Below are 144,179 nucleotides of genomic sequence, written 5' to 3'. Positions count from 1 at the left end.
ACATAAGATTCAAATAAATCCACATTAGAACAAATCATCTCAATGCAGAATATCTTACATATTATTACAAAGGTAATCAAATCAGTTATATCATAACGCCTAATTTTGTGGATAAAGATCCAAAAAGAAACCCATATCAGGCTCATTCATTTGTTCCTTACTAATAGTCATAGACACACTGTGTCCTGTCTGTACAGAAAAGTTCATCACCAAGTAAATCACATATAATGTCTATTTGGTCTGTTGTTTTAAACCCAATAGTCAATAAAGTAATTGCTGTCAAAAATAGGGCATGTCAATATTCCAAGAGAACATTTACCTATGGTTTAGATTAAATCAGTCATCAAAAAGAAGGTATTTACATCATAGAGAAGGTGGGAAGTAGATCCCCTGTCTATTCGCGTCAGAGTATACTATTACTCTGTCCTCTGGCAAAAATGGACTATAAATCAAAAACTCTAAGCCAGACTACAGTCTGATCCTCCCATAAAATCAATCAAAAGAGAGGACTATGATGTCTCACCATAGTGGGATTGGAGTCTAGAAGAGTCTAACCACTCCGTGCACCAGTATATAGGAGAATTCACTGAATCACCTTTGTCCATTCACCTTTTTTTTAAATTGTGCCCACTAACACACACCATCGGTCTATGGTATAACTGTTATGACATCTACCAAGAACCTGTGGGTTTTTAAGAAAATCTGCTCTCCATAGAAACTGAATAAAAAGGAACTAACATTTCACTTGGAAAGCAGTCTTTATACGACATATAGGCAACAGAAAATAACCCAAAAATTGGTCTTTAAAATTTATAAACAAATAAAACTACCTGAATCAGAATGTGTGACTACTATGATTAAGGGAAGATTTGGTTTAGATTACCCTTCTGGTCTAACACGTGGACACAGCTAATATCTAGCAATCTACCACCCTCCCAACAAGAAGACCTCCATGATTTGTTGAAATAATTACCAAAGTCTTTTCTGAAGAACCAGGTAGAGTTAGCAACTCTTTCCCTTATATCCAGACACCAGCTGGGCAAACGGTAAACTTGAAACCTTACTGGATCGCAGAGGCAAGAAGGAAAATCATAGAGACTGAGTTCGAGGAAATGCTCAAGGCCGACATCATTGACCCATCTGAGAGGCCCTGGTCTTCCCCCATCATTTTAGTGGCAAAACCAGACAACACTTATAGGTCGTGTATCATTCAACAATTCCCCCATAAGACGAATCAATGAACTTATTGAAAGTTTTTCATCCAAGTATATCTCCACTCTCGATTTGACAAAGGGATATTGGCAAGTGCCCCTAAATTCAGCTGAAAGGTAAAAGACAGCCTTCCCCACACCTCAGGGGCTTTTCCAATTGAAAGTATTTCCCCTGACTTACAAAGAGGACCGGCTACTTTGCAGAGATTAATGGACAGTGTGAGGGGTCAGGAAGGAGAGTCGGACACAAGGTATTCATGTTCTCAAGTGAAGAAATTTATTGAAACAAACATGGGTTGGGAAACTGCCTAACTAGCCCTATTCTAAGAGGAGTTTCCCTACCTAAAAATCAAAACCAAGGATCAGTCTATGTCAGGAACTCAGTAACTGCAAAGCTGTCCTTGTGTCCAAAACATCCTATCTTGACCCTCACACTTAAACAAAAAGAAAAGGGTGCAACAAAATGTATTTTTCTTGATGTTAGCAACAAGTGTGCAAAACTAAAATGTAATAATAACTCCAACAAAAATGTTCTCCAAGATAAAGACCTTTGGTTCCATAGTATGATTCCCTTCCCCTGGTTGCTTGAATAGGATGGCAAAAGTTCCACTTTAATAAACAGCTCCTTTGTTCCTTCACTGGACTCATAGAGTTCTTGTTTTAAATCACAGGTTTTGCAACAGGCTTTCTGTACGATTTCCTTTAACTCTGCAGATTGCCTAGTGTACTCCCCTGCCAGGAATCTTCACTCAATCTCATCCACCTGGTATACTCACCTGCCAGAATTTCTTTTATAGTTCCTTTAATCAATCTTAATTACCTGGTGTACTCGCTTGTCAGGATTTCTTGTATAGTTCCTTTCAGATTCCCTGGTATACTCTCCTGCCAGGGACCTAACTTAACTTCAACTGCCTGCTGTAATTGCCTGCCAGGTCTACTCTTAATTGATTCACAGTTCCTTGGTTATACAAAAATGGTCTGTACCGTGAGGAACCTGATATATTTAGCTATGGTAGCACTTGCTCAAACCTCACCCCAAAACTGGCATCTTGTGCACCTGCATTGGATTGGGGTTTCTTGTGGCACTGTGTCTTGTCTGCATACAAACATTCATCTTATTGGGTATTGCATTAATACTGTGTCTTGGCTGCATTCAAATATTCTTCTTATGCTCTTTTCACCATTATCAGTCTTATATTTTTCAAATGTAGGCCGGTGCACTTGTCGGAATGTTCAGGGGTCCCCAACTGCTTTGTGCAGACTCACCGGTCACTTCCAGTATCTCCACCTCTGCCCACGCCTTTGTGTAACAGCTGCTTCATTTGCTTTCGACACTGGAGTTTGCAGAGGTCTCTACAGCGTTCTGTGCAACTCTGTGGTCAGACGCTGGCTTCCTCCCTCAAGCTGCACTAACGAACGCTGCTTGCATGAGTGGCCCAACACCCAGGAGCTTCAGCCCAGCTCCTCGAGTCTCCACAGCTTTTCCTGCTCGACTGTGCCGTCCCTCCTTCTGTCCCGGTAACCTTTTCTGTATGTCTCACATTCGGGAGCCTCCACCTGGAGTGTACCGTTCTCTCCTGCACTGCTCGACTTCTTAGTGCAATCAGCATCTTTAAATGGCACGCACAATGTAAACTTTGAAAAACAACTACCCTGCACATTGCACTTCAGGTACCTGTCACTCTGTACAAACTCCTTCCTCCTCCTTGTCTCAGTACCTGAGTGATTATAGGAGTTGTAGTCCAACCATACATGTCATTGGGCTTCTACTTTTCAGATCGTTTTTCTCAGGATATTTTCAATAAAGCATAGGTGGTATGTGTGAGTAGTGGGTGCGTGGGTTGTAGGTGGGAGCCTGACTTGAATACTGTAAAGACAAGGTTTCTTGATTTCCTCTAAAAGGGGCAACTGTTAAATGACAATATGCCATTAATGTGTTGTGTGGCACCGGGTCCTCCTTGGGGAAAAAATGGGGATACTGTGCTTCATCCAATTAAGTCATAACATCTCCTGGCAGTCGTCTCCTCCCATGTAATCGTCCCTTATAAAGTCACCCCCAGGGTCAGGATCAGGTAGCAGCTGCCTTCCTCTGGCCACATGAGACGAGATTCCCAACTGGGAATCTGTGATGACTCCACTGGATTCATCAGAACACATTTTTAAGACCTTACTCTAACTTTCTGGAGCCTATTTGGATGATATGGTCATCCATAGTAAAACCTGGCATGAATACACGCACCCATCTCTATGTGATTTCCCAGACCCTCAGGAGAGCTGGCTTGAAGGAGAAACCAAAGACATGCCACCTTGCCCAGTCAGCTGTGAATTACCTCGGTAATTCATGGAAATGGGCTGATAGAACCCCAAACTGAAAAAGTTAAGGTGGTTCAACAAACCCCTGTACCTAAAACGAAAAGGGTCCTTTGAGCATTCCTGGGATTGAAAGGATACTACCAATGTTTTATCCCCAAACATTCCACCTTGGCTGCCAATCTCATGGACAAACTGAAAAATGCTCAACCAAAAAGTTCATCTGGGGGAAAGAGGATCAGAGAACCTTTGAAGGACTGAAACAGGTTTTATGCCAAGAACCAATCGTGAAAATGGCAGACTTTAACCAGGAGTTTATACTCCAGACTGATGCCTCTAAGTTCGGCTTGGGCGCTTTGTTGTACCAAGAACATGGTGTTTTGGAACACCCCATATTCTATTCCAGACAAAATTTGTTCCTGCGAGAACAGACATATGCTACAGTGGAACTGGAAGTATTACCTATCAAATGGGTAATATTGAACCTCTGATACTACTTAACAGGAAGGAAGTTCCAGTTCATGACAGACCACTCACCCGTGACCTAGATGAGTCGTACGAAGGATTCCAATGCCTAGGTCATGAGGTGGTTTCTAGATCTACAGCCTTTTTGTTTCTCTGTGGAACATCGAAAAGGGAAAGAACAAGGAAATGTGGACTTCTTAAGTTGCTTCCCTCCAACAGTTGCGGGTGGAGCCTCATGCTAAACGGGAGGGGTATGTAACGAATGTGGGGAATTCGTTCCTTCTTTCCAGCAGGGAGCCATCCCCTTTGAGGCTAGGGAGGTTAGCCGCAGAGCTCCCAGTCGTGTGGAGGAACAAAGAGACGAGAGAGAGAAGCCAGGAGGCTAGCATTGGAAAAGGGGATACTGACAAGACATAGACAGAAGGAAGACTGTCTTATCTGCAAATAGATGCTGAGACCAGCAGACAACGGAGGAGCCCTTACTCTCAGGGTAAGGACCGCTGAATGTGCAGCAACAGGCAGGATACAGGAAGAAAATCCTCAGGAAACGGCGATGCCGAAGAGCTGGGTAATGACTACGTCCGCGCTAAAACGCTTCTCCACTGGAGCACACCCGGTGATAGCAAAGGTACCAGTGTTGCCTAGGATGGCAGGAGGTAAGTGGAACAAAGCGAGAAGCGAGGAAAGGACAAGGAGGTTGTTGGACTGATGACTCATTTTGCTTTGAAATTCGACAAGCAACTTTCGTTTAGTTTGTGGGCAGGGAAAATGCCTCTTAGCGGTAGAGCAGCTAGGCATTTTTCAATGTTATTTAAATAAATCCCACTGAAATGAAGTCCTCAAGTCTGACTCATTCTTCTGGTTCGCCACATAGGCTACTGGATGCTTGACCTACAATCTACTCTTCACATAACACACATGCCCTTACTTCAGCCTTCTCTAAACCCACAACAGGTTTTCAGGGTAACCGCTATGTACATTAATTCCATCCAGAGTCACTATATTGAATAGTGTTTCGTGTATACACTGAACGCATGAAGTGAATTTAGCACACAGGAATCGTGGACACCTGGCATAGTTCAAACTACGGACGCCGTTCGGCCTCCAGTGAAAGTTTATGTCTTCTAGAAAGAAAGGACATGCCGCCAAGAGCCTCTTTGGGCCTAAAGACAAGCATTTAGTCTATTAAGAGATTAAATCGTTATCCCAGAGAACATTCTTCAATCTCTTAAAAGCAAAGTCTTCTGCTCTTGTGCTCTCTACAGACTATTAGGAAAATGAAATCTTCGCTCCAGGAGTTCAGAAAACACAGACAAGATAACGTGACCCAGAACATTCTCCAAGGACCTGGAGACAGCGTAGAGGAAAATGAAACTGCCAATGGCTGGTCAGTAAGGGGGGCGCGCGGCAGCAGCAAGCGCAGGCCCCGCCCTCCACCCAGGAGCAGCGGGCAGCATATGCACGCCCTCCACTCTCAGTGCTGGGCAGCACAGTGTTCATTGTACCCTTAAGTGCTATAAGAATGCACGGTAGGCTTCGCCCACTCCCGCAGTTAAGTGGGGAACAGCCATGCTTAGAATGGAGCGGGCACATGAGAAAGGGGCCTGAACTAGGCACAGATGTCACCTCTACATTCATTTGAGGACAATAGGAGAGATCCATTTGAATGCTCTCATTAAACTGTCGGTCCAAATCGAAAGAGGGTGAACATGAAAGGATTGTGGGTGGTTCGTGCTTATATAGCATATATGGAATTCACCAGTCATATCACATGATGCTGTGGTGCTTACTTACATAGCATATATGGAATTCACCAGTCATATCACATGATGCTGTGGTGCTTGCTTATATAGCATCTATGCACATCTATGGCCATGTCGCACTGTTGTGCTTGCTCATAAATAACTGATGCAGATATTTTGACTTATCACATGATGCTGTTGCACTTTCTTTTGTACACTTATGCAGATCAAAGGTAATATCACATGATGATGTAGTGTTTCCTTCCATGTCACTTCTGCTGATCTAAGATAATATCACATGATGCTGTGGTGCATGCTTAAATAGCACTTATGCAAATGTAAGGTCATACAACACAATGCTGTCGTGCTTGCTTATATAGCACTTAACGCGGGAGTGCTTGCTCATATAACACTTATGCTGATCTAAGATCATGTCACATGATGCTGTGGTGCTTGCCTATGTAGCAGTTATACAGATCTATGGCCATCCCACGTGATGCTTTGCTGCTTGTTTGCCTACATACACTGATGCAGATCGAAGATCATATCACAGGATGCTGTAGTGCTTTCCTATAGAGCACATATGTAGATGTAAGGTCACATCACATGAAGCTGTGCTGCTTGTTTATATGCACTTATGCAGATCAAAGCTCATATCACATTATGCTGTGGTGTTTGCTTCTATAGCACTTATAATGATCTGAGATCATATCACGCGATGCTGGTGTGATTGCTTATATAGCACTTAGACTGATCTAAAAGCATATCACATAATGTTAGGGTGCTTGCTCATATAGCACTTATGCAGATCTATGGCCATATCATAATGTGGTGCTTGCTTATAAAGAACGGATGCAGAGCTAAGACCATTGAAGTGGGAGAATGGAAGACCAGGCTCCCGTCCTTCACCTCTCGCGCTTGGCCTAGAGGGTCACGGCCCAGACACCCGCCGCGAGAAGAGTTTGTCCATTTACCAGACGACCAGGTACCCTGGTACAGGAACATACGGATGTGTCCATCTGCCTGCCCAACAGCCCGCACTGGCCATGCCGACACCTGCGGTTCGGATCAGCTAGACTAAAATCCACACGTCGTTAGAGATGCCATGACGACCTAGACAACGGGAAGCACTTCTGTACAAGTATACACACTGAACATTTCCACACCAATCTACACGAAGAACATACTCAGTGCTCTGACGTAGGCGACAGGCATATTCACGGACGTGCATCTTTATTATTTTTACATAGGCTTTCAGAATGCAGAAACGCAAGACGCGTCATGAACTCATCTATAACGCTTGCTCACGCTTCTCTTGAAACCCATTACCACCATAGAGGTATAATGGAAACACGATACTGGTCATGGAAATATATGCTATTATAACCTAAAAGCACCTATGCACCAAACGGACTAATTATGCACCAGGCCCAAGTAGGCCTCAACCAAGAGCTCCCGTGGACATTAACAAAGCACGAGTCAGGTTGCTGATCCTGCAGAAAGAACCCAGTGGAGCAACCAGCCAAGGTCGTAATGTTGCAAACTCACGTTCCAAGAACAAATCATCAAAGGCACGATGTTGCAACCTCGCACTCCGCGCCCCAACGATAAAGTCACGCCGGCAAATTAAACCAGACGCGCAGTAGAAAAAGCAATATTAATTGTGCAGAATTCTGCCTCTTTCACGGTCCCTCCCCACGTGACCAAGCCGAACCTGACGAGATGCCAAAGCCCAGGAGAAAAAAGGCGTCTGGGTCCCTCGCTACGAGACACAGGCCGATACACTTGAAAGGCTCAATGGACATCTGCTACAGTGGGAGCGGTCAGCCTTCCACCTATGAATAAATCCTCACATTGTCTGTACGTACCCATATTGACACATTGTTGCAATCACAGGTACACCGAGAGCTGGGAACAACGGTAGTCCCAGGCTGGGAAGCTCACGGGTGCACCAATCAGAACATGGGGCTCTTATCTCAGACGTCAGTAATATTAGCCAATCCTCAGGAGTCTTCATGTAACAATTCTTATGTATCTAATTGTAGGGACAACCCAGATATACCACCTGACTACACCTTGTCCACTAATATCATTCTCTATATGTGTACTATACTAACCCTACCACTCGAGCAACCAATTAAGAGTGGCGATAGGTTTTTTGTTAACTTTTTGAAGTGACGCAAGTAGCGCGTCATAATGCAGTAAAAAGGGCCTGCGAGCCCCACGATTGTGTGTGTCAGGACGAACGCGTACGCTCCTTGACCCATCCCTGCCGTTTTGTATAAATAAACAGCAGAGTCACCTTGCTCCTTGTGTGTGTCTCATACTCTATCTCATCTGGGATATACGGGAGGAGTTGGGGCCTCCCTGCCCGGAGGTCTGCGGACGGCCCGGCCGACCCCGGCAGAATTTCCCCCCGACAAGTTGGAGGCACTGCTGAGATCTGTTTAAGATCGACTTTTATTTTTAATTTTTCCAGGCACTCCCGTTGCGAGGAGGCCCGGCGGCGCGGCCCCCTCTGCCGTTGCCCCCTTCTGAGGACTACAGGACCATCGCGGAGCTGCGAGAGGACCGGACAGCGCAATCCGGATATTGGCCCTCGGGAGCCGGTTGAGAAGTATCCCGCCCGCGGTCGGCGAGTGTCCAGACGTGGTCCAGACGAGGGGAGGTGGCGAGCCGCTTGGAGGGGTGCACGCAGTCGAGCGGCCCTGCATCGAGAGAACTTGGTGAGCATGACACGCACAACAAGCAATGCGAAATTGTGAGGGAGGGGGAGGAAGTAAATAAGGGAGGAGGGAGGTGTTGTACAGATGCGCGGCGAAGGTTTAAACAACTTAGTGTTGCTAATGGAATGAATGGTAGCGAAACGAGTGCGAGAGCAATCGGCTACGTCACGGGAAAGAGGGGGGCGGAGCACGAAAACATCACATGCGACCGCTCGTAAGACACTGATTGGCCTAAGTCGCGACTACGTGTGAGGGTGGGTGTGTGTGGTTTCCTGCGATTTGACATTTATTGATCAATGAGTAGATGAGGTTCCCTATTGTTCGAGCAAGAAACTCGATAGGTAGATGACGTTTCCCTGTGGGCGGTAGCTAGTTACATAGTTGCCCAAAACGGAAGATAATTGGCTGGTTAAGCCCTCCTGTTGAGGGGCGTATCACACGCGAGGCGACGCAGCGTGCGCAGTCCGGTTATATTATTGATGAGATTACCTTGTTCCAGGAGAGACAGGAAGACAGCTGTAGGGTTAGCGGGGTAGATTGCAAGTGTATTTTGAACTTAAAGAACATAACAAGAATGTACCAGTAGCTCGAAGAAATCGGTGACGTCACCAGTAGGGATTTAATAGGATATCGCGAGCACAAGGAACTTTGGGTTTGAGAGTGGTGGGGAAGAGAAACATGATAAAGGAGCTGATACGGAGATAAACTATAAACCAGTGGATCGAAAGAGAAGAAGGGGAAAGGGGCGTGGCTGTGCACGGAGAACGCCGGCCACGGCAAGTGTAAAAGGGGGAGGAGAACGGAGAAACAGGACGACTGTATAAGATCATCGTAAGGGGTACGCAGCCGCAGGGGGCTGCGTGCGCTTCGGCCGCAGGGGGCCGTAGGGGAAGGAATATAATATAACATCATATTTATTATTATTGCATAATTTGTCAAAGGATTGTCGTAAGTCCCCACACTTGCGGGGCGAGGTAAGCAATACAAGGTTGTATATTGTAAACTGCTAGTAAGGGGAAGGGTAACAAGGGGAGTGCAACTATGTCATACGGGAGAGGGTCGGGAGGGTGGGGGAGCACCCTCACTACCCCACTACAACACATATGCACCACACTGCCACCACATAGGGAGAAGTTAATTAAGTACAGCATAGAGTGGACCCAGGGGACAGACAACAAAATGTTAACACCATGGCCGCCTAATGGTAGTTTCGATCCATATGCCCAACATTCACTGTTAAACCATCTGCATAATACATACAAGGGGAAGAAGTTGGCAAACCATGTGGAGGTGTTTAACTTATGGAGGATGTTCCAGGGGTCTCGACCAGGACCAAATGGAATGTTCACTATGGGGGAAACACCGGAAGAAAAGGAGATTAAGAAAGAAGGAACGGATGGGGAAAAGGAGTGCGAAAGCACAAAGAATACGGGGAACGGAAGACAGGGAGGAGAAAAGATTGATAAATCAGGCGACATAAAAAAGGAACCGACCAATGAGATACCCATAACACCGGGAGTGAAAACAGAGGGAGGAGGGTTGTACCCTTTCAGAGAATTAGGAGAAATAGAAGGACAGTTCAGGGCGGCTGAAGGATACTCAAACCAGGCATACAGCCCTCCACCATATGTGGCTCATGGGAAGATACCAATGGGGGAAGGGAGGATTAGAGAAGAGCAGACTGTAGAGATAGGAAACGATGAGTGGGTAGCTGCACAGATATTATTGAAATTACGAGGCTCACTAACTGGAGAAGAAAGGGAGGCGGTAAAGAGAACAAACGAGGATAGTGCCAGAGAGAGTGAAATGAGGGGAGAGGAGCTACTACGGCAGAAGGAAGAGATTTTGGAGGAAAGATTAGCAAAACTAAGGGATGAGCAGAATGAACTGATCAAACAACTTGAGAGGGAGGAAAGAGAGAGAGTGAGGAAAAGGAAAGAAGGTAAGGACGAATTGGAAAAATTAAGGGAACGGAGTGAGGAGCAAAAGAGAGAAGCTGAAAGGGTAAAAGCAGCAGCAGATATGGTATCAAGAGTAGTGCTGAGAGAGAAGAAGAAGGAAGAAGAAGAAAAGGAGAAGGAAATGGAAATATGGAGGAGGAGGATAATATCAGAGACAGCTAAGAAATATGAAGAGGGGAAGGTAATAGAGAGTATAGTAGAAAGAGAAAGGGTGAAATGGGAAAGGAAGAAAGAGGATGAAAGGATATTGGAACAGATGAGCAACGAAGTAATGGAGGAATTGAAAAGGAAAAGGGAGGAAAATAGTAGGGAAATGGAGGAGAGAAGTGAAGGAGGAAGAGAAGGGAGGGGTAGGGAGAGTGAAAGATGGGGAGATGTATATAAAAGTAGAGAGGTAGCAACAACATCAGCACTAGGGGGAACAGTTGGTAACAACGAAAAGGGAGAAAGAGACCTAATAGACTTAAAAACAGTAACAATAAAAGGAAAAAAGGCAGAGTGGGGGGTGCCATTTATGAATGATTTTTGCAGTGAGGAGGAAGGAGGAGTGGAGAAGGATGGAAGAAAGAGTGAAAGGGAAAGCTTAGATAAACTATACCTCACTAGAACAAACATAGATTCGCCCTGGATGAGTAGAAGATGGGAGGAGCTGGAGAGAAGTAAGGAGGAAGTGAAAAGAATAGGGGAAACACAAACCAATGAAACCACGCCACCCACATCCCCATCACGCCCTCCCACGTCACACCCTACATGTTCAACCACCGCACGCTCTCTGCACAGAATAAAGCTCGCGCCCTTCATGAATGAACTTACACCTTATGCATGTCGGCTTAGGGACCTCCCTAGTCGCAGGCAAGACAGACAAATAAACATACCCATATTGAACACAGGAAATGATGAAAAAAGGGGAAAGGAAGAAGAGGGAGGTAGGAGTAGAGGTAGTAAGGAAGAATTTGAAGTAGTAAAAGAAACGGGGGAAGAGGAGGGGTGTGAAGACTCAATATCATGGAGCGTAAAGGGTGACACAAGACAGAATTTAATGCCACTGCTGGAGAGAGGAGGGGTTAGACCACAGTATGTACCTTGGAAACATACGGATAAGGAAAATATAAAATGTAGGCTCCCATCACTAAGTGGAGGTGCGGGTAAGTGGATATATGAAATGGAAAAACACACCGCAGGACAGAAACTAGCAGTAGGAGATGTGAAGGGCCTGTTAATATCAATATTAGGGGATAGAGCGGATGACATTTGGAAAAGAGCGGGATTCCATGGGGTAACAATAACGAACACATCGCATGATGGGGCACCATTTGCAAACTGCAGACATGCGCTATGGCAGGCACTGAGAGTGCAGTACCCAGACACATCAGACATAGGAGCCATTACTTCCCGTAAGATGGGTGAAAATGAGGATCCTGTTGATTATATCCAGGATATTCAAGAGAAGTGGCGCATGGAAACTAGAGAACAATGGGACAAAACACCAGCCATATTTTATCATATACTAGTACAAGGGCTCCCAGAAGGAGTTCAGAAACAACTAAAGAAAGTAGTGGGGATGGAAGCAAAACCATGGCCAGAAATACAACTGACTATAGTACATCACTGCAGGACATGGCAAGGAAAAATGAAACAAAAGGAGGAGGACAGGAAAACAGAAGAGGCCAAATTAGTACAGAAAAAACTTACTAAATACACAATGGAAGGGGCACTAATAACTACGCCCACACCAATGGCCCAAAGCCCAACGCAAGTAGTGGCTGCACAAGATCCCGCTCAAATAGCGCCTCCACAAGGTGTAATACAGCAAGTGCCGCCTCTGCAATTACACGCACCAAACATGGGAGGAGGGTACCCAATGCAAGGAACTGGGTATTATAGTTATAACAGAGGGAGAGGAGGGTTTATGAGGGGGAGAGGATATGGATATAATACCCAACAACAGGCTGGGGGACTTAGAAATTACTACCCCACAGGGCAACCCGTATACCAGGACAACACAGGGAGCTTCCCATGGCAAAGCAGGGAACCACCCGTGTGTTGGAGCTGCGGACTATTAGGACACATGTCACGTACATGTAGGGTCAGGCCAGGAACACCAGCATGGAATGAACAAGCACAACCTAGGACCTCACAAGAACAGCAGGGCATACAACAACAGCAGATGTCACAACAAGGGAGTGACCAACAACAACAAACACAACAGCCACAAACCTATTCACTGCCACAACAACAAATAACACAGCAACTGACGCCGCCACAACAACAAGTGGCGTTAATACAACCACCACCCCAAACTCAACAAACACAATTGGGTGGGGTGACGGTGTTGGGACACAACCCTTACACAGGGAATGGCCAATCATTGTACCCCCAATAGGTCAGCCCACAGACGGCCTTGGTGTGTCCCATCCTGTCAGTAACACCTAATAGTGCGGAGGAACCACGCATAGAGGTAACGATAGGTGACAAAAAATTATCATTCCTTGTTGACACCGGGGCAACCCGGTCTTGCATAAGGGAAGGTAAATTTAAGATGTCAGGCGAAGCCATGAACACCCAAGGATTTTCTGGGGCTAAAGGGTTGGTTCCATTTACTGATAACGTTCCCTTATCTATTGGAGATTATGATCTGTCAGTCCCACTTTTGTATTATAGTGCCTCCCCAGTAAATATACTGGGGAGAGACATAATGAACAGGTTGAATATGACGATCTCCTTTACAGAGGATGGCATAATTTGCTCTACTCCAGGGATTAACATGCTCGCAGCACGACAGATTTTGCAAGCATACTGTGGACAGATAGCGATTAGGGCGGAGCCAGTAGATGGCGAGCTATTCCAGTATGGCACAGACATGGCATTTGCATGGATGCCAGGGATAGAAGGGAAAATATGGAGGAGGCCAGCAGCCTATCTGTTCCGACCAGAAACACCAGTTAATGAACTGGAAGGGAAGGTGTTTGTAATGGACATTGAGAGCATTATTGCAACAGCTGATTATGTTGCTGTGCACGCCCAAGATAAAGAAGGGAGAGCATGGAGGGCAGTGATAGCACTAGCAGAAGGATGTAGGCTGACCCAGGTGTCAGATGAAGAGCTGTTTTCAGAAGAAAAGGAGGAAGGTGAAATGGTGTTCATGATGAGTGTAGAAATATGGCTAAGAGTGGCTCACAAACAAGTAGCACAGAAAATTGCAATGGCACTTGAGGCACCCGCAGGCACCCCAGTCCCATTTTTTAAGGAAGATATGTCAAAGGTGCCCAAATCATTATGGACTGTTAGCCCTTATGACGTGGGATGTATAAAAAGCATAGGGGGTGTAAGGATAAAATTGAAAAAAGGTGCCATACTACCAAGAGTGAAACAGTACCCATTGTCAAAAGAGGCAGATGAGGGCATATATGAAACCATAACGGCCCTTATAAACAATGGCATATTGGTCCCCTCAGAATCACCATGTAACACAGCTGTGTACCCGGTGCGCAAGGCTAAAGGGGGGTCTTGGCGCTTCATACAGGACCTCAGACCCTTGAACAACATAGTAGAAGCAGAGTATCCAGTAACAGCAAACCCGGCCACAATATTGTGTGGCATTCCAGCAGAGGCATCACGATTTACAGTGATTGACCTTAAAAATGCTTTTTTCTCAATACCATTACACCCAGACTCACAAGATTTGACAAGCTTCACTTACCGAAATACAAAGTGGAAACATACCAGATTACCACAGGGGTATTGTGAATCACCCTCAATTTTCAATAGAGTAATACAGATGGATTTGGGTAACGTTGAGGTGGAAAGCACAGTGTTACAGTATGTGGATGACATAATAATTTGCAGTACAAACGAAAGTAAATGTAGAGAGGACTCCTTAAAAATGTTGACGATACTGGCTGAAAAGGGGTACAAGGTAGACATGGAAAAGATACAATACTGTCAGGAACAGGTACTTTACATTGGCCAACTGATATCCCAACATGGAAGAAGGATTGCACCACAGAGAGCACAGGCCATCTCAAGCACTCCCGTGCCACAGACTGTGAGAGAACTGCAGCAATTTCTGGGGCTGTGCAACTACTGTAGAGCATGGGTATTTGATTACAGCTCATACATAGGACCACTGCTTGAGGGTTTGAAGGAAGCAAATAAAGGGGAGAAAAAGTTGGGGTGGACTATGGAAATGAGGGAGGCATTTGACGAATTGAAAGACGCGATATCAACTGCTCCAGTACTGGCATCCCAGACTATGAGCGGCGCTTTTTTATATTTTCACATTGCGACTCAGCAGTGATGAAAGCAGTGTTGGCCCAAAAAACTAGCATGGGCTATAAACCAGTAGCATTTTACAGCGGTCACTTAGACCCTGTAATGTTAGGCCACTTCCCTTGTGAACAAGGTCTTGCTGCAGCTGCTTTTGCAGTAGAAAAAGCATCAGCAATAACTATGGGGTGTCCAACTACACTGTTTGTGGAACATGCACTATTTGCGATATTGAATAAACCTAAGTCCACACTAACTACACAGAGGGCATCAGGTTATGAGATTATTTTGTCTAAAGCTGAACTAGCAATTGTTAGATGTAGTACGGTTAACCCTGCAAGATTCCTAGCAGAAGTAATTGAAGAGGGAGATTACGCCCACGACTGCACCCAAATAACTAAGATGTACTCATGTACTAGGAAAGTTGAAGAAAACGCACTAGAGGGAGGTGAGCTTTTGTTTATTGATGGGTCATCAACTATTGATCAAGGAGATGGGATACGAAGGACTGGGGCAGCAGTAGTAAAAATGATGGAGGCGCCGGTGTGTGTGGCTATGAAGTGTGTACAATTACCACAGCATTACTCTGCTCAAGCGGCGGAACTGGTTGCACTAATATTGGCATTAAAGGAAAGTTTTAATAAAAGAGTAACTATATATTCCGACAGTGCATATGTTACATCCACTGTCCACTCAGGGCTATCAAAATGGAGAAGAAGAGGGTTTAGGAGAGCTGATGGCACTCCAGTACAACATGCCCTCTTGTTGGCTGAACTAATTGAAGTAATAAACGACCCCCAAGAACTAGCCCTAGTCAAATGCACCGCACACACCAATGGAGAAGACTACGTCTCAAAAGGAAATGCAGCAGCAGACGCACATGCGAAATATGCTGCATATTTTGGTGAGATATGGAACCCCACAGACTCACAGAGAGGGAGAGGGAGGGGAATAGCTAGGGAGATGTTAATAAGAGAAGGGTACACCCATCTCCCAGCCACACAGATTATGGAGCTACAAGCGGCTGCACCAATGGCCGAAAAAGAAGTATGGGTGAAAAGAGGATGCACAATGTCACCAACCGACGCACTATGGCGCCAGGGTGGCACTGGGAAAGTTGTAATACCGTTGGCACTGTTAAATACCGCCCTGAGCCAATTACATCACCCTGCCCATACAGGCAAGGAAATAATCGCAGCACGAATTAGAGAAGATTGGTTTTGTCCCGAGTTAACCTCTCATGTGTCAAATTTTATCAGCAATTGCCTCACATGTCAACAGTTTACGGCCGGTCATACTCTAAAAGTGATAAGAGGTACCATACCCCGGCCAGAAGGACCTTTTCGGCACCTTCACATTGACTATGTTGATATGATCAACATATGTCAAGGTAATAGGTATATGATTGTAGTAGTATGCCCATTTTCTAGGTGGATTGAAGCAGGGCCCTGTTCACACCCTGATGCGTTTAGAGCAGCCAAATTCATAGTAAGGGAGGTCTTCCCCAGGTGGGGAGTGTGCGAGGTGTTAAGATCAGACAACGGCCCACATTTCGCAAACGAAATGTTCCAGCATATCACATCCCTGCTGAACATTAAACACAAATTTGCATGTGCATACCACCCACAGGCTAATGGTGTATGTGAACGCCTGAATGGCTTATTGAAGGAGGCAATTGCTAAAATACAACAAACAACAAAGAAAAGTTGGTTGTATTGCCTTCCGTTAGCATTGTTTGAACTTAGAAATAGGCCAGGGTCCGACCACCACCTCACCCCTCACGAAGTGGTTACTGGACGTCAAATGCGCCTTCCCCTAACCCCAACGTCAAGGGCATTCACCGACCACGAAAGTTCAGCGAGTGTGTTAGGTGATGAAATGTATCAATATGTGTCTTCTTTGATTACTAGTGTCGTGTTTGTGTCTCAACAGCTCGAGCGCACACGGGGCGGGTCTACCAGCAATCAAGAAAAAGACGAAAGTACAGAATTGGGAAAGGAGAACTTGTGCAAACTTGCCAAAGGTGACCACGTACTACTTCGCAATTTCAATAGAAAGTGGAACGAGAAGAGGTTCACTGGCCCCCATCTGGTGGAGGACGTATCAACAAGAGCAGTAAAACTAAAGGATAAGCGTGCCTGGAACCACCTACATGACGTAAAGATCTACAAACTGCAGACCCGCCCCAGCGCCAACGACAGGTCCATTGGAAGGACAGCAACAACATCCCCGACAGCGGAAGAAAGTTTCATCACAGACAACGACCCAATTGTTCCCTCGGAGACGATAACTGACGAAGAAAGGGGTGATCCCCATACTGCCCACCCTATGGTCACACGCTCAAAGAGTAAAAATACTTCCGCCATCTGAGCACAAACCCCCCCCCCCATTGACTGCTAAGTACAGTTGTAACTAAAACTGAAGGACATTGCTTGCACCAATACACATGTAAACACGTGAATGTTCTCTTTTTTCTCTCGCACATACAGGAACTGCGTAATATTGTATTGTTAAGAAAAGCTAATTAACAAGTTCAGTGTGCAGGCGTAGATGGTGCTGCCAGACGATAACTACCCAGAAGAATTGTCACACCAATTTGTATACGAAATAAAAAGGCCAACATACTTAAAAAGGAGAAGGGTACGTGTCTACTACACAGCCTTCCTCCTGGCCATAGAAAATTACATGCCCCACCTCCGCCCATACTTGCCGGTCCTAAGAGACCGATCACTTAGAGTAGCGTGGGAGCAGCTCTTCACCTGGGCACTGAATGACTACTTGATAGGGAGAGCTTAAGGAAACAAAACTAACATTTAATAACGAGCACTTTTGAGAATTTTTAGGCGGACAACTTTAACGTCACAAGAATACGCTGCCAGGACTGCAGCAAGGTAAGAGCAAAATGCCGGTGAGATTAGCATATGTAATAAAAATAATAGGGATTTTTATGATCACCGGGTTCTTGGCTGCCTCTGTCTGGCAGTACAGCTATGCTATCAATTTTATTGCTGCACCCAAACCTAATATACCCCCGTTCCCTGCTGCAACAGGTGTTACGTCAGGTGGTAATAGTAACATTGCACCCAAGCAAAATAGAGTTAAACGCAGCACATACTCAGACAATAAAGGTATTGATAATTATGTACAAGATTCAGCACACGTCACAAACAACATATGGTACCAGCACATGACCCGCATTGGTAAGCAGACAACTGAGGATAGCTGTTACGTTTGCTCATTAATACCATACGCCATGAGCGCTTCACGAACATTTGTTGCCACTGAAATAGATGAAAAGACAGCACAGTGCATAATATATTTGGCCCTGTTCCAAACGAAAGGAAGATTTCAAGGAACAGTAGTGCACATGACATGGAAAACACGAGACTCATACCCATATGAAAACAACTTCCTCAAGACCTATCTGAGTTATCACAAGACCAGTTTACATGCTGAAGCATTCAAATACATAACAAGTGGCCCTGCAAAAGGAGAAACAAAGAAGGTAACACTGCAGTATCTACCATGTGATTGGTACGCCACTGAAGTTCCGGGTAAACAAGGATGTTGGGAGAGGCCGCTACTGACGATAACAGGAAAGGTGTATCTGGACAACAGCTGGGAGATAGGAGTAATTGGCAGCAACATGGTAACAAAAGAAACTATCTCAACCATCGAGACACACAATCATCGATGTTGGACGACGTGGATCAAGTACGTACCAATGTTCACGTGGGTAGAAGAAGATGAAGACCCAATAACAATATTACCATTGACTGCGCCCAAAGTATGCTACCAGCATAAAGGAGAGGTGGACGTAGGATATAACACCAATTGTGCAAGCGTGATGGAGTTACCTGAGGGGGGAGCGGGAACAGCAGTAATAATGGACCATTATTGGGCCTGTGGAGAAAAGGCATATCATACACTGCCTCCCCTGTGGAATGGTGTGTGCACAATGGTACACGTCAATGTACCATCACTAGTGGTACCTAAGAAGCATATCAATGTGGCGAAATTTCCTAAAATGGATGAAGGGGATAAGAGAAGAAAGAGATCTGCACCACTTCAGAAGGAGCAAGAGAACAAGACCAACAGCGAGGATACTGTCCTAAATAGGAGAAAACGACAAGGAGAGCCACTGACAGGAAATTACCTGTGGGGAAGGTCGGAAACGGAACTAACATCAATACCGCCAGAACACAGACTATTCAGCAGAGCAGCAATGTTCTTCTCCTCAATAATACATCCGGGACTGCAGGCATACGCAAACGCAAAATGGCTCCAAATAACCAGATGGGAACTAATGATGACCATCAATTCAACAGTAAATGGGTTCAACGCAATTAAAGAGGAGCTGCAAGCTGTAAGGATGGTAGCACTCCAGAACAGATATGTATTGGACCTTCTCACAGCAATGGAAGGAGGAGTTTGTGCAAAAATAGGACAATCTTGCTGCACGTTCATACCTGCCAACGATGCTGACAATGGTACACTGACAGAAGCAGTCTCACAATTGGCCCAGATGCACTCCAAAATGATGGATGAAAGTAACGGTGTAGACAAGGATAAGAGCTGGTTTTCACTATTATGGTCATGGATGCCATCTTGGCTGTCTGATGGACTGAAAATAATAGTGGGGTGTACTATTTTGGCTGGAGCTACTCTGATCATAATTAGATTTTGGAAGGCCCGGAAGGCACGCACGACTGACGAGTTGCTGGAAATGGTGGGAATGCACCCCTTAATGCCAGCAGATGACGGCCAGCATACAGGGGTGATAATACAAGAGAGGGAGAAGTTGCGCACCCAAATCATCACCAACCATCTAGACCCACCATCAGTGAAGATCGAGAACCCAAGGAACCCCAGGAGCTACATAGGAAGATGGGTATACTGTACTCCTGGAGGAACATGTGAATATATGTATTGGTCATTTGAAGATCATGTAAACCATTATGGACATCTCGGAGGGATAACTAAGATATGGAGGGTAAGAGGAGATAACGAGAAGGATATGTTTGTGGTCGACAAGTCGACCAGAGGGGGGACTGAAGTGGGAGAATGGAAGACCAGGCTCCCGTCCTTCACCTCTCGCGCTTGGCCTAGAGGGTCACGGCCCAGACACCCGCCGCGAGAAGAGTTTGTCCATTTACCAGACGACCAGGTACCCTGGTACAGGAACATACGGATGTGTCCATCTGCCTGCCCAACAGCCCGCACTGGCCATGCCGACACCTGCGGTTCGGATCAGCTAGACTAAAATCCACACGTCGTTAGAGATGCCATGACGACCTAGACAACGGGAAGCACTTCTGTACAAGTATACACACTGAACATTTCCACACCAATCTACACGAAGAACATACTCAGTGCTCTGACGTAGGCGACAGGCATATTCACGGACGTGCATCTTTATTATTTTTACATAGGCTTTCAGAATGCAGAAACGCAAGACGCGTCATGAACTCATCTATAACGCTTGCTCACGCTTCTCTTGAAACCCATTACCACCATAGAGGTATAATGGAAACACGATACTGGTCATGGAAATATATGCTATTATAACCTAAAAGCACCTATGCACCAAACGGACTAATTATGCACCAGGCCCAAGTAGGCCTCAACCAAGAGCTCCCGTGGACATTAACAAAGCACGAGTCAGGTTGCTGATCCTGCAGAAAGAACCCAGTGGAGCAACCAGCCAAGGTCGTAATGTTGCAAACTCACGTTCCAAGAACAAATCATCAAAGGCACGATGTTGCAACCTCGCACTCCGCGCCCCAACGATAAAGTCACGCCGGCAAATTAAACCAGACGCGCAGTAGAAAAAGCAATATTAATTGTGCAGAATTCTGCCTCTTTCACGGTCCCTCCCCACGTGACCAAGCCGAACCTGACGAGATGCCAAAGCCCAGGAGAAAAAAGGCGTCTGGGTCCCTCGCTACGAGACACAGGCCGATACACTTGAAAGGCTCAATGGACATCTGCTACAGTGGGAGCGGTCAGCCTTCCACCTATGAATAAATCCTCACATTGTCTGTACGTACCCATATTGACACATTGTTGCAATCACAGGTACACCGAGAGCTGGGAACAACGGTGGTCCCAGGCTGGGAAGCTCACGGGTGCACCAATCAGAACATGGGGCTCTTATCTCAGACGTCAGTAATATTAGCCAATCCTCAGGAGTCTTCATGTAACAATTCTTATGTATCTAATTGTAGGGACAACCCAGATATACCACCTGACTACACCTTGTCCACTAATATCATTCTCTATATGTGTACTATACTAACCCTACCACTCGAGCAACCAATTAAGAGTGGCGATAGGTTTTTTGTTAACTTTTTGAAGTGACGCAAGTAGCGCGTCATAATGCAGTAAAAAGGGCCTGCGAGCCCCACGATTGTGTGTGTCAGGACGAACGCGTACGCTCCTTGACCCATCCCTGCCGTTTTGTATAAATAAACAGCAGAGTCACCTTGCTCCTTGTGTGTGTCTCATACTCTATCTCATCTGGGATATACGGGAGGAGTTGGGGCCTCCCTGCCCGGAGGTCTGCGGACGGCCCGGCCGACCCCGGCAGAATTTCCCCCCGACACCATATCACATGATGCTGAGGTGCTTGCTTATATACACTTATGAACATCTAAGATCATATTACACACTGCTGCGGTGCTTTCTTACACAGCACTTATGCAGCTCAATGTTTCCCATCATACGAAGCTGTGGTGCTTGCTTGCTTAAATAACATTAATGCACATCTATAGTCAAATCACATGATTTAATGGTGCTTCTTTAAATAGTAACAATGCAGATCAAAGGCCATATCAAATGTTGCTTTTCTGCTTGCTTATATAGCACTTACGCTGATCGAAGAGCATATCACATGATCCTGTGGTGCTTGCTCGTATAGCACTTGTGCACATCTATGTTCATATCACATGATGCTGTGGTGCTTGCTTATATATACTTATGAATATCTAAGATCAGATTACACAATGCCATGGCGCTTTCTTAAGACCACTGCCTAGCACTTATGCAGCTCTATGGGCATATCACACGATGCTGTGGTGCTTGCTCGTATAGCACATATGCAGAGCTAAGATCATATCGCAGCACTGAGGAGAAAGGGGAGGGGGTTTGAGTGAACATAAAAGATTGAAAGAGGAAGAGAGTTTATGGCAAGGGTCTAATGGAACGACAGTTGCTGACAATGTGAGTGTCTGTTACTGATATGGTGTGATCCTGCTTGGCGTTGTGGGAGGGGGTGTTGGGATGTGTGTGTTGATCGGTTGTGGTGTGTAAATAACCCTGCAAGTCTCTCTTTGGTGTCATGTATGGTTAGCTGGAACTGATATGAGACGCATGAATTACCTCGAGGTGAAGCCTTCCCAGTGAGCAGCAGACCCTGGCAGAGCAGGATGGTGGGGAAAGAAAGATCCCAGGTACAGGGAGAGAGGAATTAGGACTGCTTGACACTAGGCAGCGAGGCGCCATTGTGCAGGAGCAGGGAGCAGCGCAGGTTGCTCAACCGCACAGCAGCTGGAGCTGCTATCAGTCAGAGCAGCCTGCTCTGTAGCATTAGGGTTAAGCAGCTGCCTTAATGGGCATACTTCCTTCACATCTCCACATGCAGCAGGGGAAATTCTAGCTCAGCTACACATGGGCATGACAACTAAATGTCGATTGCTAGACAAGGTGGAGCATGCACTAGAAGAGCTACAGAAAAGTAGATGCAGAGGCATTTACCTGCATCTGGTCCAGTAAGGGATCTGGCGCATGCCTTTCAGGGCATAAGATCAGGAATCAGTACAAAGGGACTGGAGTGGTTGGGACCTCCTTTGCTTAACTTTTGTTGTGTGACAACAGAAGCCCACCACTGCCCCTATGAGGAGTTCGACCATTTGCACGGTCGGTGTGCGCTCACCTGGGCTTTTTTGAACTTTATAAATGAAATTGAATGATGGTAGATCAAGCTCTGGAAAATGTGTGGGGCTCTTCTGCACACATTTCCCTATGCTCACCGCATGACATACTCATAGACCCATGTATTCTGGGTGGACACAGCCTACAGACACAGTCCCCCGTGTCATATTTAGTTAGGATATGACAGGAGGAATACACACTGTATCTCCAGAAGGGGGAGGACCAAACTTCCCCCCTGCCATGGCCAGCCGGATTAACTAACAAAGGCTCCATGGATCCACCCTTTCCTTTTTTGGGGGCCCTACAGCTGATGGCAGCGATTAACATAATTAACATACTAATAGAGTGTACTTCAAACAGACCCACATGGGGCCTGGCTGCAGAGGGTAACACAGGAGACAGGAAACCCCAACAACCTTCCACATGCAAATGTGTCAACCTGAAGCAAGTTCCCGCCCTCAGTATCAATTGACATTGAGCTGTCATGTCTGGGACTGCATGCTTACAGTAGTTCACCCCGCAGGGTGACCCCTTTCATAAGGTATGAGAATGTGGTTTGCAAGAGCCAGGGAGTCTGGTCTCGTCACAGCTTCATGGGAGACTTGCCACTTTAATCAGGAACCACAGAGAGCTCCATTAACCAGAGAGACCCTTTGATCCACAACAGATAGGAAGATGGGTGGGACATAGTATTACTTGTTTTTACCCCTTTACCTTTTCTATTGCAAAGCACTCTGGTTATGACGTCACACACACAGAAGATTGTTGGTGGGGCCAGATAATTGGTTCATTAAGGTATGCTTAGCCTACACCAATCCCTGTGGTCCATTTGGCTTTTAAAGAGTTCCAAGCCCCTCTTTTGGCAGATCATCTGAAGACTTCCCTTGAAGTAACAAAGAAGAACTCAACCTTGGACCCTGACAGAAGGTACAGTCTGCCTTACATCTTCCGCCAGTGAAGGAAGGCTGGGATTTCCAAAGAGGGAAGCAAGATCCCTCCCCTAAACATCTCCCAGGAAGCAGAGGGATTTAAAGAACCCAGAGGACCCTCCAGAGCCGATACTCAGCCAGCACACAGTGTGCCCTGCTAGGTCTGCAGCACGTTTCCTAGGTGGGCTGTTCCCGAAGGCCTCTGAGCCTGAAACCAAGGACAAGGGAGTTGCCTGCAACACACTTCCCAGCTTTGGGCTGTTTGCCTTAAAAGACGACACAAGACCAGTGAAGAAACTAGGAGAAGTGCATTGACAAGCATCTACGGACGTCTGCCTTAAAGAACATTTTTGAGCCAGTCGAGTCCCTCGAGTTGCATTCGACTGCAACGTTGACTGCTGTTACACCGCAGTCGCTTAAAGATTTCCGAGATGCCTCGACCAGTGCTTCAGAACCACCGACCAGCACTGAGACAATTCCTGACTCGGAGCCACCGTGTAGGCCAGTGTGCAGAAATCTGTCCCGCTTCGCTCGCCAAACTGCCACCTGATACCTGCAGCTGACTCCCGTCTTGAACTCTGTCACAGAATCTGCAAACTGACTCGACCCTGTCGAGCAACAAGAACACCTACAGTACAAGGTACATTTTGGTTCTGTCGCCCTGGCCCTTCTCCAAAGGCCCCTAGAGACATTTTAAGACCCATTGCTTCCTTTGTGCTGAAGCCAAGCATCCTTGAACTGTTGTGATATTTACCATACTGACTACCCTCCTGTCAGTATCCACAGTGCATCCCTTTTCCTTCTTTGAAACTGTCTGTCCTCTGCATTCCCTTACAGGGTGGGTTGTAATTCGTAGTGTTGCTAGAACTGTCTGTTATGATAATAATAATGTAAATATTTTTATGCAACCTTTTCTGGACATTCCCTTTAATCATTGGGTAATAACTGTATTTTCACTGTGTTGCATCTAACCAACGATCCGCTACCTTTTCAGAGATAAGCCTGCCGTTCCATCCACGTTACCAAAATTGGAGAAGGAGGTTTATTATGATTGTGCTTCTAATCTGTTCGGATGCCTTCTGGTGTACTAGAGGTGTGGGGCTGACTGATGCTTTAGAAACCGATATTCACCCCAGGACCACTGCTGCCCTGGAAATTGATTTGTCACATCCCTAAGAAAAAGCACAAGCCAGTGGGGAAAAAAAGGGACAGAGATCCTATGAAATGTGTGCATACGTGTGTTTGCGCAATGTCTATAAGTGTGTGCCAAGTGAGCCACTGACACGTCCTATCATGTTCGAGGAACAGGGGCTCTCCAGGCTTTGAGCAATTTATAAGGTAATTATTTGAAGGAAATGTGAAATTGACATACTTTTGGCTGCAAAAGATGGAGAGTGAACCTCTCTACAGGCAATACACAAGTGTCATGTTACTTTTATTGGAGCATTGCAAAATGGATTTGGTAATTTTCTAGGGGAAATGTGAAGCTGGTGTGGTACTATTTCACTTAACAATGTGCAACTGTGATAGCACTACGGGGCAGGGGAGAAATGAGAAAAACAAATCGCTTTTGTGGGGGTGGGGGGGAAATGAAACAGGAATTATATATTTCTGACGTCAGTGTACAACTTAAATGGCTATTTTATTTTTCTTGGACAATTGATGTTGCAATTGAGAAACTAGCATGCCAATCGGGGAAATGGCAGATTAACTAACTGAGCTGAACCCTGGCACATTCTGCACCCCTTTACTAGCTACATCCTGGAATCTTTGAAAACCCCTGATGTATCGGACAGCAAGCTAGTCTATTTGAGCAACACTCCCATAAGAGACCTGGCATGTACTAGCAGCAACCTGCCGTATAATAGCAATACTAAGTGAATATTTGCTTCCTAGCTATTTAGTTGCATTTTATGAACTGGAATTAATGATTTAATGATCCTGCGCTAACACTGAGAACAGATGTCATTTCTACTGGAGCATCATTCATTACTAGCGTTTTGTAGCTCCCTGTTTTGACATTGCCAGAATGATGCAGCAAAATACAATGCCTACTGCACATCCATTGTTTTTATAGAGACACATGAACACACGCATGATTTGCTGCTGCAAATGCATGCTCCTGTGTACTGTGAGAGCCCTGGGTTCTGATGTATCGGAATATCTTATGTGTTTCCCCGTGTATATCTGCATGTAAAGCCTATGGCTATTTATCCATTCTGTTTAGAAAAAGCACAGTAGAACGTAGCTTTTGTCTTGGACGGTCCAATTACTCGCCTGGTTGTATGTTCCGGCTCCAGTACTGGAGTGGGGTATTATTGAGGAGGAACAAAGGGAAGGAAGCACAGTGTGAAAAAGTGACACCTAGAGTGGAGGACGGTAACTCATATTAGAAACATCAGTGTGACCATGGACCAGGGCCACATAATTGATAATCCATCACCCACCCCTCTTACCCAATCCCATAGTCTGCTGCAAACAAATCTTCTCTCTCTCTCTCTCTCTCTCTCTCTCTCTCTCTGTCTCAGTCCCTCTTGCTTTCTCTATACATATATATATATGTATATATATATATATATATGGTAAAACGAGGAGAGGGGCGCACTCCAGTTTCCTGCACAACCTTCTCAGCTATTAGTGTTCTCCTCCGACCGGTTTCTGTGCTCTTACACGTCATCAGGGAGGCTGTCTTAACTTGCAGCTCACAGCAAGTGCAGGTGATGATAATTAATGATGATTTCTGCTGCAAGGGCTTCTGGTAGATGTAGTCATCAGGTTTAACAAGGAAAAAGCTCACGCCCAATCCCACAGTGGAGAAAGGGGGGGAGTAGCTGCAGTGAGGCACTCCAAAGCAGGGCATATATCACCCCGGTGCAGCACCATATCAGGTCTTGAAGATTCCACCCTATAGATATATATTCAAGGAAAAACTTTAGTTGCAGGGATGTTAAGGTGAGCAATACATTGTAACAAAACCCTTGAAATTCAAGGAAAAAGCGTTAGTTGCCGGGACGTTAAGGTGAGAACTTAATGCAACAAAACCCCTGAAATTCAGCTAAAGCCACCTTAACGTCCCCTGTTGCGCAGCCTATGACCACATTGATGACATCACAGATCACATCACTGATGACATCATTAATTACATGTTGTATGAGAACACTGATGACATTAAAAGTCACATCACTGATGCCATCACCGGTGACTACACTAATTACATTACAACAATATCTGGCCTTAAGCATGGCCTTCAGCCATGGTCAGTGTGCATGGCCTCATGCTAAATAAGATCAAAGGACTGCACTGCAACAAACCTCGCCAGCTCCCACTTGCGTTGCTTTTCTTTTAATTAAATTAAATTAGTTAAATAAAAGATTTCGAGTCCCAGCATTTAACCACTAGGCCACAATGGCTTGATGTTTCATGGCGTATACATTTCATACTTAGCCTATAATTTAATATGTTCAATGATAAAAGGCTAGCTATGAAACTGGTGAAAATCCAAACAACCCAGTTTTAGGGTCGAAACATGTGTCGGCAGATCTGTTCTTTATCTTACCATAAACTATGTACAATCATTTAGGCAGATGACCTTGATTTCTCGCCTGACTCGCACTATTGTATATAAGCACTGATAAAGATCTGTTTGTTGTATTTGTATCTTCCTTATTTCCAGTTTAGGTTCTGCAACGTGACAGAGGTGACACCACTTCCCTTGTTTATATATATTAGATTGTGTGTTCAGTGCTTATGCTGATAACTAACACTTCAAAGTACAGAGTACGTTTTGGCAGTGACTATACTAGTGTGAGGCAGCTTAAAAATGCTGTCATGTATGGTTTTAAGCCTGAAACCATGCAGAGGAAGTGCCTTAGGGGTGCGGCAGGGTGAGAGGTTTTGCCAGCCCGCTGGGCTGTGTTGTGGTTTTCTGATGGTCAGTTGTAGCAGCGTGGGGTTCTGCTGGTATTGTCCCCGGGTATGCTGATGGCTTTGCTATATCACAGGACGTCTACATTGTGTATGCCAAACACAGCCCACCTCAGGATGATGAGAGATCCTTTTAGCATGGAGGCCTCACTCCTCAGCAGTTGGGTCTTGTACCCATTGGGAGACCACACCGAAGACATACAAACCCAAATACTCGTTACCCTATGAGCATAACCAGTCGCATAAACCAAGAATGATGTTGATGACCTGATAAGCAGCAGCGAGAAGCTTGACCCTTACGTATCTAACATGGTATGGATCCAGAATACAAACGAGTCTTATTATCGATTCCTTGGTGACACCCGTGTAGGGATGCAGTGTTCCTACTTCCTAATAACCTACGGTTTTTGTGTGTAGAAAAAAGGGCACATCTCACAGAAGTAACAAGTAATCATAAACAGCCAGGTTGCTCCATACCCAAGGTATACCCAAGATGGAGGGGAGCGCGTTAGGAGAGCGGGAGCATGTGCCCGGAGGGGCAGGTCATTGATGGTCGCCTTCGCAGAAGGCCTGTGAAAAGATGTTCCAGGGACATGCAGGGTGAATGGCCGTGGCATGGGCATTTGAACAGCACAGCTGCTTTCTGCAGACACAGGGGTTCTGGTAGAATCCCATTACAGGATATCCTGTAATTACACAGGCATTTTGGAAAATCATGGAAGGCACTTAGAAAATGAACCAATTTAAAATACAATGAGAAAAATGTTAGAGTGCTGAGAGAGTGGTGGTGTTTTTAATTAGTTAGTGGCCAATGTTTGCCTTGTTGGTGTTGGGAGTTTATGGATCCAGAAGCAGTGCACCAGGAACATCATAGGCTGTAAAAATAATAGTCAGATCAGAATGCATTTGCATTGCCAGTTTTTTAAATGGGTCACATACCCAGGCATGGGAAGATGAGAAGGGTATTAATGATTGTTTGTGTTGGGCAAAGTCCAACGTATCCAGTCAATGACATGCAGAAGACAATTTCTACAGGTGGTGTCTATAAGGCCACGTTTTCATTTCCTGCATCACATTCCTCTTCTCGGACACACTCGTGGCTGAGGGCATGACGTGAAGGGGTAGAAAGAGAGAAAGCAAAGAGAGGGAAACAAATATGAAGACAAAGAAAGAGTCTAGTCAGAGAGGAAGGAGTGTGGGAGAGAACAGATTTAGGGTGATTGATTGCAGATTGTTTCATTGCAACACACACACGCACACACACACACATCTACTTATATCAAACCACTTTTAAAAAATGATGTAGGAAAAACGGATGAACCCTCCAACTGCAGACCGATATCAGCCATACCTTATCCTGCGAAAATCATGGAGACGCATGTACACAAAGAAATGCTCACCACATTGAATTCAATCCCAGGAAGGCTTTGGACTTCAGACCCATTAGAGGAACCAAATCTGTGCTCCTCTCCATGTCGGACAACCCAAAAATGAATGCCGACACCAACACCCAATCTGCCCTTACAGTACTGGACATATCAGCAGCTTTTGACACCATCATACACACAACCTTAATCAAAAGACTGGAAGAATCCAGGCATTCAAATTTCTTTACTGCAATGATAGAAGCAAAATAACCTACCTACCCTGTTCACTTCAAACACGAGAAACATTACCGGCGGCGTATTACAAGGATCAAGTCTCGCTCCACTTCTCTTCAATATTTACATAGCCCTGCTCATGAAACTCACTCACAGACTCACAATCTACAACTACGCAGACAACACCCAACTCATATTTAGGTTGACTACCAACAATGACCCTGACAACGCTCTCCATGAATGCCTCAACGAGAAACATGTTTGGATGACAAACAACAGCCTAAAACTAAACCGAACCAAAACAGAAATAATGATCATCCCACATAACGGCAACCAAACACAGACATCACTCATCTGGCCCCAAGTAATGCAAACACAACCGGAAACTCCACTGTAATCATGGGCAATGGTCTCACTGTAGAACCACAAGTTAATGCAATAGTAAGACGCTTAATGAGAGGTATCCTTCCTTACCTTAACTTCCTGTACCCTCAAAATTATCTTCATTGTATTATCAAGAAATGACTACCAAAAAAGCTTATACCTAGAAATGCAGAACTACCACCAAAGGAAATGACAACTCATCCAAAACACAGCAGAACTACACGGGCAGGAAGCTAAAATCCGCCGATCAAAAATCACCCAATACCAGCTAAGAAGAACTTTGCATTCAAGTACCAACCTCCTCATAGAAACAAGGCACTATACGAAAACTAAATTGAGAGGAAAAGCTTTCTCTAAACTCATAGCCAATCTATGGAACTTAATTCTTACGCAGATCAGGATGACAGAGGACCACCTGACTTTTCAGACATGGCAAAATAACTGGTTATTCAACATTCCGGGGTATTAGCAGACCAACAACAACCAGATACCAAACCCCCCTCTCGGGACGTGACATCTTTTCCATCCAAATCCCAAATATCCTGCAAAGGCTTGTCAATTTCAAGTTCCTAAATTAGTGGATTGAGAGGACCAGGATAACCTAATGCGCCAAACCTCAGACCACAGTGGATATCCAGAACTCTATACCCAAAACCTACTAAACATCTTCTTTCACAGTCAACCTCACTCGCCGCACACACTGACCATACACGCCCCAGACAGCAAGAGAAAATCTGCTCGTAAAACAGTCCTAAATCACATATTTCATCAAACCAACTCACAAACACCCCTACTAGCTTCAACCATCCAACAAGGGAAGCATTTAATCTCTTCCACCTGGAAACAATACGCCTCTAGTGTACACAACAAAACACACCTAGAAAACACATATGCACAGGCGCCAGTTACTCCCGGTTCTACACACATCAAAAGCTGTGCAAAACACCCATCTTTCTACCTTAATCAAGCCACCCCATTTTGCCTTTCAGAACCATGAGAGTGCCTGGAGACCATAAAAATGGCAACAGTGCATTGTTTCAATCAGCATAACATAACATAACACACCACACACACACACACATTTGGTAATTCAACATGATGACATTTTACAGAGGTTGCCGATCATGCTCTGAATGTCAGATTCAAAGGTTTGCACAATTTGCAAGCACTGCCATTTCTCCAACGGAGCTAGAGTGGTCAACCCACCTTTACCGTGAACGGAGGGTAGCACAGGGGCAACACGCTGGTCTTGGAAGCAAAACCATGCAGAGCAACAGAGGTTTGAATCCCGGATCCACAGTTAGAAACGGAACTCAGGTTTAGTATCAGGTGCGTTATAAAAATACAATAAATTGAATAAGGCAGGAGGATTGAGTTTTTAATGCAACACATATCTGCACCGGAAGCACCTATGTTGACACTGATGACATGGAAATATTAATAGGTAGAGGCCCGGAAAAGCCTCTTTCTCACCATTATGACTGTCTGTAGTGGGCAGGAGAGGGGCTATGCCTCTTTCCCATGAAAACATATCTGTATATTTTTCGCACTTTGCAGAGTGTCTTTTTCGTTTGCTTCCCACCATCCAGGTTCGGACTGGCCTATAGGGCAATGCCCGAACCAAAAACGCAAAATGCCAGTGTGGGACAGTTTTGTGTGTCAAAGCGGGCCACTTATTTGGCCAATGTGGGCCAGTTTGATGAGTTACTTTACTATTCGGCTAGTAATTTTGACCATTCTTGCTGGAAAGATATTCTTTAAATTGCAGTTTGCATTATATTTTATTTTTTTTTAAAACTCCCCCTCTATTCAAACAGTGTCACAAAAGGAATGAATTGTCATTTGCAACTGTGGGCCACTTTTTAATTGGTGCCCGAGACAGCTGTATGCCCTAGTCCGACCCTGCCTCCATCTTTTCTCTTCGAGGGACATGAGTGACGCGAATGAGTGAACATTGCGATGGGAGAATGGGAAAAAAACAGCTTTTAGGAGTCTTAGCTCCAAAGTCCACTGCTGATGGTGAGAGAAGGGTGCAGGGGCTCAGGGGAGAGGTCGGGGGTATGAAGAGACGATTCCACGCCTTTCCTATTCGCATACATGCCCATATAATCCATTCGGGAAACACTAGTCCAGTCCAGGTTTTATCTTAGTATTCTGGGACTTGTATTCCTGGGTTTCTAATGGGGAAATCCAGTACTACAAAAGGTCACAGAATGCCAAATAAAAACCTGGACTGGACTACCATCTCCCAAATGGAACGGATAATATTGGCGTCTATGTATTGGTGCACAGAGGTACGGCCGTATTCACCCCTGTCCGCTTGCGCGGTGCGCCGCCTTCCTCCCTGTAGTGTCAGTTTCCTATTAGGCTCTGCCGGCAAGGCTTCACCTCCCCCAACCAGGGGGGGGGAAAGGGGGCTATAGTCCCTGATCTTTTGGTTGTAGCCCCGGATAGAATCTCAGGAGCTACAGCCAAAAGACTAGCTAGCCCCCAGTCCCAACAGTTCCGACATCAGCGTAGCCCCGGGTCTTTTCCAGACCTAGCAACTCCCCTGCCCCCAACCATCCAATGATTAGCCAGAGTCTTAATGACTCCTGTGACCAGCAGCCGTTCATGCTGCACGCGGGCTGCTTGCAACAGGGGCCCCCGGCTCCTGCGGCAGAGCCTTGTGTCCAGGCTACGGGGCCTGCGCAGCAGTGTGATGTATGGAGGAATTAACACAGACGACGTTTATATGGTGGCGCTCTGCGCAGCGGCGCTTCTCCCGGCATCTCAGTCATTGACCCTTATTTAACTCCGGCTGCTTATTGCCCACATTACTTACCAGTGATCTCCATCACTCCCAGGCCCAGTCCTCCTCCAATCAATACTTACGCCTCCTCCTCTGAATACTCCTAGTGGTTCTCTAAAACATGTAAAAGAGACCTCCAATGTGCTCCTTGCTAGCCTATGCAAAGGCCCCTTACTTAGAACTGGGCGCAGGAAGCGTAGCTCTCGGCATAATGCACTGCAGTGGTGTGTCACACAGGCATTACAGAAGCCAATACCGTTTTCACAGCTCACTGTTTACACATGAGGCACTATGTACACAAGCAGGGCGCTCGAAAGCAAACACTGCTCGCTTTTATTGCATGGCGTTTCCCGCAACTAACCTAAATGAGCCCAATGTTGAGCGATGACGATGCATTTTTGGAAAAGTTGTTTGACGTTCCTCTCCACACAGTTTAAAGGGGGACACGTGGCGCTGGGAACACCAATTCAGTCTTGGGGAGCTTTCAGACAGGCTATTTCGGGGAGTGCCTGGAGATTTGGAGTGGCTGTGGGAAGCAGAGTCAGGAGAGGTAGTGAGTGACAGGGACCCAATCAGAGAGTGCGATTTACTGCTGGTTCTGCTGACACAGCACTGTGTGACATTTTCACTGAACAACACAAGAGCCATATCCAGAGAGTTGAGGAGTGAAGGTGGGTGACACCATGGTCAGTGTCTGTCTCTTGAAGTGATAGGATGAGACAAGTGCCAACATTCGGCACCTCGGAGGGGGAGTAGGAAGCCCTCAAGCACAGCTTGTAGGAGAGTCACACTCGCCTGATTTTGCTGGGATGGAGCAACAGATATTCAGGAAGGTGGGCGACACGTCAGTCAGTCTCCACGTGGGCCAGACACGTGCCATCAGGTGATGGCTACCTTGAAGGATGGGCGGAAGGAGCCAGGAATCCCCGAAAGCCTCATGTGGGAGAGTCATGGTCACCTGGTTTCACTGGGAGTGAACAGCAGAGGGCGAGCGAGGCTGGAGACACACCAGTCAGTGTGATTAAATAAATAAATGCATTTTTTATAAGGTGCAACACGCCCAGAGGCATCAGTGCGCCCTGAAGAAGTGATGATAGGGACAAAAAGGTCAAACCAGAGAATCAAAAGCAGGGAACTACAACACCTTAGTCCTTGGAATTGAAAAGAAAAGTTTTGATGGCTTTCTTGAAGTCACACAGGTCGGGAATATTTCTAAGTTCAAGTGGAATCGAGTTCCAAATAAGCAGTGAACAAACATCAAAGCTAACGCCAACGTTCTGTAATTTGCAATGCGGTTGAGAGAGCTTTTCCAGGCCATTAGAGCAAAGGGCCCGAGTAGCAGAAGACTGCTGATTTCTCTTCGCTAAGTACCCGGGAGCTTGATTAGACCTGGCATTTGTATGCCAGAGATAACATTTTGTGGGTAATTCGGTGTTTAACCGGCAGCCAGTGCAAAGATCCGCAAGCCTGGGATATATGTTCTGTTCTTGCAATATGTTGGCGATACCTGGAAGGAGGAGCATAATGTGCCCGGAAGCCCTGAGGTCAGCATGTTGGAGAGTCACACTCACCTGATATTTCTGTGAGGGAGCAGCTGGGATTAAGGGAGCTGGGTGTCACAGAGCTGGTCACATTTGAAACACCATGTCTGGAGCCAAATGAGTGAGAGGCAGGGGGGGGGTGTGCTGCTTGTGGTCTTTTCTTTCTGAAACAGCACTTGCTGAATGCACACTGGAGGACAGAATGTGTGGGAGGCATCTAACTCATGCCCCACTCCTCAATCATAAGTCACTCAGGGATGCATGCCCCAGCACAAGAAAATGTACAGGTATTGCAAATGACAATGAATATCCACTGGGGCCGGCACCGAAGGCTGCACTCTCCGCTCCTCGCAGCATCTCCAGACGGGAGTATCCAGGAGACTGCAAATCTCTGGTCTCTATTTCAGCCTCTTCCATCCACTTGGTCAGACAGTAATGAGGATGAGATGGATAGACAAAGATTATGCTCCATCAGAGCCGAGTGGAAACAAGTATGTTTGTTGGAAAACAGCGATACTGAGGTGGTAAAGGAGAATAACACCACCAAATTTGCAGAGGCTGTAGTAATAATTAAAACTTGTGATCCACAGCAACTTTAAGAAACAGACCTCACATTCTTGATCAGAAAGCACATTACATCATTATATAGCATCCAGAACTTTCCCATCACCAACACCTCCAGTACCTGAGTCTTGCTTGTGAGGATAGCTGAGTGGCAACGCGCTCGCCTTGGAAGCATGACGAAGTCGAAACACAGGTTCGATCCCTGGTCTGCACTTAGAAACCTCTGGGTGTTAAGTGAGTTATAAATAACCCATTACAGTTACAATTACCATCATGTCTCCACGAATCCAGCCTGTGGGCTGCTTCTCCAGTATAGAAGTCAATAGTGTGGTATTGCTTCACAGAAAATACAAAGCAGCCAAACCTCGCTACATACATACTCTGCTGGAAAGCGGTGTGCCAAAGGAAAGCAGGGTCAGACCTGGGTACAACCTCTTTGTTGTCACATATCCATCAGAATCTATAAAGATCTGAGGCGTATTCCTACCGTCCTCTCAGAAAAGTAGCATACCTTCCCCAATCTGCACTATTAGCCCAAGGAAATACTTCAGCTTCGCCAGTATGGGAGTAGCACACCAAACTCTACCCCCCGCACGCACCCAAGTAGCACGCAGCAATGATCCCATTGCATTTGAACAAGGCCGGAAATATTGCAACCTATATGTCAGAGAGCACCTGGATGCTAACCTGGTTATATTGTTGCCAATAGATCTCTTGCACTACTTGTTAATGGAAAATGCTAGATTGCAGCACCTTTTGGCAAAGGCCAGTCACCCCAGGGCTGCCTGCCTGTAATGTGGGAGGAGGTGGTGACTGCAGCAAGCATTCTAGAGGAGATGCTTGGTTTGGGTCCCGACTGGGCAAGGGGCACAAAGGAGGATGCTCACTACACCCAAGAGGGTGAGGGTGCAGCTGTGGACAAGGGGCAGGTATGTCAGGAGGAAGGCCAGGAGGAGGATCAGCCTGTGGGGGGGGCTGCAGCAGGTGGTCAACCCACCAGAGGGGGAGACGGGCCCAGACAAGGAAGTGGTAGCGATGGGGGAGCCCCTTCCTGCTCGGTTGCCTCAGGGAGCAGTGACCTCACCACCCCCCCCCACATGCATCCCACAGGATCCCGGGTTGGGTCTATTTGCCCATTTACCAGGCAAGACCATCAGGAAAGATAAGACTGAGGTCTTCTTCACAGTGGAGGGCTGTGGGAAGCAGGTCATATGGGGTCACAAGGAGACCATAAAGTGGTTCTGCACCCAGGGACCACAGAAATGAGGAACCATGTTTGTTTGTGGCATTGTTGGGAGTAGGACGGTCCTAGCATAACCCAGGGCCAGTTTGCAGTATGGGCTGGCATAGCACATGCCATGACCAAACCCATCCAGCTTACCCAATTGCCATCCATAGCAGTGGAAACTAGAAGGGCCCTTTTGCCAATGCCATTACCACAATCAGGTGAGGGTGGTGTATCACCACCGACAGCATGCATCTTTGGACAGGACCTCCTTGACGGGCTCATGCAGCATGGGGCACCTACTGCCTTTATTGTTGGCTGTTGGTTAGCGCTGAACGGCTAGACCGTGTAGTGGTTGTGGGAAACATGAGGAGGCCTATGGAGAAATACCACCATTGCCTCCTGTGGTGTGTTATCAGGTGGAAGGAATAAGGTAATCATGGAGGAGGGACCTGCAAGAGTGTCAGAAGTCGAGAGGAGAGCTGGAGAACGTTAGTGGGGGGAGCACCCCGTAAAAAGTCTGAAGACTTTAGTAGATGGCTGTGCCCTTTTAAAAAGGCACATGAATCATGGCGGGTGGCAGCTCCCTGTGAAAATTCCAAAGAACCTTAGTGTGTGGCTGTGCCCCCGGAAAATACCTGAGACCCTTAAAGTTTAGCTTTGCCGTGTAGAACATGAACATATTTGGCAGACGTGTGGCTAGGACTTAAAAACATTACGTACAGTATATTCAATACAATGGGATGTGGGAGGCAGCAACTGATCAGGGATTCTCAGTCTCAGTCACTAATGCAGCTGTCTATTTCCCTGTATGACATGTAATACTGGGTACCAATTCATCGTCATCGTTTTCCACACTAGTGTGTTGGTTATGGGTAGATGCCCCATAGTCTTCTGGAGTGAAGGGCGCATTTGTTTTTACAAATGTCAATTGTTCCAAATGGGGCAATGCAAGGCTTCTCCTGTGGTTACAAATAATAGCCACACTGAAAACCCTCTCAGACTGTGTACCAGGGTAGACAGGCACTTCCTGGACAAATATTGTTACAGGTCATCAACCCTTCACATGGGTGAAATGTCCAGTAGATAGGCATCAAGCATCTGTCTGGTGGATGGTCTGCTGTCTGCCCCTGATGACCCATCACTATTTAAGTTTTCAGAGTGACTCAGGAGGGTGTCCCACAGATTCTCCCCCCAACAGTAGGATGTGCCAGCACTACTCTTAAAGGTTTCAATAGGAGTCAGTGATATACTGCGTGTTTATGCCACCATCATTTGTGAGTTTGGCATGCCTGGTTCACTTGGAGAAATGTGGGCTGGGTGGTGCTCTGGCTTGTGCCTATCTTTATATGCCAATTGATGTTGCAAGCACTGCAGCAAAACATCCTTGTCCATTTGCACCATGGCGCTTCCTTGTAATGCTTCTTGTGAGACGTCATCCCCTGAGACATGCAGATGAAAAGAGGTCACTTTTACTTTGAAATGTGGGTCTACAAATTAAAACAGTAGACACTTAATATTGCCTTTAAATCCAACTACTCGTGGATCATCACATAAGGTTGAAAGCAGTTCACTCACTTGCTGTGCTGACCCTGCATCGCCTGAAAAGGCCTGGGCTCCTGCCGCATTGGCCAAGGATTGCCCAAGCAGGTAGACCAGAGGGAAACGCTCACTCAGGGATGCATCGTGATGGCTAACTCACTTGATGGCATCCTAAAATGTCTGTAGCAGAGAACAGGCATTAGACAGTCACTGCTACACTGATGCTGTGTATCCATCTAGAGCTCTGCTTTTAGTGGTGCGGTTATCCGTGATGGTGTTGCACTGCTCATTTAGCCTGTCGAACCTGGACAAAGTAGAATTCCAATGTGTGGCCTCCGAGGTCTCCAGGTTATGCAGTGGCAACTTGTGCTACGATTGAACTGGGCATAGTGGATCTTTGGCATGGGATGCAGTTCCAAAATGAGGGTTGATCTTCTGAGCCACAGTGGCCATGTCTTTGACAGGAAGACATTTGCTGATAAAGCGTTTGACCACAAGGTGAAAGACATGCGCAAAGCAAGGGATGTGCATTGTCTTTTCAAAGAGCAACCAGGACATTTTGATCCATTGTCTGCAGCCACAAAGTCCAAATTCAATCTGCGATGCATTAGCCACTGTGCTTCCACCTCCTCCACCTTCTCCGAAATGTCAACACCTCTATGGCTTCTGCCCTGAAACCTGTGCATGCAGAAGCTTGCCTGGTGGCGAATTGCAGACACCCGCAGCCCAGTTCAATTTCTCCAGTACCCTTCTTTGCTGTTGGATTAAGGAAAGACAACTTATGTGCTGTAATGGCCATGCAGTCAATGCTCTGACCACTTATCAACATGCCCATGGTGAAGAAGACATTTGCCCCAAGGACTGCTTTTGTGTCCACCCCTTCCTGAGCCTGTCATTGCCCTCCCTAGCGTATGAGCTTCACTTTTCCGAGACAGAGCCTTTAAGATGCTCCTTTCTGCACCTGTGTGCTGCCCATTTGTGGATCTGTTAGTTGTCCCTTTCTGACCTTACGAACGGGCCTTTTACGAACTTGTGATTTTCCTAATTCTGAGCTTGTTCCAGGCCTTTCCCAAAGTCTTCGTTTCTCCTTTTCTCCCCAAGGGCCAATGAAATGAGCAGACAAGCTTGTGACCCTCCTACTACAAGGCCTTTCTCATACACTGTCTCGTGAATACCCTTTGATTACGCCTCTTGTTAACTAACAGCCTTTAGTCAAATACATGCAGCGTACCGATGCAAGGTAACCATTGTTGGCACCTAGCCCAATTGTGTCAGTCAGACACGTCTTGCACCGTTTTATCATCTACTGCAGATCTAGGTGTCATTGCATTTACTGTTGAGTCCCAAATGTAGGCGTTTCTCTGTTTATCCAGGTAGCTCGCATTTAGGCGTTTATCATTTTCTCTTGTGTTTCAAATCTAGGTGTTGCTGCATTTACAGTTGAGTCCCAGATTTTGGCATTTATCAAAGTACCTCAAATGTAGGCTTTTTATCACTTACTGCTGTATATCAAATCTGTGTATCACTGCATTTACTGTTGAGTCCAAAATGTAGGCGTTTCTCCCATACTGGGGAGTAAACCAGACCAGAGTGGAATGCAGAGAAGAAGACAGTCACCCAGATGGGAAGGAGACTTAGGTGTACCCTTCCCTATAGAGGGTCAAACGGGAGACCGTGGAGAGAGATGGGTCCAACTTGATAGGATCGCTGATGGAGAGCATTGGAGCAGAATGGGGAGAGGCATCCCGATCTTGGAGCTGACTGACTGTGGTGCATGGGGAGCGCATCCCCCACTGGACAGGCCCGTGGGGGTTGCTGCACACCGGGGTGTGTTGGGGGGGTAGAAAGGTACTGCCACTGAATAGCCTATTGAGAACCCACTCTTCTGCACACAACATAGGATTAGTAATTGTAGCACACCAGGATATACGACAGAAGAAGCAACATAGGCCACAATCAATCAAAACAATGGGGGAAGAAAAAGGGTACTGCCACTGACCAACCCTACTAAAAAAACTCATCCTTCTGCATACACCTCTCAACTCAACCATACCTCTAAAGCACAACAAACGGCACACACTACACAACACCCCAACAACGAAGCAAACCACACATAGCCTCACACTACAGCACATGATGGCTACCAACCGAAAATCACACCTACACTCAGCGAACAGGGCAAACCGAACTGAAGCTACCAACAGCACATCACAGCGTTCTTACTCTTTTTCTCCCGCTCAGTCTTACTAACTTACATCCCCTTACCCTCTTGCTTTACAGATCTGCTAGAGCACCCAGGGACCAGGCAGGAGGTGACAGTGCGCTGTATAGAACCTTTAACATAACATAACATAACATAACATAACATAACATAACATTGTATTTCACTATTGTAGTATTCGTACTGTACATTTTTCCTGATCTGTCCTGTCTTACCTACCTAATGGCTTCAGTGATCGAAAGCACTTCACCTCAAATTCATCTGGATGAGGCAATTAAATCACCTTTGTGTACAAAGAATGCAAAGCAATCCCCACACTAACCTAACTGAGAATGCTGCGTCACCATGTGCACAAACAGCAAATCATGCGGGCATAGGATAGACTTACAAGATGAAAGCAACAACATAAAGTCTTTTAACAACCTTGGTGAATAGTCCTTAGCCTTCACTAAAACTTCTCATGGCTCTGTTAATAGCCAGCTATTACAACCTAGGGTCACAATTGACTGACCCACAAAGGAACATTCTTGTAATAACAACATGATATGATCTGTCTTTTAATCAATTGGTCACAGACCCTTGGCCACGCACCAATTTTGAAGAAGTGACCAATGATGCACTTGCTGTGTAGATGGTCTCCTTCACCGCAATGGCCAGATTCCTAGGCACACCCAATAGGTACCCACTGATGCCCCCAACCTCCAAAACAACACGTTTAATTGGTTCAGAGATTATGAGCACAGCATTGATTGCCTAAACCGATGTATTATGCATCGTGCTCAGCATTGTGCACCATGGATTGGTTAGCAGTGTGATGTGGAAGCTTTCAGTGACAGCTTGGGGCATCAGGGAAAGCAATGTGGGTCAGAAAATCGAGGCTGCTTGGCAGCATTGAGAAAGGTGAGACTGAGGCTTAACTGCTCCATGTGGGCCTTTGACCTTCTTCTAAAGTCCAATTATAATAGCGGTTGAGGCTTTAACTGAAGTTTGGAGTTTGATGGTAATTCCGGAAGTTGCTCATTCGAAGATTGTCTCCAATCTAAGATGGCTACTGCTGGATGCCCTTGTTGTGTCTTATGGTCCATGCAGCATGAAAGGCGTCTGACATGATACACCTCATAACTCTCTCGGCCACACTGGTTGCTGCTGAATGTCTCACTGCTTGGTTGTTGTTCTGCAGATTGTCTAAGAGTCTTTTTCTGACTCGGAGGAGCTTTATGCTGGGAACCTTTTCCACCAAAGGGGTTCCGCCATTCTGAACACTCTTCATCACCTTTTTGTTTCTTTAGTTGATGTGTGTGTGGGGGGGTGGAGGATACCTGTATCTGTGGAGCATGACTGAAAGGTGGGCTTTTGTCTGCCCCCAACTGACAGTATGGCTGTCAAAGCAGTAATCATCAGTTTCACACTGCCCTCTACTGAACACATTGCATTCTTTGCCTACAAATAACTACTATCAACCATGCTCAAGACCTTAGCTAGGCTCATTAGGATTGGTGTAAATTGTGTCAGAACTCCAACTATACAATCCTTTGGCCACTTGAAGGCTGACACATCCACACACCACTCTACTTCACCTTGTGTTCCTATGTTTGGTCTGTCTGATGAGTTTGCACATCTAAGTATGCATCCTGAAAGTCCATTTGTGTGAAACACTGCTAACAAATAAACAAAAAACAATTTCATCCTTATGTATAACATACTCACAGTGTTTTAGGCATTTTCAATTCATGAAAAGATGGAGTTGGATATTACTGAACTGCAAACATTCTAAAGTAAAATGCCTTTCCTTGGTTCAATCTTGGTCCAGACACAATCGCCCTCTCTGTACCAAGATGAGCATCCACCCTTCCTTCAAATCCTTCGTCGGGGGACTGCTCCTTGGACGAGGATGCATGCCAACGACCCGTCAGCCTGGACTTATTTTGGAAAAGCACTAGAGCCTTCTCCAGTAACCATGAGTCTGGAGTAGACCTTGCCGGTGTTTATGGAAAGCCTTGAACTTGGCTGCTTGGAGTCTTGATACACCACAGCTACATGTCCTAGTCTGGTCCTTCAACTAAGTGAAGGGGCAGGTTCAGCCATATTTGCTGGTCATGACCTTGCATACTTGCCTTCTCTGAACTTCTTGTAGAACGCTCAAAATTGTTGATGTGATGAAGGAAAATGGGGGGTGGTGAGCTTGACATGAGCTTAAGAATAGAGGCTTTATTTCGACTCTCAAAGGCCTTCTGTAGAGGAGCAGCCTCTATCTCTCGCTCTCTCTCTCTCTCTGTCTCGCTCTCTCTCTCTCTCTCTTTCTCTCTCTGTCTCTCATGACAGGTAAATATGGTATTTAGGGCCTATACCTCTCCTGCCTGTCCAACATTATAAAAGTCAGGAGCATTATCCATGAAGACAGCCAGGATGCCTTTATAAGAGGCAAGTACACTAGGAAATAGGTGATACTGGACACACTTATTTAGGGCAACAGAACACATAAAGGAATGCTTACATTGCACAAAACATTAACACAGAATATAGCTTTCTGATATAGAATATATGTTAGCAAAAGACAGCCATTGCATTACAGATGGAAGCACAGAAAATGTGCTGTGTGCAACTCAGGAAAGGGAGTGTCTGGGTAGAAGCCAAGGTACAGTGATATAGCAGAATTAATTACAGAATATGTGGTTTTCAATGGTGTGACACATAAAGTGAAACTGGCATAAACGGATAAGAAAGGCAAGATGACCTTGGACAGAATGCACTAGAAGTCTGGAAAGCAAATGCATCATTTGCTAAATTTGCTTTGTCCAGTTTTAAGTTTGCCACAAATGTCAGATGATTCAGAAAAAGTGGAAAACACCTAGTCATGCTAATTAGCATAGGAAGTAATGTTTTCAGGAAGTGTTTATATCCAATGAAAATCAAGTGATGTTTGACCTTTAAGTAAAATGGTCGATCAAAGCCCATGGAAGTATAAGGTTAATATTAGCATAACATGATTGCATAATCTGTTGCCATTGTCTAAAACTATGGTGTATGCAGTACAAAGTTGAGTCATTTCCTTTTTCAGCTGTAAGAAGCAGTGATTAAATGAATGTACTCCCAGCCAGCTGCCCAGATGTCTTTTCCTTGCACACAAGTATATTTATTTCGAGGGATGGCTGACTTCAGAGAATTATGGCTGAGGATTAATCCCTTTACACGTTTTCATATCAAGTTTTAAACCAAACGATTTCTACCCTGTTTTCTGCCCAGCCCCTGCTTTCCGATCGCTGACCAAAGGGCCAGCAACAGATGCCTCTGTTTCGGAAGCCGAGTCTCAAATCCTAATCTTATGCCACAGCCGACGGCAAGGTCAACGGCATCTACATTCACTCCCCACAGCATTGAGCTCTCTTCCTGCTTCTGGAGTGATTGCACACTAGCCTAAGAGCAAAGACATGGTTGAACAGGCAGCCTAGGTTCCCATACTCTTCAGAGCTGTATAAACTTTCCACAGGTTCTGCCTCCTCTCTGGCCACTGATGTGCTCCCTACTGAAGTTGGAAGCAAGGAATCTCCTTGGACAGAGTCTGGGAATGCCTCACCAGCATCTTGCAGGTCACGCATTTTGTAATATAGCCTCATTGACTGAGACAGGGTCATTATTGCGGGATATGGGTCAATATCACAAGCGGTCTATAAGGCTATTAGCACGTAGTGGTAGTAGTAATAGTGTTCTGGTGTTTTGGTGGCTAAGTAGAAAGAAACATTATTTTAATACTGTGTTAAGTAAATATGCAAAATAAATTAGTAATTTAAATGTGGTTTAATGTTGTATTATTGCAACAACAAGTGAGTCTACATAGGTTAAGCATTTTAATTGCAAATATGGTTAAATTGGAGTGGTGTTAACATAAACATGCACTAGGTGTCAAGTAAAAGGAAACAGTTTCTTTATAAGAAAGTGAAAGCATTTTCCCATGGTTTAGCCTCTCTCTTTGGTGTGTTAAATAGTATGTTGCAGCCCAAAAAAAATGATAATCCAGAGAGGAATTGCCATTTCTTTAGGAAATCTTGCTTGGGAATTGCATTGCTGTTTCCCTGCCTGCTTTTGAAGATAGAGGGCCTGATTTACAACGCGTTTTTGAATGGGATTGTGCCATTGTAAAATGTTTTTGTAAATCAGGCCCAAGATGTTCCGAATGCAGTCAATACCAGCAGTTACTGACTGCAGTGGGATTATTCTGATTGGCTTAAAGGAGGTAATGACGATCTCCATGTGCTATTTAGGTCTGATAGTTAGATACTGTTGGATCATCTGGCTAGTAGAACTGTTTGGGGTAGGGGCACATTAAGCTAAAAAACTCCTACTTTCCCATACAATCTACATTTGGGTACTGTGTATGTTCGCCTTATTGATGAAGATGAAGAGAATTAAAGATCATGATCTTTTGCCACCATTGATCTTTCATCAAAACAGCTCCTTATTTTCATGCTGGGGTGCACCAAGTTGCTCCTTTATCTTCTCACATCAAGAAGAGCGTATTTTATGGCTTCTTGCAATATGAGAGAGGGCAAAGGTACTGCTTTCTCATCCGTTTCATATGCTTACCATGTTGGCTTCTATCTCTGCACCCTATATCCAAACTAGAAACATTCTCTACACACACATGGCAGTTGTATCCCTAATGTCTGCACTCTCAGTCCCCATGCAATAACAAAAGAGCTCATATAATCTTACCTGCTGCACCCGCACGTGCTACGCCGCCTCCACTAGACACATGGCACCCCCATCAACAACTTTTAGAATGGTAGTACCGTACGCTTGCCAGGGCCAAAGCCTACATGATCAGAAACACTGCAACACAAAAATTGCTAGCATTTCTGTGTCACCTGCTAATGGAGGGTTGTTGCCTCTCGCTTTTCTCTGGATTAGCGTATAAAGAAGTGTGCATATCCTGCGGTAGAAATAAGCATAACTGTTACTTTGTTGCATAGTACTTCTTGCCAGGCTTCACAGCCCTGGTGTTAATACACATTGCCCTGAAAGAACAACAGATGTGGCCCTTTCTGGGCTTGAGCACACAGTGTGAGTACAGACGAGCATGAGCTGTGTGGATTCGGCTGGCCAGCAGAGACCAGCCCCCTGTTCACACTGATGAGTGACTATAGGAGGGGTTGCAGAAAGTCCATCAGGCCTTTTAGTTTGTTAATGACTCCAATCAAGCATTCCCACTAAGTCAGTGCCTTGTCTGGGTGTTACTCACCGGTGGGATGAGTGCGAGGAACCAGGAAGCATCCAAACCCAGAATTTTGCTTGAAGGAGCTTAAGTAGGGCCTCTACCTAAGCCTCCTCTCTGCGAGGGAAAATAGACCTTCAAAATGATATGACCACTTGCTGTAGTTAACCAGACAAGGGGACTGATCACCCAGAAGGGCGGAGAGAAGTTGTACCGCCACGAACCAGGCTGAAAAGAAAAGAACAACAAGTAAGTAATACAAAAGGTAACGGTTGTCCCTTATAAGCCTTACTAACTGAGGAGTACCTGGGTTCTTGTTTTCCTCCCCCCGTAGGATAGATGAAGGAATTAACCCGGGAATCACCTAAGAGCAGGACAAGATTTAGTATCTAACTGGTTTAAATAATTACACAAACAAAAAGGTGGGTAGGATCTTACCAGTGGGAATTGACTTAGTACTTGAAATGTTAGAACACAACGACAGGGAGAAAATAAGAAAAAGGTAAGGTTAGTAGGGTTCTACTACCCGGGCGGCACGAGGGTCGCGCTAGATTCGGGATGGTGCACTGCTGCAGAGCGTCCTGAAAATGCACAAACCCAATGTTCCGTTTAACACCAAAAGTCTTCCCACTGATGGAAAAAGATTAAGGACGATGACAGTCGGGATGGTATTTCCAGGTGAATGGGTTTTAAGGAGGTAAATTCTGGCAGGATACAGAGCAACCAGTCGGAATGATGACTCTTGAGACAGGTAGGTCAAAAACAGGCAAGGTCTGGTACACTGGCTGACAGGAACTATAACAGAACGTGCAGAAGAGGAGTCCAGGAGGAAAGCAGGATTTTCGGTACACGGGAAGGCAGATCAGAAGGTGAGGGAATTCCAAATAGAAGGTCCAGTAAACAATCCGAGTCGAAAACCGTAAGAACCACAAGCAGATAGCAATCGAAGAAGGAACTTCTAATTACCGGTAGTAGCTGTAAACAGAAGCAGCGTCTTGGCCGTCTCCAGGAACTAAATAATGGAGAAAGGCGGGGCTAGCCAATGTGAGGCTCTTCCGGTGAACTACCGTACGGAAGCAGGTTTCCTGGGGGGTGTAGTCTCCGAGCCGCTGACTTCCACGGCAACTTCCATCGTGCATAAAACGACGCGGTTTGATGCCGAATCCTTTTGGGGAGCGCTATAAATTTCCTACTGCCTCTGGTAGTAGATTTGGAAACCCGAAGCGCCAGCGGCGTAAGTGACCGGGTTTTGCTGATAGCCGGGGATGAACGCCGACTCATAACAGTATCCTCCCCCAAAGGCGGCGGCAACCCCCTGCGGGCATGGAAGCGGCGCAGAAGAACAGGCGAGTGGATATTGCCCAAGGGCTCCCAAGACCTGTCCTCAGGCCCGTATCCCTTCCAGTCGACCAAATAAAAGGGTCGACCCCTACGGAGTTGAAAGTCCAAAATATCAGCCACTTCATATTCATCCTCGCCATCCACGCGAACAGCACAAGGCCGAGTTGGAAGACGCGTGGTAAGAAGGCACGGTTTGATGAGGCTGACGTGAAATACGGGATGTATCTTCCATGAAGGCGGCAAAGAAAGACGCATTGCCACTGGATTTAACACCTCCGTAATGGAGAAAGGACCCACAAACTTTGGTAGAAGCATACGTTTGCCCGGAATACGTAGATTACGTGTAGACAGCCAGACTTTTGAGCCTACTTTGTATTCTGGAGCTGTAAGCCGATGTCGATCAGCGTACTTTTTAGCCCTCTCCTGTGCAAGTAGAAGGTGGGATCGAACTTCCCTACGGACTGAATCCAGGTCCCGTACACAAGCCTGAGCAGCCGGGTTGTCAATGGGGAGCGCCGGGTCTAAAGGCAATGAACGTGGATGGAAACCATATAAGGCAAAAAACGGCGATACCCCTGAGGCACAATGTACCGAGTTATTGTAGGCGAACTCGGCAGGAGCAAGCGTTTTTAGCCAGGTAGACTGGAATTGGAGACATAAACATCGGAGGAATTGTTCCAGTGTGGCGTTTGTCCTCTCAGTCTGTCCATCGGTTTGTGGATGGTAGGCAGAACTGAAACGATCATCGATGTTTAGTGAAGAAGTCAAAGCCCTCCAAAAGCGGGACGTAAACTGAGGACCACGGTCCGATACAATGATAGAGGGAAGTCCAAAGAAACGAAAGACATGTTTGAGAAACAATGAAGCCAGGACAGGGGCCGAAGGCAAGCCAGCACAAGGAATGAACAAAGCCATCTTGGAGAAGTAGTCAATAATAACCCAAACGGTATCATAACCGTCGAGAGGAGGTAGGTCCACGATGAAGTCCATGGAAACCATGTACCAAGGTTTATGCGGTACTGGAAGGGGATGCAAAAGACCTACAGGCTTGGATCTAGAAACCTTGCATTGGGCACACACTGAGCAAGACTTCGCATAGTCGATGACATCCCTAGACATCGAAGGCCACCAGGCCCAACGGCGTAATGACTCCAACGTCTTTTGCTGTCCTGGATGGGCTGCCATCAACGAATCGTGTGACCAAGTTAAAGCTCGAAGTCGTGCTTCACCAGGAGGAATGAAGAGACGACCCTGGATATAAGGCAGATCCTGAACAATGTCGAGATTCAACGATTCGCATTCCTCCTTGTTTGAGGTCACCCAAGATGATATAAGGGCACGGAGCGAAGGTTGAGGAGTGCAAGCACAAACCACCCTTTCAGGCAACAACAAGGGACGATCAGATTTAGAAATACAAGAACTGTGAGGTAATCTTGACAGAGCGTCGGCACATGCATTGAGGCGAGCCGGTCGATATGTGATGACAAAGTTGAACTGGGAGAAGAAAAGATGCCAACGAGCTTGTCGGGCTGTAAGGCATTTCATGGATTTGAATGCAAGGAGACTGCGGTGATCTGAATAAACAACAACCTGGTGACGGGCCCCCAGCAGATGATGACGCCATTCCGCAAAGGCATCCCTGATAGCTAACAATTCACGCTCTGTGATGGGATAATTGCGTTCATACGGGGTCAATTTCCTGGAAAAATATGCCACAGGATGGATTTCTCCCGAATCAGGACACTCCTGCGACAGAACCGCCCCAATAGCTGAACCGGAGGCGTCCGCCTCTACAAAGAAAGGGAGGAGAGGGTCCGGGTGTTGCAGTACCGGGGCCGTCGAAAAGGCGGTCTTCAGGATTTCAAAGGCTTGTTGTGCCTCAGGATTCCAAGCAAATGGTTTTTTGGAGCTGGTGAGTGCCGTTAAAGGAGAAGAGATCGACGAAAATGAATGGATGAAACGTCGATAGAAGTTGGAAAACCCCAAGAAAGACTGAAGTGCCTTGACTGATGTAGGAACGGGCCATTCCAGAATCGCTTTGACTTTAGATTGACTCATACGAATGCCACGATTGGTCAAGTCATAGCCAAGGAACTCAACCTCCGGAGAATTAAATACACATTTCTCTGCCTTGACGTACAGGTGGTTCTCCCTTAACCTCTGTAACACAAGACGCACGTGTATAAGGTGTTCCTTCATGGAGGATGAGTAAATAAGAATATCATCTAGATAAATTACAACAAATTGATCCAGATAATCATGGAAAATGTCATTCATGAAAGCCTGAAAGGTGGCCGGGGCATTGCAGAGTCCAAATGGCATTACTAAGTATTCAAACAGACCGTAACGTGTCTTGAAGGCAGTTTTCCACTCGTCCCCGGCTCTAATCCGGACGAGATTATAGGCCCCCCTGAGGTCAAGTTTAGTAAATACCACTGACGAACCAAGTTGATCCAGAAGCACTGATATCAACGGAAGAGGATATTGATTTTTAACTGTAATAGCATTCAATGCCCTGTAATCTATACAAGGGCGCAGGTCCCCCTCCTTTTTAGGGACAAAAAACAACGGTGATGCAGCCGGGGACTTTGAGGTTCGAATAAAGCCTGTGACCAGGGCTTTATCGATATATTCTTTCAATACCTTGTCTTCTGGTATAGTAAGTGAATAGACCCTTCCGGTTGGTATTTTGGTCCCTGGTATTAGGTCTATCGGGCAGTCGTAGGGCCTATGAGGCGGCAATTGATCTGCCCTACCCTTGTCGAACACGTCCCGAAAGGATTCGTATTCAAGGGGAATACCTGTACTAGGATCCCGAATAATGGCGCCTATGAGAGACACGGAAGCCACAAGAGCCTGGCAAGAAGAATCAGGGCAGACATATGTGTCCAGAAAGCAGTTCTCATTGCACTCCGGAGAAGGAAAACGAACACTCTTCTTTACCCAATCAATAGCAGGATTGTGGTGTTGTAACCACGGAATTCCCAATATGACTTGATATTGCGGAGCTTTGATTAGATCAAACGAGATTGATTCTACATGACCATCTTCGGTTTTCATGCTAACAAGAGTGGTGTTTTGTGTGACCAAACCGGATACCAAGGTTGTGCCGTCCACAGTATGGACCCTCTCAGGTTGAGCCTTTGGTAGAAATGAGACATGGTTCTTTGTAGCATAGTCGAAATCCATATAATTCCCCGTAGCTCCTGAGTCTATAATAGCCAAAGAGGAAAATGTGGCGTCATCGGCAGTGGTAAAGGACACAGGTAGACTAACAGGAGCGGATAAGGAACTCTGTGAGCCCAAAGAAGACACTCCCGGCGTAGGGACTCTATCTACCGCCGGGATTTGGCGTTTCCCGCCTTTTTAACGGGTCTTTTAGGACAATCTTTCAGATGGTGTTCCGAAGACCCACAATACATGCATAAGTTATGCGAACGTCTGTATTCCCGTTGTGCCTGAGTCAAGGGACCCCTCACGGCCCCTATCTGCATGGGTTCGGGATTTGAAACAGAAGGAGGAGCTAACTCTGCCGGAGTGGGTGTAGGGATGGCTGTTTTACGTTCTCCTCTTCTTTCAGACCTTCTAGCATCTATTTGTAAGACTAAGTCTAACAATTCACCAAAAGAGGTTGGGACAACCGGTACTGTGGCTAGGATATCTTTTAATTCTTCAGATAACCCCTGATAGAATACAGCTGATTTCTTTTCTTCGGGCCAGTCTGTCTCCGCAGCCAGCTGATTGAATCTGGTAAGAAAAGAAAAAAGAGAAGAATTGCCTTGTCGTAGACCCAGCAGCTCCAGATCCGAGGCTTGGGATTTATAACGATTGTCAAAGACCCTATTCATGGCCAATATGAGTTCGTCACAGTCATAAAGAACATAACTGTTGGACTCAAGCAAAGGGTTGGCCCATGCAGCCGCTGTACCTCCTAGATGTGAAAGAATAAAGGCTGCCTTGGTTGTGGAGTTTGGAAAGGCGGTGGGCCGACACAGAAAGTGCAATTTGCATTGGTTTATAAAGGTTCGATATTGTTTCGGATCTCCAGTAAACCTTTCCGGGGGGGCCAACGGGAATTGCGTGGCCATCAAAACCGGTGTCGCAGAAAACCCTGAGGCTGAAGCTGAAGGTAGACCAGAACCTGAGGCGGTTGCGCCTTCCATGTCTACTCCGAGTGTCTGGGGATTTTGAATATTCCGTAAGCTGTCGATCCTTTGATGCATGGCGTCATGGGCCAATGTCATGTCTGATCGTAACTCAGACACTAAACGAAACAAAGCAGCCAAAGGATCCGCTTCTTCCATGGCTTCTGTTTTTGTTACTCACCGGTGGGATGAGTGCGAGGAACCAGGAAGCATCCAAACCCAGAATTTTGCTTGAAGGAGCTTAAGTAGGGCCTCTACCTAAGCCTCCTCTCTGCGAGGGAAAATAGACCTTCAAAATGATATGACCACTTGCTGTAGTTAACCAGACAAGGGGACTGATCACCCAGAAGGGCGGAGAGAAGTTGTACCGCCACGAACCAGGCTGAAAAGAAAAGAACAACAAGTAAGTAATACAAAAGGTAACGGTTGTCCCTTATAAGCCTTACTAACTGAGGAGTACCTGGGTTCTTGTTTTCCTCCCCCCGTAGGATAGATGAAGGAATTAACCCGGGAATCACCTAAGAGCAGGACAAGATTTAGTATCTAACTGGTTTAAATAATTACACAAACAAAAAGGTGGGTAGGATCTTACCAGTGGGAATTGACTTAGTACTTGAAATGTTAGAACACAACGACAGGGAGAAAATAAGAAAAAGGTAAGGTTAGTAGGGTTCTACTACCCGGGCGGCACGAGGGTCGCGCTAGATTCGGGATGGTGCACTGCTGCAGAGCGTCCTGAAAATGCACAAACCCAATGTTCCGTTTAACACCAAAAGTCTTCCCACTGATGGAAAAAGATTAAGGACGATGACAGTCGGGATGGTATTTCCAGGTGAATGGGTTTTAAGGAGGTAAATTCTGGCAGGATACAGAGCAACCAGTCGGAATGATGACTCTTGAGACAGGTAGGTCAAAAACAGGCAAGGTCTGGTACACTGGCTGACAGGAACTATAACAGAACGTGCAGAAGAGGAGTCCAGGAGGAAAGCAGGATTTTCGGTACACGGGAAGGCAGATCAGAAGGTGAGGGAATTCCAAATAGAAGGTCCAGTAAACAATCCGAGTCGAAAACCGTAAGAACCACAAGCAGATAGCAATCGAAGAAGGAACTTCTAATTACCGGTAGTAGCTGTAAACAGAAGCAGCGTCTTGGCCGTCTCCAGGAACTAAATAATGGAGAAAGGCGGGGCTAGCCAATGTGAGGCTCTTCCGGTGAACTACCGTACGGAAGCAGGTTTCCTGGGGGGTGTAGTCTCCGAGCCGCTGACTTCCACGGCAACTTCCATCGTGCATAAAACGACGCGGTTTGATGCCGAATCCTTTTGGGGAGCGCTATAAATTTCCTACTGCCTCTGGTAGTAGATTTGGAAACCCGAAGCGCCAGCAGCGTAAGTGACCGGGTTTTGCTGATAGCCGGGGATGAACGCCGACTCATAACACTGGGATTGCTCAAGGGAAGACCTTATTTATATATTTTTATGATAAATTATAATCTGGATGATGAACCATTGTATAACGCCCCTCTCTTAGAATCCCTGTGACCCCACTGAGCCAAGAAGTAGGTTTGTTTTGCAAATTAAAAAGGTTTATTTGAAAAATTAAACAATAGATATATATCACACTTTTATAATAAATTAATATTTGATATCACACTTAGACATATGACAGTGATCAACAATGGATGATGTTATACTAGCACACTGGTTTAATTACTTAGGAGTAGTATAGAGGATAAGGTAACTGAGAATGCTTTATATGGTACAAGGAAATGAAAGGTGGAAAAGGAGCAACACAGGAATAAACTTGATATGATTTCAGCAAAAGATAATATAATAACTTTTCCCCTTTTGGCAATTCACTCCCCCCACCCCCTTATGCAATATAAAAAGATGGAAAGGAGAGCTCACAGTTCTCAGGAATGCAATCAAATGTAGTTCAGTTCCCCCCTAGCAAGCTTAGATCACAGGGATGATTTTTAAACACATGCCCAAAATACTTTAAATGTGGTTTGCAAAGAAGGGGAAAATATGCTAAAAATGATTTTAATTCCCTATAAGAGATTCAGGGTGGGTGATAGCTACTTTAAATTAGTTCAGGATCACTTTAGCAATGCTCTATGAATGATTGTCAGGTTGCAAACGAATTTCAGCAAAGGAAAGCAAGAAGCTGCTATTTTGACAAGTGAAGAAATTTGAGCCAAATTGCAAATCGCAGCACTTTTTCCGAGTGCGTCAAGCGCGATTACGGAAAAGGTATAATGAATAGAAAGTCGGTTCTGGGTTCGCCTAGAATCTTAGCTTTAAAATGAAAGTTAAAACTCGCTCCTAGCACAAACGGTTCAAGAGATAAAGACGATTTTGTGAAAGTAGTTTTTCAGAAATAATGATTCAAAATGGCAAAATGACACGTTTAAATCAGAGAGGGAACACACGATTCCTATGATGCAGTTCTGGACAGGTTCAGATGTTGTGAATCAGATTGTTTTAAGCTAAGAGATTGGTTTTGCACAGTTCTAGCTGAGTACTCACACTATGAATTTGAAATAGGCCATCAGGGTCTGGTCAGCAGGTTGGACTGGACTCCGGTCGGGTGGTTCTGAAGTCACAGCTCTCTGGTACAGCTCTGCTCTGCACTTCACCGCGGTCTGGTCTGTGGTTCTCTGGTTCTGGTCTCTCTGGTTCTGATCTGGTCAGTGGTTCTGCTGTCGGCACTTCTTTCTGGGTCTGCTACCGGTTCTGGCAAAAGTTCTTGGCAAAGAATACAACAGCTCGCCCGGCTGTATAATAGTTTGGTTGGATTGCTGAATTCTGAAGGCCTGCTGAAAAAGGATTTAGCTGGTGGTCCAGGCCTCTCTGATTTAAGTTCTGGAGTTAAGTTCTGGATCTCTGGAGTTCTGGGTTCTGGAGTTCTCCGTCAGCGTGCTGCACAGGAATTCAGTTGAAGGTTGGAAATTGAATGTCCCTGTCTGGCTTCCAGTGGCTCTTTTTATGTCTTTTGAAAATGGGTGTGGATGCTAACTTTCTGTGCCCACCCCACTCATGATTTGATAGGTCAAGGATTTCTCTTTGACCTGATTTGAGAAGGGAGCAGTGAGTCATCAGGTGTCATCTTTATGGCATACAGAAAGAACATCCCCCTTTGCTTTTACCTTAGAAAATCATTTTCATAACTAAACACATTTCCCAGATACACAAGTGGTTGACATTACATATACACATCATATATCACATAAGGTAGTTTCTGTTCCAACTCTGATGTTTCTAAGAGCTTGGATTAAGAAATGACAACATTTTGACAACATTTTGCGCTTCTTGGTTGGTTACCAATATTGGATTTTTACCAAAAATGACACAGATGTACACCATCTCTCTACATATATTCCAGTAAATTTTCATTTTTCTAGCGTGAACCCCGTGTCTGCAATCTCCATAATTCATGGGGTTTTGCCTCAGAACATGGTACAGAGTTCTAACACCTCTTAAAATGTGCACAGAAAAATCATAAGAATAATGATATTAATTATATAATTTTGACAAGTCCGTACTATGAATTATCCATCTTTTTAAAATTATGCTCTGGCCCAGAGGGGTGCGGTTTCCCAAAGCACATGGTGGAATTTCTGGTTTGTCCACTTCCTCCAACTCAGGTTGCTCACAGAGGCACTGCCCCTCCCCGTTTCTCTCAAGTGGAAGCCATTTACAACCCCCCACCCCTAATTTAACATTTGCCTGAGCCAAGGAAGGCTCATTGTTCAGTTTCCTGCAGTCCCCAGCTGCTCCTCCCCTAATCCAATCAGAGAGGTGTCATCTTCCTTTGGTGAGGGCAGGAGAATGCAGGCCAGGCCTGGGAAGAGTGGCTGAGCAAGTTTCAACTCCTGTCGGGGGTAGTTGCCAGGCAGAATTCAATCTCTTTAAGCCAGGCTTCAGCTAAATGTCACTTTTGTTCCCAGTTTTTCTTCATCCAAATCAAACTTACAATTTTTACACATGCAGCTAGAATGCTGATTCTAAGTTCAAAACTATGACATTTAACATTTGCAAACTATGTGACACTAAACAGTAGGTCACTCATTTATTTTAAACATATCGATTTTAGTGGCTTTAAGTCCAATTTCACTTCAGCTGCTGACATCCCCAGCTCAGCCAGTTTCATTATGAACATTATTTTGGGCTCTTTCTCTTTCCAGATATTGTATGCACACAAGTCTACCTTCTGCCAAATGTCTGCTGGTGTTCATTGAGATTTTTGAATATCTTGCAATGTTTAAAATATGCATTTTTAGCTTGCATTTCAGAGAAACAAAGGTGATTTCAAAGCACTTTCTGAGCTAACCGGCACTGCTGTTTTTCCTTTGGTACACATTTCACCCATGGCACTGCTGGCCCATCACGCTCACACTGGTGGGTGGCAGGTCAGGGGAACATTTTGGTGTGCGCAAAAACTGCGCGGTTTTCCTGGATCCTGGCGCAAATGTGGGCTTTTCCGCCATCTTGGATTTCCTAAGCCCACAGCACCAAATGTTGCAGCATAATAGTCCAAATGTGGGTCAATACCCCTGACAAGTTTTGCTAAGCTGTGCTTTTTTGTTTTGTCTAAGGCGGCCCTTCCTTTGCGAGAGAAGGGTGAGGGTGATGCTTGATGACATGGAGGAAGTCAGTCCGAATCGAAACCAAAAGGTAATGTCTGGAAGGCTTGAATTAATCATAATCACTACCAGAACTCTGGGCAACTCTCCAGACCATCATTTTTCAGCCTGCCAAGTCATTACAGAAGGGAAAAGAACATATGCAAATCAGGTTTGGTCCCAACCCAAAAAAGGGAAGTCCAACCCGAACTTTAGGTCACATCCCTTCTGCACGAGAACACAAGCATCCCCAGATATGTTTTGTCCTTGTTGGGTCTCATCAGTGAGTGTAGCTTGGGTCGCTACGCGCAGTAGGCTTGGGACCCACGTCTGGGCATACCTGTCCAATCCGGGGTGACTTTAGCAAAACCAAAAGGTGATGGCTGGAAGGTTTTGAATTAATCATAGCCGCTGGCAGAGCTCTGAGCAACCCTCCACATCATTTTTGTTCATCCTGCCAAGCCATTACAGAAGGAGAAAGAACACATTCAAAGCACGTTTGGTCCAACCCCAAAAGGGATAGTCCAGCCCAAACTGTAGGTCACATCCCGTCTGCGCGAGACCACAAGCATCCACAGACAAGTTTCGACCTTGTTGGGGCATCATCAGTGAGGAGTAGCTTGGGTCTCTAGGCCTAGCAGGCTTAGGACCCACATCTGGGCATACCAGTCCCACTCGGGGTGACCAAATCAAAACAAAAAGGTGATGGCGGGAAGATTTTGAATTAATCATAACCACTGGCATACAAATGTATGATTTAAATTTCAAAAGCATTTATGAAATAAAGGTTTATATATGTATAGATGATGAAAGATGTTTATGTAATTCTAAATGCTATGGTTTATTTTGTGTTGTGTTTTAATGGTTTTTGGAACAATCAACACTTAATAAAACAAATAAACAAAATCATCATAACCACTGGCACAGAGAAATGTCAGAGGTTAAGATTAATTCTAAACCCTTCAGCCATCGCCTCTTTTGTTTTGGGAAGCCAGTCATAACCCACTGCGGGACCAGCCCCTGAACAGTTGATGCTGCTGGCCCACCAGGTGAATGCGCCTGACCTGTTGAATTGTCATTCTGCCCCTGGTGGGGACACTAGACCCAGGCACAATGGAATCTCGGTGGAATATAATATGCTGGGGAACGCGGCATCTCCAAGAGGTGACAATTTACGCTGGCAAATGGTACAGCAACTCATTTATTTTCCTCGACCCCTATCGCGCCCCTCCACCACCAATGCCCCTCCACCACCAACCAAAACCATCAGCGCTGGCCCCCACACCTGGTCTCAAATCACTGCTGCACACTGAATCACTTATAGGGGCTGCCAATTTTGGCAGAAATTACACTGAGATTAAGGGGCCGATACATGGAACAAACAAAATACATGCGCAAGCAGGCGCAAGTGAGCGCAAGTGTGAGAAATGCAGCGCACGCACACGCGTGCGATTCAAGGAAGATGCTGCGCGTGCTTCCCGCTGTCCGTGCGCCCAATCCAGCCATGGCGCACACAGGCATACACGGCGTGCGCTACGCGCACAGCAAAAGCGCACATAGCGCGGCGCACACAACCAAAGTGGGCGTAACAGTGGGCGTAACACGCGGAATGGGGAACAATGCGTGAAAAAGAAGGCGTAACTGGGGAAGTACTGCAGGGAACTACACGGAACGCCCACACGCACGCGAACAACCCGTATTCATGGATCCGAATACGGGAAACCCGCGCACGGCAAAAGACGCACACAGGCGTCAACGGGTCCGCCACACGAAGGCAGGCGGAAGCATCCCCGCGCACAGTACAAAAGTGCGCGCAAACAACAAACACGTATATACAGTTATGATGAATGCCCCATTTGTCGCAGCACTGATCGTGGGACACCGCAGGAGGAGGAGAATAGCCAGGGCACGCATTTTCGCACCACGGACAAGCCTTTTTGGGATGCCTGACGACCAGGTCTATGGCAGGTATAGGTTTCCACCCCACATCATCCTAGACCTGGTCAGGGAGTGGGAAGATGACCTTACATCCCCCACCCTTTGCTCCCAATCATTGAGCCCCTTGGAGAAGGTGCTCAATGTCCTGCATTTTTTGGCCACTGGGTCATTTCAGCGGACTACTGCCATAGTGGGGGGGGGTCTCACAGGCCACGCAGTCATGCTGCCTACACCAGGTACTGGCAATCATGACAGCGCGCCCCTCAGTCCGCAGGCACATATACATGCCCAGAACACCCGCAGAAAGGCAGGCCGTTGTCCTGGATTTTTTCCGGGTGGCACACTTCCCCAAGGTGCCCGGTGCCATAGATTGCACCCATGTGGCCCTACGTCCACCTAGGGCCACTGAGCACATCTACCGAAACCGCAAGCACTGGCATTCCATCAATGTACAGGTGGTATGCGATGCAAAGGGAATCATCACCTCTGTCTATACAAACTACCCTGGCTCCACCCATGACAGTTTCATATACAGAATGTCCGCCCTGAGCCGGGCCCTGGAAGCTGGGCAGCATGGCGACACATGGCTCCTAGGTGAGTACAAATGCCCTTGCACATGCATGCAAGTCACACACAGACAAATACCCAAACCCTAATAATCCCAACTATTATCACCTCCCCAGGGGACAGTGCCTACCCTCTGAGCAACCACATGATGACGCCAATCCGGAACCCCACCACACCACCCCAGGTAAGATACAACGCCGCCCATATTGCAACCAGGGCCATAGTGGAGCCCACATTCGGAGTGCTCAAGTCACGTTTCCGTTCCCTTGACCGCTCTGGCGGGCAACTACTCTATGCACCACCAGTACTGTGCAGGATCATTGTGGCAGCATGTGTCCTGCACAATGTTGCAACACGGCAGGGCGTCCCGGTGGACATGGTGGTGCCCCCACATCCCCAACCACAGGCACAGGCGCTGCCCATGGGTGGGGACAGGGCACGTGGCGAGGAAGCCCAGACCCAGCTTGTGGCCACATTTTTCACCTAAACTCCCACCCCTGCGGAGTGCACACAGGCCTGGCACATACCAGGTGACAATCGATGATGACAAAGAGACAGTCAACTGTCACAACCCTACCACCCTGAGATAGTTGTCATGGAAGTGCCACATTGTCTGCATCCCTAGCTACTTAAACACAAGCTATCCTGTGTGACCAAAAGGCACACATATGACATATGACATGATATGGCTTATACACAAGGGAAGACAGACAACGGTACAACTAGGCCAGGTGTCATTTAGATTGTGCAAGTGCAGGGGTAGGGGGAAAGGAAAAGTGCAAGGGGAAGGGGAGGGGGGGAAGTGCAGTACAGGGGAAGTAGACCAAAAAACAAATATATAGGTCAGCTGGTGGCAACTGCAAAGGTAAGTGCAGACAAGTGCTGGGAAGGGGGGGCTGTAGGGATAGAGAGACAGTACCGCAGTGCAGGGGTTGCCAGGGAGGCAGTGCAAGTGGAGAGTGGCTGGGCCAGGGACCGAGGTCGGTGAGAGTGGCCCAGTTGCAGATCCAGTGCAGTTCCAGTGAAGAATTCCGCAAGGGAGAGGCAGAGAGAAAGCAGAAGCAAAGAGGAAGGTCCTGAGGTGCTTCACGAACCGGAGATGGTTCCCCTCAAGTTCAAGTGAGGCAGGAAGGCTGTTCCAGAGGGAGGGCCCTGCCGCGGAGAGAGATCTACCCCCAGCTAGTTGCTCTGAGAAGCGGATGACCCTGACATGCAAGGTGTGCATCACACAAACCTGCAAAACAGGCCATGGCCATCACTGTTATGTCACTCAAACCCTCCCAAACCACAACATGACATGGCAAGCAATACCCATACACCAACACAGTAACAATAAGGTACACATTGCCATGTCCAAAATGTACAGTGGCATCAGACAATGATGCCTGACCTGGAATCAGATGAAATGACTGACCAACAACCTCCCACCCAAAATAAGTCATTTCCAAATGCATCACAAGAGTTGTAGACGTAACATAACAATGAATGCCTGTCTGCATGCACATTGTGCATTGCAAAATCAACACTGCAGCTTCTGTGTGCTGTGTCCTACTCCTGCAACACACTGCTCAGTGCACATCACAGTGAACAGCAATTGTGTGTGATGCACACCCTGAGCATCACATCTAAGCGACAGACCACATCAAAAAGCAAATTAGGCATGTACAGGATCCATAATTGGTCACAGAACATGTGCTGCAGGGACACAGTGGCCACCAGAAGGCAAACAGTGTACACGTGGATATGCAAGGGTGGGAGTACATGTAGTGCATCAGAGTGCAAGTGTGTGGGTCTGCAAGGACATGCACTCAACATATGGATGTGCACTCAAGTGACCATCAGTGTTCTCTACACATCACATGTGAACATTCACCATGTGTACACCCCAGCATGTCAAAACACAACTATCCCCTTGCACCTGAAAGGTAAACACAACACATGAACAGGCATTGATCAGCACAACACAACATGTACATTTGATACCACCATTACAATGTCAGAGTTCCCATCACACTGCAGGGCAAGGCAACTATCAACAACAACTCCCCCTTCCCTCACAAATGACCATGACCCACTGAACAACTGCACCTGGGTCATGGAGCCTTCAACCCTCAATTCCACCTGGCCACAGGATCACCTTTACCCTTCGTCACCATCTCCCACCTTGTGTGTAAAAAGGTGCCTGCACCCTCAGAATCCACACTCATTTCCAAAATCACAAAATCCAAGGCATAAAAACGAACCCGAACACCCTCCAGTAGATGACTTGACGTAGCAGTACCTCACAAAGGCCAAGTACTACCACAATGATGCAACAACCAAGGTAGCACAGTAAAACAATGTCACAACAGGATGTGAACCATGTGTGGTACATAACATAGGATGATGCACCATGAACGGATGTGTACTATCACAGGTCCCGTGTACAGGCGCGGGAGTGTCACAAAACAACCACCCCCACCGTGTCCCGGGTGCCTGCAAGGTCAAACTCACACAGGCCCCTGAGACCCAGGTGGGGAAGGAGGTTCAGGGATATGCAGTCGGGACAGGTGTTGGCACACTGGATAAATGGAATGAGTGGCAGGAGAGGGGAGGAGGAATGACACATGAAAGTAGGGAATGCACGAAAATGTACTACCTGCATGAACACATACACAATCCAAACAAACTTGGACATCATTGTCATGGCCTTCTGTAGTCCAGGCCTAGGAGTGGTGTGAACCAACCACCCCCTCTAGGGTTTTGGCGCCTGCAAGTTCGGGGCTTACACAGGCATCCGCAACCCCAGCGGGGAAAGAGGGTTAGGGAACATTGCTTGGATAGGTACGGGAAGCAGGAACACCGGGTAGAGGGTACAGGGTTCAAAATTGCATAGGTTTCCAGGTGATTAGGGGAAAAAAACATACCAAATTGAATCACACATACATCCATGCATTAGTGCACCCCCCAGCAAGCCTATGCAGAGCAGTTTGAAAGAAAAACAACAAGACACTTTGCTCTGGTTTTGAGTGCTGGCCTCCTGCCTGCGCACTCTCAGGTCCGGTTACAGGAGCACTGCAATGCTGCAAAGAGAGCCACAGTCAACAACCTGTACGTGCCAAATACACAAAAACACACCACCAAACATGCCCCATAGCAACAAACTACTCTACAAACAGACAATCTGGTGTAGATGCTTCGTACCCATATATAACATTACCCCTGTGACGGGTCATACACAGTCAATGCAGTAAGTCAGCCGCCGGTGGGTGCGTGACAAATGGAACACCAATGTGTCACAATTCACACAACATGCAATGTTCCCTGGGTAAGCAGACAGACCCATATAGCAAGCCATGACTTCAGAGCAAGTTGCGTACCACCATGACCGAAACTGCACCCGAGTATGTCCCTTGCTGTATGTCCCTGTGAGCTGCCCCTTTCCATGTCTCGGAAGGCTACATGGTTGATACAAGTGCCTCAATGGACCTTGGTGTACCGGAGGGCATGTGCCACTGCTCCTGCAGGTGTCCCAGACAACCTTACAATCAACAGCCATCAGTCCACCAACACATCTGAGCTGCATTGTGTGCTTCAACACCAATATTCGTCCAAGCTCACCCTCAGTGCTGTGACTAAGCCTGCATGTGCAACTCGCCTGGTGCAAGCTTTGCTGTGTTGTGGCCCCCCTGTGCTGCTCACCTTGCCTGGAGTTCCTTGGAACACGTCAGCAGTTCTAGGATGTAGGTCTGCAATCCCTGTGCCTCTGCTTGTGCACACATGTGCATGTGGGTACCAACAAACGTGTCCAGAATTCCGTTGTCCAATGGGCCATGTCTGCTGGCTGAGGTGCTCTGGAGGCTCATCCCCTTGCAGAAAGGGCATGAAACACATGATTAATGCTTCAAAGTCATCTGTGTGTGTCTCTTCAGGCATCCCATTACTTGACCATGTCAGAGAGTCACAGCATAAATCACACCATCAGTCCTTCTTTCACATCCAAAGTGTGTAACACTATCTACAGCATGAATTGCAACAAGCACGTGTACAGTAAAGATAAGAAACATACTACACAATGCATAGCAATGAATGTACACATTAATCATGAAACACCCCATCTAGCAAAAGCTGAACAGTGGACAATAACACCAAAATCATCCCCACCAGGGGTGTAAACACAAGTCACACAGCACCAGACATGCCACAGATATGACAGTCCAAGGCCCTTGTGTAAAAGTTTGTGACACTGAACCATCCTTGCGAGCCCATGGATAAGGGAGGCAGGAGTGGCATATGTGAGTCAAGGACCCCAAGCAGCAAACACATACACAAGGCAAGCCTGAAGGGCCCAGCTGGAACAGACAGTGGATGCCTTCAAAAGCCACAAAGCACTGCACCGTCACATGAAAGCACAATAGACGGCCATTTTAAACTATAGTAACTATTAACTAATTACACTAACTATGGAAAACCTACATTACCTAATTAAACTAACTATCAAACAGAAACGTAACTAACTAAACTAAAAGAAAAATCAAAAATGGCCACATACGACACGGGGGGGAGGGGAGGCACCCAGGAGGGGGGAGGTACAGGGTGCTGCTCACCATCCACATGCGATGATGCTGAGCCAAAAAAAAAAACCTCCATGGGCTCAACGCCTGCACAGCCCGACCTATGTGGGAGATAGATGGTCGTCCGAGTCTGGCTCATCCTGTAAAGGAGGACGTGGCACAGTAGCCTGGCCACGCCTAGCCGCAGCTTGCCCCTTGTCGGCAGCAAGTCTGCCGGACGGGTGAGCCTGGTTCTGTGTGGCGATGTGATGTAGGTCTGCATGCAGAACCTCACGTGATACACGTGCTTCCTCTTGCAAGGTAGCACGTGTAACACGGAGTTCCTCCTGCAAGGCCTGGCTGGACAACCGCTGCACCTCCCGGCAAGCCTGTAGCTCAGCCGAGATGGTACGCTCAAGCTGTGTAAACCTCTCCTCTGCCTGCTGCCTCTGGGACATCATAAGGACACCCAGAGTGGATCTGAGGGAAGCATACTCCTCCCTCAGGGCATCCATGTGCGCCTCTGCATGAGCAGCAATTGCTTGACGCAGAGACGACATTTCAGCCTGGCGTGCCCTGTCTGAGGCCGCCATGCCCAGCCTGAGCGAGCGGGCCGTGGACCGTGCCGTCTCCTGCTGGAGAAGCACCTGCCTAGCAGGGGGGAGCACAGATTGGGCCACACGCTCCATGCTCTCAGCGATGTTCTCCATTGCTGCCCCCTGCCGTTCGGAATTGGCAGTCATGTTGATGTAGTGGTAACAACCCTGTGTCTGGCATGACAACACCATCCTCCGCCTCCATTGCGTCATCACCTGAAAAATAGAGAGAAAAAAGGTCACTACACATGTCAGAAGCACACAACACACACACACACCGACAGCAAACGCATCAGGCAGACATGTGACACACACCATATAACCTGCCATGCATGCTGGGTCAACTTTGAATTGCTTCTGTGATCAGACCTGTTGAAAGGTGGCAGTTTCCATGGAAGTGGGTCTATGCAGTGCAGAAAATGTGTACGCCACTCACTACCTACATGTACAAGGACTCCATGGTGTGTGCCAGGAAATGTGAAGGCAGTGCAATGTCAAATTCAGACATCACGTGCATTGTGCATTCAATGTGTACCATATCTAGAAGCCAAGCACCCCTCCACCCCAGTACCAAAGCAGGGATGCCTAGCATGGTATCAAAAGGCTGACCATACACCTGTGTATTGACAGGCAGTGTTGACTGGCATCAACAGCTGAATATGATTCAAGTGACAACACTGCAAATGATGCAGGGACAGTAAGCAGGACACATGATGAAAACTCTGGATTCCGCCCATGTGTGAAGAAGACACAACAACAGTTGGACAGAGTCATTGGCCATTGAACAGGCTGAGGCCTGTGAGCCACACAGATTTTCAGACCCTAAACATGTGTGCAACGCAGGACTGAGCCACAGTTGACATGGGAAGGCTGATGAGATGGCAGGCAATGTATGTAACCAAGGGCTTGTATTACAGTGATCATCCAGTCAAGGACACATAGGGGCATGCGTGCAATGCACATGGAGCATGAATGGGCACTCATGTCCCTGCGGGAGATCTGACCTATGCACAGTACAAGTGAGATACCCTGTATCAAGTACTAAGGCTGTACTACACGGCATATGTTTGGCAGATTCTACGCTGGAAGTTAGCATCTACACAGGACGCATGAACAAGAAAGTACACATTGGCAAGATTGAAGAACACCAGTGCAAAGGTGGAACTGGGGTGCAGAATGGAGGAGGAGGGGCAAGGGAGCATGCCTACATGGAGTCCTCGCATGCAGGCAGAGGAGACATGCATGACGGAAGCATTGCATTACTTACACATCAGAACCATGTACACGTCACATGTAGCGGCAATCATGCACAACACATCCCACAAGTGAAACACACACGTCCTCAACAAACACGCATCAACACTCACTGGACTGGGCATCAAAGTCCAGCATCTCTCCCACTCCTTCGACCAATTCAGGTGGTATGAACTCCGCAACGAGTGCCTCATGCGGAGTGAGCTCTTCCTCCTCTGGTGCAGGCCCACCGCCAGTCACCAGAGTCAAGTTGTAATTAGAGGCACGCTTAGCCTTAATGCTGCGTTTGATGTGTTCCAACACTTTTTGCACTCTTGTGCCGTGCGCACCTCATGGCCGAATGAACTGACATGTTCCGCAACATGCTTCCAGTGGGTGTCACGTTGGGCAGCCGTAGTCTGACTATTGGCACCCACTAGCATGTCACGGCTGTGGCCCCGCACGTAGTCCACGAGAAGTCCAGTTCCTGCTTACAGAAAGGCTTCTTCCTCGACGTGCAGGAGGTCGTGGCTGTGTGTGGGGTCCCAGCCTGTGCTGCAGGTGCAACCTTCCTCCTCTTGGACTGTGGCGCAGACCCTGGCTGGCTAATGCTGCCCTGACCAGTATGGCCAGTGGGTTCGGTGGATTGAGCCAAGGGAGTGGCAGGTGGAGGGATGACCAAAGGCCTGACTTGTGTCAGTGGCAGCTGGGTGCCCACTAATGGACCCTGCGCAGCAACACCAGCTGTGGCAGGGTCATTGACCGCAACGGTCCTGGTTGGCAGACTCATAACCGGGGTGCTGTTGGGTGCATCTGCCCCTGCACTTGCCAACACCCGGCTGTTCGGGGCAGCAGATGACATGACTGCCCCAGGGACACGTGTCTTGGTCTGAGCAGCCCGGCCTGCCCCTATGGTTTCCCCCCTGGCCTGTTGGAGATCTACCAAGGGCTCTTCAAGTGCCAACGCAGCCTACGCTGGCAGACCCCGATCTGGGTGGCGGTGTCCACAGCTGCACCTGCAGCTACCACTACCCTTCGGCCCGTGGCAGTCGATGGAACAGACTGGCAGGTCACACGGGCACCAGTGCCAGATGCAGAAGCTGCATCCCCCGGAACCACAGGGGGTGGTGGCATGACTGCACCGACACATGGCACAACATTGTGCTCAAGTGGCGCACCCCTGCCTCTTTCCCCTCTGTGGCCGCCCTGGACACCCTGGAGTCCCCCTACTCCCTGGTCACCACGGCCACGTCCCTGACCATGACCGCCACGAGGAGGACGCCCAGCTGAGGCGCCCCTCACCTTTGGTGGCCTCCCAACCATGGCACAGATGTAGTAGTGCCGGCACAGATGGAGTGGTGCCAATGGGAGGTGTACACCACAATTGACCTGGGCAATTGGGGTGAAGGGGGGGGGCAAGATGTTAACAGCCCCCCTGCACCTGCAAGGCTGTATGTGACCCCGGTGATGTAGTGACGGGTCACGCAACGCTCAGGCACCCCAAAACTGCAGTAAAACCGTGCACGCAACCCTGCAGCCTACGTGCGTGGATTCAACCTCCCGCAGTACGCAGTGGCACCCAGTAACACGAATAACGCGTACGCGTGGGACACGCAGGCTACTATGACATCGAAAATGGGTGCGATACACAGGGGCACCCGCAGTGGGAAAAAGAGCTTCTGCGACTCACCGTCTGACTAGCGCGATGCAGAAAAACACACATAGCCAATACCCCCGCCAAAAGAAGAGATACGTCCTTGATAGCTGTGAAGTTGTGATGGCACGCGAAACAACAGGAAGCAGCAACACACGTCGGTCTCCACGAAAGGCACGTACAGCGAACTGCTGGGCCCGCTCACCTTTAACCCATGCTGATGGAAACGCACGCGCGCGTCACGTCCCTTATGCGCATGGGCCCTTTCCCCGTATTACACGCGGACGTGCAGTTTTTCACGCGTGCTGAAATGGCCATGCATGCCTGTGCGCGTCACGTCACAGGGGCGCTTGCACTTGAGGGGCCTTCTGTCCAATGACATTGCGTATGCATGCAGACGCGCTTACGCGCTAAGGGCCTTTCCTCGAATTACACGCTGACGTGCCAAATTTTTCACGTGCCAAATCACTCCGTATCAAGCTGGCCACGCGTAAGCACACGGAAGACCACGCTCCTGCCCAGAAGGCCGAACTACTGCCCCCTAGAGCCCCGAGCACGCTCCCACCTGCCATCTGCTGCTGCCTGACTGCCTGCTGCCCACGTGCCCTGCCATTTGCTGCCTGCACATCAGCCAGGGGTGCTGTTGCTGTGACCACCCCTGCTGGAACCGAAGACTCCCGACAGGGATTCCATCGCTCCACAGCCCAGCCCCAGGACTCAGTTGCCCACCCACTCCTGCCTCTGGGGTTGTCATGTCGGGCACTGCAACATCTGGCACCACTGACAACCCCAGACCGGAGAGGCAGAGGGGCACCAGCTTCAGTGCCAGGGAAGTTGGTGTCCTGGTGGAGCAAGTCCTGGGGCAATATGATGCCCTCTTCGGAAGTTCCCGCGCCGACAAGGAAGGACGGACTCGGATCTTGACTGACATCGTGACTGCCATCAACGCGGAGGGGGTGGCAGTCCGCGAATTCCAACATGTCAAGAAGCGCTGGGAGGACTTCAGGTCCAGGACCCTGAACAAGGCCCTGCGCCTCTTGAAGGCAGCGGATGCCAAGGGGCGCCGGGGCCACTTGTCGGAAGATCAAATGAGGGTCCTGGAACGCATATCCCCAGCGCTCCACGTCCAGGTCCTTGAGAGGCAGACCCGTCTGGAGTCGAGCGGTTAGTGTACATGCATCCTGATTGTGAGCTGCGCGTGTGGTGATGTTTCAGTAGTGTGCAGGTTGCACATCTGTTTGTATGGGGTCGAGTATGGGTGGGGGTGTACAGGGCCGTGGGGCTAACACATGCGAGGGCTGTAATGTGTGAGACATGGATGGTGCTTGTGTGTGTAGGCTAGCATGCCAAATGCAGTTGTGTGGGCACACATGTTTGGATGAATGTGTATGTAAGTAGACATGTCCGTGATGTCACGCATGTATGTTGTTTTCAGCTGCATGTATCAGCACTGTGTACATGTGCATTTGTGTGTAAGGGTGCAACAGTGATGCAACATGGATGCATGTGACAGCGGGATGTGGAAGCCTGATTGGCAGATGTGACATGGATGCCCATCTGAACACTGCGACACTTGGCAGTGGTGTACACATGCATGCAAGTATGGTGGTGTGTGTACATGTGTGGTGCACTTCCTGTGTTGCATGTGATGTCCGGCTCAGCTTTGCCTGCTTATGCTGTTGTATGTGTATGGAGGATGCTGGCAGTTGCGATATGGCTGTGGTATGGCTCATGTGTGCGAGTTGAAATGACATGTGTGTTGGGGATTGTGATGGCATGTCTGAGGTTTGCCAATGCCACTCATGTACAACTGTCATGTGTGTATGTTACCATTGTACAGTGCCCTGATGCCTGTGTTTTATTTCTCCCTGTCTGCAGCGTCAACTGATCAAGAGGGCAGAGAAAGTGCTGTGGAGCACAGCGGCGGGGATCCCACCGCCAGCCGGAGACGTAAGGCCCGGCTCCCCTCCCAGGTTGTCATCTCGTCGGAGAGTGAGGAGTCCGGTGCCGCGTCCCAGGCCGCAGCTGCCGGGGGGAGGTCCAAGAGGCGGAGGTTGGAGTTGGACTCCTCGGCAGCAGAAGGGGCAGCTGGGACCCCACAGGGCCCAACGGGGGAAGATGGCACGGAGTCATCCAGGTTGGTGGGGGGTTTGGTGGAGGAGGAGGCCATGCAAGCAACAGAGACGGGGTCTGGAGGTGGGGATCCCACTGGTGCTAGTCGTGCAGTGCAGGACCAGGGACAGGAGGCAGCACAGGCCGCCGCGGAGGTGCCTGTGTGCAATCCTGTCCCTGATCCTGTCCCTGCATCATCTTGCACCAGCAGGGATGCCTACGTCCAGACCCGTTTTCAGGCAGGGGATGAGCAAACGACAACTGGCCTTCCTCTGCCTGCGGACGTGGCTATCCGGGTCCGGGTTGAGCCTGTCCTGACTGGTGTGGCGTTGCGTCAACGGGCCATGCGAGGTGACCTGCAGTCTTTTCATGAGGAGACTGCACGTCATCTCGAATGGCTCGTTGACCACGTCAGCCTACTGGGACAGGTCACCCAGGCCGGATTCCTCCGTTTGATGGGGCTTGCTACGACCCCCTCCTCAACTGAACCCCATACGCGCCAGTCGTCCTCCGTGCCATCTTCCCACCCATCAGTCACCTGGGTGCCCTGTGGAGCTGCCTCTGACGGTGCGGCCAGGCTGGTGGAGGAGGCATCCCTGCCACAGTCGGGAGTTGGACGTCCAGCAGGGGTGGCCACATCAACGACTGCACCCCAGCCAGCGGAGGATGTGCAGGCAGCAGGAGGCAGTGCACGGGCAGAGGCGCAGCAGCAACGTGGTGGGAGCCATGAAGGCTCTGGGCCTTCAACATCAGAGGGGCAGGCATCGGCCGGAGGGCAGGAGGACCCAGGACAGAGAGTGTCTTCCGTGTGGCAGCGGTTGGGCCACGCCATAGATTCGGAGCGGCAGCGGGCGGAAGAGGCATGGCTCACGATGGTCAGGGCGGAGAACTCCATGCGGAGGGCCCTGAGGCGGGCCGAGTGCCTCGAGGCAATCCGCAGGGGGTTGGAGGTGGACACGTCGACGGCCCTGCGGACCCTCGGGGCCATGGAGGAGGACCGCCTCCGGGACATTGAGCAGGAGTTTGATGATGCCCTGCCCCAGGACATCCAAAAGTGAGCCGTCAGACTAGCCCGCTGCCCTTGTACATAGTTATGTAGTTAGTGTTAGGCTTCCTTTGTTTTTTTATTTATTTTGGATCTTTTGGACATTGGCCACATTTTTGTATATAGTTTATTTTATTAGTTAGTGTTGTTAGATAGGTTTCATTTCTTTTGTTGGGATAATGGACCCTGGCTTGTTCGTCTGTACATAGTTCACTGTTGGATTTTATTTTTCTTTCACAATTTACCCATGGAGCAATGGCTTTCAATTATTATTTCCCATTGGATTTTCTTTTGTGGACAGTGACTTTGGACACCATTACTTTGGATTATGATTTTTGGTTTTGCTTTTTTTCACGGACATGCTTCTTTTCTTTTTTGTACATTCCCATTTCTGTTTCTTTATTTTTGAATCTATTTATGTTTCCTTTAATACATATTTTTTTATCGAACTTCAATGTGTAGTATCATCTCATTGGTTTCATGCATATCATGATATGGGTTTTGAGATTCACTGACACCCATTGGGTGTATGTGAGGGACATGTGTTTGTTTCGAAACTTGCAATTGGTGTTCTGTCATGTAATTGCCATTTCTGAGTGGGTGGATGCAATACTCGTGTGGGTGTTTTGCATTTGGAGGCTGACCATAGGGACCAGGGATCTAGATTGTGATGACATGTTGGCTGGGGAACATGAGTTGGGGCCTGCTGGCAGGTGCCCCACAGTGCTGGGGGGTGGGGGTGATGGGGACATGAGTTGGACATGGGTGGTGGCCTGGTGGAGGGTGCCCCTGCACTGCTGGGGGGTGGGGGTGGTGGGAGACATGGGTGGATGCCTGCTGGAGGCTGCCCCTGCACTGCTGGGGGGTGGGGGGGTGGGGACATGAGTTGGACATGGGTGGGGGCCTGGTGGAGGGCGCCCCTGCACTGCTGGGGGTGGGGGTGGTGGGAGACATGGGTGGGGGCCTGCTGGCAGGTGCCCCACAGTGCTGGGGGGTGGGGGTGGTGGAGACATGAGTTGGACATGGGTGGGGGCCTGCTGGCAGGTGCCCCACAGTGCTGGGGGGTGGGGGTGGTGGGGACATGGTTGGGGGCCTGCTGGCAGGTGCCCCACAGTGCTGGGGGGTGGGGGTGGTGGGGAATATGAGTTGGACATGGGTGGGGGCCTGCTGGCAGGTGCACCACAGTGCTGGGGGTGGGGGTGGTAGGGACATGAGTTGGACATGGGTGGGGGCCTGCTGGCAGGTGCCCCACAGTGCTGGGGGGTGGGGGTGGTGGGAGACATGGGTGGGGGCCTGGTGGAGGGTGCCGCACAGTGCTGGGGGGTGGGGGTGATGGGGACATGAGTTGGACATGGATGGGGGCCTGGTGGAGGGTGCCCCTGCACTGCTGGGGGGTGGGGGTGGTGGGAGACATGGGTGGGGGCCTGCTGGAGGCTGCCCCTGCACTGCTGGGGGGTGGGGGTGGTGGGGACATGAGTTGGACATGGGTGGGGGCCTGATGGAGGGTGCCCCTGCACTGCTGGGGGGTGGGGGTGGTGGGAGACATGTGTGGGGGCCTGCTGGCAGGTGCCCCAGAGTGCTGGGGGGTGGGGGTGGTGGGGAACATGAGTTGGACATGGGTGGGGGCCTGCTGGCAGGTGCCCCACAGTGCTGGGGGGTGGGGGTGGTGGGGACATGAGTTGGACATGGGTGGAGGCCTGCTAGCAGGTGCCCCACAGTGCTGGGGGGTGGGGGTGGTGGGGACATGGGTGGGGGCCTGCTGGCAGGTTCCCCACAGTGCTGGGGGTGGGGGTGGTGGGGAACATGAGTTGGACATGGGGGGGGCCTGCTGGCAGGTGCCCCACAGTGCTGGGGGGTGGGGGTGGTGGGGACATGAGTTGGACATGGGTGGGGGCCTGCTGGCAGGTGCCCCACAGTGCTGGGGGTGGGGGTGGTGGGAGACATGGGTGGGGACCTGGTGGAGGGTGCCCCACGGTGCTGGGGGGTGGGGGAGATGGGGACATGAGTTGGACATGGGTGGGGGCCTGGTGGAGGCTGCCCCTGCACTGCTGGGGGGTGGGGGTGGTGGGAGACATGGGTGGGAGCCTGGTGGAGGCTGCCCCTGCACTGCTGGGGGGTGGGGGTGGTGGGGACATGTGTTGGACATGGGTGGGGGCCTGCTGGAGGCTGCCCCTGCACTGCTGGGGGTGGGGGTGGTGGGGACATGGGTGGGGGCCTGCTGGCAGGTGCCCCACAGTGCTGGGGGTGGGGGTGGTGGGGAACATGAGTTGGACATGGGTGGGGGCCTGCTGGCAGGTGCCCCACAATGCTGGGGGTGGGGGTGGTGGGGACATGAGTTGGACATGGGTGGGGACCTGCTGGCAGGTGCCCCACAGTGCTGGGGGGTGGGTGTGGTGGGAGACATGGGTGGGGGCCTGGTGGAGGGTGCCCCACAGTGCTGGGGGGTGGGGGTGATGGGGACATTGGTTGGACATGTGTGGGGGCCTGGTGGAGGCTGCCCCTGCACTGCTGGGGGGTGGGGGTGGTGGGAGACATGGGTGGGGGCCTGCTGGAGGCTGCCCCTGCACTGCTGGGGGGTGGGGGTGGTGGGGACATGAGTTGGACATGGGTGGGGGCCTGGTGGAGGGTGCCCCTGCACTGCTGGGGGGTGGGGTGGTGGGAGACATGGGTGGGGGCCTGCTGGCAGGTGCCCCACAGTGCTGGGGGGTGGGGGTGGTGGGGACCATGAGTTGGACATGGGTGGGGGCCTGCTGGCAGGTGCCCCACAGTGCTGGGGGGTGGGGGTGGTGGGGACATGAGTTGGACATGGGTGGGGGCCTGCTGGCAGGTGCCCCACAGTGCTGGGGGGTGGGCGTGGTGGGAGACATGGGTGGGGGCCTGGTGGAGGGTGCCCCACAGTGCTGGGGGGGGTGATGGGGACATGAGTTGGACATGGGTGGGGGCCTAGTGGAGGCTGCCCCTGCACTGCTGGGGGGTGGGGGTGGTGGGGACATGAGTTGGACATGGGTGGGGGCCTGCTGGCAGGTGCCCCACAGTGCTGGCGGGTAGGGGTGGTGGGGAACATGAGTTGGACATGGGTGGGGGCCTGCTGGCAGGTGCCCCACAGTGCTGGGGGGTGGGGGTGGTGGGGACATGAGTTGGACATGGGTGGGGGCCTGGTGGAGGGTGCCCCTGCACTGCTGGGGGGGTGGGGGTGGTGGGGACATGAGTTGGACATGGGTGGGGGCCTGCTGGCAGGTGCCCCACAGTGCTGGGGGGTAGGGGTGGTGGGGAACATGAGTTGGACATGGGTGGGGGCCTGCTGGCAGGTGCCCCACAGTGCTGGGGGGTGGGGGTGGTGGGGACATGAGTTGGACATGGGTGGGGGCCTGCTGGAGGCTGCCCTTGCACTACTGGGGGGTGGGGGTGGTGGTGACATGAGTTGGACATGGGTGGGGGCCTGGTGGAGGGTGCCCCTGCACTGCTGGGGGGTGGAGGTGGTGGGGGACATGGGTGGGGGCCTGCTGGCAGGTTCCCCACAGTGCTGGGGGTGGGGGTGGTGGGGAACATTAGTTGGACATGGGTGGGGCCTGCTGGCAGGTGCCCCACAGTGCTGGGGGGTGGGGGTGGTGGGGACATGAGTTGGACATGGGTGGGTGCCTGCTGGCAGGTGCCCCACAGTGCCGGGGGTTGGGGGTGGTGGGAGACATGGGTGGGGGCCTGGTGGAGGCTGCCCCTGCACTGCTGGGGGGTGGGGGTGGTGGGGACATGAGTTGGACATGGGTGGGGGCCTGCTGGCAGGTGCCCCACAGTGCTGGGGTCTGGGGGTGGTGGGAGACATGGGTGGGGGCCTGGTGGAGGCTGCCCCTGCACTGCTGGGGGGTGGGGGGGGTGGGGACATGAGTTGGACATGGGTGGGGGCCTGCTGGCAGGTGCCCCACAGTGCTGGGGGGTGGGGGTGGTGGGAGACATGGGTGGGGGCCTGGTGGAGGGTGCCCCACAGTGCTGGGGGGTGGGGGTGATGGGGACATGAGTTGGACATGGGTGGGGGACTGGTGGAGGCTGCCCCTGCACTGCTGGGGGGTGGGGGTGGTGGCAGACATGGGTGGGAGCCTGGTGGAGGCTGCCCCTGCACTGCTGGGGGGTGGGGTGGTGGGGACATGAGTTGGACATGGGTGGGGGCCTGGTGGAGGGTGCCCCTGCACTGCTGGGGGGTGGGGGTGGTGGGGACATGAGTTGGACATGGGTGGGGGCCTGCTGGCAGGTGCCCCACAGTGCTGGGGGGTGGGGGTGGTGGGGAACATGAGTTGGACATGGGTGGGGGCCTGCTGGCAGGTGCCCCACAGTGCTGGGGGGGTGGTGGGGACATGAGTTGGACATGGGTGGGGGCCTGCTGGCAGGTGCCCCACAGTGCTGGGGGTGGGGGTGGTGGGGACATGAGTTGGACATGGGTGGGGGCCTGGTGGAGGGTGCCCCTGCACTGCTGGGGGGTGGGGGTGGTGGGGACATGAGTTGGACATGGGTGGGGGCCTGGTGGAGGCTGCCCCTGCACTGCTGGGGGGTGGGGGTGGTGGGATACATGGGTGGGGGCCTGGTGGAGGGTGCCCCTGGTGGCTGGGGGTGCAGGGGGCATGCGTTGGTGGGCAGTAGTGCAAGTTGACATGTGGGTTGGCTGGGGGGCATGGCCATGGTGGATGGGGTGCCTGCAGGACATGTGCAGGGTAGGCCCCTGTGGTGTGAGCCACCTGCAGGGGCCGTGGAGGGTGTAGAGGGAACACCTGGGAGGACCCACACGTGCAATTCACGTGTGGTGCTCCCCGCGCACCCCTGTAATACGCGTACCCTGATGGAATCGCTTGTGATACTTTCCGCGCACCCCTGATATGCACGTACCCTGCTGACTTCGCGTGTGAAACTTCCCACGCACCCCAAGATACACGTAGCCAGGACATTCGCGTGTGTAACTTCCCGCGCACCCCTGATATACATGTACCCTGCTGACTTCGCGTGTGAGACTTCCCACGCACCCCAAGATACACGTAGCCAGGAGATTTGCGTGTGTAACTTCCCACGCACCCCGAAATACACGTAGCCAGGAGATTCGCGTGTGGAACTTCCCACGCACTCCGAAATACACGTAGCCAGGAATTTCGCGTGTGGAACTTCCCGCGCACCCCTGGAATACACGTACCCTGCTGATATCGCGTGTGAAACTTCCCACGCACCCCGTACACGTAGCCTGGACATTCGCGTGTGGAACTTCCCGCGCACCCCTGGAATACACATACCCTGCTGATATCGTGTGTGAAAATTCCCTCGCACCCCTGAAATACACGTACCCTGATGGAATCGCGTGTGGAACTTCCCGCGCACCCCTGAAATACACGTACCCTGCTGAAATCGCGTGTGGAACTTCCCGCGCACCCCTGAAATACACGTACCCTGATGGAATTGCGTGTGAAACTTCCAGCGCACCCCTGAAATGCACGTACCCAGCTGAAATGACGTGAGGTACTTCCCGCGCACCCCAGTGATACACATAGCCCGCTTGCCGTGCTGGTACTGGGTTAGCGCAGCCCTTTGCGCTGGATTGGGGATTTTGATGGCTTTTCCCTGCGCGAGAGGCGTTCTTGGGGGCGTAACTGGCGCTGCTGCAGGGTCGCTGCGCCACTGTGCGCCACGGCTGGTTTTGGTAGCTGGAATCCATGAATACGCTGTGCGCGGAAATGGGTTTTGGCGCACGCGGCTGGCGCAGAGATTCGCACGCGCACACTGTGCGCCAGCCGCGTGCGCCACTTGTGCGCTGAATTCTATGAATTACCCCCTAAATGATTTGCACAGGATCGCACACTTTGGTTAAGTGGTAAACTAGGATGTGAGCTCAGGTTGCGTTTTAGGAACATCTTTGCATATGTTCTCAGCACTAGTTCTAATTTGTACAGATATGTGTGCGATTGTTGTATTCCTTGCTTTACACGACCATTGTCCTGGCTTGGCTCGTGTTTGGCCTTTAGAGCCAGAGCAGACAGCCTGGCTCGGCCTTAGCCATCTTTTTTTATGTTTATGTTTGATTGGTTAATCAGGTTAACCTTTACCATTTTCAGAAATGTGAAATAAAAAAAACAATCAGCAAAGATAAAAATAGCACACATTAACACATAAGAGAACAATAGAATAATATAAAAAGCAAAACACATTTCCGTAATCCCAAAAAGAGTCTAAAAACAAAAAAACAGATGGCAGCTATTGCACATTAATCTCCCACTCGAATGCGAGAGAATTCAGGAATTCCACCACTACATTCACAGTCGACGTGAGATTACAAGACAGACAGCGATGCCAATGTAAATCATCTCCCTCAGACCTTAAGCCTATGATCCCAAGTCTCGGGAGGATAGCTCAGCGGCAACGTGCTCGCCTGGAAGCAAGACGACACGCAGCACCACAGGTTCGATCCCTGGGTCCGCGCTTGGTATTAAGCGCGTTATAAATAACCCATCATATCATATATCATCATGCCTGGACTGCCATAACTAAACCAGGCAAATATACCTGGCTTCCAGCATGCACATCTCTGTGATTGCATGGTGTCCCTGTGCTAAAATGTGCCACACTTTTCTTGGCTACTACCACTGGCAAGACATAACAAGCAGGCAGGGGCAGAATTGATCATACCATGGGCCAAGGGTAATGATGGCCCACAATAATGAAAGATTGACTGAATGGAGTTCAAATGTGGTGCCCACTTTCCAACCTCTGCTGTCACCATCCCTTTTATTTACTTGTTTTAGGGCTTACCCTGACTACACATGTCTATCCCACCCCATCAGGCCTAGGCCTAGTTAAGTGCTTCACAGAAACCCACTCCATTTCTTCACCTTGAAACGGTCGACACCAACAGAAGAGGACTCTATGAAATTAAATTAATTCAAGCCACACCTATAAACACATGATTAGAACAAAACAATTATTTTATTATTAATACATTTAGTTTGAAATCACACTTTTTACACATACAGAAAATAATAGATTACAAGGTAAGAGAAATGTGATAAATTAAATACATCATTTGATTATTATTACAATAAATTATAAAACCAACAATCTAAAAACGAACGTACATATTCAATTAAGTCCTACATTCAAGTCATCATTTTAGGCTCTAGTGAGTACACACAGTTATTTCAGCAAAGTTATTTACTGTCATTATAAAAAGCAGCCGACAAAAGTAGATTTGTAGATGAAAACCAAACTTACTTCAACCTCATCTAATAATCTAACCACCACTCCTCTTCAGTTATGAATGTAAATGTGGACAGAAAACGTTCTAAATTGAGTTGTCTCAAGTTCATCAGAGCAGGGCAACTCACCAATAAATGTTTCAAAGTTTCAACAGTATTTTGACAACCACAAAATCTACAACAGCGCAAATTTCTGTCTATCTTTAATTGCACTCCCAGTACTTCGTTCATAGGATATACATTTAATCTGAACCTTAAACATTGATTTCTCCAGTGTGAATTGGGGAATCTAATGAGGTATCTAATGAGGTATCTTGCAATTGAAAGACTTCATTTCTTTATCAAAATTATAAAACAATTGATATCCTTTACACTGTGTGAAAGTTTCTATCCAGTCATTTAACCATACTTTCCATTTTACTTCTACTTTATTGGTGATTGACATCTCTTCCGAAGTTCCAATTTGTTGAACTATGTCCAGACAATAATGTACCCAATATTCAAAAGATGTATCACTCTAGCTTGCAAAATGTCATGTCATTTCAATACAAAGTATCATCTTTACAAATTAAACATTTCCTAAGTAAAGAGACGTTTCCGCATATAGTTTCCATTTTAAAGACAATAGGCCCAGCTCAGATCTTATAGTCTGTATTGGAACATTCTTTCGTAAATGAAACCATTTTCTCCAGAAAATCCCCTCCAAGTTATTCCAAAAATCACTCGGAACAGTGAACAGAATTTCAGGACCTTAGGATAATATGGGAATTATCTTCATTTGGTAAAACATAAGAATTGGGATTATTGAAAATCTTCCACATTTCAAATTCAAATCATAGGCTTGAGCTGCAGAACAATTTACCTGATTTCTCAGATGTTTGAAAACCGTATTCATGTTGTTATTGCCTGAAAAACAGAACCCCAAATACATAAAATTCATAACTTTTTCGAATGGTTCCAAAGGTCTTAGCTGTCAAAAGTTGCAAAGAAATCAATAAAAACTAAATAAACTGAAGAGGCTGTGTGAAAAGCTTTAGCTATAGTCAAATTAAAAGGGAGTCAATTGACTGAAGCATCAGATTCCTTGACAAAAAACACTTGAAAGGGGTCCATTATACTGTCTATTACCACCCAATCCTGTCCCCATTTATGAACCAAGGATGCAAATATTTTCCCAGGGATATCTAAGAGAGCAATTGGGAGGTAATTTTGGGAACCTAACCTATCATAACCTATCCCCTTTTTTAAATATAGGGATGATTGCTGACATTTTCCAAGTCAAGGGAATACATCTATTGATTAATATCTGGTTGAAAAGTATAACAAGAAAATTAGTCCACATCTCTGGGGCTTTTTTAGGGTTATATCGTATAACCTGCCAGATCTGGGTTCGTCTAACGTAAAAGACAAAGGACAACTCTTCTGGGTTTCATCCTGCATAAATGTTTCCCTGCCCGATCCTTCATTAAAAGTTCTATTAAAATACAAAGACCAGTTTACCTCTGAAATTGGATTGATTTGCATGGCTAATTGTGGATTTCTATAGGATTTAATAAGCCTCCAAAAATCAGCAGGATTTTTTGAAGGTAGAGCAGACATCATAGATTCAGAATCATTTTGTAATAAGGAAAATGTATAACTTTTTAGCCAATTTTTATATTTTTATATGTCATTTATGCCTTATTAATCTTTACTGCATTAGAACTCTTCTTAATGAATCTTAAAGAGTCTCAAAGTTGTTTCTTTTGCTTAAAAATTTGTAAACAAAGGTATGTTTATGTTTCGAGTAACCTGTTCTGGAACCATGTATAGGTTGATATATATCAGAGCGTGTTATGGTATATTTAGATGGTGCAAATAAATTAGTTGATTCATTATCCAAAGTAATCTCATGATTATTAAACTTAAATACACTTTCACCATTCCAAGCTAAATGGTTTTTCCCTGAGTTTACTTCAAAATTCTCCAGAATTAATATATCATTAAAACCACAGCAGTTTAAAAGATCCCATTCTGTTTATAATATCTGGTGATCACTGAAAGTTATTTTGAAGAACGTGTCCTTTGAAAAATACATTCCGAAACAAAGATATAATCAATTAGTGCCTGCTGTGCTGCACGTTTCCATTTAGTTGTGGTGGAATGTCGCCCGCAACCTTCCCATTTAAAATAAATAACCCCCAGTTTTCCCTCAGGGTTCACCAATCCTTGCTGTGACTCTGTGATAACTGTACATTACAGGTGGGAGATGTGGGCACTGCTTTACAATCAATACAACATGAGTTTAAATCTCCACATAACACCATCACATTTCATTTAGAGTCAGACAACCAATCACCTAATATATCTTTTATTTCTTCAAAGAGAACCTGTTGGGAGACACTCAAAGGATTTTAATATATTTTTATTAGCTAAAAGCATCCTAACCCTGGGAATCTAAGAGGGTCCCAAGTTATTTCCACATATTGTATAAATGGGTTGGGGGATTTCCCTCCAGAAGCATAGATTCCTAAGGAATTTTGAATTTCAATAGGTAACTCCCCTGCAGGTCTCCCTCTTTGTCCATGAATTGCAGAACTTAAAAATAGTTGAAATCCATTTAAACCAAGGCAAGTAGATAGCAGGTTTCTTGGAACATAAATATGTCATACAAATCAAATCTAAAATGATCAATTCAAGTATTAAAAAGATGTACAAAGCCTCTTGTGTTCCAGGATTCTAGTACAATTTGTCTAATTGTGGGGTTAGAATCAAGCTATTTTGTTTCTATATTGAGCGCACCTGCTAACCACAACAATTAGCTTCTGAATAAATAAAATGTTCATTAATCTTCTGCCTAGTGTCCTGGAATTAGCGTGTGCTCTAGCACCTTGCACCTCTGTTTGTGCTAGATTGAATTAGAAGAATTACCTTAAACCAAATAATCGGGCAGACTCATTGTACTACTTTATTGTTAATGTAATAAAGCAGGGAAAACTGGCAGACATCGGACTGATGCATGCACACTTGCACATCAGCTCGATTACATGGAGGTCTTATACCCCAATAGGTGTCATCTATAGCCGTCATTCTATGTGGCAAAATACAAAACCTATCAAGGGAAATGATTCATTTTAGGGAACATATCTACTTATAGAACATATAAGTATTAGTAAATATTGGCTACCCCTTATCTGTAGGGCACGCCTTGAACTACCTCTAAATACGTATAGTACTTATTATAGCGGACAAAGCAACAGTGGATTGGTCTATACTACATTGCACATTAGGTTGTCCCTCAACCCCACTGATTGGTTGGCATACTATCCCAACCTTGGACTTTTGCCTCTTTTAGCAGCACTTACGTGAAACGAAACTTAGGTGTTTGAATCCCATCAGACTACTCCCCATTTTCCCAATTAGTCCATTGTCTCTCATCCGTAGACCATCAGCCAAAGTCTTCCCTTTTTAAGTTGACCTTGTTGCCTGCTCATAGTCCTGGAACACTCAAGGGAGTATGAGCAACCACTATCTTATCTTTAGGCTCTAATGAATAGCCTTTGTTTTCGACTTCTGAGTCACGTGTAAAGAGACCATGGACATATCCATTTCAGCCTTCTATTTACTGCTATTTGATTTAATCATGCAGGGTGCTTTTGCTCATCTTGGCCTCTAGAGACTTGCTCACTCTATCTAATAAGAACTTCGTATACTTTTAATTAACCAGCAGTTTAGCTCTCACAGATGTTATCTTCTTTCTTCATCTATGAAGAATGTCCCACATTCCGAGCGTATCCATGTACTCCCTTTGTGCTATGAGCTTATCCTTTGAAAATAGCATCCTTAATTCTGAGCCAGCCTTGACTTATTGTCAGCTCTGCACACAGAGCTGTTTTCCATGTCTCCGGATTCTACAGCCTCGGCCTGTCTAGGAGGTAACTTGGTTAAGTTCAACGTGAGCCATCATCCATTTTCCTCCTCTGGCCACCCTTGCCAAGTTATATATTCTTCTATAGCAAGTTTCTATACGTTTTCTTTCTACTTTGCATTATTGCGTATTTACAGTTATTTGTCAGTAAGTCAATTCATCGTCTTCAGATCTATGATTACCTTAGCTTTAGGTGCATGTTACTCTTAATGTTTCAGTTACATTGTTACTTCGAAGTATTTTCATATTGTTTTCGCATAGGTTCTTATATCTTCTTTATGACATCACTTTGTCCTCATCAGATATCCCTTTAACGTCCGTCCATAGTATTCATTGATGCATTCTAACATCTTGGCAGGCATCATCCCTCCATGTAACATTCTTCCATGCGACATCCTTCCACACTTTCAGTGTGAGGGTACATTCTATATGGCTGTCTCAGTTCATACCATCTCTCATAGACTCGATGCGATGTAGGCACGATGCAGTAGGTTCCATGTATTGCTCTCCTCAGACTGTTCCAGCATGACGGCGGTGAGGGGGCTGGAACTGGCAAGATAGCATCTACGTGCTCCATTACAAGTGTCTGTAAGATCTCCTAATGAGGAAAATGTTGACAATCTTTGAGGAATCTTGACATATTCGGCTGGGGTACCCTCTACTTCTCTATGTGATAAGGCACCTCAATCAAGTGTGGCATTGTTGGAAGAAAGGAATGCTCCAGTTCACCACCCTGTAGCAGGTTCAACTTAGCAAACCTTTTTCCTGTGCAAGCTAAATGTGCAAATGAGCTTCCTACACTGAGCAATGTCAGTAATCGATCTTGTCCATTAAATCAGGAAAGTCTAACCCAATCTCAACTGATAATAATAATAACAGTAAGCAAACTTGTTTATTAAAACAGGGGCAAGAAATGTGAAATACATGTTCAGTTGATACTAATACTCATGTCTGAGGGAAGAATCAACTAACTTCATCTGTTGTTCAACGTCTCCCATCAAGTCCATTTCGAACATTGGAACAACGAAGGGAAGCAGTTATTTACCACTCCTCTGCAAGTGACTTTTTTCAAGAGGAAAACAGGCATCCAACTTTAACTCCGAAATATCTTTCTCCCAAGTGTTTCTTACTGGAAAATATTTTAACTACATCGGCTCAAATGATACTGAATCGATCGAAGTCTTAACTTTGCTTCATTCAATTCCCAATGTGTCTGCTATTACATCAAATAATATAGAACAGGTGGGGTTTGTAGATGATCATATGCTAAATCAGGTGGTTTTACATATTAATTCCAAGATTGTTATGCAAGCACTGTTGGATGCATCCCTGCAATTGCATCCTTGTGGGTATGATTTAGTGGCGGTTGAATATTTTGTTTTTCTTGCTAACCCCAGGCTTCGAAGGAAACCAGTTGATTTACTTAGGAAGAATATACAACCTAATTGGCCAAGCTTCTACCACTTACTTTATCGTGTTCTACTTAAGAGACAAATCAAAGGGTGGTGTACACTAATAAAGCACTATCTTGGACCAAAGCTTTGGATTTTATATTGAACAAAATTTCTGGGTTCACAAGCACCCACTCAAATGCAGACGTATGCAGTGGGAGGAGAGAACATGCAAACAGAGAAGGTAGAGGGTGAACAGGGAGAGAAACAATAGCACTGCATTCAACAGCTGATAGGTGGAAGTGGGTGAGAAATGAGGGGATATGGCTGAACCTAGCTAAGGGGATAATTTAGGATAATATAGATTTCTGGGGATTTTATGACAGGCCGGTAAAATTGAAAGGCTTAGCTGGGACTAGAGCAGTAATGTATCAGTTTGGTATGGCTTAATCTTAGATCTTTCTGTGGGTGATATGTCATGTAATGTTATGTCATGAAGTATTTATACTGTGGCCCTCACCACTGTAGTGGGCTTTGGGCGCCCGACCTTGTCTGAGAGGTAGAGTATTGTAGACCCATCAGAACTTAATCCGTGGATAGGAAGGAAGAGGGGGATTAGTTGCTAGACGCAAGAAGAAATATACTTGGAATGAGGGGCAAGGAAAGATGTTGGGAAAGTAAACATACATGTTAACTGTGATTAGTTATCAGTCATCATGAGAGAGCATTTCTGCAATACAGAGCTCAGTTTAAAAGATGGACTTTAATGTGAAGACAATATGAAGACCTGACTGTGCAGGATATTAGATGTTGTTGGTGTGTGGTTGTATGATGGACGTGAGAGGTGATCAAGCGGGCCATATAGTGCAGAGTCTTTCCCTAGATTAGTTCCTAGGAAGAAATTCCTGTAACATGGCGAGGACTGGGTTTGGTAAGGCAGCTGACAGAAATATCAAAGGCAAGAGTTGGACGTGTATAGATGTTTGCATGGGGAAGACATGAGGTAAGTGGTAGAGGAGGGGAAGGTGAGACACGATGAGCTTGAAAACAAACGAGGCGGTGAGTGTTGTAAGGGAAATGCCATACTTCAAGCCGGAACCTCTGAGACTGTTATAGGGCTGGGGCAGAATCAATCACATTTTGGGTGTGACTTACTTAAACTTCTATCCCTCATAGGACAATCAGATCAGTACCACTGAGCATGATAATACTACACAGCAAGATGTATTGAACTGCAGGCACCTCTGAAGAGCCAGTAAAGGTGGGACGAGTAAGGACTACCTCTGGTGTACCTGACTTATGCTTTCACCCATCCAGTTAAAACAAAGGAGTTCAGTTGATTCTGCTGTGCATGTAGCAGTTTCATATGATGAAGGCAAAGACACATGCATGCCCAGTGTGATTGACTAAGCCTTCCACCCTTCTCCGGGTGTAAAAAGGTAGCTAATATCGGCTAGGAATATATCACGACACAGCAGCACCTCCGAGAGGCCACCATGACTGGGATAAGGTCAGGCACATGCCCGGTGTGTCTGGCTCTACCTTTCGTCCTTCTGAATTTGATTAAATGGGTATGATTGATAAAAATGAGTGCTAAAATTGCAGCCCGTCATAGGTGGACTTCACTCAATTTTCATCATTCTAAGAGTGATACATTGAGGAGCACTGAAGTGGCAAATGTTAAATGAGGAAATATCATTACCGACCAGTATCCCCACAAGGTGGACACGGCTTGGGACAGTCAGTCTTCATGTCAGATATGTCTGACTCCGTCAGCCCTTCACTCTTCTTAAACACCTTTCCGGTGGATAGCATGAAAAGCAGAGATTTAATAAAGACCGGATACCTCTGAAAGACTAATAGAGTGGTCTCGGAGTCAGCCTTTATCAAAGGAGTAACACTAAGTTGGATATTATTGAATGGGGATGTACTTTCGATATCCATAAAAGGCCAGTTGTGGTGGACTCTAGTCCATGACATGTCAAAAACACATGACTTAACCCCTATCTTTCCCAGGGCGATAAAATGAGCCCCCTGCAAAATTGTAATATTAAAATATGTGGACTTCCGAATAGGGGGAACTTCTGAAAATGGCAAAGGGGCAGGAGTGGGCATGGCTCTAGATCATGTGTTACTGGCTCAGTGTTTGATCTTTCTGAGAGTGATCCCATTACAACTGAGGTGGACCTCAATAAATGGGTGATTTTATATTGAGGGCTGGTACCTCTGAGGCTCTGACTGCAATGGAGTAAAACCAGTCAAATGTGTGGTGTTCTAGACACATTTGTCATCCTTCTGAATGCACAAAACGTAATACTTTATTAAATAGAGACACTTTTTATAAAAAATGGTACCGCTAACAGCCGGCAATTTTGGGACAGATTCAGTCACCGGTCACGTGATGTCTGATTCAGCCTTTCATCCTTCTAGGCATGATACAAAAATATAGTTAATAAAAATGATACAATTGTGACAACTTAGTACTTCTCAAAGGACAGAAGAGTTGGGGAAGCATCAGTCACATTCTAGATGTATCGGAATACGGCAATCAACTTTCTAAGAATGATAAGAAGACTCCCGCCACTGGAAGCTGAAGCTAAAACAGGAGAAATTCTTGGTCTGCTGACTTTAACACAGGGACCAAGTGGTCCCTGGTCATGCATGATTTTAATTTTAAAAAAACTGCGACTGGCTGTGGCTGGACAAGAGAAACAATCGAACAGACTTCCACTGGCATTGGTGATGGGGAACTGCATGCAATGCCCATTAACCAAAATAAACAGTAAGCCGGCCATTAGGGCTGGGGGTGAGGGGCTGGAATGAGCAGGTGCAGCAGAAGCTGCCAGGCTGGAGAAAACCATCCGGGAACTGTCCCAGAAACAGAACTATATGAACAATTAGCATCTATGCAGTTAGCCTATAGGCACGAGCTCTGCTATATAGGAATGAGGCCGTGCAAGGTATCCTATATGCACGACCTCTGCTATATATGAACAAGGCTGTGCGAGGTATCCTATATGCACGACCTCTGCTATCTAGGAGCAAGGCCGGTCCAGGTATCCTATATGCACGACCTCTGCTATATAGGAACGAGGCCGTGCCAGGTATCTATATGCATGACCTCCGCTATATAGGAACGAGGCCATGCGAGGTATCCTATATGCACGACCTCCGCTATATAGGAACAAGACAGTGTGAGGTATCCTATATACACGACCACCACTATATAGGAACAAGGCTGTGTGAGGTATCCTATATGCACGACCTCCGCTACCTCGCACAGCCCTGTTCCTATATAGCGGAGGTCATGCACATAGGATACCTCACACAGCCTTGTTCCTATATAGTGGTGGTCGTGTATATAGGATACCTCACACTGTCTTGTTCCTATATAGCGGAGGTCGTGCATATAGGTTACCTCACACAGCCTTGTTCCCATTTAGTGGAGCTGATGCATATAGGATACCTCACACAGCCTTGTTCCTATAGAGCAGAGGTTGTTCCTATAGAGCAGAGGTCGTGCATACAGGATACCTCGCACAGCCTTGTTCCTATATAGCGAAGGTCTTGCATATAGGATACCTGGCACGGCCTCGTTCCTATATAGCGGAGCTCGTGCATACAGGATACCTCGCACAGCCTCGTTCCTATATAGCGGAGCTTGTGCATATAGGCTAACTGCATAGATGCTAATTGTTCATGTACTTCTGTTTCCGGTACATTTCCCAGATGGTTTTTTCAAGCCTGGCAGCTCGTTCCAACCCCTCACCCCCACCCCTAATGGCCGGCTTACTGTTTATTTTGGTTAATTGGCATTGCATGCAGTTCCCCATCACCAATGCCAGTGGTAGTCTGTTTGATTGTTTCTTGTCCAGCCACAGCCAGTCGCAGTTTCTTAATAACTCATCAGGTTAACAGTATCTCTTTTGCACCGACCCCCTGCCTACAGTGGTCTTGTGCCACTGCACCACTCGACATTGAGGTCACCCTGATGTTTCCCATCAGTGGACAAGATGGCCTCCATCAGAGAGCGAGCTCGCGCGTGACTGGCCCTTTGCCATAGAGGTCGACTTAATGATTTGTTTTTGAGCCCGCAGCGCTTTGCACGCTCAGACTAATGATTTCGTTTTCCCGAAGATGGACGCACCAGACGCAGCCTCAAACTGCCCCAGGACTATCTCCTTAAAAATAAGAGTGGCCTACGTTGCACCCCATTCTATAGTAAAGTCCCAGAGAGCCAAGCTTTCCTGAGCACATTCGAGCGGGCAGACAGACCCCGCGTTCAACCTATGCCTTGTTTCCAGGAAAGCGAGATTGGCGACTGTCTGCTGCGGGCTTGTGTTCTACTGTACAATGCAGATGGGAAGTAAGCGCGTGTATTAGACGCATACAAAAGAGATTTCTTCTCCCCACCCACTTTTTTTTCCTTGAATCACAAAATCATTACGGTCATAAATCTGCCGCGAGCAACATTCTGTAAAGCAGTTTGGCCTCAAAGAGAGACCGTGTCTCGTCCGTAGCCAATTGCTAAGTAAATTAACCCACAGACAAACTCTGCCTTTAATGAGAAATCTTTTGTGTCTCAGAGTAAAATGCACATAAAACTTCCATCCAACCTTTTGCTTATGTAATGAGGAAATTCCTCACTGACAGCCGCTCGAGGCCAGAAGCGTCTCCGAACTCTCGCGGAGTTATACGAGATCTAACTACCTGCCCGCCATAAACCAGGCTAAGCCCGGCCAGCGCTGCGCGCGCTGTGCAGTCCCGTTGAGAGGCTGTGCGTCCGCAGTGCCACGCCCCTTGCAGCCCCACCGTCAGCCTCACTACCCCCAGTGATACTGGGATGCCCCTTCCATAACCCCATCTTCTGATTGAACCCCCCCCTGCCAGTACTACAGCTCAGTGCACGTCACAATCCCACAGCACTGCGCATTTTACTGTGCCACCCGCAGGCTGAGCACCGCCAGTCCTACAGTGCCTTGTGTTTAGTTTTGCCGGGACTGTCCCGGTTTTTGTTGCTCTGTCCCCCTTTCTCAAGATTATGTTCCCATTGGAAACTGCAGTGGTCCTGGTTTTTTGTAGTAGGTCTGAATAGCTGGCAGGAATGCACACTCACTCAAAAGAAATGCTGCATTTTACAAGTTAAGGTAGTGTTAGTTTGTGATAAATTAATTATAATATGTGTTTATTTAAAAAGCAACACTTCAACCCCCTTCTTCTCCAAACGCTACTGAAGGTATAGTGTGTAGTGACCTAGTTTCCCAAGTTTGACATAGTGCCTTGACAGCCACTTTCTAGAGTTAGTCCTACTTTTATGTTAGTTACTCGGTCCCTGTTTTTTACTTTATACATTTGGTCACCCTACTTGCATTGCCACAGCTGTGCACTCCACAATCCATCTTGAGACTCCACGTCTACGGCTATAGCCAGAGCACTTCCATGGCTACAGAAAGGTGCCATTCACAATGCCATGTATTCAGGCAGAGCCCTTCTAGTCCCACAGTGCTGTTCGTTTCACAATCCATACTTTGGGGATGAGCACTGCTTCCCCGGTGCTGATCATTTCAAACTCCCACCACCAGATTGCGCCCTCCCCTGTGCGGCAGTGCTGTGCAATCCCAGTTAGAGGGTACCTGCCTGCCTACAGTGTTGTGCACAGTACAACTCCACAAACAACACAGCACAATTGAGGATAACACTACACATTCTCCCTAAAATACATGTATCTCAATGAAGCACCCAACTGTACCTACCTACAAGGGCCTATCCATGGGGCCCGCTGAAATGCAGCCTATCTAAAAGAGGACAGAACAAGAGAAAAACTCCCCCTCTCTATTCTTGTAAAAAGACCCATTTTAAATGGACATCCTAAAGTGATGTACTAAGGAACCCCTTTTTATTCTTCTTTATGCATCTTTTCAGAAAGGAAGTCTAGTAACTATAAAAAGACAAAGGGTGACACAAAATCAATGCGTATCGTCTCCCTATATATAGTATACAACCACAAACATGAAACAGTATCACAGTTTCCTTAGAGATAAATGAAAATGTCGACCGGTTTCAGTGGCATGTTCCAAAATGCACTGCCTTCTTCAAGACCAGAACAGCCCTAAGCAGGCAATATTAGTCTGGAGGCTCATACCCGTGCGCCAATGCTATGCGCTTATAAATGTTGAGGTTCATGCACATTTATTTGTTTTATTCCTTGCACCAGCGGACCACCATTGGTTCTTGTGTCTTCTGCTGTTTTTCAATTGTAGACGTTTGACATAGAATTCACTCACATATGTATAGGTGGAAGCAGCTTAAGCCGGCATCATTTCCCCTCTTTCATATGGGTGGCCCCGCTCTGCCGTACCACTCTAGGAACAAACAAGTTTGGATGTTGTTTTGACCACCAGGCTGAGCACTGCCAGTGCATCAGTGCAGTGCACGCCACAATGTCACCTCCAGACAGTGCACTGTCAGTGCTACACAAACTAAACTTCCACATGAACCCCACCATTGCTACAGGGCTGTGTCCCTCACAGCCCTCCCACCCGGGAGCACTGCTAGTTCTAGTGATGCGCATTCTACCACCCGGTTCTCATACTGAGCACTGCCAATGTTACAGTGTTGTGCACCTCAGAACCCTACCTGGCGGCTGAGCCATACCACTGCTACAGTGCTGTGCAGGTCACATCCCATCTAGCAGCAAAGTGCCTACAGTGCTAAGGTCCAAGGGCCAAGCACTGCCAGTGTTACAGTGTTGTGCACCTCAGAACCCTACCTGGCGGCTGAGCCATACCACTGCTACAGTGCTGTGCAGGTCACATCCCATCTAGCAGCAAAGTGCCTACAGTGCTAAGGTCCAAGGGCCAAGCACTGCCAATGTTACAGCAGCACTGCTGCATGCCATCGTCAGGCTCAGTTCTGCCAGTGCTGCAGCACCGTGTACATTACAAGCCGGCCTTCATGAAGAGCACCAGTAGTAGTAGAACAGTGTTATGTATTCCACAAGCTCAACCTTGAATTAAGGAACGCCATTGCTACAGTTCCATACTCAAACCTAACACTGCTAGTTCTGCATTGCAGCCTGCACCCCCTCATTCAGGCTCAGCAATTCCAGTGAAACATTGCTCTGCACTTCACAGTCACATCTTCAAGTTGGGCATTGATAGTGCTTTCTATTCTACTACAGGGATGAGAGTTAAGCTCCCACAAAGGTCTGAATCTTGGAAATGTACATCCCACTTCTTTAATTTAAACAAAATGAATACCACGTGGATGAAAATGTAGATGCTCTATGTTTCATACCTACCTAAAATTGAAGAGATGTAATCACTATAAGACTGCAGTTCCACCCGAAGTTGAGGGGAACTTTAGGGCTTCAGCTTATAAGTGACAGTATCTCCTTGGGAAGGCAAGGGGATTGCAGATTACTGGCCTCTGAGTTTTTTGACTGGTGGCACAGCGACAATGGGATTGACAGGATAGTCCTCCCTCTATAGCTACTGTATGTTACTCCTCTGGGGTCAAAGGGCTTTTAGTCTGGTTCAGGGCCATATGGCCAGGAGTCTGGCTCGAGGCCCTTAAACCGTCACGGTTTGGGTGTTTGATGTTAGAAATTCCTTAGTGAAGGTTTAGGGTGAAGATTTTAGTTTGGGTAAACCCTGCTAGCTGTTTGTGTAGTCCCTTGCCCCATCGGGCCTGCGGTGTGTGGTTTGAGCATTCAGATGTTCACAGACTGTGGTAAGATCTGGGTTCAAGCTTCCATGGTTTTTCAGCCGCAGCCATGTTTTGGCACCTGCCTGCCTGTTCTTTGTTGGCCATGGCGATCCTTGCTGGTTCAGAGTCCTGGCATTATTATGACTTTAAACAAGGTAATTGGGGTGGGAATGAGTGCTCTCTTGGTTCCACTTCCTGCCCTTCTCAAGTTGCTGACTTGTGTCTTTGGTGGAGAGGGTGGTTCTCTCCTTCTTCTCTAGTTTGGTGGTGACAGCTTTCAGTGATAGGAGCTGCCATCTGTCTGGATCAGATATGCTGCATTGTGGTTGTATATGAAGTACCCGCGTGGGGTGGATTTGGTGCCCTACCCGTAGGTTGGTTGATCCAGCCTAGTTTTGGTAATGTGCAGGGTCGCTGCTCTCAGGGAAAATCCCTTGTCCTGATCTTCTTATGTTCAGTGCATCCTTGAACTGGCCCACGCAACTCCCGGAGGTTAAAAAATACCTGGCAGTTAGAGCATTCCACCTGTACCAAGGCAGATCTACGTGATCCGACAGCAACTGATTTGCCTGCGGCCGGAAAGTTTGCATGAGAAAGGTGCGAACCACCAAAAGTTTGCATCTTTATGATGCGAACACACGTACATGCCCACACCCCCACCCACACTCACAAAACACCCATAACACACACCCCACCCACACCCTCAACACACTCCGACCCACACCCCCAACATAAACAAATCCCACTTACCTTTTTCTTCACGCTGAGTCCCTGCGGCGCCATTTCCCTTTCATTTCCGTGATGGTGAACCGGTGCCGCATGGTCCTTTTCTTTTTCTTTTATGGGGGCTGCAGGGATTTCCCCCTCAACACCCCGCTCACTATACCACACAGTATAGTGAGCGCAATGTTGCGGGGGACAACCCCGCAACCCCTGCAGTCTTTTTTTTTACTTACCTGCAATGCTACCACCAAAGGTACGAACTTTTGGTGTTCAAAGTTTTGGTGGTAGCATTTGTAGACCTTTTTGTACGTGCAACCGTTTAGATACGGTCAAAACATACAATACCTACCAAGGCAGTTTCAGACTTCTGTTGGTCAATAGTTGGCCCATGGTTGAGCGGGATCACCCTGTAAGCTTGCTGACACTATTATGTGAGTTACAGTGGTGAGGCTGATCACCTACTAGGTATGCAGGACATTGTGTCTAGCATTGTTGTGGTTGTTTTGGGGTGGCTGGTCAATTAATTTACCAATGTTCTCTGTTGCCTCCCACCTAGGAAGTTTGCAGTATCTACTGGGGTGACATGTTTGAATGTGTGGACGGGGTTCTTAATCTGACACTCTTGGCACCAGGTTCTTTCCAGTTTTGATGTCTACTTCTTCAGCCCAACTGAGATGCAGCTGTAGAGACTTCAGTCTGGAGGGATGCATGATATGTTGGTTATTTGTGAGGTTCCAGCCTCTGGGTAGGGGATTGTGAGTGCGCCCCCTCATTCAGGGTTGTTAATCTCCACAATTAGCATAGTTCCCTTTTTGGGGGTAGGGTGCTAGGGCCCAATATTTATTTCCCTGCCTCTTTGAGGAGTTCCTGCCCTGGTGCATAGTTGGCACCCCAGCACCCTGGAAGCCTCTTTTAAGCCCTTTTGGTTCCCCTTTTTCAATGGTTGGGTAGTCCTGAATTTAGGATAGTAAGGGTAGGGAGTGCTGGGACTCCATCTTGCTCAGTTTGTTTATTGGGGATCCTCACCTTGGAAGTTGGCTTGGTGGGGGGTGTCATCCTTCCTGGTCTTTCCCTGGGTTTTATGCAATTCTCTGGTGTCCCTGTGTATGATTGTGGAGGGCAAGAGCCCCTATTGTCACTCAAGTGGTCCTGTTGAGCTGTCTGGATTTGTGTCTATCCATAGCACCTGTGATTGTTGCCCCTCCCCAGTTGGTTTCTGTGAGGGCTGTCCTGCACCCTCTCCATTCTTTCTTTGGGGTGGTTGCTTGGGACTCTCTATATGATGGCTGCTTCCCCCGCTTGCAGGGATGAGATCATTCCTTTTCGGGCCAAGTATGTGCCGGACCGATCTTTGGATCTTTGGATCTTTGCTATACTTCCTAGACTAAGTACTGTAACGTGGAAGAGGGACGCTGTGAGGAATTCGACCATCCGCATGGTGGGTGTGCGCTCGCCTGGCATGTTTGGACAATTGTTATTAAATGTAATGGTGGTAGACCAGTCTCAGTAAAAAGTGTAGGACTAATCCACACACATTTTCCTATGCTCACAGCACCACAAAAGTATAGACCTGTGTACTCTGGCATGGACACAGCCTACAGGTGCAGTCCTGACTGTCACATTTAGTTGGAATGTGAAAGCCAGGAGTACACAATGATTTCTCCAGGAAGGGGTAGGGCCAAACTTCCCCTATCCATGAACAGTCTGATTAACTGACAGAGGCTCCATGGAACCGCCCTGCACTTTTGTTTGGCCCTGCAGCTGGTAGCAGCGATTAACATATCAACAGAGGGTACTACAAACAGGTCCCCAGGGGGCCTGGCAGCATTGGATAATACATGAGACAGGAATCCCAACAACCTTGCATATGCAACTGTGTCATCCTGAAGCCAGCTACTGCCTCTCAGTATCAAGGACAGTGAACTGTCATGTCTGGGCCTGTTGTTTACAGTGGGCTACCCAGCTAGAGGGCCCTATTGATAAGGTATGAGAATGTGGTTTGAGGAGCCAGAGAATCTGGTCTCCCCACAGCTTCAAGGGAGACCTGCTTCTTAAACAGGGACAACACAGTGAGAACCATTAACCAGAGTGACTCTTTGGAAAGAGCAGACAGGAAGATGGGTGGGAGAAATGCCTCAACAAGCATCTACCACCGTCCACTTTAAAGAACACTTTGGAGCTAGTCAATTTCCTCGATCTGCAACCGATGGCAATTCTGACTGTTGTCAAGCAACTGTCGCTTAAAGACATCCGAGACGTCTCGACCAGTGCTTTAGAACTGCTGATCAGCACTGAGACGATTCCTGACCATGAGCTACCATGTAGGCCAGCCTGCAGTCATTCAACCCAGCTTTACTCAATGAACCATCATGCCGCTTGATACCCGCAGCGACTCCCATCTCAAACTCTGTCACAGAAGCCTACAAAGTGCTCTGAAGCCGACTCGACCCGGTCGAGCACCAAGAACATCAACAGCACAAGGTACATTGTGTTTCAGCCCTTCCCCAGAAAGCCCCTAGAGACATTTTTAAACCTAGTGCTCCCTTTGTGCTGAAGTCAAGAAACCTTAACAAACTGTTGTGGTTATTAACCGTACTGATTACCCTCCTGTCAGTTTCCAGAGTGCATTCCTTTTCCTTCTCTGAAACTGTCTGTCCTATGCATTCATTTGCAGGGTGGGTTGTATTTCGTAGTGTTGTTAGACTCCCAGTTGTGATTAATAAAGTAGATATTTTTACAACCTTGACTGGACACTTCTTTTATCATTGGGAAATAATTGTATTTTCGCTGTGTTGCAACTAACCAATGATCTACTACCTTTTAGAGATAAGCCTGCCATTTTATCCACGTTAGCAAAATTGGACTAGGGGTTTATAATTTGCTTGTTATTCCAATCTGTTCAGATCCCTCCTGGTGTATTAGAGGTGTTAGGATGACTGATGGTTGAGAAACCGATATCCACCCCTGGACCACAAGCACCTTGGAAGTTGATTCATCACAGACGCAGGGATAATCCTCTGGTTACTTACTTGTCATCTTCATTACTCCTACTCCTCCATGTCACAGTACTGACACCCTCCTCTCCCTCCCCAGTGGTAAGAACATCCCTGTTTCTTTAGTGCAGACCTTGGGATCATGGGCCCGCCCAGGTGCCTTATACTCTGGGCTATTGGGGCCAGAGGCTAAAAGAAAAGAAAAAAACATTTTGGGAAAGGGTTCTGCCAGAAAGGGGAGCACCTTCATAGAGTAAGTACTGTGACAGAGAAGATTAGGAATAGAATAATGAAGATTACTGGTAAGTGATCAGAGTAATAGTGCTGTGCATTTCACAATCCCATGCTCAAACTGAGCACTGTCAGTGCTGCAGTGGCAGGCTCTCTACAATACCTTTTTGAGGCTGAGCCACTGTAGTGCTACAGTGATGCACAGCTTATATCCTCTCCCATCGGCAGAGCACTGCCATTTCGACAGGACTGTTTGGTTAACTATATCATTCTAGAAACGGAGTGATTGCAGTGCTGTACAGCCACAAGCAGATAATTGCCAAATAGCACAGTGCAGTAGACATGTTCCATCCTCAGACTGAGAACTTCCAGTGCTCCGTTGCTGTGCACCTTATACTCACATGGGAGTGCATATCACACTCCCATATTAACACAGAGGAGTGCTAGTGCTGTGTCACTGTACAAGCACACATTCATTCTGGGCACTGTAGGAAAATAGTGATGTGTGCTACAATATCCCATCCTCGAAAGTCTTATGCACTCCACAATGCCATCCTGCGGTCGAGCCCTCATCCTGCTACAATATTATGCATTTTACACACATCCCTTTAGATTGAGCACTGCTGCTACACTGCAGTGGTGGCCACACATCTGTCTTCAGAGGGATCACTGCCAGTGCTACCATGCTCTGCAATCTACAATCCTACCTAGATGCTCAGTGCCTCCAGTTTTATCCACCTTACAGCTACACCTACAGGCAGATCACTGGCCCTGCCACAGTGCTGCTTCCTAATGTCCAATCTTATGGATCACTGCCACTGTGGCAAACTCTGCAATCTGAAAGAGATAATAACCTACAATTCTGTGAGCCACTCAACCCCACCTTCGGGCTGAGCACTGCCAGTGCAAAAATACAGTTCAATGCACTTTACCACCTCCAGACAGAGAACTGCTACTGCTACATTGAAGTGTACTTCACAATCCCATGAGCGTGAACACTACCATTCTTCCATTGTAGTTAATGCCACAATCTAACCATCTACAGTGCTCTCCATTCCAGTATCCCAGACCAAACACTGCCAGACAGCAGTCCAGTGCATGTCTCCATTCCATGCTCAGAGTCAACAGAGCATGATCTACAATGCGGGGAACCGTCCGCCTGAGCACTGCTGTGCCCTGAACATGACTATCTCATCCCCATACTGAGTAATTTCAGTGCTAGCTTCTGTTCACTGTATATCTTCAGGCTGAGCTTCTCCAGGGCTAAAGAGCGGCACACTGTATATCCCCCCAGGCATAGGCTGAACACTTCTAGATCCACAGTGATGTGCACTCTGCAGTCTCATCTACAGGCTAGATACCTACAGTCTTGTTCACGTTACATCCCCACTTATATGGTGAGCACCACCAGTTCTGCAGTGCTGTGCACTCCACGATTCCATCTTCCGTGTTAGCACCGCCCATGCTTCAGTGCAGTGCACTTCACAAACTCAGGCTCAGACTTAGCGCTGTCGGTGCTACAGTGCGATGCACCTTGCAATCCCATCATCAGGCTGAACACTGACAGTTCAACAGCACTTTACACATCACAATACCTTCTTCAGGCAGAACCCCTATATTGCTATAGTGCTGTGCACCTTAAACATTCACCTCTAGAATGAGCACCTTCCAAACATCAATTAGACTTGACTCCTCTGAATGGAAGGCAGTGGCAGAGAGTGGGAACACATTGGGAACATCGGATTGGGGTCTTACTCACAGAAATAATATAAAAGAAAGAAAAGCAAGGGAAATTCATTTTGCCACACCTAAAAAGAACAGGCATGGCTTTGGGGTTTTTGTCAGCACACAATGCTAAAATCGGTTTTTGGGATATTTCATCACAGCTGCAACATGAAAGAATAGGAAGAAATGGGAAATTAGTTTTGCTACGTCTAATAATAACACACAGGGCTTTGGGGTTTTGGTCAGAACAGAATGGGAAAATCGTTTTTTAGGTTGGAATCAGAGATGCAATGTGAGAAAGAAAATTCAAATGGAAAAATTGGTTTACCACACCTACAAAGAACAGGTGGGTCTTATTGGGTTTTGGTCAGAACACAATGGATACAAAGGGGCAATTTTGTGTGCAGCCTGCATATGCAAAGGCACTACCAGGCTTCACACCTCTGATTTAAAATGAATGGGATCAATGGGGAATTTCGTTTTGCACCCTGCACCCACATGTGGAAGCAGGGCTTTGGGATTAATTATTTGGCAGATCTTTATGTCTATACTGGTTCAAAACAGAAAGGTAAAAGTTTGCTGGTTTCGAATGCCAACAATCAGATACTGTGATTTCCATAGGGGAATTAATTGATTTACTTTGAATAAACATGCTAGGGATCTATACAGACAAACAGGAGATTTTCACTGGGGAAATAACTAAAACAATGCTTGAAGAATATAGGGCATACACAATCTATGGCTTTGGGGTAGTTCTACGTACAGGAGAGGCCTGGAACTGAGCACCAGGGAACATCAGGGAACTGATAGGACAGCAAAGGGGTCGGTGAAGGGTCTCCTCTCTTTCATCCAAGGGGTCCCAGTCAGCTTCTATGTCTCCTGGCTCTTGTCTCCAATGCAAGACTTAGGCCTCTCTGCTGGGATGTTTCTCGCAGATTTCAGCAGCCGGCCACCTCTCGGAATTATTGGAAGAAGTCCAGTTCTGATGCAAACTGGCTTATTTATAGGGCAAATGACATCACTAACTTGTCATGATTCTCGCAAAAGGGATTGGCTAGTCTTCACTACTCACCTCCCACCTGTGTGCTGATAGGACAAGGGGATGGGGGAGTACTTTGGGATAGCTGTGGGAGGAGAGATCTTCATCATCTCACTTTGACAGGTGTGCTGTTAATGCATTAGGACATAGACATCTCACAACATTGCAAGTACCCTACATTTTCAAATCTTTATATGTATGAATATATTTATAAGAACTACATTTTAAGGTGAATCAGATGAGGCTAGTCTGGAGTCTGCACATCCTTCCTGTGCAGGGATATAGTTTTTCTTCATTTACTCAGGAACCATATCAGGGAAAAATATGCCACTTTACAGTTGTCATATTAATTATTACCAGCATGCTTTTACCAACTTTCGCATCTCTTGGAATCAAGGGTAGGCCCAAATCACATTTTCATTAATAATTTTAGGTGTGTTTATCCCATCAAAATCGTTTTAGCATGGTCGGAAGTGGGTGACTGTCACCTTTAATAAAAGCCTAGAATGCCCGGTGTGACATGTACACTGCCCTTTTATGTGATAAAATGTATTTCTCCTATTTAATCAAACTGCATTTTCATATCCTCTGTCTCTCTGGCCCCTGCCCTTGCTCCCTGAGTTTCATTTCTCTTCAGGCATGTGGCCTAAGCAGAGCTGCCTAATCGCCACACTAATGGACTCGTTATGGGACTTATGACCTGGAGGTCACTCCTGCTGCAGAGCAGACCTGCCTTTATCTGGTCTTCACTGTGTTTCTGATCTAAAAAGTATTACTTTCTGTATTTTTAAGGAAGGGCAATGATGGATGAAGACAATCAGGCCTGAATCTCCAGGGCAACAGAGGAATGCCCTGGAGGTTAGTTTCAAGTTTGGAGAAATGACTGTCCATGTACCCTGCAGCGAACAGCCTTTAAGTGTGCACTTAATTGTAACTTTACACAGCATTTTATAGGGCTTTCATGGTTTCAACATACATGAGTGTTGCTTTGAAATTGCCCACATGGATAAGCTTGTTATAGGCAAAAACCATGGTCACCCTTTGTAAGTCTGGTGAGCATTTCGCTGACCATATCGTCAATCTGGATAGGGGAAAAACGAAAATGACATTCTTTTATTTATTACACATGAAATGCTGCATTTCACTTTAGCTGCCTGGAGCACAATTCTGGTATCCCATTGAAGATACTGTGCACTGCGGTTTCTTTATATGTCAGTGCAGCTCTCCATAGATTGTCAGCCACAAGTCTTTCTTTTCCTTCCTGAAATGCATTGCACACATCTTAGCATTTTCAGATTTATGCCCACTTTCCTTCCTTTATGATTTCGGTCCAATAAGCCTTTTGTTGGACCTAATTTCTGTGCTGGCCTTATGTTTAAGTGAGCAATCATAACTGACTCTGGTCTCTGTATTTCTGGCATGCAGGGGTTATATTTCACCCCACAAGGTTATAGAAAGAATCTTTTCTAGTCAACCTTTTCTAGTTCCCAGCTGTTTGAGCACCAACTGGTTGAACTAGTACAAACGGCTTCCACAGATCTTTAATGACTTTTGTCGTTTCATGGTACAAACAATCAAGAAAATACCCATCATCCGATTAATTCCCTGTTCACACAATCAGCTAAATGTTTTCATGGAAAGTATTTCCCATGGGCTTAGGAGCATTGTTTAGGACGTGGTAAAACCCCACCAGAACCACAACTCTGCATAAGTTGATTGTGCCAGTGTTCCCTCCACTGATCTTTCAGCTTGTTATGAATTGAGGAGGATTCCTCTTCCCTTGTGACTGGTGAAGTAACCAGCTCTGCTATGGGTCATTAGAACTGTGCTGCCTACAAGCCACGCCTACTGCAATATCAACTGAAAAGATGGCCCCAATTCCCTATTCCTCTACTATTTTAATAGAACATCAGCTGTCCTGTAAACACTGGACCAATGGTCAGTCCACTGCTGCCTCCATATCACACAGACATGGATCCAAAATGACACAATGCATAATGCAACTAATACAAGGGAGAATCTTTCTCATTCCACAGTCCGAAAGAGCATATCAATATCAATGTAGAATATGATCGGTTTCTAGTTATGATATTGGTGTGAATTTAGAGATTTGTCTCTCAGGCACACTTAGCAGAGAATTCCCAACATGTGTACACCTTTGGGATAGATATTTGGACATTGTGATTTGTCCATACCACCAGAGATGTCTGTGATTGTGCATGATGGACAGGACATTTTCACTTCAAGGTTCTTCTGATCTGGCTTTATTCATTGAGATTTCATTAGGCTAGGGACCCATTGGATGGGTCGAGGGCCTTTAATATTCACGTATACTTACATGTGTTTTGGTGTGCTCAGAAGGCATGCCAGGATCATTTGAGTCACAGCCTTTTCATTGATCTGAATATGCCACTACCTGTCTGCACAGAACTGTGCCAGGTCTTGCTGGCTCAAGAGAAAGGATCAAAGAATTTCATATATTTAGAATCTCGCCGACTTACTCTTAGCTCTAGCCTGGGAGTTCTTGGCAATTATAGCTGATAAAGCAGTGTACATATGGTGGGTCCAGGAGCCTGTCTTCACTGTCTTAAAGCCTCTAAATGGCTATCGTTTTGCCCTGGCAGATTCCTAGTTCTCAGGATTTCAAGTGTCATGATCACATCTGCAGAAAGGTTTGACAATCCCTAGCTTAGTGGTCAGGTCCACAACAACTATCATCGAGTATTCGGTTGGGTTGGAAAGTAATTGATCTGGTAACATGGGATAGGATGGGCTGGAAGGCAGACCCCTCACATCAGGTGAGATCAAAAGTATAGAGGGCTGCCCATGGGAAGATGGAGTTCTCATGGGGAACTTTAAAGAAAGTACCTCCCACCTTGTGGAACAAGCAGATACTCTGCACCTCCATGGTCTTGATATTTGAAGTTGTGGACTGGATACAGATATCTGTGTGTATGGTGGTGATGCCAGCTGTCACTAGCATGGGAGTATTTGGTCAACTGCGCTAATACGACATATTTAAGATGCTGGGGTATGCTGTCTACTGTTGCCGCTGATTGCTTTTCTTTGTTGGTGACTGTGAAATAGAATGTGGTCCCCATCAATGCACACATCCATTGAGCGTGCACAGCCCATTAGTGAATGGATTGCCTGCAGCTAGTGGACAAAAAGGGAGTGTTTAAAATGAAGTATGTGTATTGGAAATGGTGAGGCACTGTCTAATGCCTAAAGTGGACAATTTCCCTTTGGGTTCTTCAAACTCTTTAAGGTGTCTTAAACAGGGAAAGCCTAGGGGCGTTCAGAGGCCAGAGAAATTGTGAGATTGTGTGTTGAATACTGGTCATAATGGATTAGAACTGTGTATTAGTCAAAAGAATCACATGTGTTGACATTTGGGTATTAGTCACAGATTTCTGCATCATACTTCAGTGACAGATGTATATAATTGACCTTTTCACAATTGATCGTGGGTGAATTGACCTTCTGCACAATTGATCGTGAAATGAGGGTCAATTAGGACATATATGTGGGGGGAAATCCCCCATAAGCCCCCACTCAATCCAAACCCCCCACAACCTCCTACCCAATCCCTTTATATTATTTATTACCGCAAACCCACCCCACACATATATATAAAAAATTAAATAACAGTAAAGGTCAATTGTGCAGAAGGTCAATTAGGACCACAATTATTAAGTCAATTGGGACAAAAGGTCAATTGTAAAAGATCAATTTGGGTAATACAGCCATGATAGAGTAATGACTACTAGGAGTCTGCCACAGGGTTGTTCAGCAACTAAGCCATCCCCTTCGGTGTGCTTGAGCCTCGGCACAGAAGGACCCCTTGGTGAGATATCGATGTGAGTGGTCAAAGGAACTTGCACTCAGGTGGAAGGCAATCACACTTCAAATTATAGAGAGTTGATGATAATCAGAGATGATCTTTTGAACTTTGCTGCCTTTTTAAATGATCCTTTCGCTTTGATGTGGACAAACATGTATGTGCCCATGGCATATATAAAGCAACTGGAAGAGACTGGTCTCACTGGAGGTCCACATGCACAGAGTCTTACCTGTGTGAAGAATTGCTGGGGGTGTCCCCAGAAGCCCATGGACAGGCGAGGAGAATGCTTAAGTAGGCTCACAGAGATGGGTATTCACATATGTTCTGTTGATAAATGCTTTCAACCTAACCCTGTCTGTCAGGTAGCAACCCCATTTTGGTCACACTTTATTGCATCTGTTTTACTCTACACACCATTTGACCAAGAGTCTACTGTCTGAATGGACATGGATGGTCAAGGGAGTAGATGTACAGCTAATTGATTACTGTTCCTTCTCTGTCCCTTATTCCCAGAGTTCAGGGCCAGGCACAAGCTGTTCCATGCAAGCGCTGCATATCATGATTACGCCCTTCTGGCAGCCGATACTTCCTATGTTCTAAGCATCTCATGCCGGTTTTTCCATTCTCCAGAGGAGTATTAGCCACTTGATTCATCTGACAGCCTGGGCAATGAAAAGATAGGCATTCAGACACAAATGGTTTCTACAGTCAACCCATGTCAATCCAATAACCGTGTTGATTATTGGTTTGATAACTGGATAGATATGTATTTTCAATGACCTACGGTATGGATCATGTCCTCCATGAACATTATTCAAAGTTATTTTTTACTGGGCCTAGAAGTTTCCACCTTGTGTATTCATTATTCAGTAATGAAGGCTTTCGGGAAGATACGGGACATGTCCTCAGAAGATCACTACGCTTCCCACCTCAACCAAGGTTTTGAATAATATTGTTCACCTTGCAGGTCTCTATTTCATGGTTGGACTTGATATTTGGGGCTCCAGGGTTTACCATACCTTCCATTTTAACTTTTCAAGTCTTTCATGTTAATGTACTGTTCATTGCAACATTTGAAAGTTTTGTGCCCTGTGGTGCACAGTGCCAGTTGTCCTGAACCAGACTTTACCCAAATATGCAGTCTTCGTTCCTCTCCATCATGACAATATTTGACATTCTCATACTTGCCAACATGGCCCATTCCAATCTGTAGGTACTTAACCAGTACTGGATTCTTCTTTGTATTCTGGGACTTGTAGTCCGTGTTTTATGATGGAAAACGTGGAACTACAAATCCCAGAATCCAAAGATAAAATCAGGATGGGATAAGCACTTACAGATTGGAATGGGTCATGTTGGCAAGTATGCTCTTTGTGAATCCTTCATCTATACTCTCTGGGTGGGTTATATGCTTTACAAGTGAAACCCCGACCACTGGATTCAGTGCATTTTATGAGGACTCAGGCTTGAACCTCCTGGATCTGGTGACCTGACCTGTTCCACTAGAGGAATGGTCACTTCTTGCGACATCCTTCACGAAAGGTGTTTTGCAGCTATGAGTAAAGCGGTGGCATAACTGATTCATCAGTATAGTCTGGTGTACGTGGGAAGGATCTCACTGACACTGTGATCAGTGATTCCAAGTACCACAGCCTAGTGACTCCCACACTCACTGGTACTGGATCTCAGAGTCGACACCAACATTAGAATGTTCAAGTGTTTGTGTCACATGGTTCTCATTCTTGCTTACACTAAGACTAACATTTTTCATCCCTACCACCTCCTGGTTACTCTGTGACATCCAAATTATTTATTTGTTTTGTATTTGTATTTTGTATTTATTTAACACTAATGATGCAATTTCTTAAGTAAATGGTATGCAGAGGATACAGTACAGATGAGAGAGGCATCCCCTGGGAAAGGCCTCTTTACATTCTGCTATGGCTGTCTCAGTGAGAATACACTAGGTGGCGAGGGTAGTATAAATGAACATACACTAGAGCAGGGGTCTGCAACCTTTGGAACCCCAGATGTTCTGGACTACAATCCCCAACAGACCTAGACAGCACAGTCAATGATGGGAGATGTCATGTAATGTAATTGTCATTTGTATACAGCCATTCACCATTGGTATGGTCCCAACGTGCTGTTAGTTGAACGCCCTCGGGGGACACAAGTCCAGGTATGGGAAAGTCGTTAGAGAATTATAGAATTTGTGTGTGCATTTTAGCCAATACATAAGTAGGGGTGGCCAAGTCCCTGCTAGTCACCCATGTCGAGCAGGCATGTGGATGGGTGCAGAGAGGTAGTATGGAGAGTATCCGAGAGCAGAAGAATCATTATGTGTGCAGCTAGAATTAATATTTTCGTGGGGGATAGCTGAATTCTTATGGCAGAGGTGTTGTGCAATGTGGTGCTGAGAGGTAGACAGGAAAGTATGCAGTGCAGAAGGGTGCTAGAGGTAGACAGGAACATTCACTAGATTCAATATATTAGCAACACTCTAACATTCACCTAGTTTAAATATAGGCTGCACTCTAACATTCACCTAGATTCAATACATTTGTAAACCCTCTAACATTCACTTAGATTCGATATATAGGCTGCTGTCTTGATATTGGGCAAAATCTTCCTCGGGGCCAGCCCTTTGAGAGCAAAAATACCCAATTCAGCCCAAAATACAGGTTCTATTGTGCTGAGCAGTGATCTCATGCTAGTGACAAATGACACCCTCAAAGTGTTATTAGCATATTTATTCTAAGCAGTGAATTTCATATACATTTGGGATTCAAGTTACAGAATATTACAAAGCATAACACTTAGAGCAATGCAAAATATAGTGAAACATGGAACTTAGATAAACATAGAGAAACATAGAGAAATATAGAGAAACATAGAGAAACACAGTCTTACGTCCCTTTAAGCAGCACTGGGGAGACCTTGGGCCCTCATAAGCTAGCTGTAAACAAGCCCCGCTCAGAGGACAATGCTGAAGGACACCGTATGAGCCAATGCCGGGCACCTGTTTCTGCACGAATCAAGTCCACAGGCGATCTCCCCCTGATCCCATGTGTGCATGGATACTTTATAATCTCTTGCTGTCAGTCACCATGACGCATAGTTCCAGAACTTTCTCTGTGAGGCTGGTTCATGGAAAAAACCCAGCTCTCTCTGAGATGCTCCCTGCTCGCTCCTACCCCCTCCCTTGTTCCCATCTGCGCTGGCTGAGGAATGTCTTATCAGTACCTTCCCAGAGAAAAGGAAGATTAGCTTGGAGCCAGGGCTAACGTTAGTGAGGCTGAATATTCTAAGGGAAGCAGGGATGTATTAACCCCATCTGCAAGCTCTAAAAGGCATGCACTCATAGCTTAGTGTTTATAGCGCTTAAGACTGGCTATCTAAGCGCTATATAGGTGCCATGATGTTCCAAACACTCCAAAAACCTATTAGCTACATGGCTAGGGGCCCTCCCTGCCTGTCTATCAACAATGTTTAATTTGACCTATCTCATACTAGGCCTGCATATTCCTTGTAGCTCACTACTGCATAATGGAAGTGCTACAACAGACTACTGTCAGCATTTTTAGCACATACTTTGAATACACTATTGGCTTTCAGCGGCTAATGCTGTCATCTAAAGCCCTGATTGGCAAGGTTGCAATTTCGTGTATCACTACAGCTGCACTCTACCATTCACCTAGATACAATACACTTGCAAACCCTCTAAGATTCACCTAGATTCAATATGTAGGCTGCACTCTATGGCGAGATGGAGTTAGGAGGCTGACAAGATTGTATGATTTTGGCTATAGATTTATATTAAAAAGAAGAGAAGAAACCTACCTTTCCCTATTTCTAGAGGGGTTTTCCCTGCCTCAACACAGAATAACTCAGCTGCTCATTAGGATGTAAGTCAAAAGAAACCAGAATACCCTCCTCTGTCCAAACCAACTACTCTATTCCTACCACTAACAAATAAACCAAGAAGAAAAGGACTCAATGAACTTCTAATCCAAGCCACCAGGAGAATAGCTCCCATCTCCTGAGGAAACAATTATAATTATAATTATTCATTTATAACGCGCTTAAACCAACGAGTGGTTTCTAAGTGCGGGATCGGGATTCAAGCCTGTGTTACACTGCATTGTCTTTCTTTCAAGACAAACACTTTGCCCCTGAGCTATCCTTCCTCCCCTGGCTGTCTAATTTTGGGTTGCTTTAACAACAATCTCTTGCCATAGGGTCTGATTAACCAAATGTGCTTATACCAGGAGAATTACTCACTTCTCCTGGTCTATATGGAAGAGCTCTGGAGACGGTTCCTTAATAGTCTTTTGAACAAGTCTTTAGAAGTCTCTTTACTTCCTCCCAGGGATTTGTGCACAACAGAGTTAAGACTTTATCAATTCTCCTTTTCATCACTGAAGCCTTGTCAGGACTTATATCTTGACAATTAGGGAGATTACTCCTTGGCAGTTCTTGGTTCTTTTGGTATCTTTCACATACACTGGGCTTTCCACTGTGATGAGGGAATTCACTCCTGCGGCACCCTTGAGATGTATGGTTTCATCGTGTCTGCACTGGGATGATGGAGATGACTCCAGAGGAATGCTTGGCTCTTGGTCTTCAGAGTATCACTACTGTGTCGTGGGAGATTACTCCTGTGGAGTGCTTGACTCTTGAGGTTCTGTGTACCACCAGTGTGATGGGGGAGATGACTCCAGAGAATACTTGACTCTTGAAGCACTGTGTATCGCTACTGCGATGAGGGAGACAATTCCTGAGTAATTCTTGACTCTTCCAGATTTGAGTATCACTACTGTGATTAGGGAAATTACTCTCAAGGAGTACATGACTCTTGAGGCTTTGGGTATCACTACTGTGACAAGGAAGATTTCTCCTGACAAGTAATTAACTCTTGAAGCTTTGAATATCCCTATTGTGATGAGGGAGATCATTCTCGAGGAATACTGAACTCTTTGGGCTCCCTGGACCCACCCGACATTCACACAACTCCTGTTACTTGTCTCTTCACTGGAAACGGCTACTGGTTCTTACTGGGTTCTCAGGCCACTGTTGCTCCTGCACCTATTCAGCTTGTTTTCCTGCTTTCCTCCTCTGTGGTCTATGCGGCTCTGCAGTGCTGTTTTTGCGGCTGTATCAGTGTATTTTATGGACCACATGGTCACCTCGGAGATGCCATGCCACCGATGGATTCTTCCTGCTCCTGATGCAAGTCGGATCCCCTCTGGCTTGTGTAATTCCTATTGCCTTCTTCTTTAGAGACTGACTGTCTCTCAATACTTCGGGCAGCGCAGGTCTGAATTTCCTGGGCCTTGCAGGACGGATGCTAGCTTCCCTTGTTGCTTTTCCTGCTCCTGTAAACATTCAGTCCTTCCTCTGTCTTCACTTTATACTGCTGGGCCAGCCCCAGCGTAGCGTCAATGTTTATTTTACAAGCCTTTGAGATTAGATTCATGCCTCCTACTGGCCACCTCGTCCCAGTTCTTGAATAATCTCTTCTATGGTTGATCTGCATGTTTCTTTGGATCTTCTTCATCTCAATCCTATCTGATCGGGCAGAGACTTCACAATAACATACATTAGTAGTTTCAGGTTGGGAAGGAGAAGAAGCCAATAGACCCAGTCCTTGTGGGAACAAGGGTTAATGGAGGTCTTTCATTGGACTGGAGGCCTCATCCCCATGAGGGGAGTCTCTCCCTATGAGGTCCTCCTGCTTTTTACCACCCATAGGGGGATTATTGGGTAGTGGCCTAACCTCCCTAGCCTCAGAGGGAAGGGCTCCCCTCTGGGGAGAAGTAATGAGATCCAGTGAATCATCAAAACTCTAACATTCACCTAAAAGCAATACATATGTAAACCCTCTAACATTCACCAGGATTCGACACATTCATAACCCACTAACAGTCACCAAGATTTGATACATGGGTAAACCCTCTAGCATTCACCTAGATTCGATGTATAGGCTGCACTCCAACATTCACCTAGATTTAAAACAGTGCCTACACTTTAAGAAGATATCTAGATTCAATACATTGGCTAACTTAAGTTGCAGCTTGGTTTAGACACAGAGGTTGAACATTGGGAGCAACTAGCTCATAAGCAGGGAAACCACAGTAGAGCACTGTGTGTGCAATTAAATAGTCCTTGACTCTTATCTGATAGCTAGCTGCTACAGACATCTTTAGAGGCCTGGCATGGGCTCCCACGGGCGAACAGGCATGGAGCTGCCCTAGGGAGCTGCCCTTTGCCTTGCTAAGAGGGCTGTTTCCAGGATGGGGCACCAATCATGGGAGGGGTGGGCGGGAGTGGGGAAATGGGAGGGAGGTGGGGAAATGGGAGGGAGGTGGGGAAGAGAAGGCACAGAGGGAAAGCGAGAAATGAGCAAAAACAGAGGGACACAAGTAAATGGCTGCACCAGGTGAACGTGGGCCCCTCACCTCACAGATGACCCTGAGCCTGGGAGTTGGAAGCGAAACCCGCTCTCGCGGGTGTTCACGCAACAGAGATTAATATATGTAATGCAATACATTGTTGAGCGATAGGGGGCAATATTTACCAGTAATATTTACCTTCAAAAAAATAAACACAAAGTGCAGCAGAATTTGTGGTGGGTCAGGAGATGGTGAGCCAAAGACTCTGGTTGAGACTCAAACCCGGGATATAGGCCGGTAGAGAGAACCTCCCAGAACCCACCTTACATATTGGTCAGGAGATGGACACAGACTCAGGTCTGCCATTTCAGTGTAGATTTATTGAATTAAAATCACCTAAGACCTGACATTGCCTCGTCTATGGTTGTTCGCTGCCTAACCAAAGTTAACTATGGTGCTCGCCGGCCATCAGTGTTAGTCCATTTCCATATCTATCCACTTCCCAAAATCTATCCTACTCTGATCCTAACACTATTTGGAATAACACAAAGCACAGGTGAATGACTCCCTTCTCCTATGAGCATGCTTTTCACCAGGCCCACTTTAATATTTTATCTTTAAATAGTTATTGGTAACTATCTTCATCAAGTCCCAGATTCTGACACTCGATGGCTTCACATTCCTCTCTTGGGCTATTCCTTTTCTCCGCTATACACCTCTCTTATTTGATTCTTTGTTTCTTTGTTCCTTCCTCTTATTCAGAGTTAAATACTTATTTTTATGGAATGTCCACTCTTTGCCTTGACTGGGTTGAATACACCGATTCCATTATTGAGCCTCACAATCTTTACTTATTCTTTATACTCTGGTCTGACTGGGTATGAGTGTTTAAATAATGTGTCTAACTAGTCTTTCATCTTGACTGGGACGAGTATGAGCTCTCCAGTAATGCTTCTCCCTATTCTCATATTTGTGATGCTTTGTTTAGACTGGGACGAGTACAAATATCCCCACAATGACGCTCTTGCTTCTCACACCCTCCCGATGTCTTATCTGGACTGGGACGAGTATGAATGGTACAGGCATTATTTTTGTTCCCCCTCCCGGGCTCCCGTTGTCCCCGTTACGTATGTTCTTTAGGGATGACATCACCGGGTGGTACCACCTTGCAGGGGCTTCCAGATTGGCTCATTGTCTTCTTAGCAATTTTCCCATTTCCTTCTTCTGTTCACCTCCATCTCAACAATAGTAGTGTTGACGTAGTTAAGCGACTGACTAGTCACACCACCACTTATTTCTTGTTCAAGTAGGGGCACTTTGTGTCTCTCTCTCTCCAGACTTCGCTTCTCTTCTCTTCCGTGCCAGGTTTCTGCTGCTGCACCTGAGCTTTCCCTCTTCATCGGATGCTGCACGCCCGATCCTTCCTCTGTGTATCGTTGCAAGCCCATTTCAAACTCACAAGAGATCTCTCTGCTCAGGTTTCTGCCTCCTTCTCGCATTACGCTTTTGCAGAACTTTCCCTGTGTAGTGTTGCAGTCCTTTCTTTGTGTTTGATTCATGATTATCCCTCATACTGGTTTTCCTCATCTCAGCATGACCCAAGTTTCCTTTTAAAGGTAGCATTGCCGTTTTGTGGGTGACAGTAACGCATTCTTCCCTTTTTTTCACAGGATATTCCTGAAGGGGGTTTAAGGTGATGTAGTTTAGGGAGTTCTTCCTCAGAAAAGGAGTCCTTGTCCCCAGGGGTGGGGGCGGGGCAGGAGTCTCTCCCGGTGAGATCATCGTAGGCATAGTTCAAAACATTCTGGAGAGCCGCAGGTTGCAGGCACCTGCACTAGAGACAGTGCCCGGGAACTGACACACATAGGATCAACATTAAGGGCATAGTGCCAGAATCTACACAGGTGTAACTTACACCTATACATTTGTTTATGACGCCATTGGGAGAGGTAGACTGAGGGGTCAATTGGGCAGGGGTCGTGTGGAGTTAGAAGACGCTCCTTCACTTTTCAAGTGCTTTCGTATCTCGCATCACAAAGCCACTGTCACTACTATGTGATGTCCCTGTCCGGCAGCCTCACAGCGCCCAAAAATGATCCCAGGCACCTGCTCGATCATTTCAAAATATGTATCTTGTTATTGCATTTGGCATACATGCTGGAAGATTATATAGGCGGTGATACAAAGAAAGAGGGGGCACCGTTTAAGGGGAGTTAACTCAATCAAACTGATTAGTGATAGCGAATATCGGAGCATGGCAGGTAATCACGCACAGGGCCATGCACATCAATAATTTACAAGAGCACTTAAGGAGCTGGAAAGCCCTGGAGAAATAACTAGAAAACGCCTTGGCCAGCGGCATGGCACACAATCGCATGTGGCACTGTGATCAATCACCCGCTCGCCGGGGAACAGAAAGGCAAACAAGGCCCTATCATAGCAGCCCCAATCAGTCCAAGCCAATCACAGCAGCGGAGGCAGCAAGAGGTGGCCACGTCATGCGTTCACCGCGCGAAGCTGTACACCACCGATTTAAGGTATTTCTTTCACACTAACGACAGCTATTACAGGGTCGCAGAGCCCCTTGTTAGACCGAGGTGGCAATCGTGGATAGCTCACATATTGGTCGTTTTGTTTAACGTCACTCCTGGTCATTTCATTTCCTTTGGGTGACTGTAATAAACTGGAATAGATTCTGTCCATTTGAGCAATATGAAATGGGGTGCTGGCATCCCATAGCACCCACAGGGGGCTCGTGCGATGCCCATGACCAGTCCAGCCCCCGTAACAGATACGAGTATTAGTTATTCACATGATGTTTCAGGCACACTGGCACGTTCTAAGCCCAGTCCCCAGTTGTCACGCCATTTCGGGGGTATTAGCAAATCAATCAACACTTGACAACACGATTGGCGCCCCTTCCCCAGCCGGTATCATCTGGACCAAAAGCAGAAAGTGGGCTTGGAGTGTGGGGTGAAAAGGAGCTGGTGCCCCAAATGCTAGCACTTTTCAAGACGGAAAACCCCAGACATGCGCTGGTGGCAGGGCGGTGCAGTTCTCATCAGGCAAGGCCTATCTGATTGGTTAGATCTCCACAATATTTGGTATTTGTGTGCGCATTGTACTACTGTTTTTGAAAGGGACTCATTGGTGCACTGACGGTGGGCACAAAGGGGAGCATCGTGCTTCCACGTCCTAACACCCCCACCCCTGGCTCTCTCCCCTTTGAAGGAAATTGGGAATTTCTTGCACAATCCGGTACTTTTTGTTGGCCAGTCTCTACCTCTCAGGGAGTCATAAGTGGGGCAGGTGGCACCAAGTGCCCATGCCTCCTCCCCCAGCCCATTCACCAGAGCACGCTCTGCAATGCAATTGGTTTTTCATCCGTTCTCTTTGTTGTTTAACAGGCAGCCCTTTTTTTGGCTAATATGTGGTGTTTTATCACCACCTATACACCGAAACGATTGCATTACAGTACAGCTCAGGAGAAATGGCACATGAGGAGGGATCCAAAGCTTAAAGGTGCTGTTTGTTTATTTACCCACCCATTGAATGCCCATGGGCATATTAATCCCTATGACCATTCCAACCGCCTGCCTGTCCAAAACACAACCTCCTATGATCTCATGAGCTGGGTGTATCAAGCCTAACAATCAAACTTTGAGCTCAAAATGCCTGCCAGTGTTTTTTTTTTTAAGTGGTCTTCTGATATTAATGATTTCATTGGAGCTGTAAAGGCGCTACTGGTGCAATACAAATGTCTTAACCTGGTCTGCCTTTAGCCACTCGATTTATAAGCACTATTATGTCCTTCACTGATGCCCTGTTAAAACAAGCATTGGCATAGCCAACAGTGTTGGCTTGTGTATAGGTATTAGGCATGTTGCATATACTGGCATTATATGCCCATGTACTGACACCATGTTTCCACTGCTACTACCAATTGACATTTAATAACACTACAGCAGTGTCTGGCAAATGTCTTTCCCATGCCTACATTAAAACCAAAACTATTGGCATTGCCAATGCTGGTTTGGGGTAGCAACTGACACAAAAACAAGTGTAGGACAAACCCGTTTCTTGGTCGATTTTTCATCAACAAGATCCTGTGACCATAGAGCACTCAGTCAGTCTATACACAATGATAAATCACATTCAATCAAAAACGTTTTGCTGCTTATTTCCAAATGATTTCACAGACAAACAATTCCATTCATCCACTAGATGAATGATTTAATACACTTTGTTGAATAATTGGGAAGCATGATCGACAGCCAACACGTGTTTCAACCAGTAGGCTCTTTCTCAAGGATTAATCATTGTACAAAGTTTTAATCTGCGATTCGCTAGATGCATAAAACTGTGCATCTTATTCCCAATTAGCATAACTGTATCTGAATCTGGTCACTTAATATCAAAAATGGACCTATTCTCGTAAAGCGTCACCTCTGTTAGGTATACTGAAGCTGCAAAATAATCCCCGTGCTCGGCAACAGCTCTTTCCAAGTGCAACAAAGTAGTCCCAAGTGCTAGTGCCCCTACTGAATTTCCTTTTTTCAGCATTTCCGTTGTACTTTTTATATTTTTTATTTATTGTGCATTATTAGTTAACATTTAAACTTGTTTGCACCATTATAAAACAATTCCAACAATTTATAGTACTATCAATCGTATAATAATTATTTATTTATTTGGTTTTGCATTTCTTGCAGTGCACTGAACCCTTGGGTATCTAGGCACTAGTTACATGTGAGACAGAAAATACAGAATTCTTGAGAATACAAGAAACCAACGCGAAATGCACTGGCGAAGGAATGAAGTCCTGACGTCTCAAAGTCTCGGTTCGAGGCGCAAGGAGGGACAAAGGGGGTGACAGGTATCCGACTGTCTTAGTTTTTTAGCTCAGGTAGCTTTTAGGTGAAAAGTCACTTTTTAGATTTTTTCTGAAGGTCCAGTAGGATGGTTCCTTTCTCAGGGTGATGGAGAGATTGTTCCAGAGATTGGCAGCCATGACGGGAAAGCGCTGTCCTCCTGCAGTCTTTCTGGTGAAGGAGGGCACTCTGAGGAGGTGGCTGTTCGTGGATCCTAGACGGCAAGGGGTTATGGGGGGAATTTCTCTACCCGGCGTGATAGGTAGGCTGTGGCAGTGTTTGAGGTGCACCAGTGTGTGTTGGAGAGGGTGTTGAATTTAATCCGTTCACGGATCGGGAGCCAGTGAACGTCTTTCGTAGACTTTGTGACATGGTCGTGCTTGGACAAACCTAGGGCTGCACAGAGGGCATTGTTTTGCATGGTTTGCAGCTTGCACAAGTTATGTTCAGAGGTTCCTGCAAACAGAGCATTACAGTAGTCCACTTTGGCTCCAGTGATTGCTCTAGCTATGGTGAGGCGGTTGGTTGTGGTGAGGAATGGTGTGCTGGCATTCAGTAGTTGTGTGGTGTAGGCAGCGAAGGAGGCAATGGTGTTCACCTGGCGAGAGAGGTCAAGGGTGGCGTTTAGGTAGATTCCCAGGGTTTTGGCTGAAGAAGATGTTTGGATCCGGTTGTCGTCAATGTCAAATGCTTTGTAGGCTGGGTGCATGCTGTGGAGGGTGGAGTGAGAGCCTACAATGAGGATCTCAGTTTTGTCTCATTGAGGCATAACTGGTGGGTTGCCATCCAGTTTTGTACAATGTCATAAACTGTGCTGATGAATGCAGAGTCAAGGTGGTAGGTGCCTGAGAGAGGGAAGAGGATTTGGGTGTTGTCGGCATACTTCATATCATATCATATCATATACCATATCATATCATGTGCCAAGGGCAACCAGATGAGCAAAAAGGTATACATCTTATATAGGGTTGGGGAGATGCAGGATCCTTGTGGGACTCCACAGGTTGCTGGTGTCAGTGGGGAAACATATCCGTCCGTGAAGACAAGGGAGGACACGCCTTCTAGAAAGGATCTGTTCCAGTCTTTTGCTGCTAGGGAGAAGTTTGCTGTTGTGGTGAGGTGGTTGCAGAGTGTCTTGTGGTCGACAAGGTAAAGTGCTGCTGATAGGTCCAGAATGAGGAGCAGGGCGAGTTTGCCTGAGTCTTTGATGTCATCTAACTGGTTTTATAGGTCCAGTAAGGCGATTTTGGTTCCGTGCCTTGGTCGGAAACCTGATTGGTGGATGCCAAGGATGTGGTTGTCCTCAAGGTATTATTGGACCCGGATATATGCTGCGCAGTCAAGGATTTTAAGGATGAAGGGCACTGAGGGTATGGGGCAGTAGTTGGTAGGAATGGTGGTGTCAAGGGAGGTTTTTTTTAGTAGCGGGAGGACACAGGTTTCTTTTACGGCAGTTGGCACAGTTTTTGTTGTGAAGGAGGAGTTGCTGATAGATGTGATGATGGGTGTGAGCGTCTCAGCCCAATCTTTGATGATAGGGGCTTGGCAGGCATCTTCTTTGAATCGGGAGGGCTTGAAGCCTTTTATGATATTTGTCTCTTCGGGTTCCAATACTGGACAGAAGTCAAATTGGGAGATGGGTCGGCTGGTCGGAGGGGTGAGGGGCATGGAGGTGGCTGGTGGTGGTTTGGCAAAGATAGCTATTTGCTTGCAACAGATTTTTGTCTGGAGGGGGGCCATTTTCCCTGTGAGGCTTCTTTTACCTTGGTACACCAGGTGTCATCTATGATGAGGTCCGTGGGAGGGGAGACTGGCGACTCAAGTTTGCATAAAATCGTGCAGAGTTTGCGGGTGTTGAATTGTGCTTTGTTTATTCTGGCATTGTAGCTGCTGTCTTTGGCAGTGTGAATAGCTCTTTTGTAGTCTTTGGCTAGTGAGGTGTACTGGGCTTTGGAGAGTGTAGGGGTCTTTTATCCACACCGTTTCGTCGGTGTGTTTCTTGGCGCAGGATGCAAGGAGCTCAGGGGTGAACCAGGCGTTCTTTTTTAAAGCTTGCTTGGTTTTGCACTTTTTTAGCGGGGCAAGAGTGTTGACAGCTAGAGCAATGGTGTTGTTGTACAGTTTGCCCAGGGACTCTGGGTTCGTATCCATGTTGGATGGGATTGTGAGGGTTGAGAGGAGGGGTGTGAGGTGGTACTTGTTCAGGTTTTTGGTGCAGAGGACTAAGGCTTCAGGTTTCATTGAGTGACAGGGCCTGGGCCTCTTTTTGGGGAGCTCAAATGGGATGGTGTAGTGGTCAGACCACAGGCAGGTTGTGGTGGAGAGGCCAGTCAAGTTGCAGTTGAGGTTTGCAATTCAATGGAGGGTGTGGCCCTGGACGTGGTTGAGGGCTGTGGCTAGGCTTTTTGCATGTGGGCCTGTGGGGTCATTGAGGCCAAGAGTGAGGTCTCCAAGGATTAGGGTTTTATGGCTGGGCTCGACGGTGGGATTCATGATAAGCATGAGGTCTTCCTCGAAGGATGAGATGGGGCCAGGTGGGCGATAGAAGAGGTGGAGATTGAAGGTATTGGCAGGTGAGAGAGTGAGTTTGGAGGACAGCATTTTGCCGTTTGGGATTGGGTTGGACTTGGTGGCCCTGATGGTGATGGTATTTCTGTAGATAAGAGTGACTCCACTGTCTCTGTCATTGCGCGTGATGGCGTATCCTGGAGGGATAGAGATGGATAGTGCAGGGCCTGCTGCAGAGTGAAGCCATGTTTCGGATATGGCAAGAAGGTCGCGATTGTTGGAGGTGAGGAGGTCATGAATTGTGGGGGTGTGCACAGGGACTGATCTGGTGTTGATTGGAGCACATTTGAGGGGCTTGTTGGGAGAGGCCGCTGGGGGGGGAGTGTGAGCGGGAACAGTGTTTTCAGGGGGGTGGGAGACCAGGTGCGCAAGTGGAAGAGTTTGCTTCTGGAGTGGATGGAGGGTGGAGCGGAGGGGGGGAGGCATGGACTGATTGAGGGTGTGGGGTCTTCTGCTGCATAGCTGGAGGTGCCGTTTCCTGATAGATATTGGGGGAGGTAGGCAGGTGAAAGCCATGGCGTCTGTAGATTTGGAGACAGGTGTTTTCCCATGAATAGTGGGTCTGGGCAGGGCGCAGATGCAGTGTCTTAGTGCAAGTGGCGCAATTGCGCTTGCTTGATTTAACAGATAGTGGGCCTGGGCAGGAGTCGGGCGCAACTTGGGTACGAGATGCGGGGCCTTAGTGCAGGTGGCGGGAGTGCACTTACCTAATACAGCAGGTAGCAGGCCTTGGTGGGAGTCGGGATGCATGTTGGGGTACGAGATGAGGGGCCTAAGGTGCAAGTGGCACGATTGTGCTTACCTGATGCAATGGGTAGAGGGCCTAGGCAGGAATTGGGATGCATCTCGCGGTATGAGATGTGGGGCCTAGGTGCAATTGGCGTGATTGCGCTCGCCTGATGCAGCGGGTAGCCGGCCTGAGCGGGTGTCGGGATGCTGGGCCTTGGTACAGGTGGTGTGATTGCGCTTATCTGATGGGATATTGGGGCTCATTATCACAGCTCTTAACACCTGTGGCGAACAACCCCACAGCCTTTGCCTGCGCAGGTTTTGCATGTGTGGGCTTTGGTACCTGGAAGATATGTAGTCTTTGCTGGAAGTTGCACCTCTGTGGCGGTCGAGCAGAGTCTTGCGCACCCACGTGCACAACACTGCATCCTTTGCCTGAGCGGGCTTCACCTGTGTGGGCTTCGGTACCCGGAAGAAATGCAGTCCTTGCTGGAAACTGCGCCTGCTTGACAGAAGTGTAGGCTTGATGGACAGTCGAACAGACACTCGCACACCTGCGTCGCAGAACACTGCAGCCTTTGCCTGTGCAGGCTTCTCCTGTGAGGGATTCGGTACCTGAAAGATATGTAGTCCTTGCTGGAAGTTGCGCATGCATGGAAGAAGTGTAGGCCCAATGGACGGTTGAGCAGAGTCTCGCGCACCTCTGGCGCATAACACTGCAGCCTTTGCCTGTGCCGGCTACGTCTGTGTGGGCTTCGGTACCTGGAAGATGTGTAGTCCTTGCCGGAAGTTGTGCCTGCAACATAATACATTATAATACAAACAATATAATACAAACAATACACTAAAATAGTTCATTCATATAGTCCATACTCCTATAATCCTTAATGTTCAGTAGAAAAACATGCTAATATTAATACTAAAATGTTATTACATTTTGAGTTGCTATAAGTGAAATTTATAAAATTATTACTAGTTGAAACAGGTAATTTCATAAAAGTATTCTTTCGAAGCTAAAGTGCAGTCAGTGTCTATAACAGAGGCTAGGCTCTACAATCTTGGGGATCTTTAGTGCTTATCACTTTGCTCTTCACAGTCTCTCGTTCAATCGTATTCATTGTACAATTCCGTACTTTATATGCAGCCTGCACCAAGGAACACGTCATATTGTAAATTGTTTTCCATAATTGCAATTAATTTTCACGAGAACCCAGTTTGCCCATTATCCCCTAATTTTTCTCATAACAGTCATCCAATACAGGGCAACCAGTGAGAAGATGTTTGGTCATTTCTAATTGGGGGCTACATAACCTACATATTCGCTTTTCCTTCGCGAGTTGCATCATCGGACCTGTCCTCATCAAAGAGGGCAAAAAATTAAATCGGCGTTGCAATCCAAAATATCTCATCAATGGATTGTCCCATCAGATAAAATAAGAGAATGGCAAGAGGTACAGGAATTTCTGATCTACATTACATTGAAACATACATTTCCCCTGGAGGTGTTCTATATTTGCTATTTGGTCCACTTTGTGAACCTTTTTCATGATTTTATTCATATATAGAGTCTGGTTTTCAGGATAATCCATCTGAAAACCAATCTTTCCATGGAAAACCTCTACAGATTCCTTCCATTCACTCATTTGTTCACAAACAACAGACCGCTTTTCCCATAAACTGTTATACCAAGTATACTGTGTTCCTCCAGAGTCATTCTGTATCTTATACAATAGCATACTTCTCCTGATATTCAAAGACGTTTCCAGTGATAGCAGGCCTAATTCCATTCAGATGGCCTCAATGGGCATACATTAGGAAGACCCAATGCACATCGACAAATATGACCCTCCAAGGTCTTAAGCCATTTTAGTGTTTTATCCTTAAGCATCTCAAAAACATATATAATATTATGGACAATTATCCTACCAGCTCACCAATCCTAATGCATTGGTTGACCTGTATAATAACACCATCAGCACAGCTATAGACGCCATAGCACCACTGAAACTGAGCAAAGCCAAACCTCTGGCCCATTTTAACACGTGGTTCACCCCTAGCCTACAAGCTTTGCGCAAAGAAAAAAGACAAGTAGAATCCTGCTGGAAGAAAAAAAAACATCACCCCAAAACAAAAATCTTCTCTCGTCCCTCACTGACAGATACAAGAAGGAAATTATACAATCCAAAAAAGAAGCCTTCAATGACAGAATAAAAAAAGCTAATTCAAGCACCAGGGAAATCTTCTTGATTCTCAGAGAATTGGAATCCCCTATTGCACCAGTAGACTTGTGCACTAAAGATAAAGCTTGGTGTACAAACATCCAAAATGGCTTATGCAATAAAATCACCATGCTACAAGACAAAATATCTGCAAAAAAACCTCCCTCCAAAAGATTGCGCTTACTACTCAAGAAACCATTTTACAAGAACTCACCATCAACCAAACTAAACCACATAACCAGTTCAACTTCAGGTCTATTTCCACAGTGGAAGCTAAAAATATAATCTCTTCCCTTAAACCTTCTCGATGCCTTGGTGAGACATGTCCAGCCTCCATCATCAAAGAAGCTGCTCAAGACTTAGCTCCGTTCAGAAATCCGAGTGATTTTCCCGCTGCTGAAATTACCGTGGGCAAATTGTTCGCATGAGAAAGGTGCAAACTACCAAAAGTTTGCACCTTTCTCTTGCGAACACACTTACATACTACGGGTGCTGCAGGGGTTTCTCCCGCAACCCCTGCTCACTATACCACAAAGTATAGTGAGCGGGGTGTTGCGGACACCCCCGCAGCCACTGCAGTCTTTTCTTTTTATACTTACCTAAAATGCTACCACCAAAGGTTCGAACTTTTGGTGTTCGAACCTTTGGTTGTAGCATTTCTAGGACTTTTTGACCATGCAAACTTTTGCATGCGGTCAAAACGTCCTAAACCCCGTTCATTACCACCTTTATACACTCTTCCTTCAAATCTTGCTCTGTCCCAACCAACTTCAAAGATGCCTGGATACTACCTCTCCGAAAAAACCTAACTTAGACCCAAGTGTCCCAACGAATTATAGGCCCATAACAACAGTTCCCTTTCTCCTTAAAATCTTAGATAAAGCTGCCTATCTACAGATTCAATCCTATTTGGAGATTAACAACTTATTTGGTACTGGACAATAAGGATTCAGACCTAGACACAGGACTGAGACGGCCCTTCTCGATCTCAAAAAACAACTGGATGAGCGCAAAGACAGAGGAGAAACGTCTATTCTCTTACTTCTAGATCTGTCAGCTGTTTTTGATTTGGTCGACCATAAAGTCCTATGTAACCACCTCAAATCGGCTGCCAACTTCTCCACTAAGGCCACTGCATGGATAAACTCCTTTCTGGATAATAGAACTATAAGAGTCTTCTCATCCTCGTCAGCAGCAGACCCAGTACCCATCACATGTGGTGTCCCTCAGGGGTCTTGTGTCTCCCCTACTTTGTACAATATATTTACGAAGCCACTCTTTGACATATTGGACAATCTGGGTGTCTCATACACGAATTACGCAGACGACACCCAGATCCTTATGCCATTCTAGGGAGATTATGACAAAGGCACCAATCTCATAAACAAATATATCAAATTATACAAACTTGGATGGCCACCCACGATCTATGTCTTAATGATGAAAAAACGGAACTCTTAATCATTGGGTCCACTAGTAAACTAAACAAACTCCCCCACCTCTACAAAACCATCACCATTGACGCTATGAAAATCAAAGTCGCCAAGGAAGTTCAAACCCTAGGCTTCTATTTAGATTTGGTTCTTAACCTTAACAAGCAAGTAAATGCCACTGCATCTGCAACAAGCTACACATGCAAATTAATTTATGCATGTAAACCATTTCTGTCCACAGAAAGTTGTACCATAATTGCACGGGCGTTAGTCTTGTCGAAACCTGACTACTGCAACACACTTTACCTCGGCCCTAGTAAATATAATACTAATAAACTTCAAACCCTTCAAAACAATGCCCTAAGAACAGCCTTAGGCCTTGTCAAAGGCCAGCACATATCTAACCTAAGGTGATCCGCCAACTGGCTAGCTATCAAAGATAGAATTAAACTCAATACACTAAACCTTACATACAACTGCCTCAACAACAAAGCCCCTGCATACCTTACAGAGAAATTCACTAAGCATACGTCTGAACGTCCTATCAGAAAGGCACAAGCCAATAGTATCAGAATCCCCAACTTTAATCTTAAAAGAACAGGCGGTTGCAGCTTCCCGATACTGGCAGCTCAACTGTGGAATCCCATACCTGACCCCTTAAGAGCCTCGCCTTCCTTCCACTCCTTCAAAACCAATGTTAAACTTTGGTTACACACCAATGACTGCTGACGCTTAACTCCATAACCTGGCTCTATGCACCTATACTCTGGTACTCCTAGCACAACTACTAAAATTACTAGATTTGAATTGTATATTATTATCAATGCACCTGTGCTGCACATGTATATACTATTATACTATTGTAAATTTCCAAATTGCTTTACTGTTTATACTCCTGTATGTTGTATCAAGCTAAAAATGTAACCATAAAGCTGTAACCAAAACCTAAGCCTTCACAAGCACCCAGATGCCTGACGGCCCGGTGCGCTCTATAAATAAATAAACAATAAACAACAAACAATAAACCTGTATTAGACCTTCCATAGACGATCCTGCACTAGAGGCTGTAAGTTTTCTTATCGTCCCAAACCTGCGTAAAACATTGTTCATAACATATTCTCTATTTGGTTGTATCGAGCAAGTAGAGGAGATAAGAACGCCCAGGTAAACATATGCTCCTACCTTTTCTATGGTTTCACCATCTATTTTCCATACAAAATCTTTTGCCATTCTCTTACCGCCTATTTCCATAATCTTTGTCTTCTCTTTATTTACATTGAGCCCATTCCTTTCAGAGTAAGAGTGCAGCTCTGTTAGGGTCCTTTGTAGGCCAATTGGTGACCTATCTAGAAGTATGATATCATCTGTATACATTAACGAGTTTATCCACCTGTCCCCTATGTTTAAAGTGGATAAGACTGGAAGGAGTCTAAAGTTGTCCCCAGGTCCGATACATAGAGATTAAATAGGACGGCCCAAGGATACAGCCTTGCTTTAGTCCATTTTGTGTTTCTATACAATTAGTAATACGGCCCTCATGACTTAATCTCACAGCCGCCGATGTCCACCTGTGTCGACACAGTCAAAATCTTTTGAGAAGTCTACGGAGGGCCATGTCCCATGTGGCAGTTGTACCTGCTGTCCGCAAACAAAGAAATCAACACAAATAGATCTGGGACTAAGAAGCGAGTGGAAACAAAAGACACTAACCAATTGTAATTCAAAATTTGTAGTATACTTGGTATGGTGCCCATGTAGAAATATATATATAGGGAAGACTGAAAGAAAAAGAAAAACCTGGATAACGGAACATAAAAGTTGCATAAAGAACAGAATCCACTCTGCACCAATGGTGGGGCACTTTATTGAAATAATACATAAGGCAGATGAACTCAAGTGGTCTCTAGTATACCAGGTGAAAGTGAGCACCGATACCAACATTGACAGAAAGAAACTCCTGTTAAAAGAAAAAGAACTGATTTTTCTAACAAATTGCCTGGAGACGGGTCTCAATAAGAGAGCAGAGTGAGGAGACCCGATAACACCCACTGGCTGTAAGATGCAGCATATTTATAGCAGAATAAGAGTATTGGCGATCCTAGCCCGTACACCCCTCTAAATAGAAACTGTGACCAACCGCGGAACAATAAAAGAAAAAAGGAAAAGGAAACCCCCTTCCCTGCGTCCTACATCAGTCGGTTCGATGAAAGAGTGAGTTACACCATACTGCTGATAATTAATGACGGCAGCCTCGTACCATTTTTCTATAAAAGCTTCCTACTAGGAGATAATGTACAGTGAGCAAAAGGACATAGAATGGATTAGTGAAATAAGCTAACATCAGCATGGATTAGTATGGATGATTGATATGCCATAGTAATTAAATGATTACATACTTGATACTGAATGGAATATGTGAAAGAAGAACTAATTTACAGGCAGATGAATACCGTATATAACATCACGTCACCATGGGATATCATTCAAATCATTGGAGTGTTGTTTGTAGAAACAGGCTAGGAAGACGCGGTATGTAGAGCATACTAGAAAAAAGGACCCTAAATCCAGGACCGATGACGTGACGACGCGGAAGTAATTAGGCGGAGGTGCGCCCAGTAAAGTTCAAAAGGACGCGAGAACAGCTTTAAGTTAGAAGGAGATACGAACCGATACGCGAGTGAGGACTTCCAGGTTGAACAAGAAACAATGGACGGTTACAGAGGTGAGACAACGCCGGCAGCGACACGCGAGATGGAGTGGCCTCTTTCTTCCAGCGTGTCGAAGGTAAGTAAATGAATGCGAGTAGAAAATAACACACCAGAGGGGGCTGAAAACTGGTGCGCGTAAACTTGACAGAAAAGATTTTTCTCTATCTGCCCTAATAGGTGTGTGCTAGCTCTAAAAACCCAGAAGTTGATTAAGAACACTTTCGGAAGATTGGGGAGCTGATGTGCAGTTCCTCCTCTGAAGTAAGTAACAAATATTGAGTAGGAATAGAATAATTTCAGAATTTCAGCCAAGGACATGTAATTAATACGCTTTCTTGTGTCTTTTTTTGCGAATACAGAACAAAGGAAGAAACCCACCTAGAAGTAAAAGCCTATGGGGAGCTAGGGAAAGTTGGGTGTCGAGAACGAAGTGAAGCCCTTCTGTAATACCCGAAGAATAAATTACCCTGGTGGACCGTGTGATTGGGATCACACATTTGAGGTATAAAACCATAGGTTACGGAAACAGATGTCCCTTACAGATTTAACCAAAAAAGATGATAAGAAGTACATTTTCCTATTTTTATGGTCTAATATGTGCACTATCTCTTGAAATAGGTAAAATAGAAAGAGCGCAAAAGTGCCATGAATAAATGTGACTCCGAGATAAACATCTGAGATAAAGGCTTGAAGACAACTAATAAACTCGCATACCCGAGCAAGTAGGTATATAGTGTACCTCTAGAGTTGCTAGGGTATAGACAAATAATAAGTGTATAGAATGCCTCTCGAAGAACAGGAGAACTAATGTGAAGTGCTGAGAGGGTAGGCTGTCATGTAAATGGTATACCACCGTGACGAAAGAAGTCAGTGCCTGTGTTAGTATTAAATGCTCTCTTTCCTGGTAAACAACATACCCCCGATGTAGTAATGAAACTACAGTGAAGTTGGCTAAGTAAAAACCAATTTGTTTGTATACTTGCTTCTCGCAGATATCCTCTTGGAATTCTGGCCTAGACGGGAGATGGATGGGAGTAGAACATAAGACTTTTTTCACCAAGAGGTTCGAAAAAAAGAAGTTCAATACATAACAAACTGTTATAGTAGGAAAACCCCTAAAGAATTTCCTAGACTTGTGTTAAACAATAAAGGAAAGAAACATGTTGGGTAGTGTTGATTGCTGAATGATTGTATGTATGGATGACAGAAGTATGGATGAACAGAACGTTTTTGGGAATATTGATTACCCTGTCAGGATAGGTAATTGTTTCACAATAGACTGCTAATTGAAAAACGTGTCCTTTTGATGAATTGACTAACAGAGAATCAATGTACTTGGTAACAGAGTGTTGTGTATGTTTCTCTTGGGATTATAGTGCCTAAAATACGGAAAATGCTCAAGAATTGTTCTTAGTAAAGATGATAAATGCATTTTATTGAAAAGTTTTTATAAGATGAAAATAAATCGATGTTTTTGATAAGAAACTATTTGAAAGAGTATAGTGGAATTTAATGAACTAACAACATATACGACTGAGCCAGATGAATAGGGTACTGGAGAAGCAAGGGACCCTTTAAATCATAGTGTTGTATTTTTAGTCTTTTTGACTTTCAGAGGGTTGCTTTGAAGTGTCCAGATAAATATTCCCTCTAGTCTCTCAAAGTTTTGTTTAAGAGAAGTCTACATAAGCAATATATAAATGTCTATCTTTGTGTGCCAGCGTTTGCCAGATTAGGTAATTTAAAGCCCAGCTAGTTTGGTAGGTACTCATTCCTTTTACGGAAGCCTTATTGTTATGGAGACAAAGGTTTATGCCGCTCTTCCCAGTGTTTTAATCTATCCAACAGCAGGGAGCAACATTATTTTCCCGGAGCATCTAGCATAGCAAGTAACCTATAGTTGGTAGTAATGCACTGGTCATCCTTTTTGTGCACTGGAATTATTAGCAATTTTTTCCAGGAAGAAGGTATAACAACTTCGACCACTATCTTTTTAAACATTGTTGTTAAATTTGGGCTCCACACTTTGTAGTTATCCTTCAAGACTAAATTGGCCAGGCCATCTGGCTGAGGCACTCTCAAACACTTCAATCTCTTTATAGCGTTCTTAACTACTTTAGTGAATGCCATTCTATTTTCATCATATTTTACAGTGAAAGAAACTGGTCAGGTCTGACCAGATTTTGTCCCATATAACTCTTTGGTATAACATTCCCAATCTAGTTTACCAATCGGTTTTATTAAGGCACAATCTTTAGGATCTATTATGTCACTTACTTAAAATTCTTTGAATCGTTCTTTCTTAGCAAGAGAAATAAAACCTTGCCATCCTGAAGTCCTACATGATGCCCTGTGAGTTCTTATCCAGTTTGTATATTTTGCTTTGATATTTACCATTTCTTCATACTTTACAGAAGAGATAGAGCTATTTTCACCCAACTTTGCTAACTTTGTTATCCACCTTAATTTCTCCTTCTTTTCCCTTGCAATTTCAGATTCCAATTACCAATGCCACTTTAGTCCTACCCATCGCACCCTTTTTGCTAAGCAATTGTAACATATCCGTCAACTCTTAACTCTTTCATTAAACACGGTTCTTGCATGAGAAATATGTCATTCTCAAGGAACCCCAATACATTTCCTGAATTATAGAGAACGTGGGAGTGACCTCTAGTGTACACATTTAAGAGGGAGCAGTGCCTATAATTCGAATTAGCTTGATTTCAATGTATTTCCACTCTATGCGTTTTTTGAGGGACCCACATGCAGTCTCGTCTCGGTGGAACCCTTGGGTCTGAACTCCCACACCTCAAATCCAAATCCACCACTTTATTGGTTTCTCTTTCTTCATGGGCTTATTTTTTTCTATTATTATCCTAACCACTAGGTACCTATCCAAATTCATACAAATATCCCAAACGCATAAAATCGGATGCAAAGAGCATCAAAAAATCAGCCACATTCGAATTTTGGAAGTGCGTACAAGCCCAATTTTCCTACCATGCATTTTACGTCAGTTCGACCATACTCAGATCTTTTGTGGCAATTACTCACAGTTGAGGCAAAATATGCATTCAATTTAGCTCCTCTTATCTGTTTAAGTAGGGTGATTCTGCAATTGCAAAAACCTCTGTAAAAGTAATTTTTTTCCTGTCCACTTCTACACGGACTAGCCTCTTTTGTTGATTGCACATTTCCGCATCTACCGCTAATCCTCTATTCTCACCGCTTCCGTTTTCTTTCATAAAACCTCTATTCTGTTGAGACATTACTATATCCTCCTCGTCTTCTACAAATACAGATTCTGTGGTTTCCCCCACCATCCGTTCCTCAATAGATGTTTGTGACTCTGAGTATTTTAGACATCGGTATCCACCCTCAGCTGACTTTTCATTCTTCCGTCTACTCCCTTCCTTCCACGTGTCAGTTACTTCATGGATCTTGATAACTTCCTCAGAGTTTATACAGTCGAATCTCTCCTTTGCTACCTTTGCCAACGCATATGTATTTTTCCTACATTTTTTACCACCTCTTCCAATTCTTTGATTGATTATATCCTCTTGTTTACTTTTCCCAAAATTCTTTCTTCTTCCCCTCCTATGCTTTGGGCGGTGGGTGTCATGTTCAATTGATAGACTCTTCTCGTGTGTTGCCCCTGAGGCATGCTTGACTTCAATTGGCGTATCCACGCTACTTTCAGCCACCATACGTAGAGGGGTTTCATCTTCCTGCTCTTGTTAAATGTTAAATGTTAAAGGTATTTGTACCGCACACCGTCACCAACGGAGTTGGTCCCCAGGCGCTCTGGCGGGTCTGTAAACGATAAGGTGAGATGGGTTAGTAAGGTAAAGAGGGAGTAGGATAGTGAGAGGAGTGGTGTTCTGTTGGCAGCTTCAACTCGGTATACACTGGGTGCTGAGCTTTGGTGCGAGAATCGGATCGGTGTCAGTCCGTGTTTGGTGTTGGTGCGGCTTATGTGTTGTTGCAGTGTTGTGAAGTGCGTGTGGCTTGTTGTGCGAGCACTCCTTTTCCATGTTTGACAACTCATCTTCTACAGTAGCAGGAATTACTCTCTCTTCTCTATGTGAGGACTGCACTTCTTCATTTCCCAATAAAGTCCAGGAATGCAACTCCATAGGGCCTCTTAATTGTTCAAGGCAATTCTTGCTTTAAGGAGAAAACAAAGGTCATCATGTGGTATCTTAATCTCAGACGAACTAGTCCTCGCTGTGTTGTCCGAAAAATCCATACAATCTACTGACGAAGATAATACAGAAGACTCCACCAAGGCCTCTCCTTCATTTGCATTAATTGACTCACGCACCACAATTATTTTCTGATCATGCACGCCAATCATGTTCTCAGACATGTTGGCTGTAATCACTGTGCCCTCCAATTCAGTCAGCTCTAATCCCGTTATTTCTCCAGTCTCGCATTGCAGACTATACCAAAGTCTGAGCAAGTAGTTGTTGTTAGCTAAACTAGGGGATTGTTGCCGCCCACCCCCTAGGGGAGACACTGGAAGTCCATTCTCTAGGGTGAACAGACGTCTCGGTTTTCCCGGGACAGTCCGGGGGAAATCACCCTGCGTCCCGTGGCCCCAGGAGTATTTTTTATTTTAAAAACCCTGTCCGGGCTTTGCAAGGGTGGGTGGCTACAGTCCCGGTTTTTGCTGGGACCCGATTTGGAAATCCCGAAATCGGTCCCGGCACAACTCTTCCTGCTGCAAATGGGGGCGTGAAATGCCTTTCACGCCCCCATTTCCTTCCCCTTCCCGGCACTCTCCTCCAATGAGAGGAGTGTGCCTGTGAGCACACCCCCTCCTCGCCCCCAACAAAAGTCCTGCGACATAGTAGTAGGACTACAGTTTTATTTGTAATTATGGTAGTCCTACTTCTATGTCTATGGCGTATCCTGGTTTTAAAAAAAAGGGTCACCCTACCGTTTTCCATACTATCAATGGCCACACTTTCAGGATTGGCTTTTGTCATCTCCATGTGCACTGACAATGGCGTGTAGTTTGTTGTAATCTTCCCTCTTTGGTTGGTATTATCGCCTATTTTAGGCAGCACTTGCTTCAAGAGGGGCTTAGAGGGCAGGCATATAACAGGTAAAAGAACCGCCCTTTGCGAGCAAATGTCTGCATTTTGTGTAGGTTCATGCACTTCCATTGTTGTTTCTGTTAGTTCGGCCAGGGTTTGATCAGCTAGAGGCTATGTTTCGGGTCAAGTTGCAGTAGCCGGTTGTCAGCCACCAATTGCAGCTATAACAAACCAAGTCTTTCGGCTCACAAACATTTCAAACTTACCCTTCTCAGGGTGCTTACTGCTCGCACGGCTCCGGATACACTTATTTTCACAAATCAGAGTCTGTCGGCGGTCGGGCTGCAGTTGGTCCACACGGCCGATAATCCAGAGGACAGAATGCAGTGTTCTCAAATTGTTTGATTTTGCCTGCATTGTCCTTTCTCTATGTATGGCACCACTTTTTCCATCACCAGGTCATGTCTAAAGTATCCTGTAATATGGCTGGGATCTCTCTGTTTATTCTTACGTACAGAGCTACTTGCCAAAGCTCTTCTTTCTCTGCTAATAAATCAAACAAACAAATTAGGAATAAAAATGAGGCCAGTGCCCAAATGAGGCCAGAGGCCAGTGCCAAAAAATGAGGCCAGTGCAGGGGTGTTTTTTTGGGTGGGGTGTCAGAGGTAAAGATGGCTGCTGTTAGACCTCTTCTTTTTTGTTTTATATATTACCGTAACCAGGCAGTTACACAACACACATGCACCCAGTGCTTAATCTGTAAGAAAATAAGTGCCAGGGACCAAATATTTTCTAGTACGACTGTTATACATTGGGGTGGGCAGCTCCCTGCCATCTGTTGACACTACCCACGACTGCTCCATACTCTGTCAACTCATTTATGGTTTAAGCTACAACCCCCACCGGTTAATTGAGGGTGATGGATACACTGCGATTTACAGATATCAATCGGTAAAACATATTAGTTATGTCTTGAAATAAACTAAATGTTTAAGAGTGTCTTTAAAACACATCATTATTAACATTTTGCTCTGATCCTATGGGTGACGAGTGGAATATGGTAACTATCCACAGAAAAAAAGAGTGAGCATACTTTCCTCCTACGGTAAATTGATGGACAAATGCAGGGACAATCATGACTTAACTGATGAACTTGCCTATCATACACTGCAGCAAGACTGTTTTATATAGGTTGTCACTCATGTCATGAACTCCTCTTCGATATTGACTTTTCACTGAACTTGTCTCTGTGTTGGGGCTACTGGCTGTCCAGTTGTTGTCAACCCACCCTGATGGTTATTACAGAAGAGAATCTGCAGCAATGCTATCCAGGCTGAGCGGAGCAGTGTGCAGACGTAGCCAGCATGAGTATCCGGCATTGTCACCGTCCAACTCATATCTATTCATAAAAATGGATAAATAGCCCTGCCAACCTGGGTCATCAGGTTCATGAATGACATTGAGCGAGCCCATGCAGAGACCCAGGCCAGTGCACACTGTAGGGCTTGAAATTAAGGTTCAAGGAACAGGAGCTAAAACCAGCTCTTGGGTGTCAGGCATCACCCAGTAAGCATGAGCTATGGCAAGGGAACCAGGAGCGGGTTCACAGCGCACCGCAATTGTAACTTCCACCTGAGCACAGTAACATTTTGGCTATTATGCATGATCCATTATGTTTAAATGAGTCCTAGTTCTTCTTTAATCATATTTTCAAACACTCAAAGTTAATGTCACATATGCATGTTTGTAAGGCACCACTTAGACGGGGGAGCCAAAAGTAGTTCCTGGGAGCTGTTGGTTTCAAGGTAATCAGGCTCTCCTAGGGTAGAGGCAGGAGCTAAATAGCTCTCAGCTCCCAGCAATTTCAAACCTTGCACTGTTGTTGTTATATTACAATGACTGTCATATAATAATAATCATAATAATAACAATAATAATAATAATAATAATAATAATAATCATAATAATAATAATAAAGTTGCAAAACACCACAACATAATCAAGCTAGAATCAGCACTAAGTGCAGGGGCTCATAGATAAGTGCCTGGGATGAGCCCTAGCAAGCCCTCCGACAAATTAAGGGCTGGATGCAACTGACTTTCATCAGAATGAATCAATTCACACCCTAACATATTATTAAATATGGACAAATTGTTATCCGCACATGTTTGAGAGGATTTGTCCAAAAATATAAGGCCTTAGAGTACCAGATTCCAAATGTGCAACCTGCAATTATCAATTACAACCCATTTAGCTGTAAACCAATACATCATATATAATACACATCTCCACTGAACAAGGCAGTTATAAAACCCAGCAAGAGGTGTAAACATGGTCAAATATTAGAATGCTAAATTGCAAGAATATAGGCATCCATAATCATTGATACGATAGGTTATTTACAACGCGCATAATACACAGAGGTTTTTAAGCGCGGACCCGGTGATCGAACCTGTGGTACTCCGTGTCGTCTTGCTTCTAAGGTGTGCACGTTGCCCCTGAGCTATCCTCCCAACGAGACTCCCATTGCATTGAGTCTAAAGATTCTGAAACAAGGACCCTGAAACCAACTGAACAAAGACCCCCAGGGCCATAGTTTTTATTTCACCCGAGGTGCAAGTCTTCTCTTGCCACCTTTAAGAAAGAACTGAAAACCATTCTCTTACACCACGGTCTGCCTTACTAAACGTCATCTGTTTGGTAGGACAAGCTTTTTGGCCCGATATCTACCCTTACCCTTTGAAGTTAGCTCGTACGTCTGCAGGCTGCAAAAACGTGCCCCCATAGGGAGCTCAATGTATCAATAAGACTATATATGAATAATTGACTTGCCCAATCCATGCATGCGCCCTTCCCTGTCATCTTTAAGAAACACTTCCTAATCATTTCTCACCAGTGCTCTGACCAATCTAGCCTTCTGTTAGTAGAATCAGGCTTGCTCTGATGTTAATCAGCAGGCTTTTGCTACCTCACCATCAGCACTTCAATACTTTCAGTTCTCAGCACTCTGCGAGTTATTAAATAACTGAAGAAATACATATTATTATTTTATTGTTATGGTATTTCTTGAGTGCGGACCTAGCTTCGAGAAGCAATGTAGCGCTTTACAGTGGTATACAACAGAACAGATGCATAGCGGGCCGCTTTACAGAGGTGTACAACATTACAGATGCATAATGCAGCGCTTTTCAGTTGTAACAACAGAACAGATATACAGCAGGGGGTAGGATACAGAGGGGCACAGAGGAGAGGCTTAGCTGTAGTGGGTTGCGGGAAGGAGAGGAGCGACGTGATGGCCTAGGTGTTGAATAGGAGCGACTCCTTGAAGAGGTGGGTCTTGAGTTCTTTTCTGAATTGTAGGAGTGTGGGGGCGAGTCCGATGCCAACAGGGAGGATATTTAACAATTATTTTCCCAGAATTTTGTAATTTCTCTACAAGTTAAAATAATGTTAAATGTTAAATGTTAAAGGTATTTGTACCGCGCACCGTCACCAACGGAATTGGTCCCCAGGCGATCTGGCGGATCTGTAAACGAGAAGGTGGGATGGGTTAGTAAGGTGAAGAGGGAGTAGGATAGTGAGAGGAGTGGTGTTCTGTTGGCAGCTTCAACTCGGTATACACCGGGTGCTGAGCTTTGGTGCGGGTATGGATCGATGTCAGTCATCGTGTGCTTTTGCTCTGGCTTATATGTTGTTGCAGTGTTGTGAAGTGCGTGCGGCTTGTTGTGCGAGAGATGGTTGTGTGAGTTTTTTGAGTGAGATGAGTATGCAGAATTTGAGCTTATATTGATTAGTGGGTTATCTCACCTTTAGCATGCTAACATTCACAGTTTTGTCTAAGTGGGGCACTTGTTGACCTTCACAATCCTATCTGGATGCGGCGCAGGCTAGTGTTCACAATTCTAAGTGTGGCACATGCTAACATTCAAGTTTCATCTAGGCGCGGGCATGCTATCCTTCAATCAAAATTCTGTCTAGATGCGACGAAGGCTAATGTTCACAATTCTAAGTGTGGACATGCTAACATTCAGGTTTCACCTAAGTGCGGGCGTGCTAACAATCAAAGTCCTATCTAGATGCCACACAGGCTAATATTCACAACTCTATCTAAATGTGGACATGCTAACATTCAGGTTTCACCTAAGTGCGGGCGTGCTAACAATCAAAGTCCTATCTAGATGCGACGCAGGCTAATATTCACAACTCTATCTAAGTGTGGACATGCTAACATTCAGGTTTCACCTAAGTGCGGGCGTGCTAACAATCAAAGTCTTATCTAGATGCGACGCAGGCTAATATTCACAACTCTATCTAAGTGTGGACAATGTGTGATGGATCTGTGCCATATTCTATACATCCAGGGAAAGCAATCATTGTGCATTTCCTCTGTTTGCCTAATTGCATGGGAGAATGAGGCCTCCTAAAAGAGTGCACATTCATGGAATCTGCGATTTGCAGCAACATATACTTTACACGTTCATCGGTTCATCGCAGGCAGTTCTGTATACAACCTTATGCACCTGGTCTGAAATGCACAGCTGCCATTGTAACAGCACTTTTACTATGTCTCTGCTCAAAGTACACCTATTAAGTTTCCTATGATGTTAAAATGGCAGCTCTACCCCCAGGATGCCGCCTAAAATATTCTTCGCCTCTCGCTACAACCTCCCCCCCTTCTTTAACCACACATTCGGGAGCCCCAGATCCATATGGAGAAGCGGTAATTGTCCCATGCCGCCCCACTTCTGCCATGCTGGAGACTCCCCGGAAGGGACTTCAGAATGCTTCTGAAAGATTTAGGACATCATGCAAGAACTGCTATTATACTCCCAGACCTCTCAAAAGTTGAGCCATGCAAACTTTTGCTTCTTTTCAATAATTTCTGAATGCATTTTGTGCGAACAAGCCAGCCGGGTTGGTAAAATGCCAGCTGCGCAGTAAACCCGAGAGTGCTGGGTGTTGAGCCAAGCTTCCTGCGCCCGCGACATTGGACAAAAGCTTCCGATTGCAGGCGGTTCCTTTTATTTCATTTCTTTTTTGGTTTTACGGGAAAGTATTGTTTCGGAGTGCTTTTAGACATCATTTTCCTGATAGCACTTCATGTAGGAATAAAGAGCATTACTAAAATTCTGAAATATGTCCAACCCTTGAGTGCTCGCCATCTTCCATACCCGCAGTGTTTAGGGAGCTTGTGATGGCTCCACGATCTGGAGGCAGAAGTCCAGGTGCGATGAAGGCTTGAGATGGACTCTACCCATCTCAGTCCAAAAGCTCATTCACACAGATAAGGGTGGGCCATATGTTGGGCATAGAGACTGGCTCACGCCCAAGAATGACTCCTTCAGTTTAAGTGGGAATGGTATTAAATGGACAAGAGGAGGAAACAACCCTCTTTCAGTGGTTCACTTGAGTGCAACAAGAGACTACAAAAGAAAAACTCTTTGTTTCCAATTGCTTAGAGATTGAGTGTGTAGGGTGAGACCCTTCTATGCCATCTCTCCTGGACTCTATGCATCACTCACAGCACAGGGGCAGGGGTGCACAGTGTCCCTGTGCATAGGGGCATAGCGCAACTCTATTCATATGAACCATATGGCTTACCCAAGATGGAGCATGCCCAATGTGGGTATGGTTTGGGTGGTGGGGTCCCTTCTCCCAACCTCACAAGTGGTTTCCAAGGAATGGCTAAGGCTGACAAGGGGTTGAGCTCACCTGCTGTCCATAGAGAGGCCCAACGTATATGGAGACCAAGACTCAATGTGCATGTGCCTGATCTCTACCTCAAATACCTCAAGGGACGCCGTGGCTGAACTCCAAGCATAGCCCAAATGAAGCCCAACATCTTAATGGGCACAGATGTTGGCAGCTTTAGGGAGAGGGCAGAAAGGGAATGCACATGTAGACTTGACTCTTTTCCACACCCTACATGCAGACCTTCCCGAGCGAGTCAATTGATGTAAGAGGCATCCTGCCCTTTCTGGTCACCCAGGAATGGTAAGTCTCACGCCGGTTAGACACCATGGGGAGGTGAGTGAGATCCTGTGGCACTCACAGGAATCTGGCTCCAACAGGATCACAGCAGATGCTCCATCAGCAGATTAGCCAAGACTGTGCCCACCTTTTCCTCCGTAACCTGAATCTCCTGCCTTTAATCCCCTTCACCCATATTTTAAAAGCCTTCCAACTGTACTCTAAGCCAACCATTTTAATTGTATCCCTGCTACTGGACTCTATGACTGTGGCGGCATGTTGTGCCGCGCTCTGCTGCTTTCAGCTAAGTCCATGCTGTTTGCAGCCCTGCACATACATGCATGAATGGAAGAGACCCCTTATCAATCTCCATTACTAGTTTGCTCTACTTTGTTTCCTTTGGGGTATGTATTGAGTGTAGACATAGCTTCAGGAAGCATTGAAGCTCTGCATGCGCTACACATGTTTCGGTCTCGCGAACCCTCACCTTGAGAGTATACCTGGAGTCAAGGAATTCCACCCTTGGAGAATGCTGTGGAGGTCCCGGGCCAAATCCCCTATGAAGCAAAACAGAAGGTGCGCTTAAAGGTGGGGGCAGAGGGTGATCTAGTGTGCGGATCAAATTAGATGTGCACTTTCACTTGAGCGTGAGATGCAGTTGCCCCTGCCCTTAACATCTTTCACAATGAAGTATTGACCTCTGCTTACTGGGAAGTGTAGAGAGGCATGGCCTCTTCCAGCACTTGCGCTTGCAAGCCCTTGAGCTACGTTTCTTCCATCATTGCGACGCAGTCACTACCAGCTGCTTACAAAGTCTTCAAGTGGCTTCCCTTTTCCTTGCTGATGGAACCATCCGGATGGCAAGATGATATTGGAATTCTTGGAAGGCGGCTGGCAACCTCAACACTACATGCCTGGTCAGGCTGATCCCAACACCTTGATGCCATATGTGGAGATCTCAAGGATGGGTGGCTTCTATGTGTGTGAACTATTAATATGGTATGGAACAACCATGCAACACACACACACACCTAATAAGACCCCCTCTTATGTCTAGAACAGAGGAATGTGCATATGTTATACGACCATGGAGCTTGACTCAAAACCTGAACCCCACATGAAGGTACAATGCAGCGCATCGCAGGACATGGTGAGTAGTGGAGAAGCTGCTTGGAATATTCAAGTCATATTCCTGATGCCTCCACAAGAGTTGTGGGGCACTGCTTTATAAACCAATGATGTGTTACAATATCAAAGCCACAAGTTCCATTTGCATAGTATTGCTCACAGAGGGGCTCTGCACATTGAAATGGAAGATGAAGACACAGTTGATGAAGGCCAAACCCCCCAGGCAGCAAGCAAACAGAGCAAGCGAGTGGAGGACCAGCAGAGATGCTGTGGGCCAACAATTACTTTTGAGGTGATATATAGCAGAAAAGCATGCTAAAGGGGTTAAAAAAGGTATTCTGTTTTTTTTTACATTCTAAAAATTAACACGTCCAACTGGATCAGATCTCTGTGATGAATTCCCACTCTAAGGGTCCAATTGTAAGGCTCACGTGCATCCAACTGCCTGTGCTAACCCTGAACTCTTGCTACGCGTGCTGCATGCATATATTATTTCTGCTTGTGATGTCTTTTTTACAGGATCTATCCACATCATTGTGTCCGTCATCTTATATGTCGTTGTCGCATGCGTGCCTCAAATTGTCCCTTATGGGGTTGCCCTACTCTGGAGTTGTCACTTTCATTGCTAGCCTGCCCGCCATTCTACATTCAACAGCTGTTTACTCACCGAGTGCTGTTGTCACCTGCAGCAGAACCCACCCAAAAGCAGCACGTGCATGTACTCTGTGTACTTGGCGAGTCGCTGTTGACTTGCCAAGAATTAAAGTTGTAGCATCCAGTCTGGCCAATGACTTACTGCATGCATATGTTCTCATTCATTCATTTTGCCATTTGTTATGGTGCCTTTCACATAATTATGATCCAAATGCACTTGTTGGTTTAACGCCCTCGGAGGGACCGGAGCCCCAATTTGGAAGAATTGGGAAGTCCTATTATGCGTGAGTGCATTTCAGCCATTACAGTTATTTGAGGATGGCCAAGACGCTTGAGCTTAGAGCCCTTTGGATATCATGCATGCAATGGATGGGGATGCAGAATAACTCTGACACCAAATAATCAAACCAACTCAGGAAGATGGCAAAGTTTATTGTTTTAATATCAATTGGCTAAACAGGGAGTTACCACGGACATCAACGGATGGTCGCTCAAGCTCTTGGCTCATTTCACATAAAAACACATTTATGTACTAAAAATTAATCATACGTGACGTCATGCTATGTGGCAAATGAGAAAAACCTATGAAGAGTAATGGTAGGCTCAAGGTGAACATTGAAGTAAACTTTCCATAAGGGGTGTGATTGTGGTTGGATATCTACTGTCAGGTGGACAACATATGCCCATATCTAAAACGTGTCATCTTCAACACTATTAAGTACACTGTATATCATTGGCTCTCAAACTATAAGGCCCTTCGTTATATGGCCCTCTGTAATTGGTTGGCACGCTCGTGCTATGTCTGGAACATTCGTTTCACTTAGCAGCACGTAAGCTCGTACCCAGGTGCCAGGAGGTGGACTTGACTTTACCTTCCCACCCAATTAGCCCAAGGTCTCCCATCACACATGCCTTCTGCCATGAAGATTGTCTTTGAACTTGGCCTTGCAGAGTATTCTTGTATGTGAGAATATAAGGGAGTATGAGCACACACTGTCGCTGCTCTTGAACTCATGGCTCAACTCTATTTCCATCCTTGGCTCACATGACAGGAGACCATGATTGGGACCCTTTTGCAGCATTTAAATGTGTTAAATGAATAAAACTTGACATGCTTGGTGTTCTTTCTATGAACCTTAACAAGGGATGATTCAGCTTCTCACGTTCACTGCCTTCAAGAATAGATAATCAGCCTTGCTGCTTTGACTTTGATACCATGCCACACAGCCACGCCATTCGTATTCATGTTCTCAGCTAATTCTTGCTGCAACACCATTCTCAGCTTTTCTTCTCCATGGGTCTGGGTTGACTAAATGTATGACACTGTTATCCAGCTTCTATAAAATGGAGGCTCCACTGGCCGTCTATTCACTACGTATAGCCAGCTTCTAAGATTACTTAGTTTACTTGCGTTGCTGCATCTGTACAGTTATTACATGGCTTGCATTTTCTGCAATGCGTCACAAATGTGCAATGTTCTTTTCGCAAATGAAAGTTTACTCGATTCTTAACCTCATCATCAGTTTCTATAAGGTCCATGCATCCTCTTCAGCCAGTCTTCTCGGGTTGTTACATTCATCTCTTATGAAGTCACCAGCTCCTCTTTCTCCTGTTCTCATATTCCTTCGGTAGTTCCTGTAAAGGGGGGAAAACTTATGAGAAGAGGTTTTGCAAATCAATATTTTTGGTAAAAGTAGTTGTTAAGCAAAGACCGGGCCTAACTATTCTATTTAGATTGAAATGAAACATATCTGATATGGCAGAATACGCGTTCAGTAGCAAAACTATATAGAAGTCAATGCCCGCTCATCAGGGCAGGACCTGCCTGCCGACATTGCGAAATTGGGGATCTTTCACCTTTTCTTAAAGCTTTGAAATCTTGGTTGAATGGCCTAGTACCAGGTGCTTCTTTAATATATCAGTCAATGGCTTTCCCGTTTCTCATGAGTAAATGATTTGCCTTTTGTCATGAGTCTACGGCTTGCCTTTTTTCATGAGTCATTGACTTGCCTTTTATCATGAGTCAATGGCTTGCCTTTTCTCATGAGTCAAAGGCTTGCCTTTTTTCATGAGTCAATGGCTTGCCTTTTCGCATGAGTCAATGGCTTGCCTTTTATCATGAGTCAATGGCTTGCCTTTTTTCATGAGTCAATGGCTTGCCTTTTTTCATGAGTCAATGGCTTGGCTTTTCAGATTCTCTTTGTGCCTCGAATGCTCCCATCTCCTGTGTTGTCACCCAGCACCAACATGGCCAACATTTTGGAAGTGGGCTGTGCAATTAGAAGAAATCAAAATGACCGCTGAGACAGAAAAGGATTGTTTGCATTGCATGATGACATTCTGGATATGAGAGGCCAAAGGGGAAGCAGAATTTATAGAGTACAATTTCAGTGCCACTGATGATGAATCCTCTTCTTGAGTGATTTCTGGTTACATGATGACTGCTGAAAGTTTTCCCAGAATCCTATCACTGAGCATATTGTAACCCTAGCATGTGCAATTACCTTTTCACATATTGTTAAAAAAAGGTTTCCTTAATTATCGCTTAGATTCCCTGTGGTCTTTCAAGCTTTTGCCCGTTCTGGTAGAAAATAGTGCTGGGTGACTTCCATACTTTTGTAGCACGTATAGTCTTTAAACTAAGTGCCTGGACCCATTGCCAAGTATAGTAGAAATCGAAGGTCTTGCTGTGTTGGCCTTCTCAGGCATGGGCCCAGTGTTCTGGAACTGATTAGCTCTTCGTCTCTTTATCTGGAGCTTCGGGCTTCAGTTGCTGGATAACATCCCCAAAATGTTCTTCAATGGTGCCCAGAAAATCTCATGTCCATTGTGATACACATAACTCATTTGAATTGAGAAAAAGGGAACAACATTCTCGTTGTTGTTACTTGATGACTGCTGGCCGCCAATATCCTTTCTGTAATGATGAGAGTTAAAGTTTGAGCCATTTGTTTCCAGAGTGACATCCACGATGCACATAACGTTTTTAAATGAAAGTCCATCCGGAACTGCTTGGTCACATCCATTCTGCGTGAGACCACAAGCATCCCCAGACATGTTTTAGCCTCATTCAACGTCATCAGTGATGTGTTTGCCCAGATGTCGGTCCCAAGCCTGCTGATCCTAGAGACCCAAGATACACCTCACTGATGACACTCAAAGAGGCTGAAACATATTCCTGGGTTGCTTGTGGTCTTGTGCACAATGGATGTGACATAGCGGTTCGGGCTGGACTTCCCTTTTTAGGGTGGGACCAAGCCCGATCTGCATATGGTCTTTGCCCTTTTTCTAAAGGCTTGGCAGGATGAAGAACTATGGTCTGGAGGGTTGCCCAGAGCAATTCCCGAGGTTAAGATGAATTCCAAACCTTCCAGCCATCACCTGTTTTCTTTTGCATAAATCCCCCTGAAAGGGACTGTTATGTCCATTCAGGGGTCCCGAGCCTGCTGGGACTAGATACACAAGCTAACCCTCACTGATGACACCCAACAAGGCCAAAACATGTCTAGGGTTGCGTGTGGTCTCATGCAGAAGGGATGTGACATAGCGGTTCGGGCTGCAATACCCCCTTTGGGGTGGGTACAAGCCTTATTTGCATATGGTCTTTTCGCCCTTTCTGTTATGGCTTGGCAAGCTGAAGAATGATGGCCTGGGGGTTGCCCAGAGCCATGCCGGAAGTTAGGATTAATTCCAAACCTTCCAGCCATCACCTGTTGTTTTTTTTGCATAAATCCCCCTGAATGGGACTGTTATGCCCAGACAGGGGCCCTGAGCCTGCTGGGCCTAGATACACAAGCTACACCTCACTGATGATACCCAATGAGGCCAGAACATGTCTGGGGTTGCTTGTGGTCTCATGCAGAAGGGATGTGACATAGCGGTTCGGGCTGCAATACACCCTTTGGGGTGAGTCCAAGCCTTATTTGCATATGGTATTTTTCGCCCTTTCTGTAATGGCTTGGCAGGCTGAAGAATGATGGCCTGGGGGTTGCCCAGAGCCATGCCGGAAGTTAGGATTAATTCCAAAACTTCCAGCCATCACTTGTTTGTTTTTCTTCCAAGTTCATGTGAAGCACTTGTATATAAACGTGTGCCTATGTCAAGAGCAGCAATTACATCAAATGCAGAGAGCCAGATGTTCATAATTTCATGTAAGTAGCCAAGCATGTCTTTGATGTTTGCAGATGACGTCTGAACCAGCAGATAAAAAAAGGTTACACATTTGCCATATTACGAGGCCATATTATCTAACATTTGCCACTGTACTAAGAATTGTTCATATGCATTTAGCATCAGGTCCAGTCCTTAAGGACTTTAGCAAACCAGTCTGCCTTCAATCTGCATTATCGATTAAGGTTTCTACCAAGACAAAAAAGAAGCAGACTCTTTTTTGTACTCTTATGCTGCATAACATAAACATGAGCTCGCTGCATTTCTTTGTATGTTATGCAGCAAATATAGTTTTATAAACCCAGTCTGCTGCATTTTTTCCATAGTGCAAACATCTCTAGATATTGCAGATTTTGGCCACACCTCTCTGCCCCATTCCTTACTATATTAGTATCAAAATTGGTGCTAAATTCGTTTGCTCCATTATTTTGCATGAGGGCAAAGTATAAATAACGTGGCCGCTAGTTCGGTGTCAACATTTTATGTTCCTCTCAGTGGCATGCACCATTCAGAATTAATTGACATATCAAAACTGACTCTATCAGGTGTCTAGTGATAAAGTCACCTGGGAAATGGCATCTCATTAAAATCAAACACTTTCTCCAAATATTCTACAATGGGAGTTTACAATACAAAAATGATACCGCTCCAAGAATATTGAGGGGAAGTCTTGTAGGGGTCAGGAAGAAAGGCACCTACCCGGTGACTTTTTCCAGGCGACATGATCACATGGACCCCTCTATCAGACATAATTCAACGCTGATTGTTTTCAACACAAACCAACAAGGCCAGAAATGGTCACTGGGATGACATGGAGTCTCAGCTGTCGGAGTTATGGATCTGATGTATTCTTCTGTGGATTTCTCAAGGCATAAGCAGTATCTCTGCCGGGAGACCAGTTGTGCTCATCAGCTTGCCTTTTAGCATTTGAATTGCAGCAATGTTCTGATTAGCTGGTAGGTTTTCAGCCCAATGGATAAAGAGAGGGATCGGAAAAGATGGCGTGGGAATCAGCTGCAATATTCAGGTTGTTGCCCGATTGGACGATGTAGGGCGATGTTGCCAAACATTATCAGCCTAGCCAAACCCAAGGGCCATGGCCTCAATCTGCAATCCAAACTCTGAACTTGAATCTAAGTAGTTGATCCTTATTTTCACATGGGCACAATGCTTGAGAATCAGCATTGCATAATCAGCAGACTGCAAATGTTACCAATACCAAGATCTGAACTGGGCTAAATGCAAACACTGGGAACCTAGATATGGAAATCGTGTTAGGGTTCATACATTGGATGTCTCTGGTTTTACAATCCCTGGACTAGTCTGAGTAGAAACCGTCCACGTCCCAGGGAATGTGATAGGAAGGGACGTGCCAGGGGGTGAGCATTATTCTAATAGACGTGTTTCCCTGTATCACCCCAGAGGGGTAGCAGATAGGCTGCTGATGTTTTGGAATATCAGGCAGGAAGGAGAAAATACGCTGTGTTCGAATGAACACTGGGCAGAATATGGAGTCTGCCAGCGAAGTTTTTTGCCACTGGCCACGCCCAGGCATGTCTTATTTTAGGGGCTTTTAGGGGCTACCATCTGCCCAGCTTCCTCGCACCTCCTGAAAAAGCACTTCCTAGAGGTAGAAAGTCATAATATTGAATTTTAACAATCATTCTGGTGTTTTATGTCGTTTCATATAGTGCTGCTATGTAGTGCCACTATCTTTGGAATCCAGTTTTTTGGTAACTGATGTTATTACCATTACTATCCCCACATTGAGGTACTTCATTTATCAACCTAGAGAGATGAGGGGAGAAGAAGGGCTGAGTCGACCCCGCCGGGGTTTTGAACCCATGATGAATGGCATCGTTATGCCCTGAGAATACTAATTGGAGGCTGCACTATGCAGTATCTCTTCTCCTGTAACTGGTGGATAATTAAGAAAACTACCAGCCAAAAGTACAGGGTGGGGAGTGGGTAGAAGGGGGCCCTACTGGCTCGGCAGGTATGGTGGACCCCATGCCTTTGTGTAATTCCCCAGGAAATCAGGACCAATGGCACGCTTTCATGGATGCTCTTTGCTTCAGAAGAAAATGGGGTGAGGCACAGGACCACTCTTCCAATGCGCCAGGGTACCCATGGGCTAGGCATCTGCATTTGGTAACTGCGCCTTAATTCGTAGAGAATTGGTGCCCTGAAGATGGAACCAGGAAATGATACAACACACGACAGATCTCTCTGATGAGTTGTTCAACGTGCTGCTTTTATTTCCAGGAAGGAGCAGGGAGAACCAGGAAATCCTGTGTTAATAAATGACTGCCCTCCTTTGCTCATGCTGCTTTAGAAGATCAGCAGGGGGCAGATCAGTGAAATCGTCAGAAACTGGGCGTGATTGTGAAGGGCATTGGAGAGTAGTCAGTTCCTCCCCACACATTTTACTGTCTTGATTCCTGTCAGATGGTCCAACTCCAAGCCTCGGGGGCCAGAAACCTGACGGGTTTTCAGGATATCCCTCATTAATATTCATGAGCAAAAATGTGCAGACATTTCGAATCATTGTATGCAAAATTATCTCATGAACATTAATGGGGAGTATCGTGAAAATCCGACATGGATTCGGCCCTAGGGGCCTGGAGTTTGACAACCCGTTTGAATGTGGCCATATAGGTGAGAAAACCATCCTTCTGAGCCCTGGTTGAGATTACCTCGAGAGCATGAGCTGCAGTCGCTGTGCCTCACATATCCAGAGTGGAGTGAGGCTACTGCTTTGCTAACTATGTGTTGAGAATGGTCCAGCCTGTGGTTCTTTATCACATTACCAACTTGGAATGGGAGCGGTTCTCATTTTTAGTGGTAGTGTTATTATGCATTGAAAACCAGTCATGTCTGTGCCTCAAAGGCAGAGCAACCTCAAATACTGAGTGTTGAATGAAATGGAAGAGTCCAGTGGACGAGGTGTGAAATGTTTCATATGGCCTAGGCCAGCCCTGACAGGACCCCGGTGCTTGCAAAGCAAGGAGGGCTACTGACCTCCTGGAAGCCCCACTGGCTCACCTCTATCACAGGCCAAAGCAAAACGCAGCCAAAGATGGTAAGGGTGAGCGTAAGGTTCACAAAACAACTGCCAAAGAGCAAACGGATAAAGACCTAAAGGAACACCCAGCTCAAGGAAACCCTATAATTCATTCACTATGAGCCATGTTCAAAGATTGGGGTGAAAATAGGAGCAACGTACCTGGCAGTCTCCCCCAGACACTGGTCTGAGCACATGAACTGAACAGCCCTTATTTGGGGATTGGGCACTGCTGCACTGGTCTTCCAGGCGCTACATTATCGACATCCGGGAAGTCTCTGCTCTCCACACAGGATTTTCCATGCATGTCTCACTGGTCTTGTAGCTACGTCGGGAGGTTGGCTTTCCCAGGCTCTAGGTGCCAACCTGAAACCCACTAAGGGCACAGGGGGAGCACAGGTTCTTCCAGGCAGGGATCCAGGTGTTTTAAATATCTGCTGTGGGCTTCCGTTGTCCAGGTGTTTCACTGAGTGGAACCTCAATTTGCCATTTAATAGACGGCTGTGTGATATTAGTTTATATCACTTCGCTGGATAATTGTATATGTCCCTTGCCAGGGAAGCAACCTACCATTTGCAGCAGAGTGTGTATGAGGACCTTTCGAGGGTTGCCCAGAGGAACTCAAGATGCATATAACGCTGAGAGGCTTCCTGGGGCAGAGTCCTCTCTCGGTTCATTCTGTCAGTGGGAGCAAAGGCTGGGCACATAGGTGCATACGACCTGCTGGCGCATCAGAGCAAGTAGGTCTCAAGACCCGCTCTTACCCACAACTTGGGCCATCGCTGACTCCCATCTCCCTTGTTAGGGGACTATTGACCACTGACTGTGGATGGCAAAGGAAGAGGTGCCTCTGGTTTTGTGACAGCGCTTGGCAGATTCGATAGGAATTCCCACAAACAGCACGCTGACCTCCTAATATAGGGCTAAGAAAAAGACATCTAGGCCTGGCTTATTTCTCCAACTTAAATGCTTGAAAATGTGCACATTACTATTTCCCGAGCCTGAGTCACAGCCACTGCTGTATAGGCGTCATTCAGTAATGGTCAGAGAGGGGGGTCCTGGTGGGCACAATGCTCTGTCCTCGTGCCGCTCAGCAGTGGAATGATGTTGGTGTCTCCCATGCAGCAAAGCTAGACGAAGCCGTGTCCTCTTTGCTACTTGTGCTCTGGCACAGTTCACGTAGGGTAAGTTATTACTGCACTATGCCCGGACCAGAGTCTAGATACACTCGCACACGGTGTCCCTCTAATAATGCACGGGTCTGCAATCCATTGCTCTCCAGATGTTTTGGACTGTGCCTCCCATGATCTCGCACAATCGACTGTGCTAGCTAGGGCTGACGGGAGTTGTTGTCCAAAACATCTGGAGAGCCAAAGGTTCCAACCCCCATCACTAGCAAGACCAGCTCCCTAAAATATCTAGCTTTGTCAATACCCATGTATTTAGTTAAGCTATTAAAGCAATATTACATTGAATGGTGGCAGAGAAAGAGTTGGCAAGCAGACCTGGCTCTAGATAGATTTCTTTTGTGACAGTTTATAAGGTTTACATCATGAGGAAAACATCCAAAAATGATGGGGGCAGGCAACCTCTCAAAGTTTTTTTTTTAGTGTGAAGTAAAAAAAGCAGTGTCGTTTTAGTGGAGATGGCTTTCTGCCTCCTACTGTCCCTACATACTCCTTGGATTATTTATGATGGAGATGTTTAGTGCCTCTTGGTCTAATATCCTGAGGTTTTCCTTGAGTGGAGATGGTGGACCAGGTGTGCAAGTGCATCCAGTGTAAAGCAAATCCGCTCGTTTTGCCAATGCGAAGCTCACATTGGCAACGTACACATGCGAGGCATCATTTTCTCATTACCATTGCAAATTACGACGGCAGCATTTTAACCACTTGTGAGTGGCAGGGTGAGGGGTCGGGGTCTGGGTGTTACCCCTTTCGTTGAGGCAGGAATGGGAAGGCAGCAATGGTTTGCTCATACGCCAGTAGAAGCGTGAGACGCATAACACACTAGCTCCAAGTAAAACAAAATAAGGCCGCTAAACTAGTCCTCAGCCTGGAGCCCTGCGACCCCATCTCCCAGGCCCTCTCTGCCTTGCACTGGCTCTCTGGAAAGCCCCGCACTGAATTCAAAACTCTCTGCACACCGAGCCTTCGAGGGGTCGGACAGGCTTACCTCATCCAGAAGACCCGGAAGTGCATCCGTCCAGTGCGCCTCAGTCACTCCTCTGCCAGGTCTTTGGCTGCGGCTCCCGGCAGCAAAGAAACCTGACGGGAAACCCTGAACACAGCTGGTGCAGCGGCTTGGAACACTCCCTTCCAAAACTGGAAGAAAACCACCTCCGCTTTAGGAAAAATAAATACTGTGCCCCTATTTCCTGAAATGGTTCTGCCCGTCTCTGTGCCATTTCCCACTAACTTCTGGGCAAATGCTGCATGGGCATCCCACAAGAGAGGCAGGGTAACTGCTATTACCATCGGCAGCTGGGAGAGGGGCAGCTACAACCCCCCCCCCCCCCCCCCCGCGCCTGCTCCTCTCCTTCCCAGCCAGCTATGGAGACATGCAGTCTCTGCAGCACAAAAGCCAAGGAAGGAAGGGTAAGGTGCGAACAGTCATTGCACCCTTCCTCCAAACAGCAAGGTGCTAAGCGCCATAAGGAAACAACCATCAGGCAGGGCCCAGGTTCAAAGATCTGCCCCCACCAGGGGGTCAGACAGTCAGCTATCTGGCGGGGGGGGGGGGGGGGGGGGGGAAGCTGCGACAACAGCAGCCCCCATCACATACACAACAAAGACCCAGGGCCTCCCTGGGTCCTATAAATGAGAGCAGCATGCTCAGAGGAAACACAATTTGTTTGTGGACCCTGAACGGGGACCCAAGCAAACAGGAGGTTCACTGTTTACTCAGTGTCTTCCAAATATTCTTCCTTCTTTACCACAGAACCCACCCACCCTACAAAAGGGGAGAAGAACAAAAAGAAGTACAAGGCACTGTACGGTCCCACAACAAGTCGTGGGACACAAGAAGGCGGCACGGGTCCGAGGGGGTAACCTCAGGACCCGGTGCCCAAAATTATGATACCATCATGATATGTGATATTGTTATTGTCATAGCCCATATCTGTACAATAAAATCCTACGGCCTTTTTATTGCCAACACTTGAAACAAGTTGTGAGCCTATCATTATGGGTGAGGGTTTGGGTTTCGGCCATTACTAATGCATGCATATGGGTTCAGCAGTTACTACCTGACACTGTCTGGACCCTAAAATGGAAGTCCTGCCTGCCTGAAGTGAGTTGCCCGAAGTCCTTTAAATCCACTTGTTTCTTTCCATCTGTACCTCCCCCCTCCACCCACTGGCGCTTTCTCGTATCTCTGTGTCTTCCTGTCCTTGAGATTACAAGCAGCATGCACTGCACCTTACCATTACGCATTGGAGATTCGGCATGAGTTCTAGGGAGTCTTACTGCTAATCCCTCTCTTCTGTAGCCAAGGCCTGGGATCCTAATATTCCTTGCATATTCCCCTGCTTGGCTTTGGTTTCTGCTCTTACTGTTGTTTTCTTTTTTCCTTCTTTTTTTGTGATTTAATAAATGTATTAAGATTATCGAAATATGAACAACAGGATATAACAGGCAGTAGTATAAAGAACATAGAATACCACAAGAAACATGGTTACGAAACCGAGCTAACAGTACAATGTAAAAGAACATATTAAAAAAGTCACATGACATAAGTAAATAACTACAGGTTAAACCAATGAACCGCTAATGGGCAAAGCATGAGAGAGAAAGGACGGCATAACACTAACGCAAAATCTATATAAGTAAATGCATATAAGTGCCTCCACAAACAATAGGGGGACTAGATAAATGTAATGTACAACCAGGAGACGAGATAGACACAAAAGACAAAACAGGATGGGGGAGGGAAGCAGAAGTGATCAATTATAAAGAATAGAACCAGGTCTAAATGAAGGTTGCGCCATCACTGTAGAGGTGATTAAGTCGTGCTCCTGCCCCTTAATCCCTTTTGCCTTAAGCACGAAATAGATTCTTTTGGTCTCCAATGCTGTGATGATTCTATTACTTCGGATTACAATGTGCCTCGTCGGTGG

This window comes from Ambystoma mexicanum, chromosome 3q (genome assembly GCF_040938575.1).
Source record: "Ambystoma mexicanum isolate Mex_15411 chromosome 3q, UKY_AmexF1_1, whole genome shotgun sequence".
Taxonomy (NCBI): Eukaryota; Metazoa; Chordata; class Amphibia; order Caudata; family Ambystomatidae; genus Ambystoma; species Ambystoma mexicanum.
Note: the sequence above shows the minus strand (reverse complement) of the source record.